Below are 144,179 nucleotides of genomic sequence, written 5' to 3' on the forward strand. Positions count from 1 at the left end.
GAAAGTGACAGCGAATCATTTTAATCACTTTCCTACATTAAATGCTTATAGTTTTTTAAACAAGTGTTTATTGAGTTTTGTAGCAATGTTATTGGCTATTTTGATACAATCCCCTGGTCTACTGGTGCCATCATGGGCTGGATCCCATTCTACCACGTCCATTGCCTGAAGTCAGCACAACCTGCCCGGGATGTCTTCCTGTGGGCTCGGAAGGTACCCCGGACCTCTCCTCCATTCCCGCAGCGTACCAGGACCTGTTCAGCAAGGCCCGGGCCGTGTCGCTTCCGCTGCACCAACCCTATGACTGCGGGATTTATTTACCTTCGCCCTAGCACCACGCCGCCCTGGGGACATCTGCACTCTCTGTCGGGACCGGAGTCCAAGGCTATGGATACTACATTGGGGACTCCCTAGCTACTGTATTTATCTGTCCCTCTTCCACTCCCGCCGGTGCATGCTTCTTTTTCGTGGAGAAAAAGTACAAGACCCTGTGCCCGTGCATTGACTACCGGGTACTCAACAACGTTATGGTTAAGAACCGCTACCACTCATCTCCCCATGCTTCGAGCCACACCAGGGGCAAACTGTTTTCCAATCTGGATCTACGGAATGCCTACCACCTGGTGAGGATACAAGAGGGGGACGATTGGAAGACTGCCTTCAACACGGCCAGTGGCCACGATGAGTGTCTAGTCATGCCCTTTGGCCTCACCGACGTCCCTGCTGTGTTCCGGGCTCTGGTGAATGATGTTCTCCGTGACATGTTGAACCAGTTTGTCTTCGCCAACATTTTTTTTTTTTTTTACATTTTACCTTTATTTAACCAGGCAAGTCAGTTAAGAACATATTCTTATTTTCAATGACGGCCTGGGAACAGTGGGTTAACTGCCTGTTCAGGGGCAAAACGACAGATTTGTACCTTGTCAGCTCGGGGGTTTGAACTCGCAACCTTCCGGTTACTAGTCCAACGCTCTAACCACTAGGCTACGCTGACATCCTCATCTTCGCTCGCTCCCCTAAAGAACACGTGCTCCTCCACATCCAGCAGGTACTTCAACGCCTTCTGGAGAATCAATTGTTTTTGACGGTGGAAAAGTGTGAGTTCCATCACTCCACCATCCCCTTTCTGGGTTACATCATCTCTGCTGGGAGTGTCCAGATGAATCCCAGGAAGGTGAGAGCAGTGATGGATTGGCCTCAGCCTGCGTCCAGGGTGCAGTTGCAATGTATCCTGGGGTTCGCCAATTTCTATTGCCACTTTACAGCACCCTGGCTTCCCCCCTGTCAGCACTCACCTCGCCCAAGGTTCCGTTCACATGGTCCCCAGCTGCTGAATGGGTGTTTCAGGACTTCAAACATTGCTTCACCACAGCTCCCACCCTGGTTCATCCGGACCGATCTCATCAGGTCGTGGTGGAGGCCGATGCTTCAGACGTCGGAGTGGGGGCTGTCCTGTCTCAGCTTTCTGCCCGTGACCTCAAGGTACATCCCTGTGCCTTCTTCTCCCATCGACCTGATAACCGGATGTTTGTTCCCGACACCATCTGCTCCTGTGGGTCCACTCCTCCAGGCTGGCCTGCCACCTCGGCACCTGCCGGACACTGGCCTTTGTGCAACAGTGCTTATGGTGGCCTTCCATGGTCCCGGATGTGTCCACATTCTTTGCCACTTGCACAGTTTGTGAACAGAACAAGACTCCTCGGCGAGCTCCGGCTGGTCTCCTCCAACCACTGCCTGTCCCTGGTCTCACATCTCCCTAGACTTTGTCACGTGTCTTCCCCCGTCTGATGGCAACACCGCCATCCTGAACATGGTGGATTGGTTCTCCAGAGCTGCCCACTTCATTCCTCTCCCCAAACTACCCTCTGCCAAAGAGACAGCCCAGCTCATGGTGCAGTACGTCTTCCAGATCCATGGACTGCCCGTGAACATGGTCTCCGACCCGGGGTCCTCAGTTCTCATCCTAGTTCTGGAAGGCACTCTGCATCCTGATTGGGTTGTTGGCCAGTCTGTCCTCCGGGGTCCACCCCCAGTCCAATGGCCAGTTGGAGCGAGCCAACCAGGACCTCAAGACCACCCTTCGCTGTCTGGTCTCCAACAACCAAACCACTTGGAGCCAGCAGCTTGTCCGGGTCGAATATGCCCGCAACACCCTTCCCTGCTCAGCCACGGGCCTATCTCCCTTCGAGTGTTCCCTGGTGTATCAGCCCCCACTCTTCCCTGAACAGGAAGAGGAGGTTGGCATACCTTCTGCCCAGATGTTTGTCCGTCGCTGTCGTCATACCTGGAGGAGAGCACAGTCGGCCCTCAAGAACACCTCCAGGTATCCACAACAAGCGGATCGCCATTGGACCCCGGCTCCCTGGTATCATCTCGGGCAGAAGATATGGCTCTCCACCCTGGATCTGCCCCTCCGGATGGAGTCTTGTAAACTCTCCCCCCGGTTTATAGGCCCTTTCCCCATCTCCAAGGTCATTAGTCCCTCTGCTGTTCGTCTTCTGTTGCCCCGTACCCTTAGTATTCATCCTACATTCCATGTGTCTAGAATTAAGCCTGTCTCACAACCCTTTTGTCTTCTTTTTCCAGGCCCACCCCTCCTTGGAACAGTGGTTCTCAACTCCCAGGAATCCCGGTTCCACAATAAATGTTTGTTTTGTTCGATAAAGTCTATCATTTATGTCCAAATACCTCCTTTTTGTTCACATGTTTAGTTCACAAATCCAAACTCAGGAGGCGCAGGCAAGTCCAGGCGAAAGTTCAGACATAAAGTTATATTACAGTTCGTAGAAACATGTCAAAGGATGTATAGAATCAATCTTTAGGATGTTTTTAATCATAAATCTTCAATAATGTTTCAACCAGAGAATTCCTTTGTCTTTAGAAATGCAATGGAACGCAGCTAACTCTCACAGGCGCACGCGAGACTGAGCTCATGGCACTCTGTCAGACCTCTGGTTGAAACAGATCTCATTCTCTCCTCCTTCACAGTAGAAGCCTCAAACAAGGTTCTAAAGACTGTTGACATCTAGTGGAAGCCTTAGGAAGCGCTGTATATTCGATAGGCAATGACTTGAAAAACCACAAACCTCAAATTTCCCACTTCCTGGTTGGATTTTTTCTCAGGTTTTTGCCTGCCATATGAGTTCTGTTATACTCACAGACTAGATTCAATCTTTTTAGAAACTTCAGTGTTTTCTATCCAAATCTACTAATTATATGCATATTCTAGTTTTTGGGCCTGAGTAGCAGGCAGTTTACTCTGGGCACCTTATTATCCAAGCTACTCAACACTGCCCCCCAGTCCCAAAGAAGTTAATGTTGTTTGAACTTGTTATTTCCACTCATCTAGTTGCGTGGCCTTTTTCAAGTCCAGAGCACTTAACATGTCACGTTATCCTAACTTAGACAATTTTGTTATGTAAACTTTAGCTGTGTTACTACTTATGATAACTTTATTAAAAGTTGACATAACAAAATTGGAAAAAGACTAAACTTAGAGTAATAAGTTAAAATGGGAAATGTTTAACTCTTTTATAAATTGAAGTAACTGGCTTTAGTTCAGAACTCTTTAAGGTTTAAGCTTTAAGGTTGTTTCAACTTGTTATTTCCAGTCATCTAGTTGCGTGGCCTTTTCCAGCTCAGAGCATTTAACATGTCATGTTATCAAGTTATCCTTGCATAGACCATTTTGTTATATACATTTTAAATGTAGTTATGATATCTGTATTACTAATTAAAATAAATTAATTGAAAGTTGACAGGGCAGGGGGCAGTATTTTCACGTCCGGATGAAAAGCGTGTCTAAAGTAACTGGCCTGCTTCTCAGACCCAGAAGCTAAGACATGGATATTATTAGTATAGTTTCATAGACAACACTCTGAAGTTTCTAAAACAGTTTGAATCATGTCTGTGAGTGTAACAGAACTTATTTGGCAGGCGAAACCCTGAGGACAAAACCCAGAGGACCGTCCAGATTTCTTGTTTTTGAGGTCACTCTCTTTTCAATGAGGTTTCATTGGGAATCCAGATTTCTAATCGACTTTCCTGCCGTTCCTGTCGCTTCCACTGGATGTCAACCATCTTTAGAAATTGGTTGAGGTTTTCCCTTTGAGAAATGAAGAAGTACCACTGTTCAGAATGAGGCTCGAGGGAATTGTACTGTTTGTTAGAGGCGTGTGACCTGAAAGCACGCTCCACTTTGTTTTCCTCCGGTATTGAACACAGTATATCCCGTCTTCAATTGTATTGATCATTTACGTAAAAAAATACCTAAAGTTGTATTACAAAAGTAGTTTGAAATGTTTGGACAATGCTTACAGGTAACCTTTGAGATATTTTGTAGTCATGTTGCGCAATTTTGAACTGGTGTTTTTCTGGATCAAACGCGCCAAATAAAGGGACATTTTGGATACGTATCGAAAAGGACCATTTGTGATGTTTATGGGACATATTGGAGTGCCAACAGAAGAAGCTCGTCAAAGGTAAGGCATGAATTATATTTTTATTTCTGCGTTTTGTGTCGCGCCTGCAGGGTTGACGAGGGTTATCCTCAGATAATAGCATCATTTGCTTTCGCCATTAAGCATTTTTGAAATCTGACATGTTGGCTGAATTCTCAACAAGTGTTGCTTTAATTTTGTATATTTAATGTGTGATTTCATCAAAGTTGAATTTTTATAGTAATTTATTTGAATTTGGCGCTCTGCATTTTCACTGGATGTAGGCCAGGTGGGACCCTACCGTCCCACATATCCCAGAGAGGTTTTAACAAAGTGAAATTAATTCACCTAAAACTGGTTGGTTATACTGACATGATGATGTGGAATTAAATTTAAAAAATATTTGTCAACATAAATGTTTCTTTAGCTATGATAACTCAACATTTATTGTTGACGAAATAAATATTTAAATTGAATCAAATGAGAATAGTACGTTACACTGAAACATGATGCATTGGACTTAACTGTCACTTATTTGTTAACAATAATGTAGCTTTAGTTAGTAGAAATCCACATTTATTGTTAACATAACAAAGGTAAAAGTTGATTCGAATAATAATATCAAGTTAAATGAACAAACATCAAATTAACTGTCTATTGTTAGTCAAAATCCATTTTATAAAAGCTAGGATAACGTGAAATGTGAAGTACTCTGAGCTTGAAAAAGGCCACGCAACTAGATCGCTGGAAATAATAAGTTGAAACAACACAGATTTGTTTTGCAGTGTAGGGGTAATGTAAGTGAAATGTTATTCAAAATAATATAATGTATAATGACCTCTATCGACGAGCAATCCCGTATCCGGGAGCGTAATCATAGCCTCAAGCGCATTACCATAACGCAACGCTTCCTATTCATGAAAATCGCAAATGAAATGAAATAAATATATTCAAACACAAGCTTAGCCTTTTGTTAACAACCATTTTAAGAACTGGGCGCCGTCTGTTGTGTTTGACCTCCATCATCCCAAACACCCAACACTGTCTTCTCCACGTTGGCCCCGTCCTTCCACGACTGTACTGAAAGGTCCTTCTGTAGCTCAATTGGTAGAGCATGGCGCTTGTAACGCCAGGGTAGTGGGTTCAATCCCCGGGACCACCCATACGTAGAATGTATGCACACATGACTGTAAGTCGCTTTGGATAAAAGCGTCTGCTAAATGGCATATATTATTATTATTATTATTAGATAGGAACAAGTGCATATTGTTATTTTGTGACAGGGAGTTGGCCAGTGGTTAGTCACGCCTTGGAATGGTGGGGATCAGTAAATCCATGGGAACTAGCGTAATGTCACTTATGACACAAGCTAAGGTCTGATGGGAAAGGTTGCATAATGTTGAAAGACCCGAAACATGATCCTAAGAAGCATCACTGATTATGTGTCCGAGAGCACAGATATGTATTCATCAAATAATTCAGTATATGAAATGGTTAGCCCTATTTTTTTTATCCATATCATTATATCTGCTGAGGAGTACTTTAAATGGCAACTGATTACTTTAAGTGAAATATATCAACAAATGTTCTCTCAGTTGCCAAGCAAGCCCAGATAATGAATGTTACTACAAAAAAATGTATAATGCTGTACCTTTCTCTTGTGAGAGACCTTGGATTAATCTATCACCACCAATCTCCGTAGAGAACTTGACCCAATTTGGAAACCCTTCCTCCTCTTGAACCTCCTCAGTGTTTTATTGCAGACCTTCAACAATGAGAGGTAAGACAAATGTGATATGAGAAGACTTGAGTGCCCCAGGGAGGCATGGCCATCAACACCTATAGGAGGGGCACCGAAATGAAATCTCACTTAGGGTTCTAAATCGTCTTGAGCTGAAACTGTGCCTGTCTCATGTGGAAATAAACTTTATTGGATGTTGTCACAAAATAACAGAGTTTGAGTTTGTCTGTTGTTGCTACTTGCACTTTGATGCACTGTAAACATTTTAATATTTGACAAAATACTCAGGCTATATTCAGTCAGCAAAACAGGCTTTTTAAATTTTTTAACAAACTGAGTAATAACTGACATATTGATTATCAGAATAGTTGTTAGTTGCAGCTCTAAAAACAGTACTCAAACCACATTTGTAACAGCTTTTACTTCATTTGCCTGAATAGTGTAGGCTCACAAGAATAATAAATTAGGGCAGCAACAGTGGTGCAAGACACCCCAGTCGAGCCTTTCCACAGAGGGTTCTACATGGAACTCAAAATGTCTCTACCTGGAACCAAAAAGGGGACAGCTGAAGAACCCTTTTGGAACTCCTTTTTTCTAAGAGTGTATCCAGCTGTTGTTCTAATGCAACGTCCATATTACAGCCACAACATGATGAGCATGTGGTCAAGCATCTGAAGACCATCGAGGATTGGAAAGCCTGCTTTGGATGAGCAAGCAAGAACAACAACAACTAGCTATATCAGATAAACATGTTCAGGAAATGCAGGGAGAGAGAACGAGTAGTAGTAACATTATTATTTGAGACCTCACATGCGCTTAATCTATATATCTGTGTTATATTTAAGCAATAAGGCACCTCAGTGGTTTGTGGTATATGACCAATTAACCTTGGCTAAGGGCTGTTCTTATCCAAGACGCAATGCGGAGTGCCTGGATACAGCCCTTAGCCGTGGTGTATTGGCCACAAACCACTAAGGTGCCAAATTAAAAACTGGTTACCAACGTAATTACAACAGTAAACAAGTAATATTGACTCATACCCGTGGTATATGGCCTGATACCATGACTTGCTATCTTGCTATCTGTCTCATGTTGTACCGATCATCAACATGATCAAGACTGACTTCTGTTGAATTGTCAACTGGTCTAAATTTAGGTTAAGAAGATGTTGCTGCTCAGAATGACATGTTTATGACTGTTGAAGTTCACAGGAATCTCCACATGCTATGTTGAACGAGCACCATGGAGAAAGGGGGGGGGGGCGGACAGCTTCTTTCACCCACCCCTTCACCAAGTCATACAATGTTTGCTTCATGAACAATCGTGACATCAGAAATAAATACAGAATTATTTTAGTTTATTCTATTTCTAGTGTCTATAGTATAACGTGTTGTTTTGAAGTGTTTATTAAATATCTATTCAGTCAAGACTCACATTATTTTATTTTAGCAAACATAACATAATAAGTATGTTTTGTCCTGTTACTTTTTACCGACTGAAACAGTCTGATTAGTTTCGAGGTAGACTACGATTGCGGAAATGTCTACTGTAAATGTCTATTACCCTTTTTTTAAATGTTGAATGTTGATGAATGAAATTATCACCGTTTTTTAATAGTTGGTTGCTACTGTCTGGTGAGGAAATGGGCAATATGGGATACATTGGAGGAGGAAGGGAGAATTCATGAGAAATCAGAACTTGGACAATGTCATGGAATAAGTAGGTAAATGTGGTCCTTCTGTAGCTCAGTTGGTAGAGCATGGCGCTTGTAACGCCAGGGTAGTGGGTTCGATCCCCGGGACCACCCATACGTAGAATGTATGCACACATGACTGTAAGTCGCTTTGGATAAAAGCGTCTGCTAAATGGCATATATTATTATTATTATTATTATTAATGACAAAAGAAACAGTATAGAGGTAGCCTTAAGATACCATTAGATATTTGCATGTTATGTACTGGACAGATGACTAGCCAGCTCTTCTCAAAACATTGGCTTACCAACTTGAGCAGTGACATCTCAGTTTGCAACACATTTTCACATATACACTGAACAAAAACATAAATGCATCATGTAAAGTGTTGGTTTCATGAGCTGAAATAAAAGCTGACAGACATTTTCCATACACACAAAAAGCTTATTTCGCTCAAATGTTGCACCCTGGTCCTTCCTCCACATTTTTAATTCTTCCTTGGTGGTTTGGAAAGTATAGTGACTATTATTGCTTTAATTTATTTATCAAACAAATGGGGTTTTGGACAAGTAGGTACTTTTCTCAAAACAATCCAATCTGGTGGATGAAAAGTGTCAGATTTTGTTTTCACATGGACTTAGAGCTTGATACTTCAGACAAGGCAAAGTTATGGATAGCTAATTAAAATGAAAAAATACCTTTGTGCCTTTTTTACTAGAAAAACAGCAAAACGTTAGCTACCAAATAAGTTGTTTTTGGCAATTATCCAAAAACAACTACAAAAACGGCATTCCTTACCCAAGGTGTAATGAACGCATGTAAAACTGCCGATAACAAGCGTTCTAATCACCTGTAAATGCACACTGAACAGGTGTAATGAAGGCGTGTAAACATGACCATAACAAGCGTTCTAATCACCTGTAAATGCACACTGAACAGGTGTAATGAACGCGTGTAAACATGACCATAACAAGCGTTCTAATCACCTGTAAATGCACACGGAACAGGTGTAATGAACGCGTGTAAACATGACCATAACAAGCGTTCTAATCACCTGTAAATGCACACTGAACAGGTGTAATGAACGCGTGTAAACATGACCATAACAAGCGTTCTAATCACCTGTAAATGCACACTGAACAGGTGTAATGAACGCGTGTAAACATGACCATAACAAGCGTTCTAATCACCTGTAAATGCACACTGAACAGGTGTGCATATACCTCAGGGTGCTTTTTTAGTCAATTAGTTTTAAATTGTTATTCTTTTGTTGTTGTTTTATCCTCTTATGTTTCTTTTGTAGTAAATAATTATGTTTTTATTTTCATTGTTTTTTCCTGTGAAGTGCATTGTGTTCATGCGTTTTGTTCACATTCATGTCTGAAATGTGCTATATAAATGAAGCCTGATTTGATTATTTACTCTGTTCCAGAATAAATGGGCTTTGGAAGGACCTCGGTTCTTTTTCCACTGCAGCTTCATCGTCAGTTTATTAATTCCTTTGTAGAAACAATCTTTTCATCCATGCTTTGTGTCTTGGAAAGGGTAGTGACTATTAATACATTCATCTAATAATCAATCAGAGATTTTTGGAAAAGTAGGTACTTTAGTAGGTACCCCCATCTACTGGATGCATAGTGTCATTTGAATGAGTAGGAAAACACTATTCAAGACGAAGGCTGGAGGAACATATTGTTACGATGAAATAATGAATACAAAATGGAAGGGATTTGTTTTCACATGGACTTATAGCTTGTTACTTCAGAGGCAAAAGTTTTGATGTATATAAATTTAAAAAGATCAACTGAATTCGTGGCATTGAGCTCCAGAATAGTTGAAGTCGTAAGTTTACAAACACCTTAGCCAAATACATTTAAACTTAGTTTTAATCATAGTAAAACATCCCTGTCTTAGGTCAGTTAGGATCACCACTTTATTTTAAGAATGAAATTAAATGTCAGAATAATAGTAGAGTAATTTATTTCAGCCTTAATTTCTTTCATCACATCCCCAGTGGGTGAGAAGTTTATATAGACTCACTTAGTATTTGGTAGCATTTTCTTTAAATTTGTATAAGTTGGATCAAATGTTTTGGGTAGCCTTCCAAAAGCTTCTACATCATTTTCCTCCCTCATGATGCCATCTATTTTGTGAAGTGCACCAGTCCCTCCTGCAGCAAAGCACCCACACAACATAATGCTGCCACCCCCGTGCTTCACTGTTGGGATGGTGTTCGTCAGCTTGCAAGCCTCCCCCTTTTTTCTCCAAACACAACGACTGTCATTATGGCTAAAACGTTATATTTTTGTTTCATCTGACCAGAGTACATTTCTCCAAAAAGTATGATCTTTGTCCCCATGTGCAGTTGCAAACCGTAGTCTGTCTTTCTTATGGCGGTTTTGGAGCAGTGGCTTCTTCCTTGCTTAGCGGCCTTTCAGGTTATGTCGATATAGGACTCGTTTTACTGTGGACATAGATAATTTTGTACCTGTTTCCTCCAGCATCTTCACACGGTCCTTTGCTGTTGTTCTGGGATTGATTTGCACTTTTCGCACCAAAGTACGTTCATCTCTAAGAGACAGAACGCGTCTCCTTCCTGAGTGGTATGATGGCTGTGTGGTCCCATGTTGTTTATACTTGCGTGCTATTGTTTGTACAGATGAACATGGTACCTTCAAGCATTTGGAAATTGCTCCCAAGGATGAACCAGATTTGTGGAGGTCTACAATTTTTTTTCTGAAGTCTTGGCTGATTTCTTTTGATTTTTCCATGTCAAGCAAAGAGGCACTGAGTTTGAAGGTAGGCCTTGACATACATCCACAGGCACACCTCCAATAGACTCAAATGATGCCAATTAGCCTATCAGAATCCATTACATAATTTTCTGTAGTTTTCCAAGCACAGCCCTCAGCCCTCTCACCTCACCTCCCTGGTGCAGGGAGCTGGCTGGATGTACTGGTGCCCCCTGGTGGCCATGGGTAGAGGTTGGCACCCCTCTCCAGGGGTCGGGCCCCCCTCCCTGGGTCAGCCTCAGCCCTCTCTAGCCCCTCCCCCATATCCCCTCTGGATCGAGATTCTAGACATAGTCCCTGAGTTAGAGCATTAACATCACCTGTTAATGCACACTGAACAGGTGCAATGAATGCTTATAAAAATGACCATAACAAGCATTCTAATCACCTGTAAATGCACACTGAACAGGTGTAATGAGCGTGTGTTCAAATGATCATAACAAGCGTTCTAATCACCTGTGAATGCACACTGAACAGGTGAAATTAAAGTGTGTAAAAATGACCATAACAAGCATTCTAATCCCCTGTAAATGCACACTGAACAGGTGTAAAGAACATGTGTACAAAAAAATGACGTTTGACACTTGAAAAAAGCACGTGAAAAATTATAATTACAATTGTTAAGACGTGTTCCGGTTACGACGATTTGAACCTTTTGTCCTTCCATACTGTTGCCTGTAAAACGGTGCTGTGTGTAATCCAATTGAGTTCTTAGTGCCAGGGCGGGCTAATAATAGTGGTAATTTAGAGAAAGCAAAAAATGTTTCGAAACACCGTAACATTCCAAGGCTGGATTGAGGCACTGGCAGGGAGTACAGTTTGGTGTATGTAGCTCCTATTTACAGAGAGGACACCAATATAACATCCAATGATCACAAGGATTATATTGGAGCGTTGTCGAAGAGGGTGAGGACATTACTAAAGGTTCGAGTTCTTCACATATCGAATACGACCAGGTAATACGCTGCCAGCATAAACATGATGTTTGTCTTTCCTTTTAATTCCTGAAGTGTAATTCCGCCTTTGACTATCCCAATAATGGACTAAAGGAAGCTCCTTATAGTCCAAGGACCTAATGTGTTCTGTTTCAAGGCGAACTGGCTCTGGTAGCCAAAAATAGGCAAATACTCCATCTAAACGTGAATCGATTCTCAATTGTGGTATTGTTCTAGAAATATAAATCCCTCAACTTCCATATCACATTAAAAAAAGCAAAATACACACTTAATGTAGAATGTTTTAACTGGGTTTAACACTGTTGCAGCCAACAGTACTTTTCGGTGACACTTTGGTTGCTTCTGTCTTGCATTTTACAAGCAGGTGTTCTTCTTCTTTGGAGTTTAACGGTAGTTGGCATCCACCCCAACTGGACTATAATATAAATCCATTATACCTTGTGATACAAAATGGAATCACAGGTGTTCGTAGACGCATATAGCACAGACAGTCCACTCTGTCTTCCGTCTGTTCTCTGTAAACTAGCGCTGTAACATGGCAATAAGTCTGTGTGGGAACCCTAACCCTATTAAAGGTGTGTCAATTGAACATTTTGTTTTTTGGAAATTATTTATCGCTGATATGAAAGATAACCCACTGGGCATACACTGGTTGAATCCACGTCATTTCAATAAAATGTTGACCCAACATGGAATAGACGTTGTGCCCACTGTGCCCCATGGGAATGTCCTTATTCTTCCAAAACCACACCACAAGCGTTACGTGGTGATGTTCAGACCGAGCGTCGGGGCTCTTATTAAAAACCCCTGTACAGAAGACGCCTTCGTCCAATGACTCTTATGTGTAATGTAATGGAACTGAGAGTCATGATCAATGGCTAGTCCAGCATTTCCCAAACTCAGTCCTGGAGACCCCAAAGTGTGCACATTTTGTTTTCTTCCCCCTAGCACTACACAGCCGATTCAAATAATCCAAACTTGATGCTGAGTTGGTTATCTGAATCAGCTGTGTAGTGCTAGGGCAAAAACCTAAACGTGCACCCCTTGGGGTCCCGAGGACAGAGTTTGGGGAACACTGGGCTCGTCTATCCCCTGCTAAATACAATTAGATAATTGGATAGTTAGGGCCTGTTCTGTATCTCCGGTTGTAAGTCCACTGTATCTCATTTTCAGATGAAAGTACTCCAAAACATTATAAACTATATGTTGCCATGTCCATGTAGGCTACTTGTCAAATAAAATACAAAAAAGGTAGGCTTACAGTTGTGGGCTTATGGAGGCTACTCTACAACTACATACTGACTAGTGATGTTCAGTTCAGGAATGATTTGTTATTTTTGAACAGCTCTTCTTACTGACTTCAGAGTCGTGATTTGATTTTCTGAGTGACTCGTTCATTTCAGTACTTTGTTGTTCTGAACTGCTGGCCACAATGAGTCCTACTACAGTATTGATACACGCTCCTCCGTCTCAGCGGGTCCAGAGACGTGCTCCGACCAACGAACGTCTGTCATATTCATGAGCGCAGGAAAATAGAGAATTCTGCAGGCAATATAAAGGAGAAAAATACATTCTTAGAACTGATCATTGGTCGCATGGTGCAAGAATGAATTAAATGAATTGATTATTGAATGTTTTGATGGACAGCTTTATAGAACCAGCACATACACAGCCTCTGCTCAACAAACTCGAACTGCAATTCGCAAACTAGATTGTGCGTACCACCCTCACGACAGTCAAGCAATGCATTCTGCCAAATGTCGTTCACAATCAAGTCCGGTTGCGGCTACAACTAGACGTTGACCTTATTTGTATTCCTAGCAATCAACAAATGTACATAGTTTAAAGCACACTTTTACACGTCTCTTACAAATGAGAGCTTCAATAAGCCAATATGTCTTGTAGAATCATGACTCTTTTGAGTTTTCAGTTCATTGTTCTAAGGTGGTCCTGGACATTACTAAGTTGAACGAACAAAATAAATCAAAAGATTTGTTCTATTGGCTGAACGAGTCAAAAGGATCTGAGTCGGTAAAAAGGGCGAAACTTCCCATCACTAATACTTACTTCCAGTATGTGCCTTTGTAGGTTATCCAGATACTCTGCGTCTGACTGCGATTTGATATTCCTCCTAATTTCTGACACACTAATTGAAAATATAATTCAAAGCGTGTCTTTGTTATGCACATGAGGTACAGTCAATGTCACTCTTATACAGTGAGAAGAGCATGGGTCATCTCTCCCGCTCCTAGAAGTTTATACAGCAGCCATTACTTTATGTCATTGTTTGTCATGATATGTGAGATTGTTGGCATGTATAGTGCCTTCGGAAAATTCAGACCCCTTGACTTTTTCCACATTTGTTTATGTTACAGCCTTAATCTAAAATATATTACATTTTTTTAAATCCTCTTCAATCTATACACAATACCCCATAATGACGATGCAAAAACAGGTTTTTAGAAATTTTTCACATTTACAATTTTTTTTTAACAGAAATGCCTTTATTTAAATAAGTATTAAGATCCTTTGCTATGAGACTCGAAATTGTGCTCAGGTGCATCCTCTTTCCTTTTATCATCCTTGTCACGATCGTCGTAGTGAGGAGACCAAAGCACAGTGTGATGTGAATACATCTTTTTAATTAAAGACGAAAAACAAAAAGTACACTAAACAAACAAAATAACAAGACGAACGGAACCGCTATCAAAACTGAGTGCAAACATGCAACATCACATAGACAATAACCCACGAAATACCCAAAGAAGATGGCTGCCTAAATATGGTTCCCAATCAGAGACAACGATAAACAGCTGCCTCTAATTGAGAACAAATCTAGGCATTCATAGACATACATAAACACCTAGATGGTAAACAACCCCATAAACCTACAAAACCCCTAGACAGTACAAAAACACATACATCACCCATGTCACACCCTGACCTAATGAAAATATAAAAAGAAAACAAAGAATACTCAGGTCAGGGCATGACAGTACCCCCCACAAAGGTGCGGAATCTTAATCTAAAAGGGAGGGTCCGGGTGGGCCTCTTTCATGGCGGCGGCTCGGGTGCGGGTTGTGGTCCCCGCTCTACCTCAGTCTTGGCCCACATAGGTGGCGCCTCAGGAGCGGGGACCCTCGCAGCGGGCCCCGGACTGAAGATCATAGTAGAGAGCGCCACTGGACGGAAAGGTGCCTCTGGACTGAGGAGCGACTCTGGCGGCTCAGGACAGATGGGAGACTCTGGCGGCTCAGGACAGACGGGAGACTCTGGCGGCTCAGGACAGACGGGAGACTCTGGCGGCTCAGGACAGACGGGAGACTCTGGCGGCTCAGGACAGACGGGAGACTCTGGCGGCTCAGGACAGACGGGAGACTCTGGCGGCTCAGGACAGACGGGAGACTCTGGCGGCTCATGACAGACGGGAGACTCTGGCGGCTCATGACAGACGGGAGACTCTGGCGGCTCAGGACAGACGGGAGACTCTGGCGGCTCAGGACAGACGGGAGACTCTGGCGGCTCATGACAGACGGGAGACTCTGGCGGCTCAGGACAGACGGGAGACTGGCAGTGCTGGGCAGGAGGAAGGCTCTGGCAGCGCTGGACAAGCGGGAGCAGCTGTAGGGATGAGACGAAGAGACAGCCTGGTGCGGGGGGCTTCCACCAGAGGGCTGGTGCATGGAGGTGGCACCGGATAGACTGGACCGTGAAGGCGCATTGGAGATCTTGAGCACCGAGCCTGCCCAGCCTTACCTGGTTGAATGCTCCCCGTAGCCAGGCCAGTGCAGCGAGGTGGAATAGCCTGCACTGGGCTGTGCTGGCGAACCGGGGACACCATGCGTAAGGCTGGTGACATGTATGCCGGCCCGAGGAGACGCACTGGAGACCAGATGCGTAGATACGAGGTGCTGGAATTTACCGAACCCGGGCTATGCACATGCACCGGAGACACAGTGCGCTCCACCGCATAACTCGGTGCCTGCCCGGTTCCTCTCTCTCTCCGGTAAGCACAGGAAGTTGGCGCAGGTCTCCTACCTGGCTTCGCCACACTTCCTGTGTTCCCCCCCTCCCCACAATACACTTTTGGGGCTGCCTCTCGGGCTTCCAGCCACGCTGCTGGGCTGCCTCCTCATACCATTGCCTCTCTGCTTTCGCTGCCTCCAGCTCTGCTGTGCCCAGGGTCCTTCGCTGTCCAGAATCTCCTCCCAAGTCCATGAGTCCTGCGTTCTTTGTCGCTGCTGCTGCTGTCCGTTACCACGGTGCTTGGTCCATTGTTGGTGGGTTATTCTGTCATGATCGTCGTAGTGAGGAGACCAAAGCGCAGCGTGATGTGAATACATCTTTTTAATGAAAGACGGACAAACACAAAGTACACTAAACAAACAAACAAACAAAATAACAAGACGACCGTGACCGCTATCAAAACTGAGTGCAAATATGCAACATCACATAGACAATAACCCACGAAATACCCAAAGAAGATGGCTGCCTATATATATGATTCCCAATCAGAGACAACGATAAACATCTGCCTCTAATTGAGAACCAATCTAGGAAACCATAGACATACATAAACACCTAGATGGTAAACAACCCCATAATTCTACAAAACCCCTAGACAGTACAAAAACACATACATCACCCATGTCACACCCTGACCTAACCAAAATATGTAAAGAAAACAAAGAATACTCAGGTCAGGGCGTGACAATCCTTGAGATATTTTTACAACTTGGAGTCCACCTATGTTGAATTCAATTGACTGGACCTGCTTTGGAAAGGCACACACCTGTCTATTTAAGGTCCCACAGTTGACAGTGCATGTCAGAGCAAAAACCAAGCCATGAGGTCGAAGGAATTGTCCCTAGAGCTCAGAGACAGGATTGTGTCGAAGCACAGATCTGGGGAAGGGTACCACCAAATGTCTGCAGCATTGAAGATCCACAAAAACACGGTGGCCTCCATCATTCTTAAAGTGAAGATGTTTGGAACTAAGAAGGCTCTTCCTGGAGCTGGCTTCCCGGCCAAACTGAGCAATCGGGTGAGTTTGGAGTTTGCAAAAGGCACCTAAAGACTCTCAAACCATGAGAAACAAGATTGGTCTGAAGAAACCAAGATTGAACTCTTTGGTCTGAAAGCCAAGCGTCATTCGTGGAGGAAACCTGGCACCATCCCAACGGTGAATCATGGTGGTGGCAGCGTCATGCTGTGGAGATGTTTTTCAGCAGCAGAGACTGGGAGACTAGTCAGGATCGAGGCAAAGATGAACGGAACAAAGTACAGAGAGATCCTTGATGAAAACCTGCTCCAGGACCTCAGACTGGGTTGAAGATTCGCCTTCCAACAGGACAATGACCCTAACAGAGCTTGAGAGGATCTGTAGAGAGAAACTTTCCAAATACAGGTGTGCCAAGTTTGTAGTGTCATACCTGTCGTGACCTGACTACCATTTATGCAATGATGACTATTCATCGAATAATTACATACCACGTTCAATTATTATGCAATTAAATTAATCATATAACAATTAATTAAGCACCAGTCATTTGCTCCTATTTCAGTCACATTCTGAACGTCATAATATCCTAGTCTCCATGATGAATTAGCTCACACATATTTGCTTATTTATTTACTTACTATCTAATGAAATAATCACACAGAAATACATAAACGCACACACAGTATAGTATTGCATATTAACATAATGCAATGAAAAATCGTTTGTGGACTAACCCTATATAACAGCTGGTTACATAATGAAAGGGGGTGGGGAATGAAAGAACGGGAGAAGGAGAGACATGCAAATTATTTGACATGATTATTGTTTAGAGCCCCACCAATCATTTCCCACATTATTTACATTAGAAATATTGTTTCAATCTCCAACCTTTTGATATTAATGTCCAACCTTTTGATGACATTCCATATTCAATACTACATAGCCCAAAGACAGAGTTTCTGCATGGTATTTACGATCCAGTTATTTACTTCATCTCACTCCCTCTCTGCGGGAGAGAGGGTGCTGAAGAGCAGACCCACTGTAACCCGATCCTTCAGATCCTCACAGGAGTCTCATGACATACCCAAGAAGCCTCAATGCTGTAATCGCTGCCAAAGGTGTTTCAACAAAGTACTGAGTAAAGGGTATTTTTGCTTTCTCATTATGTGCTATTGTGTGTAAACTGACAAGGGAAAAAATAATGTAATCATCTTTAGAATAAGACTGTAACGTTAAAAAATACTTTCCTAAGGCACTGTATATCCACCAGTGCACGGTTTGAATCTGACACACTACTATTCTATCACATCCTCTCCTTCTACTTTTCCTGCCAGTCTTTCACTGTATTCCTTACATATGACTGTGAATACAGATATGCATCTGTTGGTCACAGATACCTTAAAAAAACTATTTAGGAGCATGGATCAGAAAACCAGTGAGTAACTGGTGTGACCACCATTTGCCTGATGCAGCGCAACACATCTCCTTCGCATAGAGTTGATCAGTCTGTTTAATGTAGCCTGTGGAATGTTATCCAACTCTTCCATGGCTATGCGAAGTTGCTGGATATTGTTGGGAACTGGAACACGCTGTTGTTCACGTTGATCCAGAGCATCCCAAACATGCTCAATGATTGACATGTCTGTGAATATGCAGGTCATTTTCAGATTCCATGAATTGTGTACAGATCCCCGCAACATGGAGCGGTGAATTATCATGCTTAAACATGAGGATGTTGGCGGCTGATGAATGGCACGACAATGGGTCTTAGGATCTCATTGCGGTATCTCTGTGCATTCAAATTGCCATTGATAAAATGCAATTGTGTTCGTTGTTTGTAGAGTATGCCTGTCCATACCATAACCTCACTGCCACCATGCGGCCTCTTTTCACAACGTTGACATCAGCAAAACCGCTCGCCCACAAAATGCCATGCACGCTGTCTGCCATCTGAAACCGGGATTCATCCATGAAGAGCACACTTCTCCAGCATGCCAGTGGCCATCAAAGGTGAGCATTTACCCACGGAAGTTGGTTACAATGCTGAACTGCAGTCAGGTCAAGACCCTGGTGAGGATGATGAGCATGATGATGATGAGCTTCCCTGAAACGTTTCAAACGGTTTGTGCAGAAAATCTTTGGTTTTGCAAACCCACAGTTTCATCAGCTGTCCGGTTGGCTGGTCTCAGATCTGCAGATCAAGAATGTGGAGATCCTGGGCTGGCGTGGTTACACTTGTTCTGAGGCCGGTTGGACGTACTGACAAATTCTCTAAAACAACATTGGAGGCTGCTTTTGGTAGATAAATTAACATTGAATTTGCTGCCAACTGCTCTGGTTGACATTCTTGCAGTCGGCATGCCAATTCCACACTCCCTTAAAACTTAAGATATCTGTGGCATTGTGTTGTCACACATTTTAGTGGAATGACTATGCTGTTTATTCAGCTTCTTAATATGCCACATCTGTCAGGTGGATGGACTATCTTTGTAAAGGAGAAATGCTCACTAACAGGGATGAAAACAAATTTGTGCACTCAATTTGAGAGAAGTGTGACTCATCACCTGGATTAGGGCTTATGTACCAAAATTTGAATAGGTAAAAGTAGAGACTCATGGCTTCCAAAAGGTTACGAATACATTAAGGTGGGTTTCGGAAGCTCTGTGAGATTTCTGTGATTTTCTGAAATCACACACACTCATTCAACCCTCCTGTAAATCAGTCAGTTCTTAACGTAAAGACCTGAAACTCAGAATTAATTCTGTAAGAGACTACCCCAAGGAGGATATGTGTTCTCTTTCAGCTTCCTGTATAAACCGGAGTTCTAAATTGAGCAGCTGCTGAAAAAATGAGCTCCTGTATATATTGAGATTTAAATGTTTTTTTAGAGTGAAGTACATCGAAAAAATCAAGAGAAAACTGCAAGACTCAATAGAAGACAAAACAAGGAACAAACCAAAAAAGACAGGCTTTTGAAAAATTAACTATTTTTCATAAAATTGTACAGTTATCTTAGCTAGCTGAATTGCTAGCAGAATTGTTTACTTGTTGCTAAGCAGTTGCTAGGGACTCTCCTGGAAGAAGCTAGCTAGCTTACAAAGAATAACAACAAAAAATATCTAGTTAACAGAAGAAAGGAAGACAAAATAAGGACAAAAGAAGGACAGAAGAAAAAGGAAAAGAAAGAGGACAACAAAGTGAAACAGTCAGCACTTGTATTGCAACTTCGTATTTCGTCGTCCTAACGTAGTCTACACTGCTATCTGCCCAGCAGCTAGCCAGCTAGCAAACGTCCACCATCTACCGAATAGCAGCACTGTAGAAACTATTACACTCAACTGAACGACTTGATTAGTGTAGTGTTAGCTAGCTACATAGTTGTCTTTGCTGTCTTCGTATCCAAGATAATTGTGTAGTTTAGAGCGTGTAGTCTTAGAGTGATTATCTTAATTTACCGAGGTTAGCTAGCCAGCTATTTGTCGTCCTTAACGTAGGAGACACTGCTAGCTAGCCAACAGCTAGCCAACGTCTACTGAATAGAACTTCCGCACTCAACAACCCGGTCGCATTCCGCTTCGCTCCACAGGTAGTATCACATTTTTCACTTCATTTCTTTACAGCACAACGGTTTGATTTGTTTGATCGTAGCTAGCTACATAGCTAGCTACATAGCCGTCTGTGTATCAAAGATAATTGTGTAGTCTAAAGCGATTTTCTAGGTTAGCTAGCCAGCTATTGTCGTTCTTTTAACGCAACGTAACGTAATCAACACTGCTAGCTAGCCAGCTAGCCCCCGAATAGCAGCACTGTAGAAACTATTACACTCAATGGAACGACTTAATTAGTGTAGTGTCAACAACGCAGCCACTGCCAGCTAGCCTACAAAGTCAACAACGCAGCCACTGCCAGCTAGCCTACTTCAGCAGTACTTTATCATTTTAATCATTTTAGTCAATAAGATTCTTGCTACGTAAGCTTATCTTTCTGAACATTCGAGACGTGTAGTCCACTTGTCATTCCAATCTCCTGTCAACTATGTGTCTGTCTATCCCTGTTCTCTCCTCTCTGCACAGACCATACAAACGCTCCACACCGCGTGGCCGCTGCCACCCTAATCTGGTGGTCCCAGCGCGCACGACCCATGTGGAGTTCCAGGTCTCCGGTAGCCTCTGGAACTGCCGATCTGCAGCGAACAAGGCAGAGTTCATCTCAGCCTATGCCTCCCTCCAGTCCCTCGACTTCTTGGCACTGACAGAAACATGGATCACCACAGATAACACTGCTACTCCTACTGCTCTCTCTTCGTCCGCCCACGTGTTCTCGCACACCCCGAGAGCTTCTGGTCAGCGGGGTGGTGGCATCGGGATCCGTATATATATATGCCATTTAGCAGACGCTTTTATCCAAAGCGACTTACAGTCATGTGTGCATACATTCTACTTATGGGTGGTCCCGGGGATCGAACCCACTACCCTGGCGTTACAAGCGCCATGCTCTACCAACTGAGCTACTTATCTCTCCCAAGTGGTCATCATCTCTTTTTCCCTTTACCCATCTGTCTATCGCCTCCTTTGAATTTCATGCTGTCACAGTTACCAGCCCTTTCAAGCTTAACATCCTTATCATTTATCGCCCTCCAGGTCCCCTCAGAGAGTTCATCGATGAGCTTGATGCCTTGATAAGCTCCTTTCCTGAGGACGGCTCACCTCTCACAGTTCTGGGCGACATTAACCTCCCCACGTCTACCTTTGACTCATTCCTCTCTGCCTCCTTCTTTCCACTCCTCTCCTCTTTTGACCTCACCCTCTCACCTTCCCCCCCTACTCACAAGGCAGGCAATACGCTTGACCTCATCTTTACTAGATGCTGTTCTTCCACTAACCTCATTGCAACTCCCCTCCAAGTCTCCGACCACTACCTTGTATCCTTTTCCCTCTCGCTCTCATCCAACACTTCCCACACTGCCCCTACTCGGATGGTATCGCGCCATCCCAACCTTCGCTCTCTCTCCCCCGCTACTCTCTCCTCTTCCATCCTATCATCTCTTCCCTCTGCTCAAACCTTCTCCAACCTATCTCCTGATTCTGCCTCCTCAACCCTCCTCTCCTCCCTTTCTGCATCCTTTGACTCTCTATATCACCTATCTTCCAGGCCGGCTCGGTCCTCCCCTCCCGCTCCGTGGCTTGACGACTCATTGCGAGCTCACAGAACAGGGCTCCGGGCAGCCGAGCGGAAATGGAGGAAAACTCGCCTCCCTGCGGACCTGGCATCCTTTCACTCCCTCCTCTCTACATTTTCCTCCTCTGTCTCTGCTGCTAAAGCCACTTTCTACCACTCTAAATTCCAAGCATCTGCCTCTAACCCTAGGAAGCTCTTTGCCACCTTCTCCTCCCTCCTGAATCCTCCTCCCCCTCCCCCTCCTCCCTCTCTGCAGATGACTTCGTCAACCATTTTGAAAAGAAGGTCGACGACATCCGATCCTCGTTTGCTAAGTCAAACGACACCGCTGGTTCTGCTCACACTGCCCTACCCTGTGCTCTGACCTCTTTCTCCCCTCTCTCTCCAGATGAAATCTCGTGTCTTGTGACGGCCGGCCGCCCAACAACCTGCCCGCTCGACCCTATCCCCTCCTCTCTTCTCCAGACCATTTCCGGAGACCTTCTCCCTTACCTCACCTCGCTCATCAACTTATCCCTGACCGCTGGCTACGTCCCTTCCGTCTTCAAGAGAGCGAGAGTTGCACCCCTTCTGAAAAAACCTACACTCGATCCCTCCGATGTTAACAACTACAGACCAGTATCCCTTCTTTCTTTTCTCTCCAAAACTCTTGAACGTGCCGTCCTTGGTCAGCTCTCCCGCTATCTCTCTCAGAATGACCTTCTTGATCCAAATCAGTCAGGTTTCAAGACTAGTCATTCAACTGAGACTGCTCTTCTCTGTATCACGGAGGCGCTCCGCACCGCTAAAGCTAACTCTCTCTCCTCTGCTCTCATCCTTCTAGACCTATCGGCTGCCTTCGATACTGTGAACCATCAGATCCTCCTCTCCACCCTCTCCGAGTTGGGCATCTCTGGCGCGGCCCACGCTTGGATTGCGTCCTACCTGACAGGTCGCTCCTACCAGGTGGCGTGGCGAGAATCTGTCTCCTCACCACGCGCTCTCACCACTGGTGTCCCCCAGGGCTCTGTTCTAGGCCCTCTCCTATTCTCGCTATACACCAAGTCACTTGGCCCTGTCATAACCTCACATGGTCTCTCCTATCATTGCTATGCAGACGACACACAATTAATCTTCTCCTTTCCCCTTTCTGATGACCAGGTGGCGAATCGCATCTCTGCATGTCTGGCAGACATATCAGTGTGGATGACGGATCACCACCTCAAGCTGAACTTCGGCAAGACGGAGCTGCTCTTCCTCCCGGGGAAGGACTGCCCGTTCCATGATCTCGCCATCACGGTTGACAACTCCATTGTGTCCTCCTCCCAGAGCGCTAAGAACCTTGGCGTGATCCTGGACAACACCCTGTCGTTCTCAACTAACATCAAGGCGGTGGCCCGTTCCTGTAGGTTCATGCTCTACAACATCCGCAGAGTACGACCCTGCCTCACACAGGAAGCGGCGCAGGTCCTAATCCAGGCACTTGTCATTTCCCGTCTGGATTACTGCAACTCGCTGTTGGCTGGGCTCCCTGCCTGTGCCATTAAACCCCTACAACTCATCCAGAACGCCGCAGCCCGTCTAGTGTTCAACCTTCCCAAGTTCTCTCACGTCACCCCGCTCCTCCGCTCTCTCCACTGGCTTCCAGTTGAAGCTCGCATCCGCTACAAGACCATGGTGCTTGCCTACGGAGCTGTGAGGGGAACGGCACCTCAGTACCTCCAGGCTCTGATCAGGCCCTACACCCAAATAAGGGCACTGCGTTCATCCACCTTTGGCCTGCTCGCCTCCCTACCACTGAGGAAGTACAGTTCCCGCTCAGCCCAGTCAAAACTGTTCGCTGCTCTGGCTCCCCAATGGTGGAACAAACTCCCTCACGACGCCAGGACAGCGGCGTCAATCACCACCTTCCGGAGACACCTGAAACCCCACCTCTTTAAGGAATACTTAGGATAGGATAAAGTAATCCTTCTCACCCCCCCCCCCCCTTAAAATATTTAGATGCACTATTGTAAAGTGGCTGTTCCACTGGATGTCATAAGGTGAATGCACCAATTTGTAAGTCGCTCTGGATAAGAGCGTCTGCTAAATGACTTAAATGTAATGTAAAAAAAACGGAAGGGCCTTAAATTGGGGCTGTCATAGGGGCTGTTTCGAAGGGTTAAAAAGGTCAGATCTTTTCAAAACTTCCTATGTGTGATTAGGCAACCCTCATGAACTGTAAATCAGTCATTTCTCCCAACAGATGTCAAAGAAAAGCTCTCTCTCTCACACACACACACACACACACACACACACACACACACACACACACACACACACACACACACACACACACACACACACACACACACACACACACACACACACACACCAAACAAACAAACAGCAGGGATGGAGTGACACAGTGCGGGATTAAAGACACACAGAGCCTGCAATGGGATTACCATAATCTCTGGGCTGTGCCGAGTTCAACGAGATGCACCGCTTGACTGTAGCTCGCTCCGTGAAAGAAAGTAGAACCATAATGAAGCCTGGCCCTAAATTTCAGGTGCTTTTGAGTGACAGTGGGAGAGCCGTTAGGGTTAGAAGCACAAGTCCTCCCGATCTGTGCAAGCCTAACCTTGACCATGTGGCATTATCCCTTAGCAAGTGAAAAGAAGGTGTTTACATCAAACAGTTTGCAATGACTTCTCTCCCCATAGGAATACATTGCCTGCTCCCCTAAATTCAACCTGAAGCCTATGTGGGTTATGAATGCCTTATGAACCTGTCTTCGATGACAATTCATCATTCCACTATGAGGTCTACCTGTGTTGATTCTAAGCTTCCTGAAGCAACCAAAAGTGGTTAAATTCACCCTAAAGGTGTTTTGATGTACCAAACCTGCAGTTTGTGAGAATCACTGCATTCAACCCTGTGTAAATCAGTCAATTCTTAACGTAAAGACTTTAAACTCAGGATTCTGTAAAAGCCTACCCCAATAAGGATATGTGTTTACTTTAAGCTTCCTGTGCCAACCGGAAGTCTCTTAAATTGGGGTCATAGGGGCTGTTTCAAATGGTTAAAGGAGTCAGATCTTTCCAAAACTTCATATGTGTGAATAGGCAACCCTCATGAACTGTAAAACAGTCATTTCTCCCATCAGATTTCCAAGAAAAACTCACACACACAGCAAGGATGGAGTGACAGAGTGTGGGGCTTACAGCCACACAGAGCCTGGAATAGTTACCTTCGTTCGAACTATCAAAGAACCGTCAGACCTAGAGCTCTGAAACTTTGGAAACCTGTTCTAGAGCTCAAGTCGATAGTGTGTGGTGAGTTATGTGTCTCTAGAAGGTTCTCAGACCGAGAAACAGCCTTGAACATTTTCAATAACTTAAATTCATTTTGACCATCACAAAAATGACGACATTTAGATAAGTCCCCGAGTTGCAAGATTAGGTGCATTGAAACCACCTCAGACCATAGAGACGGACCCCAACGTTTGTGTCCGATAGCTCATTCAAGGTCCCCGTAGGAACGCCCAGAAAAAGTAGATTTTCAGCACCAATTAAGGTCATTGATCGGGCACCGAATGACCTATTGAGCCGAAATTCGGGATTCGGGGTCGCCTCAGCTAGGCCTACACATAATGTCACAACTGGAACTACGTGTTTTATGTTTTTGTTGTGGTTTAAACCAAAGACACTGTGAATTTTGGGCCTGCTCTGAAATATGTGATAGTTGGCTTCTAAACGAATTGGAAAAAGTGGGTGTGGTGTCAGTTTGTATCAGTTTGGTATCAGAATGATATCTAATTGACTAATGGACGGTGACTTGCTGGCTGACTTTTGTCCATTTGCAATATGTTTAAACAGTAATAGACCATCACCAAATTGACATTCTGAAATCAACACCAATGAGCGATGGAGAGAAACCAGAATCACTGCCCAGCCATCCCGAGGCCAGTCAATTTCGCATTCCTGCAGTTTATTTTGAGCATGTCAAATTCGTGATGGTAAATGCCCATTGAAACATATTACAAATGGACAGTCGGGCACCTGGTGATTGGAACGGGTTACCAGGAGTGCATTTTTTAAATGGTTGTAATACCGTTAGGGGGGGGTGCAAGGGGTCCACAGTTGGGTAGGGAGCACCCCCCACCCATGTCTATCCAATAGGGGGTGCCCCTGGTCATTTTGGACATTTTTCAAAACAAAAAAAAACAGAATCCCACATCTCTTATGTCAACATCGAGCGAGGGGGAGGAACCACTATCACTGCCCGGCCATCCCGAGGTCATCAGGCCAGTCAGTTTACCATTTCTGCAGTATTTTGGAGCATGTCAAATTCATGATGGTAAATGCCCATTGAAACATATTGCAAATGGACAGCCTGGTGATTGGAATGGGTTACCAGGAGCACATTTTTAAAATGTTTTTTTTAATGCCTTTAGGGGGGTGCAGGGGGTCTACGTTTGGGTAGCGAGCACCCCCCACCCGTGCCATTCCAATAGGGGGCACCCCTGGTAGTTTTAGACGTTTTTCAAAAAATCTTTATAAAACAACTTCTCCCTCGTCAAACATGAAAAATAGGCCATCTAGATTGATTCATGGTTTAACATAGTGCTACATATCATTTGGGCAGTATAAATGCCATTTGGACATGGTTCACTGACTTTTGGGTTTGGAAACCGACTTCCTATGATCGTACATGGTAAATGGCCATAACATCCTGATTTGGCACTTTCAATATTTTCATATTGCATTTGGACATGTCTTATTGCATTTGGCAATGGTTCACTGACTTTTGACTTCCTATGAAATCATATTGCAAATGGAAAAACATATGCCATATGGACAATTAAAAAAATATGTCAATACAATATGACAAAAGTATGTTCTTATACATGTATAATTGACAAAGAAAATCAAAAGAATTCAAAAGAAATGGTCCAGAGAGCACTCTTTTATGGAGGTAAAAAGTTAGATTTTTTTTTTCAAATCTTCAAAATTTGACCCTTGGGTCTTGACTTGATGTGCGCTTGCCATCTATTGTGCTAAATGACTTAAATGTAATGTAAATGTATTGTATTTTTGCTGTGTGACACTTGGCATTTGCCATATGTTATTTGCAATACGTTTTGAATGAAACGACATACATTTGAGTGGTATTGTACATCGTGTATATTTTTCGTATGGTGCCAATAAGTTCCCATTAATTTTTGTTTTCCCTTACATACACTTAGGTTGGAGTCATTAAAACTCATTTTTCAACCACTACACTAACTTCTTTTTAACAAACTATAGTTTTGGCAAGTCAGTTATGAAATCTACTTTGTGCATGACACAAGTAATTTTTTCCAACAATTGTTATCAGACAGATTATTCCCCTTATAATTCACTGTATCACAATTCCAGTGGGTCAGAGGTTTACATACACTAAGTTGACTGTACCTTTTAATAATAACAGCTTGGAAAATTCCAGAAAATGATGTCATGGCTGTAGAAGCTTCTGATAGGCTAATTGACAACATTTGAGTCAATTGGAGGTGCAACTGTGAATGTATTTCAAGGCCTACCTTCAAACTCAGTGCCTCTTTGCTTGACATCATGGGAAAATCAAAAGAAATCAGCAAAAAAATTGTAGACCTCCATGTTACGTTCCCCAGTTTATGTGTTGTAGTTTGTGTATTTGCATGTGTTTATTTCAGGAAATGGCTTCCTGAAATCTTCCTGAAATCCCTCAAGCAGCTGATTGGTCGACTCCATGACTAATTGGAGAGCTGACCCCGCCCCCTCGTCAAGACGCAGTCTCCAATTACCCTTTCAATCTGAAGCTATATAAAAGCCAGTGTTCTGTTCAGGAGAGAGAGATTTGCTGGGAGGTCATTGCAGAGATTTTGCTAGAGGCTGATTTTGCTGGAGGCTGATTTTGCTGGAGGCTGATTTTGCTGGAGGCTGATTTTGCTGGAGGCTGATTTTGCTGGAGGCTGATTTTGCTGGAGGCTGAATTTGCTGGAGGCTGAATTTGCTGGAGGCTGAATTTGCTGGAGGCTGAATTTGCTGGGAGTTGAATTTGATGGGAGTTGATTGCTGGGAAGTGGTATGTTCTGTGAGTTTGTTGCTCAGGTAGAGCTTATTTGATATCCTTTGTTTCTTAGTTTGTTTGTGAAATTGTTTAATATCCTGTTTCATTTTTTCCCAGGGGGAGGGGAAGGCACCTAGGGAGTGCTTAGGCAAGAGGCCCGCGGGCATACATATACCCGTAGTATATTCATTGTCTAGGCACAATAGGAAAGACCTGGGCGGACCACCCCCTGTATTTTGGTTAGGGCACCAAGTGGTGCTAAATTAGGGAAGTATTGGTTAGGCAGGTAAGATGAGGGGGCTTTCAGATTTACTTTATTTGCTTTGGTTCCATCCAGCCCCTTTTCCCCATATTACAATGTAAAGGATAAAGTCCTTGTAAACGGTACCACATTCTGCCTGTTGTCATTCTTACTTGCACCTACAGTCCATACCCTTTTTCACTTCACGGAGAGTTTAGTTGTAGCAGGGTGTTGCGTTCCCTCTTCATATTATATATTATTTAGGTTTATGGAATTAGTTTTTTTGTGGATGTGTTCTGTGTGATGTTTGGATAATATTTTACAATTAAAGGTTGAATTAAGAAATAAAGTTATAAATACCTTTATTTACTATCAGTACAAAATATTGTTTAGATGCTTTTCAGACAACAATGCTGTTCTAGACATGTTTGTTTCTTCTTACGTTCTGTTGCTATTGTTCCAATCACATTTGCGATGGTACGCTGCAGGGAACACTCCACAATGATACCCTCAAACACCAAGTCGGGATGAGTTGGACCGCAGAGTAAAGGAAAGCAGCCAACAAGTGCTTTTCAGTCAACAAGTGCTTTTCCAGGTGAAGCTGGTTGCGTGAATGCCAATAGGGTGCAAAGCTGTCATCAAGGCAAAAGGTGGCTACTTTGAAGAATCTCAAATATAAAATATATTTTGATTTGTTTAAAACTTTTTTTGTTACTACATGATTCCATATGTGTTATTTCATAGTTTTGAGGTCTTCACTATTATTCTAAAATGTAGAAAATAGTATGAATAAAGAAAACCCTGCAATGATTAGGTGTGTCTAAACTTTTGACTGGTACTGTATACAGTATATCAATTATTAATTTGTTTGTATGTATTTTTAGATATAGGAATATTGTAAATGTGTATTAGTTTCGTCACCATCATTGTTGCAAAAAGAAAAAAGTACAAACATAACTTTAAGCCACATTATTTTGACCTGTTCATTGACCAGCACAGCAATTGATAAAACAGGACCATGCTTGAAACAAGTGGTTCTGAGCTTAGTTCAATATTACACAGGTAAGCTAACAGTTACAGAAATCAGAAATGCAGACAGGCTCTAGCTAACTGAGCTTCTTGCATTGATTTCATTTTAAAAAGCATGAAAGGGTAGCATAATGGGAGAATGTCTTATTGTGGTGTGTGAAGAATGCAATACTTGGCCTTGACTGCAGTACAAATCACATTGTGGAAGCACCTCTAAGACTATGAATTAGGTTGTTTGAGAAGGTTTGAATCCTAAGCAACCTGCCTACACATAGTTTGAAGTACAATACCAACATAGCAACTACAGTAAGTCAAAGCTGTGTGCTTGAAAACCTTGGTAGTGCATGGGTGGAATTTGTGGCGCTTGAGAATTTCCTTTCTTTTTCGGCCTCTGACCAATGCCTATTCTCCCTTAAAACATACTTTGTTTTTTTTTCAATAGTTTTTTAGAGTCCAGTCCACCTGATCTGTGTGGCTCAAGGAAAGCTCATTATGTCCAGACAAACTGATTGTGAGCCACTGAGAGGATGATCTGTCACAGATCTCAACAGCTAACAACATCTAACTGATGAAATCCAATCACACTTCACTAAACACTAGTACTGGAAATGCTGTTTGGATGAGCTGGCACTAGGATGAGCGGGCTCTGTTTCTGAGCATTGGCTCAGGGACAGACCGTACAGTAAAAGGCTCAGAGGAGAGAGTGTGGCTGAGATTTCAAATTAACAATTGGAGAGGTTTATTTTTGTTTAGTTGCAAATTCTTCCCTGTTATTTACAATGGTAAAAAAATATATATATATATTGAATATCCTGGTTCGGACTTCCTTGTTTTATCTCCATCCCTGGATTTATTTATTATCTCAGTGGGGTGGCTGCACATCAAACAGTTGTTCTTCACTGTCCTGTGCTGCTAAACTGCTGTCATGACTTCCACCGAATGTTCGGGCGGTGCTCGGTGGTCGTCGTCACCGACCTATTAGCCACTACCGATTCCTTTTTCGTTTGTCTGTTGGTTTTGTCTTATTAGTTTCACCTGTGTGTATTTTAGTTTAATTAGCGTTCTTATATAGGTTGTCCCGAGCTTGTTTTGTGCGGGATTGTTTTTTGTTACTCTGTCGTATGGTGGTTTTCATAAGTGTATTCTCCGGACTATTTGGTCCTGTGTTTGGGCTGGTCAATTGTATGCGCCTTGACGATCTACTGAACCCTGCTCTCTGCGCCTGATTCCACCCACCACTCCTAGTATCCCGTGACAACTGCAGAGGTCTGCTTCAGTGGTGCTGAATCCCTGCTATTGGCTGTTTGTTTACTTTCGCACCATTAGACAAAATCACCACAGATAGAGGGAACCCTAATTGTTAAAACTTACTGGAGGAACTGTGGAAACTCAGGATCCTAACTGTAATGGCTAAAATGTTAATGTTATATGGAGGATATTTAGTAAACAGACACGAGGCCAGAGATGAATAAATATGTTGAGCATTGCAAATTAAATCAGTCTTAAAGGCATTAGTTTTCTAGACTGATCCCTAGTTGATCCCCTGCTCAGTTGTGTGTGTAGTGTGAGACTGATTGATTGTTTGTTTGATTGATGTGTCTGTCTCCCGGTGTGTATATGTGTGGTGTGTGTGCAGGATGAGCAGCACGTTTGTGACGCTAGCGGAAGTGTTGGAGTGTCGAGGAGGCCCTCTTCTGGAGGACGAGGTGTGGTCCCTCCTCCTGGGCACTGCAGAGTCCCTGGTCGACGTCTCATACAAAGGTACAGTAATACTACTGATGTACTTACTCACTGCCACTGAGTAATACTAAATACTACTCCTGGGCACACACTACAGTACTGTTCTTTAAAATGACTAATGCTAATGTAGTAACTCAATATACACTGCTCAAAAAAATAAAGGGAACACTTAAACAACATAATGTAACTCCAAGTCAATCACACTTCTGTGAAATCAAACTGTCCACTTAGTAAGCAACACGGATTGACAATAAATGTCACATGCTGTTGTGCAAATGGAATAGACAACTGGTGGAAATTATAGGCAATGAGCAAGACACCCCCAATAAAGGAGTGGTTCTGCAGGTGGTGACCACAGACCACTTCTCAGTTCCTATGCTTCCTGGCTGATGTTTTGGTCACTTTTGAATGCTGGCGGTGCTTTCACTCTAGTGGTAGCATGAGACGGAGTCTACAACCCACACAAGTGGCTCAGGTAGTGCAGCTCATCCAGGATGGCACATCAATGCAAGCTGTGGCAAGAAGGTTTGCTGTGTCTGTCAGCGTAGTGTCCAGAGCATGGAGGCGGTACCAGGAGACAGGCCAGTACATCAGGAGATGTCGAGGAGGCCGTAGGAGGCCAACAACCCAGCAGCAGGACCGCTACCTCTGCCTTTGTGCAAGGAGGAGCAGGAGGAGCACTGCCAGAGCCCTGCAAAATGACCTCCAGCAGGCCACAAATGTGCATGTGTCTGCTCAAACGGTCAGAAACAGACTCCATGAGTGTGGTATGAGGGTCCGACGTCCACAGGTGGGGGTTGTGCTTACAGCCCAACACCGTGCAGCACGTTTGGCATTTGCCAGAGAACACCAAGATTGGCAAATTCACCACTGGTGCCCTGTGCTCTTCACAGATGAAAGCAGGTTCACACTGAGCACATGTGACAGACGTGACAGAGTCTGGAGAACGTTCTGCTGCCTGCAACATCCTCCAGCATGACCGGATTGGCGGTGAGTCAGTCATGGTGTGGGGTGGCATTTCTTTGGGGGGGACGCACAGCCCTCCATGTGCTCGCTAGAGGTAGCCTGACTGCCATTAGGTACCCCTTGTGAGGCCATATGCTGGTGCGGTTGGCCCTGGGTTCCTCCTAATGCAAGACAATGCTAGACCTCATGTGGCTGGAGTGTGTCAGCAATTCCTGCAAGAGGAAGGCATTGTTGCTATGGACTGGCCCGCAAGTTCCCCAGACATGAATCCAATTGAGCACATCTGGGACATCATGTCTCGCTCCGTCCACCAACGCCACGTTGCACCACAGACTGTCCAGGAGTTGGCGGATGCTTTAGTCCAGGTCTGGGAGGAGATCCCTCAGGAGACTATCCGACACCTCATCAGGAGCATGCCCAGGCGTTGTAGGGAGGTCATACAGGCACGTGGAGGCCACACACACTACTGAGCCTCATTTTGACTTGTTTTAAGGACATTACATCCTTAAAATGGATCAGCCTGTACTGTGCTTTTCCACTTTAATTTTGAGTGTGACTCCAAATCCAGACCTCCATGGGTTGATGCATTTGATTTCCAATGATAATTTTTGTGTGATTTTGTTGTCAGCACATTCAAATATGTAAAGAAAAAAGTATTTAATAAGAATATTTCATTCATTCAGATCTAGGATGTGTTATTTTAGTGTCCCCTTTTTTTGAGCAGTATACTATACATACTACTTCTTAATATGAATAATATACTAAGGGGATATGGATTTGTGGAGACACATTACTTATTTAGAGACATTTATCAGGTATTACATGTCATTTCCACAGTATGTATTTCTATTCACTTTTCAGGACATAACAGCATGAGTAGCATCATAAGCCCCACCTCCCTGCTGCTCTCGGCCACTGGAACACTGGCGTTTAAGAACTGCACCCTATCAGATGATGCATGCACCTTCACCGCGCCAGAGATGCTGCAAGGCCGTGCCTCCTCAACCAAACCTGCTATAGAGAAGGTTAGCATACACACATTGTGCCCAAGCCCCAGCTCCAATTAGACGTTTCGTAGGCAAAGTCCTAAGGTCAGCTTACCCTCACGAAATCCTATCTATATATATATCAGATGTAAATGTAAACCTGACATTTGCCTCTATCACAATGTGGTTTCTGATGTTGACATTAGTAGCAGTTCTACTGTTGAGAGGTGTAAGTGTGGATTATCTTGGTTCACTACAGACAGAGAGAGGATTTATGATGTAATCCATCTCTCACATGGCCTTGGGCCAGCACCACTAACTAAAAGCATTAACACTGCTGCAGTAAGCTACGTCCCTGCACTGAAGCTAATACACAAGGGGCCAGCACTAACATGCTGTGTGTGCGTGTGGGAGGGGGGGTTCCTGATGCAGTAGATGGCAGCACTAACACAGCAATGAGCCTCAAGTAACTTGAAGCAAAGATAACACACACATATCGCCATCCAGTGGTGCTAGAGAGGAAATACATTTTCGTACGTGCTGCTTTGCCTGTGTAAACCAAAACACAATACACAAAGATACACCATCTGTGGTGTTAATGTGAATTGTTTTGGCATGCAGGTTTTTTTTCCCAGAAGGATTTAATGTCTGACTCATATTGAGTGTCACACTCTAATCTCTCTGTCTTCTACCAGATGCTGGTGTATTCACTTGGTATGACTCTCTACTGGTCTGTCGATTATCATCTACCTCAGAATCAGGTGGGTCCATACATTACCATGGCCTTCAACATTAATTGGCATCAAAATGTAGAAACTTCTTGAACAAAAAAAACTTGTTGAAGAACAACTCGTTCTCTCATGACTTTCTCTCAAGCATGTTCAGTCCTTCAGTGATTCCGGGCAACCCCATCACACTTCTCTTTTTCCCTCCATTGATATTGATACCTGGAGAGATATTGATACCCGGTCTTTCATCTTTATTCTTGTCTCTCCCAGCCAGTCCAGTTGAGTGACCACCTTAACAGCCTGCTACTGAGCATGTGCGAGGACCTGGCCCACCGCAGGGTCAATCTCAACAGTATCTTGGAATCCTGTGAGTCTCAGCACAAAGCCTCTCTCCTGCCTCCGCCCAACAGAGTCATAGGACAACTGGTGGAGGATGTCTTTCACAAAGCTGTGAGTGTGTGTTGGGGGGTGGCGGGGTGGCAGTGTGTGGGTGTGTCTGTCTGTCTGTCTGTGTAATGCTGCAATTTTACCAGTGGAATGCTTTTCTCTCAGGTGGACCATGGCTCTGTGCCAGAGCCCTTTGCCCCGCTGAGTGGGAGGAGTCAGATGGTCAGAGAGAGGCTTCATGGTAAGGAATGCCTCTAACCGGCCTCTATATCCCTCACAGCAAACCAGGAACATTCCCCAGGACAGTAGGCAACATTCCCCTTAAGTTGTTGCTAGTATGAAGAAAAAAATCATTAGTATAAATAACATCCCACAAACATTCAAAGAATGCTTTGATCACCCGACATTTTTTTTAAGAAAATGTTTGAAATTAAATATCCTTAGAATGTTCTCGTAACATTCACTAAAATGTTGTTGACAACCTTTTCTCAGAACGATTCTCAGAACGTTCCCCTGAGAATCTTATTAGGATGCCATGGAATGTAATAACACAATGTTCCGGTAATGTTCTGCCACAACATAATGTGGGATCAACAGAAGTGGTTCTGAGGAAACATTACACAAACGTTCTGCTAATGTTGATGGACATGTTATTGGAAACACCTATAGCAACAAGCAGGGAATATTACGGCATTGGTCTCATAAGGTTATAGTGTTACGTGATGATGTAAAAGCATTCCCAGAACATACTTCAGCAAATATATCTGGATTCAATTCAATTGGTTCTGAGAAAACATTACAGGAACGTTCTGCTAATGTTTATGGAGACATCATCCAAAACAACATGCATGGAACATTCCCGCAAGATTTTGTAATGTTATGACAGGATGTCCTAAGAACTCACTTTAAAGATAATGGAATTAGTTATGAAAACATTGCTTTAATGTTCTGCTAATATTAATCGTAGTGTGACCAGGGTTCTAAATAAAATGTTTTTAAAAATCTATGGTAACATTGGTGTGCCCGACCGAAAGTAAGGAGCTCAACATAAAATCTTGGAGCACAAGATACAGTATGTATATTTTTACATTGACTGAGATATAGCATTTTTTAAGCACATGTGGTGCTCTAGAAACTAATATTTTACCCTGTAAAACATCTGTTCATTATAAAAAGCTAAAATGTTGATGCAAACATCTGTCATTGGAATGAGTCGTTTGTGGAATAATAGTGCTTTTACACAATGTAGAAACCTAAATTTGAGATGCATTTCATTGAAAGTGCTACACTGTTTCTTTAAGAGTGTCACCGTTTGTGAGTGATGACCATGAAGCCTATCATGCAAGAGATCAGTCATTCATTCAGAATTCAGTCATTTTCTAAATAAGGTATCCTTTTTCCTTTCGTTCTGCCTCCACCCAAAAATATAAAAAAAATATTTAGATATACTGGTAAAGTAACCAGGTTGTTAGCTAGCTAGTTAATGATGTAACATGACTGAACAATGTGTGAACAAATGCCTGTGAGGGGTTTTGGAATGACCCATGACATGGTTTATGAACAGTGCCTAAAAATGTACTTTTTGGTCTACCAGCCACTGTAGCAGGTAGATGAAAAAAGTATACGAGCCACTCAGAATTCTTACCAGCCAATACATTTATTCGCCATAATGAAACACATAAAGAAATAGTGTTTTTGTTTTTCCAGGTTTTGGATTTCTCCCAGTTGTTTTCTCAGATTTTCACCTCTTATTCAGACTTTTGTAATAGAAAAACAACTCAATTTGGTCTTCTAAATCCTCAACAATGCTTAAACCACATCAGTAGACCACTTTTGAGGTTTGGGGAAGAGAATTGAGTATCATTTGAGCATGTCAAGAGACTGGTGTTTGTCTGGCTGTGTTTCTGTACTGCATGCACAATAGCAGAGTTTGCAAAACAAAATACCACCCGATGGATACAGGTCATCATGATATCCTATCATTCTGCCAGTTAACTTTGCAGTTAACATTTAATTTTGAACATTTTATGGGAAAGCCTTTAGAAATGACTGTTTGTACATCGCCAACTGGCTACACAAAGTAGTAGACACAGGCATTCCCATGCAGTTGCGTCCTCACAAAGTTGAAAGAAATTTAAATCACTGATGTATTCTTTACACGTCGACTTTGGATTGAACTAATCTGTGCTAACTTTTTTCTCTAAGGCCCTCAGAAGCAACTGCACAGGGAAGCCTATCATTACATCAATTATTATCTGGGTGATTCGCACTGGTTGCTCCCAAAATAAAATGTCAGGTTGCACAGCAAAATATCTAGTAGCATACATGACCAAAATGGTCTCACTTTACAGCCCTGAGTATAACATTATTATAGGAACTTGCCAAACTTTTGAACAATTTTCATTTCAATCTTCTTACATCATGATATTTTATTAGACTATTGTCAAAACATCGTTTTTTTTTTTTTTAAGAAAGTCAAATCAAGTAGATTTAAACCTGCGATCTGACATCTTCCAGCCCTTTAGGCTGCTTAGTGTGCTGCGCCAACAGGATCCTAATGCTTCCAGGAGATTTCCCTTTACAATTAAATTGATAGAGGGGCTGTACTTACCGATTCTGCCTGGGCTTTTCTGCTGATCATTAAGAAACATTTGATTTGCATCTTGGGGGTGTGGTTCGTTGTAGGTGTGTTCGCTACATCGTACCTTGACAGTTGTTTGGGGTTCACAGCAAATCTGTGAACACCCATTGTTATTTTCTGAATTTGTATTTTTTCTTTCCTTAACATGGTAAAATAAGTCATGTATTGGTAACTTTCTTTTCTAATTTGGCACACGAACTAGATGCATGAGTAACTTGGCCAAATAAATGGCACCAATGGCCTAAAGGGAGTTCTGTTATAAGCAGTCTCACTTAAACCTCATATCCATCACCTGTTTGACCCAGAGATATTCATTTTATTAAATGCTTTTCAATTCATTTTTTAAAAAGGACCCATAAGGTACATTTTTTTGAAAACCTTTCAAAAACATATTGTGAACCACAAGTCCAAATAACACTGGTATATAGACCCATGGTACATGTTTTAACTTCTCAAACTAAGGGATTGGATAAGAGATATTATTATTGATCAGGAAATAGGATTTTACATGTCCATTTACATCCTTTGTAAATCCACTTCACAAAAGCTCATGTGCAACTTTTTAGGGTCATCAATAACATTAAGTTTGGCATCGATATCTTTAAAAACACGGAAAGGATTAACAATTCACTTTGACTATGTAACGCTATTGCTTAAAATAATCAGAACAAATCTTCTCAATGCCTACAAGTCAGATGCACTCCAAATGTGTTATTTTGACTCATCACAATAGTCCCTAATGAGTTTGAGAAAGCAACATTGATGCAATTGAAGATGGCCACACTATACCAGTAGATGCATATTAGCACATACGCTAATACGCTAAAATATGTTGGCCCATGATACATGTCTTAACAAAAATCGGATTTTACGTATCCATTTAAACCACTGTAAATCCACTCCACGCCTATTACCTGAAACGTGTCATTGTTATCATGGACCTCAATGAACCACAATAAATGTGGTTTTAAAAAAACAAGGAAACTATTAACAACTGAATGACTACCTACTGCATTCAAAGATAACCAACCTACAGCACTAGACTAAACTTTCTCATCTATGAAACATTTGATCCCATTTAGTTTTCTGTTCCCAAAACTAGAATCAGTTACAGAGTGGACCAAGTTTTGTAGACTTTACCCATTGCCTAAGTATTTTTTTAAACATTGTGCAAGGGGAAATTGTGTTATTGCAAAATAGGCGTTACCTAATGGAACTATGAAAGATATGCTAGAAAGTGCCAATAGCTTCTCCCTAGCTCGTGCTTGGCTCTGCCCTCCTTGCTTGTTTGATTGATTTGCTCCCATTGCAAACGACATGCTGTGGTCTAGTTTGAGTTAGTTCAAATAATCGTGTGCTTTATTTATGATAGCAAAGCTACACGCTGTTTATCAATGCCCAAATTCACTAGCTAGTAAGGCCAGGACCATACCAGTATTACGATACTTGTATCGTGGCTAGGAAACAAAAAACAAAGCAGATTTATCTTCTTTAGGAGAACAGCCCTATCATTATGTTGTCATCTATTTATCATCTATCTAGTTGCATTTATTAATTTTCCAAGCTATAGCACATAATAGTTTACCTGGATTTTTTTGGCGATACCGGTATTGCCCCTGTTATTGTTTTAAATGAACCGAGTAAAATCTCACGGACGATTATTCCCAATATTCTGGGAGATATGTCAAGTGTTTTCTGTCTGTTATAAATGGGGGAGAGATTAGTGGCGTTGAAAGTGTATCCAGCACAACAACACTCTGAGTCACGTGTTGGTTAATCACTCTCTGCAGTAGATGTGATGCTATTATTACAGCAGACTTTCCTTCCGGTGACACGGCCTCCTTTATACAGGGATCTGTGGCTATTCTTTCAAACGTTGTGCCTACTTTGATAAACCCATCACTGAAAAGTGGACACTATCTCTGCCACTCGCCATGATCTGGGCATGTGTGACGTTCAATTTAACGTCATGGTAGTCCCTATATTGTGCACCATTCGCTGCATTCCCTCTCCTACGAGAAATCCCCTGTAACAATAAACATACATGAGTGGTATCATTCCCCAGAGATTCTATTACCATTTCCTTAATTTATTAGCCACACATATCTCAGCCCCAGTCACATTCCATTCCATCCAACCCATAACACGTTAGTCACTACCACTAATCCACTTCTATAGTTATAAACATACTAAAACATTCTCAAATCAATTAGTCAATTTCCACCAATCCCTCCTCTGGAACAAACATCACACTTATGTTCCACGACGCTTAGAAAACGTATCAACTTGAACAGGGAAGAGAAAATACATGTTTATTAATTTTACACCACCCTTGATGCGATTGAGATTGGGGATGCCAATGGGATGCTGGTCTCCATGCCAGTCTCCTTCATCCTCAGGTGTTAAACGCAAGACACAGACTATGGGTTTTGAATGTAATGAATTGTTCTGTATCATCCAGCAATCCATATGTATTAATGTGCTATTAGGATTCTGATGACATGGTAAAACAAAAACCCCTTCATGGATGACACAAGTGGGTTCTCTAATAACCTCCTTCTCGGAGGACACTAAAATCTAAGGTTTCTAGCGAGAAAACCACTCCCTAGACCCAATAAATTTGAGCAGTGCACCCTCCCCTCATTTTGTGCTCTCCTCACAGCATTGGAGCAGCTCTCTCTCTCTCTCTCTCTCTCTCTCTCTCTCTCTCTCTCTCTCTCTCTCTTTGTCCCCTTTCCGAATCACAATTAAAACATTTGAAGAGAGCAAAACAACAGTTTAAGACATTTCTGATTCGGGAAATCCAGACCATCTATTCACCACATGACAATGTATTACATTCCAAATATTCTTAATACCAAAATGTATCAGACAAATTTCAAAGACCATTACAACACACTGCTGAAACAATTTTTCAAATGGGCTTATACTCCCTTATCATACTGGCGACCTCACCACAGAGTTACCAGGTCAAGGAGTTAGAGTGCTAACCCTTACAATACAGCAATACAACAATAGAACAATACAGCAAACCCAAGCTGATGAGATTTGTATCGAAACAAACTTAAATGAACAAAAACGACAACAGTACACATATCACCCAAGGTGGGGAAACCCTCAATCCATTTGGAGTAGCTGTCAACCATTATCCACATATCATTTATTTTTATGTTCTCTTTGCATATTTACCAAGGCCAGGTCCACAAGGAACTGGTAATTGCCCCCTTTGAACATATGACTCACATCGTGATTCAAAAACGAACACTGCCTATTAATTAAAAAATAAACAAATTAGAATAACACATCAAATTAGAATTACAGCTCTTGATAACTCCATAAGGAAATAATTGTGTCCCATAAGGTAATGGTAAAATAGAGACCGGTGTCCCTCGTTCATATTGTACTTAAATCTCAGTTAACGTCTCAATCATTTCTAGTGAGGTTGATCAAGCTTCACCAGAAAGTCAGGACAAAGGTAATTCAACACCATCAAGTATGTTCTTTCCCTTTTCTTCAGAAACCATTTAACAACATTTCAAACATTTCCATAATTCGGTGTACCCAGTTTAAAACCAAATTAAAAAGACCCCACACACAATAAATCCAACACGGTATTAACACCACTAACACATATTCACAACTGGTGAATTGTGTGTGCATGCGTGCTGGTGTGTGTGGTAAACCGTTGTGCAAAAACACACAAATGGCCAGGCCTTACTTATCTGGGAGCTCCCTTTATGGCCGTATGCGGAAACCTTGTATTTCATAAAACTGCAGAATTTCACTAACTGCTCTCTGAAGACAGTCTTGGGAAACATTTCAAAGAGAGATAATGACACCCCATCCTCTCCTGGAAGAGAAAGTGCACATTTCGTTAGTATTCACTATGCTAATCTTAATCAGCAAACCAAAAGTTTTAATTACAAACAAAACATGTCTCCCCTCCACTGTCTCCCCTACAATCGTTGATTTGAATCCACACAAACATTTGTATCCTTGACATTTATCTTGCCACCAAGTCTAACATATATGACTGGTCTCTCTTTTCCCCATGATTTTCAGTATCCAACGCACCTCAATGCCCATCATGTTCATGAACAAAAATGTTAAGTTAATTTTTGGTTTTTCTTTTTCTTTTTTGCATTGAGCTTTTGCTTTTATTTTATGTTATTGTCACAGTTGCATCTCAGAATTCTTTATTAGATTGGAATTTTCCGTCAGTTTGGCAGTACTTCCAGTCAGCCTCACATCCACAGACTGTGTGTAACCATGCAAGCCCAGGACCTCCACATCCGGCTTATTCACCTGCGGGATAGTCAGAGAACGGCCACCCTGACAGCTGATGAAACTGTGGGTTTCCACAACCGAATAATTTCTGCACAAACTGTCATAAACCGTCTCAGGGAAGCTCATCTGCATGCTCGTCGTCCTCATCAGGGTCTTGACCTGACTGCAGTTCAGCGTCGTAACTAACTTCAGTTGGCAAATTGTCCCCTTCAATGGCCACTGGCACAATGGAGAAGAGGTGTGCGCTTCATGGATGAATGCCAGTTTCAGCTATACCCGGGCAGATGGCGTCATTTTGGTGAGCTGTTTGCTGAGGTCAACAGAGTGCCCCATGGTAGTGGTGGGGTTATGGTATAGGCAGGCATAAGTTACGGACAGAGAACACAATTGCATTTTATTGACGGCAATTTGAATGCACAGAGCTACCGTGACAAGATCCTGAGGCCCATTGCCATGCCATTCATCCACTGCCATCACCTCATGTTTCAGCATGATAATGCACAGCCCCTGTACACAATTTCTGGTAGCTGAAAATGTCCCAGTACTTCCATGGCCTGCATAATTAGACATGTCACCCATTGAGCACGTTTGGGATGCTCTGGATTAGAGGTCGAACGATTATGATTTTTCAATGCCGATACCAATACCGATTTTTGGAGGACCCAAAAAAGCTGATACCGATTTAAAAGATATATATATATATATATATATATATACACACATACCGTTGTCGAACGTTTACATAGACCTTATCCAAATACATTTAAACTCAGTTTTTCACAATTCCTGACATTTAATCTGAGTAAAAATTCCCTGTTTTACGTCAGTTAGGATCACCACTTTATTTTAAGAATGTGAAATGTCAGAATAATAGCAGAGAGAATGATATATTGCAGCTTTTATTTCTTTCATCACATTCCCAGTAGGTCAAAAGCTTACATACACTCAATTAGTATTTGATGTGATTTGATTTATTTGGTAGCATTGCCTTTAAATTGTTTAACTTGGGTAAAATGCATCGGGTAGCCTTCCACAAGCTTCCCACAATAAGTTGGGTGGATTTTGGCCCATTCCTTCTGACAGAGCTGGTGTAACTGAGTCAGGTTTGTAGGCCTCCTTGTTCGTGCATGCTTTTTCAGTTCTGACCAGACATTTTCTATAGGATGTAGTTCAGGGTTTTGTGATGGCCACTCCAATTCCTTGACGTTGTTGTCCTTAAGCCATTTTGCCACAACTTTGGAAGTATGCTTGGGGTCATTGTCCATTTGGAAGACCCATTTGCGACCAAGCTTTAACTTCATGACTGATGTCTTGAGATGTTGCTTCAATATATCGCCAATTTTCCTTCTCGTGATGCCATCTATTTTGTGAAGTGCCCCAGTCCCTCTGGCAGTAAAGCACCCCCACAACATGATGCTGCCACCCCCACAACATGATGCTGCCACCCCCGCATGCTTCACTGTTGGTATGGTGTTCTTCGGCTTGCAAGCCTCCCCCTTTTTCCTCCAAACACAACAATGGTCATTATGACCAAACAGTTCTATTTTTGTTCATCAGACCAGAGGACATTTCTCCAAAAAGTATGATCTTTGTCCCCATGTGCAGTTGCAAATCATAGTCAGGATTTTTATGGCGGTTTTGGAGCAGTGGCTTCTTCCTTGCTGAGCTGCCTTTCAGGTTATGTCGATTATAGGACTAGTTTTACTGTGGATATAGATACCTTTGTACCCGTTACCTCCAGCAACTTCTCAAGGTCCTTTGCTGTTCTGTTCTTCTGGGATTGATTTGTACTTTTCGACACCAAAGTATATTTATCTCTAGGAGACAGAACGCGTCTCCTTCCTGAGCAGTATGACGGCTGCGTGGTCTCATGGTGTATATACTTGCGTGTACAGATGAATGTGGTACCTTCAGGCGTTTGCTCCCAAGGAGGAATCAGACTTGTGGAGGTCTACAATGTTTTTCTGAGGTTATGGCTGACTTCTTTTGATTTTCCCATCATGTCAAGCAAAGAGGGACTGAGATTGAAGGTAGGCCTTGAAATACATCCACAGGTACACCTCCAATTGACTCAAATGATATCAACTAGCCTATCAGAAGCTTCTAAAGCCATAATATCATTTTCTGGAATTTTCCAAGCTGTTTAAGGGCACAGTCAAATTAGTATATGTAAACTTCTGACCCATTGGAATTGTGATACAGTGAATGAAAGTGAAATTATCTGTCTGTAAACAATTGTTGGAAAAATGACTTGTGTCATGCACAAAGTAGATCTCCTAACCGACTTGCCAAAACTATAGTTTGTTAACAAGAAATGTGTGGAGTGGTTGAAAAACAAGTTTTATTGACTCCAACCTTAGTGTATGTAAACTTCCAACTTCATTGTCAAGCTAAGGTTTTCTAGCTATAATATTTAGCTATCTAGCTTTTCAAACATTTGCCTAGCTAGCATCACATTTAGGTGATAGAAAAGGGATCTTTGGTTTTAGAATTGAGGGGGTGTAAGGTCCTGTAAGGAGTCGTGACAGGGGGACATAAAATGGCAGGACCCCCACCAAGTTTGGGGGCATCTAAAGCTCATTACCTGCATTTGTACACAATATAATATGACCCATAGCACTTTTAGCCGTCTCTATTAAGAACAACATAAGGTAAGCAAAAATGCCCAGTCATCAAGCTAGGTAAGAGATCGTCACTAAATATGTGACTAATTTCAGGAAACTAGGCATATGTCTCATGCCACTACTTCACAGGAGCGCCATTTGAAATGCCTTCCGGAACATGTGAACTTTCATGTTTCTTAATAACAAACTTGTTTTCCATCTATAAATACAAATCCAATTGTTAAATTACAAGCCTAGTTGGTTTATCCACAGAAAAAGCCAGGAACCTTCCCACTAGCCATGATTGGCTGAGATAATGGTTGGGCTGGACATGCTGGGAGATGAGTTTGGAATGTTCTGCCATGTAGCATGCTTCTGTCTATAACGTGAGCTGTTCAGTATGTGTTGACAGTCCTTTCTACCGCGTCGTTTTTTGAAAGATTTTAACTTTAGCCGTCGAGAACAAAAGTTTTGCTCCTTTTCTCCACAACATTGATGCCCTGAATTTAGCAGGCTCTATTGACAGATCAGTTGGAAAAGTGACTTTCTACACATGCCATGGTCAGTGTGAACTGGAGTGACTTGACAACACTGGCCAAACAAGATGTAGCTACAAACAAAATGGAGTTAATTGGTTTCAGTCTGCCTTGAGGCGTTCATCCATGCGTTCATCCGTGTATATGGGTAAGAGTCTAGCTACATTTTTACATTTTCACATTTAGTCATAAAATATTTTTTAGTGTAAGCTTTAGTGTACAACACGTTTTCATGGATATGTCATGCAATAAAATGCAGGTGTACCTATGATAAAAATGACAGACCTCTACATGCTTTGTAAGTAGGAAAACCAGCAAAATTGGCAGGGCATCAAATACTTGTTCTCCCTACTGTATGTGACCACTGCGTTGAAAAACAACCAGCCTTTTCTCTAATCTATTGATGATCAGATACTTCAGTTGTAACTGTGGCTCTGTAGCGCTCATGTTTTACAGTTGATAGACAACTTTTCCACTTTTTCAAACATGAACTCTTTCAAATTTTTACATTAGCCTATAAAAATCAAAAGGTGTTGCTGCATGGACTCATTCCTTGTCTTGCTGTCAATTACACAGGCTGTGTGACCAATATCTTGGTCGACTCATGTTGGCATCTCTGTGCATCAGTGATGGGTTAGGCTAAATAAATACAACATAATACAGTGCATTCCGAAAGTATTCAGACCCCTTGACTTTTCCCCAAAAAACGTATATTAGTTTTATTCTAAAATGTATTAAATCGTTTTTCCCCCTCAATCTACACACACTACCCCATAATGACAACGCAAAAACAGGATTTTTGAATATTTTGCAAATGAAAAACTTAAATCACATTTACATAAGTATTCAGACCCTTTACTCAGTACTCGAGTCTTCTTGGGTATGACGCTACAAGCTTGGCACACCTGTATTTGAGGAGTTTCTCCCATTTATTCTCTACAGATCTTCTCAAGCTCTGTTAGGTTGGATGGGGAGCATTGCTGCACAGCTATTTTCAGATCTCTCCAGCGATGTTAGATCGGGTTCAAGTCCGGGCTCTGGGTAGGCCACTCAAAGAAAAAGACTCCTCCCCAGTCTGAGGTCCTGAGCGCTCTGGAGCAGATTTCCATCAAGGATCCCTCTGTACTTTGCTCCATTCATCTCCTCCCAGTCCCTGCCAATGAAAAACATCCCCACAGCATGATGCTGCCACCACCATGCTTCACTGTAGAGATGGTGCCAGGTTTCCACCAGGTGTGACGCTTTGCATTCAGGCCAAAGAGTTCAATCTTGGTTGCATCAGACCAGAGACTCTGAGAGTCCAAGAAACTCCAAGCAGGCTTTCATGTGCCTTTTACTGAGGAGTGGTTTCAGTTTGACCACTACCATAAAGGCCTGATTGGTGAAGTTCTGCAGATGGTTGTCCTTCTGGAAGGTCCTCCCATCACCACAGAGTTACCCTGGAGCTCTGTCCAAGTGACCATCAGGTTCCTAGTCACCTCCCTGACCAAGGCCCTTCTCCCCAGATTGCTCAGTTTGGCTGGGTGGCCAGCTCTAGGGAAAGGTTTGGTGGATCCAAACTTTTTCCATTTAAGAATGATGGAGGCCCCTGTGTTTATGGGACCTTCAATGCTGCAGAATTTTTTTTTTGGTACCCTTCCCCAGATCTGTGCCTTGACACAATCCTGTTTCGGCGCTAACGGACAATTCCTTCAACCTCATGGCTTGGTTTTTGCGCTGACATGCACTGTCAACTGTGGGACCTTTATATAGACAGGTGTGTGCCTTTTCAAATCATGTCCAATCAATTGAATTTACCACTGGAGGACTCTAATCAAATTGTAAAAACAGCTCAATGATGGTCAATGGAAACAGGATGAACCGGAGCTCAATTTCGAGTCTCATAGCAAATGGTCTGAATAATTATGTAATTAAGGTATGTTTTTTATATTTAGTTTATCAATTTGCAAAAAAATTGAAACTAGTTTTTGTTTCGTCATTATGGGGTATTGTTTGTTGCTGATGAGGAAAACAATGTATTTAATACATTTTAGAATAAGGCTGTAACATAACAAAATGTGGAAAAAGTCTAGGGGCATGAACGCTTTCCCAAATGCACTTGGATGGCGAATTAAAATAACAGTGACGAAGGAAACTAAAAAATCCTGGGCAGAGCATGCTCTGAGAACTTGGCAGAGCATGCTCTGAGCACTTGGCAGAGCGGGACTGGAGCGAGAGAGAAAGCAGACGTGCCAATATATTTTCAATCCGCTCCAAGCTCCAGCCAAATTCTGCTCCTCTCCAGCTCCACTACTCCACTCACATCCTCTGATTCACATGGCACCAACGGAAACCCTTGTTTTTGTCTTCTGTTGCAAAACCTTTTGCTATGTATTAATGAACTGTCTTCATCTGGTGTTCTACCTGGTTTCACCTGGTATTTTGCTTGGTATTTCACCCGGTGTTGTACCAGGTAAGCGTGATCGGTATCCTGACTACAGTGAGGACAGCGCGGCTGGAGCGGAGAGTAGACGGTACTCTAACGACTCCACCAAGTCAGGTAAAATGCATGTGTTAAATGTTGAATCATGTTTGGTTGGAACAAAATAGTTTTTGGTAGCACTTTAGTTTACAGTGTTGAAATAACAGGATATGGTCCGGAAAGTAACAGTAAACAGGGAAATAAGATGGCAACATCCAGGTAAGAATGCAGGAATAACCCATCAAGTTAGTATGTAGCTGCTAAATACTGATAAAGTGTGATGTATTTTCCTTATGCAGAAATTGTGTTACTGAAAACTATCAATAAGAGGCTAATAATCAGAAGTAGAGGCCATTTATCCTCTTCTTACCAGCACCGTCCAAACGTATTAATGTACTTGAAACGATTACGAGGCGCATTCGTGTACGGATAGGATGCATAGGGTGTGTGAGTATCTCCGTTTTGTACCTACAAAACTGTGGTTTATATGTAGAAACTAGACAAAAAGTTAAAATCAAGCCTCTAAACGTGACCAATCAATATATCCCGAAGCAACTGGGAGAGTGTGAGCGATTAGTTTTGTACAGCAGTGAAGCAAACAGTTGGTAAAACACCTCAGCCGCACGAATCTAACAGAACATGGCCTCCTTGAAAAGAAAAGGAAAAGACAAAGGGCAACTTTGAAACATTTCCACTCGAAGGCCTACAAACATTAAGCGTAATGGAGACCTCCACGGACAGAGTGGAGCCCCCTGCACTGAGAAGACTGAGTGGGAAGAAGCGATCCACGCAGGCTACATACAGTGATACTTAAGACGTGCTTATCGTACATTGTGACAGTATTATTGTCCCCTCCCCAAACACAATCTATAATCTACTTTCCCCAAGTAACTGTACATCTCAGTGACGTAATGATGGAAGTAGCCGATGCCAACAGGCTACATGGACACTGATAAGAAAATTAAAAGGGGGAAATATAGCATGACATAGACTGATCAGGGGAAAGCTATGATCCCTTATTGATTTCACCTGTTAAATCCACTTCAATCAGTGTAGATGAGGGTGCGGAGACAGGTTAAATAAGTTTTGAGGCAATTGAGACATAGATTGTGTATATGTGCCATTCAGAGGGTGAATGGGCAAGATAAAAGATTTAAGTGCCTTTGAATGGGATATGGTAGTAGGTGCCAGGCGCACCGGTTTAAACAGGTTATGGTAGTAGGTGCCAGGCGCACCGGTTTAAACAGGTTATGGTAGTAGGTGCCAGGCGCACCGGTTTAAACAGGGTATGGTAGTAGGTGCCAGGCGCACTGGTTTAAACAGGTTATGGTAGTAGGTGCCAGGCGCACCGGTTTAAACAGGGTATGGTAGTAGGTGCCAGGCGCACTGGTTTAAACAGGGTATGGTAGTAGGTGCCAGGCGCACCGGTTTAAACAGGGTATGGTAGTAGGTGCCAGGCGCACCGGTTTAAACAGGGTATGGTAGTAGGTGCCAGGCGCACCGGTTTAAACAGGGTATGGTAGTAGGTGCCAGGCTCACCGGTTTAAACAGGGTATGGTAGTGGGTGCCAGGCTCACCGGTTTGTCAAGAAGGACTGCAACGCCGCTGGAATTCTCACGCTCAAAAGTTCCCCATGTGTATCAAGAATGGTCCACCACCCAAAGGACAACCAGCTAACTTGAAACAACCGTAGGAAGCGTTGGAGTCAACATGTGCCAGCATCCCTGTGGAACGCTTTCGACACCTTGTAGAGTCTGGCTGTTCTGAGGGCATGTCAATAGGTGTTCCTAATGTCTGGTATGCTCAGTGCATGGCAATAACTGTTCTATGGATGGGTGTGTGTGTGCGCCCATGTGCGTGCCTGCTCATGTATATGTATGTATAGGAAGGCAGGAGAGAATGGGTGTATGGATGCATAAGGTATATATGTTGTATGTGAATTAATGAGAATGGACAGGTAAGTGGATGTATGCATGCGTGTAAATGTTTCTGAGAAGAGGGGAGGGTGGAAAAAGAGGGGAGGTTGGGACAGGCTTGGCTTGGGTGGGGGTGTGTAAAGGGGGGGGGCGAGCTTGGCTTGGGAAAGATGGAAGCATTTATCTATACTACAATGTAGTTTTATTTATTTTGCAAACCTGCTGTAAAATTAATAAGTTCTGGCCAAATTAGGACAGGTTGTCAAGCCATTATTATTCCTTGTGTGTCGTTGTAGCTCAAATCCAATGGTGGTTATTGGTGAGAGTGGCGATGGGCTTTATGCCAGGGATCGGTGGGGCAGGGAGCTGGTTGGGTATCAGACACTTCCGTGAAGTATGTGTGGTGCCTCCACTCATTTCGCTTTGTTTGTTCGGTGGACACACTCTCCCTAAGTAGAGCCCCACCAGCCACTATACTTTAATTTAATTCACAAAGTATTATAAACTGACCGCACTAGTTAAGTGGCAGTCTTTCATGTATTTACAATGACATAATCCACAAAATGTTGGGACATTAGGAGAGGAGTTGGCGCTTAAAAGCCCTAAAAAAGGAAAAGTGTCTCAAAGTACAAACTAGTACTTGATTTATGTTTTTTGTGTGTTCGTTGTTAAATGTTTGCTCAGCCTACATGTTCACGCATTCTATACAGTACCAGTTAAAGGTTTGGACATACCTACTCATTCAAGGGTTTTTCTTTATTTTTACAAAAAAATACATTGTACAATAATAGTGAGGACATCAAAACTAAGACCTGGTGATTGGAACTAATAAGCTCAAATTTGGACTCATCAGACCAAGGACAGATTTCCACCAGTATAATGTCCATTGCCTGTGTTTCTTGGCCCAAGCAAGTCTTCTTCTTATTGGTGTCCTTTAGTCTTGTTTCTTTTGCAGCAATTTGACCATGAAGACCTGATTCACACAGTCCCCTCTGAACAGTTGATGTTGAGATGTGTCTGTTACTTGAACTCTGTCAAACATTTATTTGGGCTACAATTTCTGAGGCTGGTAACTCTAATAAACTAATCCACTGCAGCAGAGGTAACTCTGGGTCTTACTTTCCTGTGGCGGTCCTCATGAGAGTCAATTTCATCATAGCGCTTGATGATGTTTGCGATTGCAGCTGAAGAAATGTTCAAAGTTTTTTAAATGTTCCGTATTGACTGACCTTCATGTTTTAAAGTAATGATGGACTGTCGTTTATATTTCATTATTTGAGCTGTTCTTGCCATAATCTGCACTTGGTCTTTTACCAAATAGGGTAAAAGACCTTGTCACAACACAACTGATTGGCTCAAATGCATTAAGAAGGAAAGAAATTCCACACATGAACTTTTAACAAGGCGCATCTGTTAATTGAAATGCATTCCAGGTGACTACTTCATGAAGCTGGTTGAGAGAATGCCAAGAGTGTGCAAAGCTGTCATCAAGGCAAAGGGTGGCTACTTTGAAGAATCTCAAATATAAAATATGTTTTCATTTGTTTAACACTTTGTTGGTTACTACATGATTCCATGTGTTATTCCATAGTTTTAATGTCTTCACTATTATTCTACAATGTAGAAAATAGTAAAAATAAAGAAAAACCCTTGAATGAGTAGGTGTGTCCAAACTTTCGACTGGTATTATTTGAATTAAACCAAAAATACTGCAGTACGGGAGCAGGTCATTTTAAAGAGACAAGATGCAACCATGATTAATCCAAACTCATCTCTCGGCATGTCCAGCCCACTCATTATCTCAGCCAATCATGGCTAGCGGGAAGGTTGCTGACATTTTTTTCTGTGGCTAAACCAACTAGGCTCGTAATTTAACCATTTTATTTGTATTTACAGATGACAAAGAAGTTTGATATTAAGGCACATGAAAGTTCAGATGTTCGAGAAGGCATTTCTGCCAAAAAAACACATTTTTATTAAAAAATATATATTTTTTTACTTTCAAAATGAATTTCCTGTGAAGTCGTAACTTGCGACATACACCAAGTTTCCTGAATCGGGTCACATTTATGTAGTGATAAAATAAATGGTACAAGTATGTTGGTAATTCATGTCAGGTCCGACTACGGCTTGTCTATAGTCATCACAAAGTCCTGACCTCAATCCTATTGAACATTTGTGGGCAGAATTGAAAAATCGTGTGCGAGCAAGGAGGCCTACAAACCTGACTCAGTTACACCAGCTATGTCAGGAGGAATGGGCCAATATTCACCCAACTTATTGTGGGAAGCTTGTGGAAGGCTACCCGGAACGTTTGACCCAAGTTAAACAATTTAAAGGCAATGCTACCAAATACTAATTGAGTGTATGTAAACTTCTGACCTATTGCAAATGTGATGAAAGGAATAAAAGCTGAAATAAAAAATTCTCTCTCCTATTATTCTGACATTTCACATTCTTAAAATTAAGTGGTGATCCTAACTGACGTAAGACAGGGAATTTTTTTACATTTCAGGAATTGTGAAAAACAGAGTTTAAATGTATTTGGCTAAGGTGTATGTAAACTTCCGACTTCAATTGTATGTAATGTGTACAATAACTATGTATTCATACTTTGACTCTTCCATATACATCGGATGTCCACCGCCCTCATATGACATCTGCTAAACTGTTTTATCTGGGTTTTCAATGACAGACGGAACTTTGATTCTTTGATCTTTCATTCTATACAACAAAGGCCAACAAAATCCAGTTCATTACATAGATGAAGGTTATTGAACATTTAAAGAGATTGTCAACAGATGTGGTTTTTCTGCAAGAGTTTCTTCAGAAAAGCAGAAATGTAATATTTAAGGAGGAGCTCGGTTGGAGAGGCCTATGCTGCCACCTACTGTAGTAACTGTAGAGGTGTAGGCAGTCTGATAAACAATACACCCTTTTCCCTTATGTCCCAGCACACGGACCAAGAAGGACGTTTTCTACGTTTTTATTGTACCTTAACATGGTGAAAAATACACATTGATTTCATTGTATATCCCCCCATCCTCAAGTGTTTTTAGATATAATTCAAGCTATGTAAGATCAAACACAGACTGGAACTAATATTTTAGCAGGTGACCTAAATCACACATTCAGCAAGTTAGACAGACATAGCAATAAAAAAAGGCAAATTCAAGGAGCCTCCAAAGAGGCTGAAAAATGTCATCTCTACAAATATTTTACAGGATACCTAGAGATTGAACTACAAAATACTGCTCCTTTTTTCTCAAAGTAAGAAAAGCTCTTTAAAATGGAGTACATTTTTTTTTGATCTCCAACAATAGAAAATATATCATATCATTTGGACATCAGAGCAATGTTGAGGGAATTTTGTGTCCGAAAAGGATACCCAGTATGAATTTAAGATATACAAAACCTTGCAGAAAGCCTATCCAACTGCCAAGACCTCCCATTGGCACAAAATGGAGGGATTATTGGAACATAGGTAATGAATATTATACAGGAGTCAAAATGCACAAATTCTATAGCGCAAGGCAGAGTAATGTCTTAAGTGTCAAGCTAACAGGACTCAATGATTCATGCTTTCTGTGATTGATATTAAGTTCAAAAGTTATGGGCGGAATTAGAAACTTTGCTGTCAGAAGTTTTACTGTATAAATGTACTTTTAATCCGTCTACTTGCATCTTTCAAGACTCGTCAAATGAGGGTGCGGTGAGATACCCAATGGGTTGGTCTGTACTTTTTCTCGTCAATCATTTTGAAAAAACATTTGCTTATTAAAAACTAGAAATCAATTGACACTCCATCATTAAGACTGTGGATGAATCAAATGCATTGTTATTTAAATATTTTTTTAAAAATGGGCTACAGAGAGAAAAAGAATAGTGCAACTGGATGTCATTTGGCATAGAGAAGTGGTCACCAACCGTTCCTGAGTCAAGATCACTTTCTGAGTCAAAATGCTCAGATTATTTTTATACATGACTTAAAAAAGACAAGTTGTTTGCAACATTAACCAATTAAATCCAGTTCTGTAGCAATGAGGTTTGTGCAGTAGGCTATAGGCACAATAAATTATCACTTCATAATGGCTGTGCTTAAATTACCCTGCCAATGTTGTTCTTCCCAGAACATTCTGAAAGTATATTTCAACATTTTAGGTATATGATCACACTGGTTATATATAGTTTGTAGTATTCCTCGTGAGGCACCTTTACTGGACTGATGGCCTTCAACTGATGGTCAGTCTAAGGGGAGGGAGGGAGCAGCGGTGAGATTGCCTCTCATGCAACTCACAGACCCTCCTCTCTCTCTCCCTCCTCTGAGAAAAAGGGACACAGTCTTCCAGCTGATGGCAAAACTTAAGCTGCACTATTTCTACCTCATGCACCAATTCATGTTACCCCTATGACCAGAGAAAGTGAAATATTCCTCGATATTAAAAAAAGGCACAAGCCGCTAATAATACCCAAAGTTTGACGAAACATTTTACTATACTCATTCGTAGCAGCTGCAGTTCTGGTTGTAGTGTGAGTGGAAGTAGGGAGAACGCACATTTTATGCATTATGAAAGTGTTGAACAAAGTGTTGACAGTGCTGAATAACAACTTAAACATGAAGTCACTCATAAAAACAGCAGCTCTTTCCTGTATTCACTGAGTCTGTTTAGTCATGGTTTTAATCATCTCACATTAAGAACTTTGCTGTGCGTTCAAGGCTTACTTTTAGTCTATGGTGTGAGGAAACTGTACAGACACGGTGATCTGAGCATTCTGATTGGCCAACAGTAGGCCTATAAGTGCACTTGATTTGCTCTTTGGGCCTGCCGAGTAGGCGGAGCATGAACTGGTTCAAATGGGAACACTTTGCCTTCCCGGCGCTAGGGCTTCTGAATCAAACGCCAACAGCAAAAAATATTTTGTCTATATATGGTTTGTATTGTTAGATTTTATTTTTATTTAAAAAAAATGGAAGAATGTACTTGGAACTTTTGTAGAAGCCCCAGAACCCCAGAACCCATGCTGCACAACATTTCTATTGGCTATACAATTGCATGAGAAAACATCGTTTTGATGGCCTGTATTAAAAAAAGGGAAGGATCCCTCAGCTCTCTATAAGCTAGGCCTAATGTATTTATTTCTCAACCTTCCTAATATTAAGCACATTGCTTCCCTTTGCAACAGGTGTAAAGCCTACCTGTCTGGTAGGAAAATGAACCATGGGAAAGGCGTGATTCATTCGCTACTTAAGTGCATAGATGACATGTATATTTTTTCCCCTGCCCCTGTTTTGAGACTGGTGCATGATAGTGGTCCATTCTAAATCAAAACCAATTTCACACACAAAGTGCATTCGGAAAGTATTCAGACCTCTTGACTTGTTCCACGTTTTGTTACGTTACAACCTTATTTCTAAAATGGATTTACAATTTTTTTATCCTCATCAACCTACACACAATACCCCATAACGACAAAGTGAAAACAGGTTTGTAGAAATGTTTGCACAAAAAGAAAATATGACCATTATTGACATTAGTATTTAGACCCTTTACTCAGTACTTTGCGGAAGCACCTTTTGGAAGCGATTACAGCCTTGAGTCTTCTTTGGTATGACGCTACAAGCTTGGCACACCTGTATTTGGGGAGTTTTTCCCATTCATCTCTGCAGATCCTCTCAATCTTTGTCAGGTTGGATGGGGAGCGTTGCTGCACAGATATTTCGAGGTCTCCAGAGATGTTTGATCGGGTTCAATTCCAAGCTCTGGCTGGGCAACTCAAGAACACTCAGAGACTTGTCCCGAAGCAACTTCTCTGTTGTCTTGGCTGTGTGCTCAGGGTCATTGTCCTGTTGGAAGGTGAACCTTCGCCCCAGTCTGAGGTCCTGAGCACTCCAACATCTAGTGTGTTCCAACGTCTAGTGTAAAGCCTTCCCAGAATAGTGGAGGTTGTTCTAGCAGCAAAGGGGGAACCAACTCCATACTAATGGTTATAATTTTGGAATGGGATGTTCGATGAGCAGGAGTACTTTTGGTGATTGTAGTTTATCTTTAACAGGTTATTACTACATTCTTACCTGGTCATTGCAGTGCTATTTACTGTTTACTATTACTTTCTGGATGTTACCGTTATTTCAGCACTATAAACTAAAGCGCTACAGTTTTGGTTTTTCATGTTTAGTGACTCATGGGAAAAAAATTGTTTGTGTGACTTAATTCTGGATTTGCAGAGGTGTAGCTCGACAGCTCTGTGTTTTTCATGATATTTGTTAATACTGTACAAAAAAAATGAGATTTCCGTGTTTCATTTGTTGAAGAATGTTCTAGATGATCTTAAGCACTCCTAATGGTTCATTTGCTCTTTACAGTTAATGAGATAAATGTTGCTGTGGAATGTGGAAGCTGCTGACAAGCATCCAGAGGGAAAGGTTCCTCTTCTTAGTGTAATATGTGTAAACTGTTGCTTGCAATAGGTATAACAGTATAATGTGTGGCATGTTTAAAATATTTAAGTATCTTTGAACTGAACAAATGTTTGTACTAGGCCTATTTATTCCTAAAGTATCTGTTCTATCGGTGTCGTTTGGTATTTGTGTTACAGAAAGTTTACTTCACAAACCCTGGAGACAGAAAGCCAGGAGCTCGCCCACCCCTGCATACCCACCGAACATAGACCGGTATATATACCTGGAAATGTTGCGTACATGGCTAACGAAGCAGATGAACACACACACACACACACACACACAGACAGACAGACAGACAGACAGACAGACAGACAGACAGACAGACAGACAGACAGACAGACAGACAGACAGACAGACAGACAGACAGACAGACAGACAGACAGACAGACAGACAGACAGACAGACAGACAGACAGACAGACAGACAGACAGACAGACAGACAGACAGACAGACAGACAGACAGACAGACAGACAGACAGACAGACAGACAGACAGACAGACAGACAGACAGACAGACACACCTACCTGTGGGACTGACCTGTGTGTATCCTCAGACTTTAAACAACCAGATAGACTCTGGGAAATATGCACGCCCTCATCCGTTACCGTATCCTACAGTCTTTGGCAAAAAAGTGCTATCTAGAACCTAAAAGGGGTCTTCTGCTGACTCCATTGGAGAAATGTTTGACGAACCCTTTTTGCTAAGATTATACATGAAAATGGACAAAAGTGAATGATTTTACGTTGTCTATAACGAACTTGATAATGAGCAACTAATGCTGTAAAAGTATTGGAAAATGTACGGAATAAGGCACAAGATTAAAGCCTGTTGTGAAGGAAATTTTACTTTGTGAAGAAACAGTCTTGAAAATATTAATCTTGTCTTTCACTCGCACTTCATAAAATGCGCCACCGCTTTTCCTCGCAGATCCCCACTGGAAAGCTCCACAGGCAGAATCAAAGCAAGTAACGAGAAGAGAATCATAAAAGATGCATATGGGGCAAGAAGAGAGCCCCTGCTCGCAGCACCAAGTGGAGTTTCTTACACAGGGACACGAAGTCCATCTTAAATTAATCATAGTTTATTATCAGAGCACTGGAGAGGTTCCAACCTGGAGAGGTTCCCGTTAGTCCCCTTATATACTGGTTACAGACACGTTAAATAGGCATAGTTCATAGGGTTGGTACTGGCATCTGTCTAACTTAACTTAACAAACATATTCTGGGTGTTCCACCAGATAGTCCTCAGGAGAAGGTCATGCCCCCCCCCCTCTCCTCCCTCCCCTCATATCCTCACCAGACTTAGGCAGAAACCAAGGATTGTTTATGACACCAAAGACCAGATTAACATTTCAAGACTGTTTCTTCACAAAGTAAAATTTCCTTCACATGCTCTTTCTGAACTTTCTATATATATCTCTCACTACTTGTTGTCTTTGACTCTGAGCAACAATGACACTGTCTGAGTGTGTCACTCATCTCCCCTGTCCCCTTCTGCACATTGTCCTTGTTTATTTCTCTCTCTCGCTCTCTCTTTCTCTCCTTCCCTCTCTGACTATATCTCTTTCTTTGAATCTCTCCATCTTCTCTCTCTGATTCTTTTTCCCCTGTCCTTCAAGACTGCCACAGGGTGTCAGACACAGAGAAAGTAGTAGTAGCTGGCTGTGCCAGAGCCCCTACATTGGCGTCCCCTCAAAGGGCGTACCCCAATCCCCCAGCCCCTCCATCACTTTCAGCGACTCCTCAGCCAGCCTCACCCAGAGGAAAGCCAAGGTAAGTCTGTCTGTCCATCCGTACCTACAGCCATACCTACATCCATCCGTCTGTCCGTTAGATCATAGACAATCTATGACACCTTGTGATGTTGGCTTAGGCCCATGGAGTTATTTGCTGGGCTCTGGGGGTAATAATACACAAGAGCATGCATGACTCTAAATCATAGATTCTATAGACTGTGTACTTCTTATTATTCTACATATTATACATATGGCTCCTATACAGTTTAAGCTAGAATCCCAGTTTCTTAGATACTTTGATTGATTTGTATGTTACTCAAAGTACATTCAAGGTTTTTTTACAGGAAAAATAGTTTTTCTTTGATGACAGCAAAGTGTGTGTATGAGGATGAAACGAAGATACAATAAACTAGGTTCAGTCAGCTTCGCCTTTGACGTCATGGCCCCAGTGAGATTGAGGTAGCTGTCACCTCCGATCCAGTTCTGGTTTATCAGTCTTGACTTCAGACTGCAGTGCTGCTGGAGCATAGTGACGGTCACAACCAGGGTTGGTGCATCCTACACACAGACTGGAGAGTGTACGGACGTGTGTTAGTGAGTGTGTGTGTGTGTGTGTGTGTCTGTGTGTTGTGGTGTTAGTATTGTTTCTGTGTGTAGCAATGTTATTATGGTGCGATTGTGTGTCCGCATTGCTGTGTTTACATCGTGTTGTGTCTTGTCAGGCTCTTGGTCCCGAGTTTATCAGAATGGCTGACGAACCCCAGGTAGTTCTGGAGCTACCCGGATCCATAGTGGTAAGAACATTTACCACAATATTAATGATTTTTGTCCTTGAGTGTATATATTTTTTTACCCTCCTTTCTGTTTGTGTGTCTGTTTGTGTCTCCCTCTCCCTCTCTCTCTCTTTTTCTCTCACTCCTTCGTCTCATCCCTCTCTTCCCACCAGTCTAAGAAGGGCAGGTCTTGTTCGTCTCAGAGGGAGGTCATTGTGGTGTTGCCCAGTGGTCAGTCTGTATTGGTCAGATGTGACATGAAGTCCAGAGGGAGGGACGTGTTCGACATGGTGGTGGCTCACGCTAACCTGGTGGAGCACTTCTACTTCGGACTGGCCTACACCGACGGTAAGAAACTGACGACAGCTTTGTGTCTCATAAAGATACAGATGTAGGATCTTAATTTGATCACTCTTTTGTTGCTGAGAAGTTTGCAGGGCATGCAAACTTGTAGTGTATTTAAGGTTTAAAAAGGCATCTAAAGTTTGTCATTTCTACTTTAAAATGTCAGACTTGATTTTCCCTAACTAAAAATGTATCGACCCCTACAAAAAAATGTATATTCATTATAATCCACATAATAATTCACATTTCCTGTTGCGGCAGTATTATTTTCCTGCTGTAGCAAGCTGGCTCAAATTAAGATGCTACATCTGTAAAGTTGATTTTATAATGTCATATATCTTTCCTTTCATTTAGATGATGAATATTTCTTCTTGGACCACGAGACGAAAATCTCTAAAGTTGCTCCTGACAGTTGGAAGAAAGTAGTGTCGACCTCTTTTCTTGTTTTTCTAAGGATCAAGTTTTTTGTTGATGATATCTCCTTCATATTGTGAGTCTGCAATACTTTTTTTATTTAAAGTATCTGGATATTTGGTGTCATGAACTGTTAGTGAAATGCAGTTATCAGTTTTTTCGTTAAAGAAATGTACATTGTTGTGGTGTTCCAAGACACAGGGTGACGCTTCACCAGTACTACTTGCAGCTGCGGAAGGACATCCTAGAGGACAGGTTGTACTGCAACGAGGAGACAGGCATGTTCCTGGCAGCTCTCGCATTACAGGCTGAGTTTGGGGACTACATTTCTGAGGTAAACTGAGTGAAGCACTGTCTCAGATATTTCATTTTTATTTTATGAAGTACATAATGGATTACGTTCTCCGTAAAACCCTGAGAGATTGTATGGCTCTTAATCAGTCTTCCAGCCAGAGCAGTAGGTTTATTAACCTTGGTGTTAAATTATGTGGTAAAGGGTATTGATAGGATGAAGCACTAAGCTCTCCTCTATTGACTTATTGAAGGCTTTCGATACTGTTGACCACTCTTTATTTATTCAAAGATTGACTGCAATTGGTATATTTCTTCAGGTGTCATGTAATTGGTTTGACAATTACTTGATAAACGGGACACTGTTTTTTTCTGGTGGTATTACGTCAGATTTCCTTGAATTTACGAAAGGTGTCCTACTAGGATACATTTAAGGTCCTGTACTTTTTACCGTCTTGTCATGCCCTGTCCTCAGTATTCTTTGTTTTCTTAATTGTTTTGGTTAGGTCAGGGTGTGACATGGGTGATGTATGTGTTTTTGTACTGTCTAGGGGTTTTGAGATTGGTTCTCAATTAGAGGCAGGTGTTTATTATATTTAGGCAGCCAACTTCTTTGGGTATTTTGTGGGTTATTGTCCATGTCTATGTCTAGTTGCCTGTGTCGACACTAGTATTATTATAACTTCACGTTCGGTTTGTTGTTTTTGTTTATTAAAATATATAAGATGTATTCATATCACGCTGCGCCTTGGTGTCCTGAAGACGACGATCGTGACATGTCTATATGAACTATATTGGTTTATCTACAGAAAATGTTAAAAATACGCCTGTATGCAGATGACACTGTTGTGTATGCTATTGCCCTCACGGTTGAGCAGGTTCTTTCAGAGCTTCAATCTGCCTACATTGCATTACAGAAAGCCTTTGTTGAACTGAATTTGGTACATAATGCAGGTAAAATCAAGTAAAAATGTATCTGATGGTATATGCATCTGTAAAATTCGATGGTTCCCTCATTTGATCGTTTCCCCGCTTATAAATAGTAAATTGGGCTTATTTTATAGGAATAGGCCATGCCTTTCATTCAACGATAGAAAACAAATCAATCGGTCGACATTCATAGCCGTTATAGATTTTTGCAATATTGTCCTTATGAATGCCACTGTCTGGAAGCCATTGGATGCAGTTTATCATAGTGCATTAAGCTTTATTACTGACAATAGGTTCAGTACACATCACTGCATTTTGTATCAGAAAGTAGATTGTCCCCTCTTGTAGATCGATGCATTTCAAATCAAATCAAATCAAATTTATTGATATAGCCCTTCGTACATCAGCTGATATCTCAAAGTGCTGTACAGAAACCCAGCCTAAAACCCCAAACAGCAAGCAATGCAGGTGTCGAAGCACTCTTTCACTCTTTTTGTTTATAAAGCCCTGCTCCATCAACTTCTGCCGTACCTTACTTCATACGGGTGTACAAGATACCAGACCGTCTCAGGGATGGCTAACTCTGGAGATCCCTTCCATCTCCACTGAGTTAGGTGAATCTGCTTCTAGTTTATTATGCACCTTTAGACCCAGTAAGTCAGGGGGGCAATTGAAGTCGGTGAAGGGGCAACATTTTTTGGGGGGGTTCTTCCATTGGAATTATATTGAATTCTGCTTATATCAAGCTATGCTAGGGTTAAATATTTTCCGGTATTTTACAAATGTTTCATCCCGAGAATACAGCACTTTTCTCCCGGGTAACCCGATATTTCCTGACAAAACCGGAAGTGTCATTCAAAAGCATTATAAAGCATATAAATATGTCCGGCTTTTAATAGAGCTTTAATCAGCACGACAATTGAAACCTGATGCTACCTGAGCCTGATGAGCTGTATATTAAATATGTTTTATGAGCCCTACATTAGTGACATTTACTGAGCCCAAATCCCAAAAAAGGCCAAACGATTGTTCCATTATCTATATTGTATAGACGACTGCACATTACGCAGGACAGAAAAACATAAAAGCTCATAGATGTAGCTAGCAATATGTTCCCATTGGTAAAAAAAAAATGAAACTAGCTCCAATAGGCTCATCTTTCTGAGTGTGAACTGTATTACTGTATTGTATTATACTGTATTACTGTATTGTATTATACTGTATTATATGGAATTGCGCACGCTGGTCAAACCATGATAAAGCAGAAGAGAACATGAGATTCTGGTGCAGCACATGTGTCCTACAAAGTTACAAGTAGGCGATAGGCTTGCAAATTTGAAATATAGTATGGCCTAATTAACTTTGAAATATAGTAGGGCCTACTTGTATAGGCTAATTAGTAGGCTGACGCATATATTCCTTACATAATATTTCCCGTAATGTTATTAGCCTACCTCTTTCTTTCTATTGTTGCTTCATTCCGCCCTCGTTTTCAACAGTTAAATGAAATATGTTTCGTTGTCCTTATCTTCATCATTCTAATGGCATCCTTGACTAGTTTAAGACTGGAATTAGATGCAGAAGGCTTTCACTTCTCTTCACGAATAGATGGAATGGTTATTGGTTATTGGTCCGAATAAGTCATTGCTATAGCCTACCGCCTTCGCACACTCTTTAACCTGTGAGTTCTGTTGGATCCTGTATTTAACATTCGGCAAAAACAGCTTGCTTTCCTCTTCGAATAGTCTATTGGTATGTGATGTGATAAAAAAACGATGTCCAACAAGCTATTCTAGTCTACCTAAGGAGTGTTTTTTTAAGGATAGGCCAGCGGAGAACAGGTGCTTGCGTAGTGCGCAAGTTAGAAGCTTATAATGCATAACCCATCATTAATTAGTTAAATATAAGGCGAATACCGCATTGAATGTATTGCCTGAAAGAGGCAGGCTAGGACATCTATATATATATATATATATATATAGGGTATATATCAATCTATAATTGGATGATCTATTTTGGATGCAATTTGAATGGAGTTGATGGAGAGGGAGAAAGACTGCAAGAGATGATTGGTCTACATGTATTGTGAACTGCGCTCCATACTGAGACGGGCTGTCTGTCTCCACCCTGAGCGTTGATTCATCATACAGAGACCGTAGAGAAGACAGATTTAGACACTGCATATAATTTAACAGTTCAATTTCACGCCATGCTGTACATATAAATGATTTATTATAATTTATCGGTTCCTTGCAGTGATTATTCCCTGGAAAAGGGAGTGGTTTTTAGGGGGTAAATCCTGGAAACTGGGTTCCCGTCATTCAACTCTGTTCAACAATAAACATAAAGTTAAAATGCAGAGACTCCGAGACCATTGAGTGCTTTTTGAAGTGACGTGTTGGTGTGAAATCTGTAGCCCATCTCTACTTCGCTGTATCAACACAATGGAGCACGCCCTACATCCTAAAGCAAGGCCGTTTTGGCAATGAACATAGGCTACAAGATACTATCGATAAGATAATTCACCTATTGCAAACCGCCTATGTGAATGCAGCCGTACACACAGCTGTCTTACCAAAATGATGCAAACTATATGCTGAAAGTAGTAGCCTAACAAAAATAAGGAATAGCAGTTTAGCTTAGAATACAGACGAATGCGAATGAATGAAAGCGAAGAGAACAAAATAGCGGTAGGCCTACTAATATGCCTATAAGCAAAATATCAGATCAATGAAGGCATGACACAAACTATATTTAGGCTAGTAAACAAACACGATAAACAAAAGGGGAATGCCTACGCCTACCCAAACAGCCTACTACAGTGAGATACAACTCAATCATCAAGTTTGCAGATGACACAACAGTAGTAAGCCTGATTACCAACAATGACGAGCCTACAGGGAGGAGGTGAGGGCTCTGGGAGTGTGGTGCCTGGAAAACAACCTCTCACTCAACGTCAACAAAACAAAGGAGATGATCGTGGACTTCAGGAAACAGCAGAGGGCACACCCCTTATCTACAGAGACGGGACCACAGTGGAGAAGCTTCAAGTTCCTTGGCGTACACATCACTGACAAACTGAAATGGACCACCCACACAGACAGTGTGGTGAAGAAGGCGCAACAGAGCCTCTTCAACCTACAGATGCACAATTGAAAGCATCCTGTCGGGCTGTATCACCACCTGGTACGGCAACTGCACCACCCACAAGTGCAAGACCACCCACAAGTGAGTGCTGGCTCTCCAGAGGGTAGTGCGGTCTGCCCAAGCCATTACCGGGGGGCAAACTACCCGCCCTCCAGGACACCTACAGCACCTGATGTCACAGGAAGCCGAAAAGATAATCAAGGACATCAACCACCCGAGCAACTGCCTGTTCACCCCGCTATCATCCAGAAGGTGAGGTCAGTACAGGTGCAGCAAAGCTGGGACCGAGAGACTGTTAAACAGCCATCACTAGCACATTAAAGGCTGCTGCCTATAGGCATAGACTAGAAATCACTGTCCACTTTAAGGAATGAAACACTAGTCACTTTAGTTATGTGTATATACTGTATGCTATACTACTCTACGGTATCTTAGTCACTTAATAATGTTTACATGTCTTGCTTTACTCATCTCATATGGTATATACTGTATTCTATAATATTCTACCGTATCTTTGTGACTTAATGTTTACATATCTTGCATTACTCATCTCATATCTATATACTGTATTCTATATTATTCTACTGTTTCTTAGTCCATTTCGATCATATGTATATAGTCTTAATTCATTCCTACTTAGATTTCTGTGTATTGGGTATATGTTGTGTAATTTGTTAGATATTACTTGTTAGGTATTACTGCACTGTCGGAGCTAGAAGCTCAAGCATTTCGCTACACCCGCAATAACATCTGCTAATCACCTGTATGTGACCGATTTGATACACACAAACACACACACACTCCAAGGCGCGCTCTGTCCGTGGTGCTGATAGAGCGCAGCGGAGATACAGATTTAACGCCAACCTGTCACTCAATCATTTGAACTTTTTAGTTAATTTTATATAGGGGCATAAAAACTGAGGTGGCACAAGTTTCAACTGAGGGGTCTATGCCCCCTTTTCCAGCCTCGCGGAACTGGGTCTGTGCACCTTACTTGTGGAATAATCTCCTAGGCTTTTCGAAAATGTAATTAATTGGTCTAGAGCAATTCAAAAGGCTGGTTGAGGACCTTTTTACTGGAGAATGTGTTTGTTTTTATGATTGTGTTTAGCTTTTCGTGTATTGATGTGAATAGTGATGTGTATATTGATGATAATACAGGGCTCATCTGTAAAAGAGACCTTTGTCTCCGCATGACAAAAAGGAGCATTTCTTATTGGACAAGTCAAGGTAGTCCCTTCCTTGTTTCAGTGACTTTTCTTCCGTTTGGTACCTATGGAACACTACTACACTAGTGGCAGTACATGTCATTGACAGGCCTGTTATCTCTGTTCAGTTGTATGGCAGGAACTACTACCAGCTAGAGCAGTTTGTGTCTAAGAGGATGCTGGAGAAGATGGCTCTGCCCAATCTAAAGGAGGAGTTGCCACGGTTACATGCCAACAATGCCCAGATGCTGCCAGAGGAGGCAGAAACCGAGTACCTAAAAGTAGGCAAGAGGAGAGACAACACACATAAATATAGTATACAGTACTGTTTGCATGCATTTGCACACACGCTCAGTAAATTTACTGAATTGAAATAACCACTTTTTTATAGAACTTTTATTTGACTTATAGGTGTCGAACATCTTCATTTTAACCTTGTTTAACCTCTTTCAAACCTGGTTTAGCACTGCAACATGAAAAAATGGCCCGCTCTCACACTTGATTATTACTTGCAATAATATAAGCTTTGTAAATTAAAGGCAATTCAAATCAAGCTTCTATTACTGCAAATCATAATCAAGTGAGTGCTGGCCCTTTTTTAAAATTTGATCTATTTTGGTTTCAAGCGCTCTGTTTACTTGTCTACACAAGAATATTTTGAGTTGAGCACATTCTTCTCCTTTACTACGATCAACCTTGCAGCGTGCTTGTGCTATCTCCCCGTCAGATCGCCCAGCAGCTTCCAGAGTATGGGATGGTGTTCCATCGGGTATGCCGGGAGAAGAAGCCGGTGGCGGGGGAGCTGGTGCTGGGAGTCTGTGCCACAGGAATCATCGTCTATGAGCTGAAGAACCACCTCCGCACTGTCACACGGCGATTCCTCTGGAGGGAGACCGATACCATCTCCGCCAACGTGAGTACTACTGGAATACTAGGGTTGTACTACAACTACTATAGTACTTTACTAGTTCCACTGTAGACCAGATAGTAGTTTTTTTACACAAGAAATAAGGGTTCGTTGCAGAGGGATTGGGTTCTTACCAAGAATCTTTTTCATCTGAAGAACCATTTTTGGAAGACGAGGGTTCTTTGAAAAGTCAAAGGGTTCTACATAGAACCTTTGTCATCCGAAGAACTGTTTTTTCATCATTTCATAATTAATAAACATGATTTAAAATAAAATAGTGTTATTCTTCTGTGAAATGTAATATTGGAATGCAAACTCAAAATGTAATACATTTCAACTCTATATCTAACATGGTACAGGTGTTTATTTTAAATTCTCTAAGACCATAACCATGTGTTTAAGGTGAATACTTTTGTTTCAACGTAGATTTGTTTAAGGCTACCAAGAATACACTGTATGACCCTGATTTAGCCCACTGCAGTAAAAGTTTCAACTTTAGCCTTCTAGAGTTTAAAAAGATGTGAGAATGTTTTAAACTGTACCTAATATGAGAACATTTGTGCACAGCAAATTGGCCAGTATTACCTAGTGTTGATTTGACAGTGTAACATTTCAGTGTAACAGAGGTAAAGAAGTGAGTGTGATTTGTGTAACAATTTTTGACTTTGTGTAGAGTAAAACACTCAGCCACACCCATCATTATTATATTTCCCAGCATGCTCTAAAGCATGCTCTACAGTTTGTTTCAATATCTGTGTTTTTGCATGTGCATTGGTTGATTGCTTGATCTGATGCAAAGATAAATAGCATACTTATTCTAAACTAATTGAATCTGTTAGTAGTTGACTTATTGCCCTCACTACGGAGATGGTTGTTCCAGTCAAGATGGTTTAGGTAGTCTCATTTATCAATCTTCCCCACCCTGGCAGTCATTCTGAATGCAGTTTGCGGGTGATTAAAAGGTTCAATTGTTGGATATCCTCACTCTGGCTGGATGCCAATAAGAATTACACATCGTTTTGCAAGCTTGCATAATGTGACTAGAAGGTATGGTGTGGCCTGTAAACTAGGATTTTCAATATTAGGAAGGTGTTCTTCATGTTTTGTACAATAAGTGAATGTCTATTGTCATAAAGGGTTCAATTTTAAAGCCTGGTTGAACCTTTTATAGACGGTTCTAGGAAGAACCCGTTCAAGATTAAAGGGTTCTCTGTAGAACCCTTCATAGATGGTTCTAGGAAGAACCAATTACAGGGGTTCTAAGAAGAAACGGACATAGAGGGTTCTATGCAGAACCCTCTGCAAAAGGTTCTACCTAGCATTAAAAAGGGTTCCCCCATGGGGACAAACCCAAAACCTCTACATGGTTCTACGTAAGCACCTTTTTTTTGTAAGGGTGGACTGTGCTTTCAGAAGGGTTTGCCATTAACAGCTCCAATGCTCTTGATTTAAAAGACAACCCTCTGACAGTTGTCTCTCCTCCCCCAGCATCGTAAGCTGACCATAGAGTGTGGTGGTCCCAGTGGTAAGAAGCACAGCTTTGTAACAGAGAGTTCTAAGATTGCGCAGTACCTCCTTAGTCTCTGCTCCGGGCAGCACAAGTTCCACAGCGAGATGAGTTCCAGGCAACTCAGCCACAGCATCGCTCAAGGTACGGGGCTCTTAGAGCACACACAGGCAGGCACACACGCAAACACACACACACACACAAACACACACACACACAATTGCCTATTCATTATGATTATTTGTTGTCTTTCCAGATGAGAACATTGACAAGTACCAGTCTATTTGTCGGACCAGTGACTCCCGTATGAAGCGTCTTTCATGTTCTGAGGTTGTCCTGAACAGCGTAGAGTTACCATCCAACCTCGGCCACCGCGAGTCATTAAGTAAGTCGTGTGATGACATCACGGCGAAGGTGGAGGCGCGTCTAAGGCAACAGAGAGAGTTGAGGGAAATGAGCAGAGATCTACCTGAGCCATGCCCACTGTCAGAGATGAAGGAACAGCAGGGCTGGAGGTAACAGTACATAACACGATGTAACCCTACATAACACTGCATGCATTAAATAACACTACATAACAATGAACCTCATCATCAATAACATGATTTTCACTTGAGCTCAAAGGGTCCTACATTCCATGGGGGTAATGCACCTCTGCGTCACCTGACCTCACCTCCACTGCAATTTGTTTATTTATTTACGTGGACTTTATCCTTTGACAATGATGACAATATTTGTGGTGACAAACCATGTGTCGTTGTGTTCTCGTACTCTAAAAGGATTTCCAACAGTACAGATCGTTAGTATAATGATGAACTTTGCAAACCCACGACTGTTGTGTTCCAGTACTCCAGAGCCCATCCCCAGAATCATGTCCAATCCCATGCTACAGAAACATGACTCCACAACCTCCTCTATACATGGTGAGGACTGAGTATGCTATATACTCTTATCTGAAGAATTTACTATAACACTGCATATGCTTAACTCTCTGCATTAACTTAACTCTTAACTCTAATCTTGGCTTTTTTTTATGAATGCACTTGGTATTATATTTAACCCCTGACCTGTGGGTTATTTTACAGTAGACACTCCAACCAGGGGTTCTCCAGAGAGAGAGATCATCAGTCTGATCCTAAGGAAAGACCCTAAACTGGGCTTTGGTGAGTAACAGGGTGATTAGGAATTGAAGGGTGCATTTGTATATTCGGTGTTCTTTTGCCATAGAAATACAATGACTCTGGTCCTCTTGTCTCTCTCTTGTCTCTCTCTCGCTCTCTATTTTGTATCTATATCTCTTTTTTTCTCAGGGTTTGTGATAGTGGGCGAGAACAACACAGGGAAACTGGACCTGGGAATCTTCATAGCCTCCATCGTACCTGACGGACCAGCAGACAGAGACGGCAGAATCAGACCAGGTACTGAACAGGGAGCAAAAACAAGTCAGACAAGATTACTTATCAAGTGAACATAGTTGTTACGTCCTGACCTTAGTTCCTTTGTTATGTTTCTTGTTTAAGTTGGTCAGGGCGTGAGTTGGGGTTGGCATTCTATGTGTTGTTCTAGTTTTGGTTTTCTATGTGTTTGGCCTGGTATGGTTCTCAATCAGAGACAGCTGTCAATCCTTGTCTCTGAGAACCATATTTAGGTAGCCTGTTTTAATATAATAATAATAATAATATATGCCATTTAGCAGACGCTTTTATCCAAAGCGACTTACAGTCATGTGTGCATACATTCTACGTATGGGTGGTCCCGGGGATCGAACCCACTACCCTGGCGTTACAAGCGCCATGCTCTACCAACTGAGCTACAGAAGCTACAGTTTTTCCCACTTGATTTGTGGGTAGTGGTTTTCTGTTTAGTGTATGTCACCTTACAGAACTGTTTCATTTCATTCGCCGTTGTTATTTTGTTTAGTGTTCTCTGTTTAATAAATATGTGTTACGGTTTTCTTGCGGTGAAGGAGAGTCGGACCAAAACGCAGCGTGGTATTCTTGATACATGTTTAATGACGATGAAAAAACGAACAATACAAAAACAACAAACGTAACGTGAAAACCTATACAGCCTGTCTGGTGCAAGCAAACACAGAGACAGGAACAATCACCCACGAAACACTCAAAGAATATGGCTGCCTAAATATGGTTCCCAATCAGAGACAACGATAAACACCTGCCTCTGAGTGAGAACCACTCCAGACAGCCATAGATTATGCTAGATAAGCCACAAACCCAATACCTAACAAAACCCCAAGACAAAACACACCACAATAAACCCATGTCACACCCTGGCCTGACCAAAATAATAAAGAAAACACAAAATACTAAGACCAGGGCGTGACAATATGAACATGGACACGTACCACGCTGCATATTGGTCCGATCTCTCCTACTCCTCCTCAGACGAGGATGACGAACGTTACAATAATTCAAACACACACACCTACACTGCCTTCAGGAAGTATTTTATTGTAATTCTTTTTGTTTAAGATCTACACTAAATATTCCGTAATGTTAAAGTGGATTAAAAAATTGAACATTTGTTGAAAAGTCATGAAAAATAAAACACTAATATATCTTGATTAGATAAGTATTCAACCCCCTGAGTCAATACATGTTAGAATCACCTTTTGCGATTACAGCGGTGAGTCTTTCTGGGTAATTCTCTTAAGAGCTTTCCACACCTGGATTGTGCAACATTTGCCCATTATTCTTAACCAAATACTTCAAGTGCTGTCAAATTGGTTGTTGATCATTGCTAGACAACCATTTTCCGGTCTTGCCATAGATTTTCAATCAGATTTAAGTCTATACTGTAATTCGGCCACTCAGGAACATTCACTGTCTTCTTGGTAAACAACTCACAGTGTCTGGTGGAAAGCAGACTGGGAAACGTTTTGATTTTGCCTGTGCTTAAATCCATTCCATTTATTTTTTATCCTGAAACTCCCCCGTCCTTAACAATTACAAACATACCCATAACATGATGCAGCCACCACTATGCTTGAAAATATGAGTGGTACTCAGTAATGTGTTGTATTGGATTTGCCCCAAACATACAGTACCACTTTTTGTTCAGGACAAAAGGTGAATTGCTTTGCCACACTCCAGATACAGACTGTAACACAACAAAATATGGAAAGAATCTTCGGGGTGTGAATAGTTTCTGAAGGCACTGTACATATCATACTAGTATTTTCTTTTATCTTTGGTTGATGGTCAGACTGATATTGTGCTTTGATTGGTTGATTATGCAGGTGGTCGTCTGATTTCTCTAAATAAGATCAGTCTGGAGGGCGTGACGTTCACTGACGCAGCAGTCATCCTCCAGAACAGCCCTGATGAGGTGGAGCTCATCGTCTCACAGCCCAAATGTACGTAGACCCTATTACAACCCTTATACAACCCCACACAAATATACTCTTCATACTCTGTCATTGTCAAATCAAATCAAATTTGATTCGTCACATGCGCCAAATACAACAGGTGCAGACCTTACAGTGAAATGCTTACATACAAGACCCTGATCAACAATGCAGTTTTAAAAAATATGAGTAAGAAATGAAAGTAACAAGTAATTAAATAGCAGCAGTAAAATAACAATAGCGAGGCTATACACAGGGGGGTACTGGTACAGAGTCAATGTGCTGGAGCACCCGTTAGTTGAGGTAATATGTACATGTAGGTAGAGTTATTAAAGTGAGATGCTAACAACAGAGAGTAGCAGCAGTGTTAAAAATGGGGGGGAGGTCAACAATGCAAGTAGTCTGGGTAGCCGTTTGATAAGATGTTCAGGAGTCTTATGGCTTGGTCCTGGAGGGAAGGAAGCTTGGCCCCAGTGATGTGCTGGGCCGTACGCACTACCCTCTGTAGTGCCTTGCAGTCGGAGGCCAAGCAGTTGCCATACCAGGCAGTGATGCAACCAGTCAGGATGCTCTCGATGGTGCAGCTGTAGAACCTTTTGAGGATCTAAGGACCCATGCCAAATCTTTTCAGTCTCCTGTGGGGGAATTAGGTTTTGTCGTGCCCTCTTCACAGCTCTCTTCGTCATTTATTTTTATTTCTAGACCTTATCTGGAAGATTGCTGCTTTTCTCACTCGTCTTTTGTGGTACTCAGCATAATTATATATTTTTTTATTTGGTTTATTAGCCTTTTTCTCCCTCTTCCATTTGTCTATGTGTGCATTTCTGGGAAACTGTAAGGGGGATACCTAGGCAGTTGTACAACGGAATGCATTCAACTGAAATGTGTCTTCCGCATTTAACCCCTCTGAATGTGACTGAAGCTCGGTTTCCATCCAATTGGCGACAAATTTTCATTGCAATATTCTAAAATCTGCATAAAAACATAGTGCATACAGGTCGCAGTGGTGGGTAATATATGGGGCTTTGGTGACAAAACGGATGGCACTGTGATAGACAGCATTCAATTTGCTGACTAGAGTGTTTTGTAAATGACATCGCCAAAGTCAAGGATTGGCAGGATAGTCAGTTTTACGAGTGTATGTTTGGCAGCATGAGTGAAGGAGGCTTTATTGCAAAATAAGAAGCCGATTTTAGATGTCATTTTCGATGGGAGGTGCTTAATAATATGAGTCTGGAAGGAGAGTTTACAGTCTAGCCAGACACCTAGGTATTTATAGTTATCCACGTATTCTAAGTCAGAGCCGTCCAGATTAGTGATGCTAGTCGGGCGGGCGGGTGCGGGCAGCGATCGGTTGAAGAGCATGCAGTTGGAGGCCACGGAAGGAGAGTTGTAATGGCATTGAAGCTCTTTTGGAGGTTTGTTAACACAGTGTCCAAAGAATGGCCAGATATATACAGAATGGTGTCATCTGCATAGAGGTGGATCAAAGAATCACCCGCAGCAAGAGTGACATCATTGATATGGCGATGTGGGTGCCGGCTTTTGCTCCATTCGTATTTGGGGAAACCATTGATGGCAAAGAAACCCCTCTTGACCTCAACCTGTTGTGCGATGGTGTATGGAAATGGAATGTTACAGTTTATTTAGCTGATAATCACATCCAAAACATTGGTTCATCAAGGGCTGGGTGATGCCGATCGGCAAGTTTCACTTGAAAAGTGCCCTTTGTGGATAGCACTTGGATGTGCACAGGAATGGCATGTGTTTGCCTTTTTAAAGTAAGTCTTAAATCCTCACAAAACTCCGATAACAGTTTTGGGAAACAATGTCTGATGAGTCAATCTGTACTTTTTGCAAAAACATTCCCAACTTATATTCACTTTCACAGTACCTATAGTTTAACAAATGACTGTACTTTATGACTGTACTCTACAGTTAAATAAAACAATAGTTACAAAACAGCAATCGACACGGCATGGTGACATTAGGGAAAGGCCTCTAGCACTGCTCAACACGCCTCAGCTAACAATTTAGTTACACCTCCCACACACGCAGTGACATCACCTGGTTTAAATGCTATTTCTAGAGACAGTATCTCTTTCATGATCACTATATGGACAGATTTACCCCCACTGTATTCACATCCTACTATTCCTTTGTCTGTACATTATGCCTTGAATATATTCTATCTGCTCCGTTTACTCTCTGTTCTGAACGTACTAGGCGTCTAGTTCTATTAGCCTTTAGCCGTACCCTTATCCTACTCCTCCTCTGTGCCTCTGGTGATGTAGAGGTTAATCCAGGCTCTGGTGTGTCTACCTCCACTCCCATCTCCCAGGCTCTCTCATTTGTTGACTTCTGCAACCGTAAAAGCCTTGGTTTCATGCATGTTCACATTAGAAGCCTCCTCCCTAAGTTTGTTTTATTCACTGCCCTAGCACACTCCACCAATCCGGATGTCCTAGCCGTGTCTGAATCCTGGTTTAGGAAGACCACCAAAAACCTTGAAATTTCCATTCCTAACAATAACATTTTCTGACTACATAGAACTGCCAAAGGGGGTGGTGTTGCAATTTACTGCAAAGATAACCTGCAGAGGTCTGTCTTACTATACAGGTCTGTACCAAAACAATTTGAGCTTCTACTTCTAAAAATGTACCTTTCCAGAAACAAGTCTCTCACCGTTGTTGCTTGCTATAGACCACCCTCTTCCCCCAGCTGTGCCCTCGACACCATATGTGATATGATTGCCCCCCATCTATCTTCTTCTGAGCTCGTGCTGCTAGGTGACCTAAACTGGGGCATGCTTAACACCCCAGCCATCCTACAATCTAAGCTTGATGCCCTCAATCTCACATTTATTAATTAACTTCTTAATGAACCTACCAGCTATAACCCCAAATACCCCAAATACGTAAACACAGGCACCCTCATAGATATCATCCAAACTAACTCACCCTCCAAATACACCTGCTGTTTTCACCCAAGATCTCAGCGATCACTGCCTCATTGCCTGCATCCATAATGAGCAAACGACCACCCCTCATCACTGTCAAACGCTCCCTAAAACACTTCTGCGAGCAGGCCTTTCTAATAGACCTGGCCGGGGTATCCTGGAATGACATTGAACTCATCCCGACAGTAGAGGATGCCTGGTTATTCTTTAAAAGTGCCTTCCTCACTCAAGCATGCCCCATTCAAAAAATGTAGAACCAGGAATAGATATAGCCCTTGGTTCACTCCAGACCTGTCTGCCCTTGACTAATGTGGCGTTCAGCATTAGCATCGAATAGCCCCCGTGATATGCAACTTTTCAGGGAAGTTAGGAACCAATATACACAGGCAGTTAGGAAAGCTAAGGCTAGCTTTTTTTAAACAGAAATATGCATCCTGCAGTACAAACTCAAAGTTCTTGGACACTGTAAAGTCCATGGATAATAAGAGCACCTCCTCCCAGCTACCCACTGTTCTGAGGCCAGGAAACACTGTTACAACCGACAAATCCACTATAATTGAGAATTTCAAGAAGCATTTCTCTACGGGTGGCCATGCTTTCCACCTGGCTACCCCTAGCCGGTCAACTGTCCGGCACCCTCCACAGCAACCCGCCCAAGCCCCCACCATTTCTCCTTCACCCATATCCAGATAGCTGATGTTCTGAAAGAGCTGCAAATTCTGCACCCCTACAAATCAGCCGGGCTAGACAATCTGGACCCTCTCTTTCTAAAATGATCTGCCGAAATTGTTGCAACCTCTATTACTAGCCTGTTCAACCTCTCTTTCGTATCGTATGAGATTCCCAAAGATTGGAAAGCTGCCGCGGTCATCCCCCTCTTCAAAGGGGGAGACACTCCAGACCCAAAATGCTACAGACCTATATCTATCCTACCCTGCATCTCTAAGGTCTAAGATTACTGACCATTTTGAATCACATCGTACCTTCTCCGCTATGCAATCTGGTTTCCGAGCTGGTCATGGGTGCACCTCAGCCACGCTCAAGGTCCTTAACAATATCATAACCGCCATCGATAAGAGACATTACTGTGCTGCCGGCTTTCGACTCTTGTCAATCACCACATTCTTATTTGCAGACACAACAGCCTTGGTTTCTCAAATGATTTCCTCGCCTGGTTCACCAACTACTTCTCTGATAGAGCTGTGTGTCAAATCGGAGGGCCTGTTGTCCGGACCTCTGGCAGTCTCTATGGGTGTGCCACAGGGTTCAATTCTCGGGCCGACTCTCTTCTCTGGTATACATCAATGATGTCGCTCTTGCTGCTGGTGATTCTCTGATCCACCTCTACGCAGACGACACCATTCTGTATACTTCTGGCCCTTCTTTGGACACTGGGTTAACTAACCTCCAGACAATCTTCAATGCCATACAACACTCCTTCCGTGGCCTCCAACTGCTCTTAAACGCAAATAAAACTAAATGCATGCTATTCAACCGATCTTTGCCCGCACCTGCCCGCCCATCCAGCATCACTTCTCTGGACGGCTCTGACTTAGAATACGTGGATAACTACAAATACCTAGGTGTCTGGCTAGACTGTAAACTCTCCTTCCAGACTCACATTAAGCATCTTCAATCAAAAATGAAATCTAGAATCGGCTTCATATTTCGCAACAAAGCTTCCTTCACTCATGCTGCCAACCATACCCTCGTAAAACTGACCATCCTACCGATCCTTGACTTCGGCGATGTCATCTATAAAATAGCCTCCAACACTCTACTCAGCAAACAAGATGTAGTCTATCACAGTGCCATCCATTTTGCCACCAAATCCCCATAAACTACTCACCACTGCGACCTATACACTCTCGTTGGCTGGTCCTCGCGTCATACTCGTCGCCAAACCCACTGGCTACAGGTTATCTACAAGTCTCTGCTAGGTAAAGCCCCACCCTATCTCAGCTCGCTGGTCACCATAGCAGCACCCACTCGTAGCACGCGCTCCAGCAGGTATTTCTCACTGGTCACCCCCAAAGTCAATTCCTCTTTGGTCGCCTTTCCTTCCAGTTCTCTGCTGCCACTGACTGGAACGAACTGCAAAAATCACTGAAGCCGGAGATTCCCATCTCCCTCACTAGCTTTAAGAACCAGCTGTCAGAGCAGCTCACAGATCACTGCACCTGTTCATAGCCCATCTGTATACAGCCCATCTATCTACCTCATCCCCATACTGTATTTATTTATTTATTTAGCTCCTTTTGCACCACAGTATCTCTATTTGCACATCCTTCTTTTGCACATCTACCATTCCAGTGTTTAATTGCCATATTGTAATTACTTCGCCACCATGGCCTATTTATTGCCTTAACTCTCTTATTTGACCCAATTTGCACTATATAGACTTTGTTTTCTTTTTTGTTTTGTTCATTCCATGTGTAACTCTGTGTTGTTGTATGTGTCGAACTGCTATGCTTTATCTTGGCCAGGTCGCAGTTGCAAATGAGAACTTGTTCTCAACTAGCTTACCTGGTTAAATAAAGGTGAAAAAAACAATGTATTCCACGGCCTTCGTCAGAGCTTTTGTGAGTTTTTATATTATCACCACGCATACAAATGGGGTTGGTTTCGAGGGAAAACAAATAAGTGCTACCAAATAAAACTATGTGCGTTTCATAAACATTCAAATAAAATGTGTACATAAAATGTATTAAACACAAACGCAAGTTTTCAAAAATCATTGTGTACAGCATAAGACAAACGTCAGAGAAATCTGAAACGGGGGCTTAATTCATATTCACATTTACAACATAACATACATAGGCATTTCATCATTAAGACCTTTAGGAAATAATGTCTGGAGGGTGAAAATCCCAAAACATTCTCTTTTGCTTAGAGTATTTTTTACATCACCTCCCCTGTCTGATATCTTAACTTTCTCTATGCCACAAAATATAAAGGTAGAAATGTCATGTTTCAGGTCATTAAAATGTACTGCGACTGGATAATCCTTGTCGTTTCTCCTGACTGAAATTTAACGTTCACAAATTCTCTATTTGAGAGAATGTCGTGGAATTGATGTAATCAAAAGGAGATTTTTACATTTCTTCAAAACAAGTAAACTTTCTTGTTTGATTACTGCAGTAATGGCTCAGACTTTCCATGTTGGCGTTTTGGTGGCATTGTCTCTCTGTTTTTAACAAAGGGATTTTTAACTTCTCTATACTGCAGTGCAAGAGAGAGAAAGTTTACCACCTGTCATTAAGACATAAAACCAGCCCAACTCCCACCCTCCTGTGGGAGAGAGGGGGTTTGCGCTATCTGTTGTCCTGTGATCCTCACCGAGAGAGTCATGACAACATCGTCTTTTTCACACGTTTCTAGCAACTAGGCCAGCTCAGTACGGCTTGGTTTGGAATGGCTCGTTACTGCTCATTTAGTGTAAAAAGCACCTATTTGTCCCTTCTCTACCATGCAGATTCTCTGAGAGACAGTAAGACTTCTCTGGCCCCCAGTACCATGAGTCTGATGTTGGAGAGGGGCATTGGGTCCCAGACCACACTGAGTGGAACAGAATTCCAACCAGCCATGGAGGAGCTGGAGGAAGCACTGGCTCTGTCCAACCTGGCCACACCTAAACATGGCAAGAGACTCCACATCCCTGAGGTCCGGATCCTGGATGCTCAGGTAATGCTGGTATATTAATCCATTTTTGTTATGGTGTTAAAGGCCCAATTCAGCCATTTTTATCTCAGTATAAAATCATTTATTGGTAACAATTAAGTAATAGTTTTTAATAAAAATGGTCATTTTTTAAATGTTTTTTTTAGCAAAACAATGTTTCTCAGGCAGTAATTTAGCTAGGACTGTCTGGGAGTGGTCTGAGTGGGGAGGGACCTAATAGGAGGGATATGTAATCAGAAATCTAGCTGGTATAGCTAGCTTTTTTTGTCAATGGTCTATTTAAAGTGCCTTCAGAAAGGTTGATTTATTCCACATTTTGTTGTCTTATAGCCTGATTCTAAATTAATAAAAAATGATGTTTACCCATCTACACACAATACCCCATAATGACAAAGTGAAAACATGTTTTTAGCAAATTTATTGAAAATGAAATATAGATATACGCTATATATACAAGGTACACTACCGTTCAAAAGTTTAGGGTCACTTCGAAATGTCCTTGTTTTTGAAAGAAAAGCACATTTTTTTGTCCATTAAAATAACGTCAATTTGATCATAAATACAGTGTAGACACTGTTAATGTTGTAAATGACTATTGAGCTGGAAACGGCTGATTTTTAATGGAATATCTATATAGGTGTACATTAGAATATCTACATAGGCATACAGGCGACTCTGGGATGCTGGCCTTCTAGGCAGAGTTGCAAAGAAAAAGCCATATCTCTGTCCAGTGTCTGTGTAATTTTGCCAGTCTGAGATATGGCTTTATCTTTGCAACTCTGCCTTGAACGTCAGAGTCGCCTCTTCACTGTTGACGTTGAGGCTGGTGTTTTGCGGGTACAATTTAATGAAGCTGCCAGTTGAGGACTTGTGAGTCGTCTGTTTCTCAAACCAGACACTCTAATGTACTTGTCCTCTTGCTCAGTTGTGCACTGGGGCATCCCACTCCTCTTTCTATTCTGGTTAGCGCCAGTTTGCACTATTTTGTGTAGGGAGTAGTACACAGCTTTGTACGAGATCTTCAGTTTCTTGGCAACTTCTCGTATGGAATAGCCTTCATTTCTCACAACAAGAATAGACTGAGTTTCAGAAGAAAGTTATTTGTTTCTGGCCATTTTGAGCCTGTAATCAAACCCACAAATGCTGATGTGCCAGATACTCAACTAGTCTAAATGTAAGGTTCTGCTTTTCTTTTCTTAGTCAACCTTGTGTTCTTTTTCTTTGTGTTCTGGAACGTAGCCCTGTCTTTCATTTTTGTTCATTGATTTGACCTGTGTTCATTTCTCACATGGTCTCATCAACTCCCTATTTAGTTCAGTTCTTTCTGTTTGAATGGTTGTGAGGCATTGTTTGTTTTTGCCTACCTGTGTTTGAATATTGCCAGCGACCACGATTCCTACCATCTGTGAAGGCTTAATAAACATCTGCTATCGTAACCCATAGCTCTCCTTCGTTGATACCCTTGCCTGGAAATTATGACGGGTCGCCTGGGAAATGTCAGGGATTTCTGATGCAATGCAGCAAATACATTTGAGCACAACCCCACTAACTTCGCCATACCAGGGGCACCTGCTCCTGCTGACTCCATATTCAGGTGTGGTATTCTGTAAGGGGTGCGTAACTGGTGGCAGGGAAGTCAGACGCAGGAGAGCAGAACTAGGTAATAGACGGAGCAGTTTAATTCCAAAACCAACGGCATCAAGAAAATAACAACTTGGGTACAAAACCAGTCAACATGTATACAAACACTTACAAACAAACAATACCAAAAAAAGACATGGGGGGAACAGAGCGTTAAATACACAACACGTAATGAGGGAATGAAAACCAGGTGTGTGGGAAAACAAGACAAATGAAAAATGGAACGGCGATGACTAGAAGATCGGTGACGTCGATCGCGAAACACTGCCCAAACAAGGAGATTAACTGACCTCTGCAGAAGTCGTGACATTCTCTGTTAAAACTGGTCCCCTACAGCCCTCTTCATCCTCCAGTCTCTACCCGCAGTGCGCCCCCACCGTTGGGTGTCGAAGGGGAACCTACCTACGCCATACGGGCCATCCTTGATTGCAAATGCCTGAGGTCGCATCCAGTCCACTCCTAGCCATGGGCCTGACGACCGGTCTTGGGTCCTTGACCAAGACATCCTCGACCCAAATATGATTTAGGCATTTCACCATGATTGTCCCGCTCCCCGACCTCGGGGTCAACCCCTGAACAGACCCATTGGACATCAGCCTCGACGCAGAATGTCGGGTCAGTCCACGACCTCGTCAAACCAGCCTGCCGGAACTGGCCCCCGAGGTAGGCGTCCTCCTCTGCTCCCCTGCCTGCTCCATCCTCCTGTGTCGTTGGGTCGTAAGGAGTCTCCCTTGTAGCCCTGTTTCTATGTGTTCTGGAACGTAGCTCTGTCTTTCATTTTTGTTCATTGTTTTCACCTGTGTAAAGATTTTAAATAAAGGTTTTAAAAAATCGGCCAAATCGGTGTACAAAAATACAGATTTCCGATTGTTATGAAAACTTGAAATTGGTCATAATTAATCGGCCATTCCGATTAATCGGTCGACCTCTAGTCAATGCCAAATTCCAAATTGCCTCTAGAAGAAACGTCAGCACAAGAACTTAATGAAATGGGTTTCCATGGTCGAGTAGCCGCAAACAAGCCTAAGATCACAATGCCAAGCGTCAGCTGGAGTGGTGTAAAGCTTGGCGTAATTGGACTCTGGAGTAGTGGAAATGCGTTCTCTGGAGCGTTGAATCATGCTTCACTATCTGGTTGTCCAATGGACAAATCTGTGTTTAGCAGATGCCAGAAGAAATCTACCTGCCCAAATGCGTAGTGACAACTGTAAAGCTTGGTGTAGGAGGAATAATTGTCTGGGATTTAGTTCCGGTGAAGTGAAATCTTAACGCTATTGCATACAATTACATTCTAAATGATTCTAGGCTTCCAACTTGGTGGCAACAGTTTAGGGAAGGCCCTTTACGGTTTCTGTTAGACAATGCCCAAGTGCACAAAGCGAGGTCCATACAGAAATGGTTTGTCAAGATCGGTGTGGAAGAACTTGACTGGCCTGCAGAGAGCCCTGAACGCAACTATATCGAACACCTTTGGGATGAATTGGAATGCCAACTGGGAGCCAGGCCTAATAATTTCCCGACCTCATTCATGCTCTTGTGGCTGCTCTCGCAGCAATTTCCAACTTCTAGTGGAAAGCCTCCCCAGAAGAGTGGAGGCTTTTTCCAGTAGCAGAGAAGGGGGACCAACTCTATATTAATGCCCATGATTTTGGAAGGAGATGTTCAAACAAGCAGGTGTCCACATACATTTGGTCATGTAGTGTATCTTATTTACATAAGTATTCACACCCCTGAGTCAATATGTGTCAGAATCACCTTTGGCAGCGTTTACAGCTGTGAGTCTTTCTGGGTAAGTCTTTAAGAGCTTTGTTATTTTTCAAATTCTTCAAGCTCTGTCAAGTTGGTTGTTGATCATTGCTAGCCAGCCACTTTCAAGTCTTGCCATAGATTTTCTAGCTAATTTAAGTCAAAAAGTTTCCCCCCCTCATCAATCTACAAACAATGCTCCATAATGTCAAAGCAAAAACAGGTTTTAGAAATGTTTGCAAATGTATTGAAAATTAAAACTGATATCAAATTTACATAAGTATTCAGACCCTTTACTCAGTTCTTTGTTGAAGCATCTTTGGCAGCAATTACAGCCTCGAGTCTTCTTGGGTATGACGCTACAAACTTGGCACACCTGTATTTGGGGAGTTTCTCCCATTCTTCTCTGCAGATCCTCTCAAGCTCTGTCAGGTTGGATGGGGTGCGTTGCTACAAAGCTATTTTCAGATCTCCAGAGATGTTAGATCGGGTTAAAATCCGGGCTCTTGCTGGTCCAGTCTAGGACATTCAGAGACTTGTCCCGAAGCCACTCCAGTGTTGTCTTGGCTGTGTGTTTAGGGTCGTTGTCCTGTTGAAAAGTGAACATTCGCCCCAGTCTGAGGTCCTAACCTGCTCCAGAGTGCTTTTCATCAAGGTTCGCTCGGTACCTTTCTCAGTTCATCCTACCCCTAGATCCTGACTAGTTTCCCAATCCCTGCCGCTGAAACACATCCCCACAGCATGATGTTGCCACCACGTTGCTTCAGCGTAGGGATGGTGCCAGATGTCCTGCAGACGTGACACTTGGCATTCAGGCCAAATAGTTCAATCTTGGTTTCATCATACCGGGAAAAATCTTGAGTCCTTTAGGCACCTTTTGGCAAACTCCAAGCGGTCTGTCATGGGCCTCTTTCTGAGGAGTGGCTTCCTTATGGCCACTCTACCATGCAGAGATGGTTGTCCTTCTGGAATGTCCCATCTCCACAGAGAAACTTTGGAGCTCTGTCAGAGTGACCATCAGGTTCAAATCAAATCAAATCAAATTTTATTTGTCACATACACATGGTTAGCAGATGTTAATGCGAGTGTAGCGAAATGCTTGTGCTTCTAGTTCCGACAATGCAGTGATAACCAACAAGTAATCTAACTAACAATTCCAAAAGAAACTACTGTCTTATACACAGTGTAAGGGGATAAGGAACATGTACATAAGGATATATGAATGAGTGATGGTACAGAGCAGCATACAGTAGATGGTATCGAGTACAGTATATACATATGAGATGAGTGTGTAGACAAAGTAAACAAAGTGGCATAGTTAAAGTGGCTAGTGATACATGTGTTACATAAGGATGCAGTCGATGTTGTAGAGTACAGTATATACATATGCATATGAGATGAATAATGTAGGGTAAGTAACATTATATAAGGTAGCATTGTTTAAAGTGGCTAGTGATATATATATATATATATATTTACATCATTTCCATCAATTCCCATTATTAAAATGGCTGGAGTTGGGTCAGTGTCAATGACAGTGTGTTGGCAGCAGCCACTCAATGTTAGTGGTGGCTATTTAACAGTCTGATGGCCTTGAGATAGAAGCTGTTTTTCAGTCTCTCGGTCCCAGCTTTGATGCACCTGTACTGACCTCGCCTTCTGGATGATAGCGGGGTGAACAGGCAGTGGTTCGGGTGGTTGATGTCCTTGATGATCTTTATGGCCTTCCTGTAACAACGGGTGGTGTAGGTGTCCTGGAGGGCAGGTAGTTTGCCCCCGGTGATGCGTTGTGCAGTCCTTGGTTACCTCCCGACCAAGGCCATTCTCCCATGATTGTTTAGTTTGGCCGGGCTGCAAGCTCTAGGAAGAGTCTTGGTGGTTCTAAAATTCTTCCATTTAAGAATGGTGGTCACTGTGTTCTTGGGGATCTTCAATGCTGCAGAAATGTTCTCATACCCTTTCCCAGATCTGCGCCTCAACACAGTCCTGTCTCGGAGCTCTACGGACAATTCCTTCGACCTCATTGCTTGGTTTTAGCTCTGAAGTGCACTGGCCCCTGTGTTCTCAGTTCTTAACCTTCTAACAGTATTAATCATGTGTTTGTAGGACTTATAGTTTTGAAACTGAAATGTACTTCATGAGGGTAGTATACAATGTTATGCGTTGTTTAGAAAATGCCACCAGAGGGCGTCAGAGTTTGATGTTAAAGAGTCTGTGCACACTTTAATGGCATTTGACATGGTTATGATTTCATTTAACTGTAATATTGTGACGCAGAGGTTGGTAAATTACATAACACCTGTTATAGCACCTGGTATGTAGACTCTTACGTAGTATGTAATATCATATTTGTCATGCAGACTGTGTAATAGCAGTTGTTATTAACAGTTGACATTCAATCATATGACAACAGGATGAACAGTCATCTAGAACACCCATTATAACTAGTTTTATATCATCTTGTGCTGTTACTCATAACAATTCCAAACTGCTTATGACACATGCTATAATGTGTTATTTAGCTGTTATAAAGGCTTTATGCCTGGTTCCTCTAGGTTTCTTCCTAGGTTCTGGCCTTTCTAGGGAGTTTTTCCTAGCCACTGTGCTTCTACATCTGCATGGCTTGCTGTTTGGGGTTTTGGCTGGGTTTCTGTACAGCACTTTGTGACATCGGCGGATGTAAAAAGGGCTTTATAAATACATTTGATTGATTGATATGCATTCATAAGGACACCTAAAGTAAAGTGTTACAAAGTCCATCATACTGACCAGGCAGTGTGCCATGGAACAGTTCTGTCGGCTGCCAAACTGCGTAGGATCTAGTTTCGGTGTGACGTCCCTCAGGATCCAGTGTGCAGAAAACTGTTCACAGTTGAGATGTTAATGAGATCGGCCTCAGTTCTTCAATGTTTTGTGGGGTAGATTTCGGTATGGGGACAACGGTAGTCTCTTTCCATTGTCCAGGGATGATAACTTATGGACCCGTTGATGATGTCCCAGAGAGGAACGCTGATCTCGCATGCAAACTCCTTCAATATTCTTGGAGGAATCATGTCTAGGCCAGGTGATTTATGACAGTTGATGGAGGCCAGTCTACTATACAGATCCCGCAATGAAATGGTGGGCAGTGAGGGGGCTGGCAGGAAAGGAGATAGAGCTGAATGTTTGAGGAGTGGAAATGACTAGGACATCTTGAGAAACTTTGTGTTGATGGCGTTTGCGATTGCCGACAAGTGCTGGCGATGGATTCCAGGAAAGTTCTTTTAAAGTTCTTTCGGTTAGCTTATTTTGCTGTGTTGCACATGGATTTTACTCTATAGTCAAAAAAATGGACTGATGGTAGCGCTCACCTTGTCTTCTCCAGACAAGCTTTTTTCCGGATGCCCCAAACAATCGGAAAGGGGATTCATCAGAGAAAATAACTTTACCCCAGTCCTCAGCAGTCCAATCCCTGTACCTTTTGCAGAATAGGTCCCTGTCCCTGATGTTTTTCCTGGAGAGAAGTGGCTTATTTGCTGCCCTTCTTGACACCAGGCCATCCTCAAAGTCTTCACCTCACTGTGCGTGCAGATGCACTCACACCTGCCTGCTGCCATTCCTGAGCAAGCTCTGTACTGGTGGTGCCCCGATCCCGCAGCTGAATCAACTTTAGGAGATGGTTCTGTAGCTTGCTGGACTTTCTTGGGCGCCCTGAAGCCTTCGTCACAACAATTGAACCTCTCTCCTTGAAGTTCTTGATGATCTGATAAATGGTTGATTTAGGTGCAATCTTACTGGCAGAAATATCCTTGCCTGTGAAACCCTTTTTGTGCAAAGCAATGATGATGGCTTGTGTTTCCTTGCAGGTAACCATGTTTGACAGAGGAAGAACAATGATTCCAAGCACCACCCTCCTTTTGAAGCTTCCAGTCTGTTATTCGAACTCAATCAGCATGACAGTGATCTCCAGCCTTGTCCTCGTCAACACTCACACCTGTGTTAACGAGAATCACTGACATGATGTCAGCTGGTCCTTTTGTGGCAGGGCTGGAATGCAGTGGAAATGTTTTGGGGGGATTCAGTTAATTTGCAAGGCAAAGAAGGACTTTGCAATTTATTGCAATTCATCTGATCACTCTTCATAACATTCTGGACTATATGTAGTAACTTCCGGGTTGGAGCGAGTGGTCGCATCGGCACTTCGCTCCCGCGGGTAGTATAACTTTTTCATTACATTTCATTATATTTCATTATAGCACAACGGTTTGATTTGTGTAATCTTAGCAATTTCTTCTCAGCTAGCTACATAGCCGTCTTTGTATCAAAGATAATTGCGTAATTATCGTATTTCGCCGTCCTAACGTAGTCTTCACTAGCCAGCTAGCTAACGTCCACTGATTAGCTGCACTGGAGAAACTATTACACTCAACTGAACGACTTGATTAGTGTAGTGTTAGCTAGCTACATAGCTGTCTTTACTGTCTTCGTATCTTCGTATCCAAGATAATTGTGTTGTTTAGGTTTAGAGTGTGTAGTCTTAGAGTGATTATCTTAATTTACCGAGGTTAGCTAGCCAGCTATTTGTCGTCCTTAACGTAGGAGACTCTGCTAGCTAGCCAACGCTAGCCAACGTCTTCTGAATAGAACTCAACAACCCGGTCGCATTCACAGGTAGTATCACATTTTCACTTCATTTCATTACAGTACAACGGTTTGATTTGTTTGATCGTAGCTAGCTACATAGCTAGCTACATAGCCGTCTGTGTATCAAAGATTCTTGCTACGTAGCTTAACTTTCTGAACATTCGAGACGTGTAGTCCACTTGTCATTCCAATCTCCTTTGCATTAGCGTAGCCTCTTCTGTAGCCTGTCAACTATGTGTCTGTTTATCCCTGTTCTCTCCTCTCTGCACAGACCATACAAACGCTCCTCACCGCGTGGCCGCGGCCACCCTACTCTGGTGGTCCCAGCGCGCACGACCCACGTGGAGTTCCAGGTCTCCGGTAGCCTCTGGAACTGCCGATCTGCGGCCAACAAGGCAGAGTTCATCTCAGCCTATGCCTCCCTCCAGTCCCTCGACTTCTTGGCACTGACGGAAACATGGATCACCACAGACAACACTGCTACTCCTACTGCTCTCTCTTCGTCCGCCTACGTGTTCTCGCACACCCCGAGAGCTTCTGGTCAGCGGGGTGGTGGCACCGGGATCCTCATCTCTCCCAAGTGGTCATTCTCTCTTTCTCCCCTTACCCATCTGTCTATCGCCTCCTTTGAATTCCATGCTGTCACAGTTACCAGCCCTTTCAAGCTTAACATCCTTATCATTTATCGCCCTCCAGGTTCCCTCGGAGAGTTCATCAATGAGCTTGATGCCTTGATAAGCTCCTTTCCCGAGGACGGCTCACCTCTCACAGTTCTGGGCGACTTTAACCTCCCCACGTCTACCTTTGACTCTTTCCTCTCTGCCTCCTTCTTTCCACTCATCTCCTCTTTTGACCTCACCCTCTCACCTTCCCCCCCTACTCACAAGGCAGGCAATACGCTCGACCTCATCTTTACTAGATGCTGTTCTTCCACTAACCTCATTGCAACTCCCCTCCAAGTCTCCGACCACTACCTTGTATCCTTTTCCCTCTCGCTCTCATCCAACACCTCCCACACTGCCCCTACTCGGATGGTATCGCGCCGTCCCAACCTTCGCTCTCTCTCCCCCGTTACTCTCTCCTCTTCCATCCTATCATCTCTTCCCTCCGCTCAAACCTTCTCCAACCTATCTCCTGATTCTGCCTCCTCAACCCTCCTCTCCTCCCTCTCTGCATCCTTTGACTCTCTATGTCCCCTATCCTCCAGGCCGGCTCGGTCCTCCCCTCCCGCTCCGTGGCTTGATGACTCATTGCGAGCTCACAGAACAGGGCTCCGGACAGCCGAGCGGAAATGGAGGAAAACTCGCCTCCCTGCGGACCTGGCATCCTTTCACTCCCTCCTCTCTACATTTTCCTCCTCTGTCTCTGCTGCTAAAGCCACTCTCGCGTCTTGTGACGGCCGGCCGCCCAACAACCTGCCCGCTTGACCCTATCCCCTCCTCTCTTCTCCAGACCATTTCCGGAGACCTTCTCCCTTACCTCACCTCGCTCATCAACTCATCCCTGACCGCTGGCTACGTCCCTTCCGTCTTCAAGAAAGCGAGAGTTGCACCCCTTCTGAAAAAACCTACACTCGATCCCTCCGATGTCAACAATTACAGACCAGTATCCCTTCTTTCTTTTCTCTCCAAAACTCTTGAACGTGCCGTCCTTGGCCAGCTCTCCCGCTATCTCTCTCAGAATGACCTTCTTGATCCAAATCAGTCAGGTTTCAAGACTAGTCATTCAACTGAGACTGCTCTCCTCTGTATCACGGAGGCGCTCCGCACTGCTAAAGCTAACTCTCTCTCCTCTGCTCTCATCCTTCTAGATCTATCGGCTGCCTTCGATACTGTGAACCATCAGATCCTCCTCTCCGGTGCGGCCCACGCTTGGATTGCGTCCTACCTGACAGGCCGCTCCTACCAGGTGGCGTGGCGAGAATCTGTCTCCTCACCACGCGCTCTCACCACTGGTGTCCCCCAGGGCTCTGTTCTTGGCCCTCTCCTATTCTCGCTATACACCAAGTCACTTGGCTCTGTCATAACCTCACATGGTCTCTCCTATCATTGCTATGCAGACGACACACAATTAATCTTCTCCTTTCCCCCTTCTGATGACCAGGTGGCGAATCGCATCTCTGCATGTCTGGCAGACATATCAGTGTGGATGACGGATCACCACCTCAAGCTGAACCTCGGCAAGACGGAGCTGCTCTTCCTCCCGGGGAAGGACTGCCCGTTCCATGATCTCGCCATCACGGTTGACAACTCCATTGTGTCCTCCTCCCAGAGCGCCAAGAACCTTGGCGTGATCCTGGACAACACCCTGTCGTTCTCAACCAACATCAAGGCGGTGGCCCGTTCCTGTAGGTTCATGCTCTACAACATCCGCAGAGTACGACCCTGCCTCACACAGGAAGCGGCGCAGGTCCTAATCCAGGCACTTGTCATCTCCCGTCTGGATTACTGCAACTCGCTGTTGGCTGGGCTCCTGCCTGTGCCATTAAACCCCTTCAACTCATCCAGAACGCCGCAGCCCGTCTGGTGTTCAACCTTCCCAAGTTCTCTCACGTCACCCCGCTCCTCCGTTCTCTCCACTGGCTTCCAGTTGAAGCTCGCATCCGCTACAAGACCATGGTGCTTGCCTACGGAGCTGTGAGGGGAACGGCACCTCAGTACCTCCAGGCTCTGATCAGGCCCTACACCCAAACAAGGGCACTGCGTTCATCCACCTCTGGCCTGCTCGCCTCCCTACCACTGAGGAAGTACAGCTCCCGCTCAGCCCAGTCAAAACTGTTCGCAGCTCTGGCCCCCCAATGGTGGAACAAACTCCCTCACGACGCCAGGACAGCGGAGTCAATCACCACCTTCCGGAGACACCTGAAACCCCACCTCTTTAAGGAATACCTAGGATAGGATAAGTAATCCCTCTCACCCCCCCTTAAGATTTAGATGCACTATTGTAAAAGTGACTGTTCCACTGGATGTCATAAGGTGAATGCACCAATTTGTAAGTCGCTCTGGATAAGAGCGTCTGCTAAATGACTTAAATGTAAATGTAAATGTAATGTAAATTGCCATCATACAAACTGAGGCAGCAGACTTTGTGAAAATTAATATATATGTCTTTCTCAAAACTTTTGGCCACTCTTTTTTTTAACCTTTATTTAACCAGGTAGGCTAGTTGAGAACAAGTTATCATTTACAACTGCGACCTGGCCAAAATAAAGCATAGCAGTGTGAACAGACAACAACACAGAGTTACACATGGAGTAAACAATGAACAAGTCAATAACACAGTATAAAAAATAAAAAAATGAGTCTATATACATTGTGTGCAAAAGGTATGAGGAGGTAGGCAGATTAACACTGGAGTGATAAATGATCAGATGGTCATGTGCAGGTAGAGATACAGGTGTGCAAAAGAGCAGAAAAGTAAATAAATAAAAACAGTATGAGGATGAGGTAGGTAAATTGGGTGGGCTATTTACCGATGGACTATGTACAGCTGCAGCGATCGGTTAACTGCTCAGATAGCAGATGTTTAAAGTTGATGAGGGAGATAAAAGTCTCCAACTTCAACGATTTTTGCAATTCGTTCCAGTCACAGGCAGCAGAGAACTGGAAGGAAAGGCGGCCAAATAAAGTGTGGCTTTAGGGATGATCAGTGAGATACACCAGCTGGAGCGCGTGCTACGGGTGGGTGTTGCCATCGTGGCCAGTGAACTGAGATAAGGCGGAGCTTTACCTAGCATGGACTTGTAGATCACCTGGAGCCAGTGGGTCTGGCGACGAATATGTAGCGAGGGCCAGCCGACTAGAGCCTACAGATCGCAGTGGTGCGTGGTATATGGTGCTTTAGTAACAAAGCGGATGGCACTGTGATAAACTGCATCCAGTTTGCTGAGTAGACTATTGGAAGATATTTTGTTGATGACATCGCTGAAGTCAAGGATTGGTAGGATAGTCAGTTTTACTAGGGTAAGTTTGGCAGCGTGAGTAAAGGAGGCTTGGTTGCAGAATAGAAAGCCGATTCTGGATTTGATTTTGGATTGGAGATGTTTGATATGAGTCTGGAAGGAGAGTTTACAGTCTAGCCAGACACCTAGGTACTTATAGATGTCCACATATTCTAGGTCGGAACCATCCAGGGTGTTGATGCTAGTCGGGCGTGCGGGTGCAGGCAGCGAACGGTTGAAAAGCATGCATTTGGTTTTACTAGCGTTTAAGAGCAGTTGGAGGCCACGGAAGGAGTGTTGTATGGCGTTGAGGCTCGTTTGGAGGTTAGATAGCACAGTGTCCAAGGAAGGGCCAGAAGTATACAGGATGGTGTCGTCTGCGTAGAGGTGGATCAGGGAATCGCCCGCAGCAAGAGCAACATCATTGATATATACAGAGAAAAGAGTCGGCGCGAGAATTGAACCCTGTGGCACCCCCATCGAGACTGCCAGAGGACCGGACAACATGCCCTCTGATTTGACACACTGAACTCTGTCTGAAAAGTAGTTTGTGAAGCAGGCAAGGCAGTCATTAGAAAAACCGAGGCTACTGAGTCTGCCGATAAGAATATGGTGATTGACAGAGTCGAAAGCCTTTGCCAGGTCGATGAAGACGGCTGCACAGTACTGTCTTTTATCGATGGTGGTTATGATATCATTTAGTACCTTGAGCGTGGCTGAGGTGCACCCGTCACCGCCTCGGGAAACCAGATTGCACAGCGGAGAAGATACGGTGGGATTCGAGATGGTTAGTGATCTGTTTGTTGATTTGGCTTTTGAAGACCTTAGATAGGCAGGGCAGGATGGATATACAGTGGGGCAAAAAAGTATTTAGTCAGCCACCAATTGTGCAAGTTCTCCCACTTAAAAAGATGAGAGAGGCCTGTAATTTTCATCATAGGTACACTTCAACTATGACAGACAAAATGAAGGAAAAAAAATCCAGAAAATCACATTGTAGGATTTTTAATGAATTTATCTGCAAATTATGGTGGAAAATAAGTATTTGGTCAATAACAAAAGTTTATCTCAATACTTTGTTATATACCCTTTGTTGGCAATGACAGAGGTCAAACATTTTCTGTAAGACTTATTTCTGGAGAGATTCCTTTTTAAAATTAGAAGTTCGAACTGTTTGGGTATGGACCTGGAAAGTATGACATTACTTTGCAGGCTATCTCTGCAGTAGACTGCAACTCCACCTCCTTTGGCAGTTCTCTCTTGACGGAAAATGTTATAGTTGGGTATGGAAATCTCCAAATTTTTGCTGGCCTTCCTAAGCCAGGATTCAGACACAGCAAGGACATCAGGGAATACGGTAGCAACGGAGTGCGAGTGCAATATCAAATGTAATATTTGATGCTTTCTCCGCACTCAAGAACGTACTCAATAGAACACTCGTGGAGAACAAACTCTGAGCATGAAAGTGTAGAAGCACGGTTGTATGAGAAACACCCTTAAGTACACACGGCCGGAACAGTGAAACTGCGAATGGCTCATTAAGTCCATGATATAGCTATAGCATAGCAGCTGTCGAAAGCTGTGGATGCTGGAAACCCTTGGGTGAAGAGGTCAAGTGAAGGGTTGTGTTGTTCATATGAATTGTGTGTGTTTTAACGCTATTGTTGACAGAATGGTTGTGTGGTATAGGATGTGATTTTGTTTTTTTGTCCCTGAGGGGAAATTCTTGGAAAATGCTACTTGTTCAAGAGACTTAATGGGATAATAGGTTAGCCGGTCATGTTCGTGGCTAATGGATAACTGGATTAAGGCTGGAGTTCAGGAGATTTGGAATACGTTTATTTGTACGACGTTATTGTAAACAAGCTGTAGAATTCACGGCGTGATAGCATTCTTGGCATTCGTTCATTTTCTCTCTTTCTCTCACACACCCCCCTACCCCTTACCACCTCCCCTATCTCTCTCTCTCTGTCCCTCTCACTGTCTCCCCATTTTCCCCTCCTATCTCCCTCTTTCTCTCCCTCCCCCTCCAGGAGGTGTGTTCCAGGTCTCCCTCTCTCTGCAGTCTGAGAGCCAGGGAACAGCTTGTGGTGGAGCTGAAGAAGGCCAACGGCAGCCTGGGTATAAGTGTAGCTGTGAGTAAATCTATATATGTTACAGTAGTGCTTCCCAACTCCACACCTTGGCCATGCCATAGAAACAGAATAACTAGAACGTGTACCCATGAGTGTTCCAGTCAAATTGCTTTGTCGCTTCTAGTAATTATATTCCTCATTTCCACCTATAATACTACTACTGTCTCAGTCACACCAATCTACAGTACACATTCTTCTATAGGGTGGAGGTTAGTGGTCAGGCTAGGGTTTAGGTTTAGGGGTCATGATCAAAACAATCCCTAGGTGCCTTTGCCTAGCCCCTACTCGCAGTCTCCTATACTTAATGCAGTATGTTATAGGTTCTCTATAGGGGAGTCAAGTGTTAGTTTTAGAGGCAGTAGTCTGAGGCTAGGGACAGGGGTAGAAGCTATGATATAATATATACAGTACAGTATGCGATACAGTATGTGTTGTGCCCTACAGGGTGGAATGAACACCTGTGTTCGTTACGAGGGGATATACATCAAGAGTCTGGTGCCAGGGGCCGCTGCTGAGCAGGATGGGCGCATTCAGATAGGTAACCAGACATCACTCCTCAACCAATACCTGACTAGCTTCCACACATTCAAATAGGTAACCAGACATCACTCCTCAACCAATACCTGACTAGCTTCACACATTCAAATAGGTAACCAAACATCACTCCTCAACCAATACCTGACTAGCTTCACACATTCAAATAGGTAACCAGACATCACTCCTCAACCAATACCTGACTAGCTTCACACATTCAGATAGGTAACCAGACATCACTCCTCAACCAATACCTGACTAGCTTCACACATTCAAATAGGTAACCAGACATCACTCCTCAACCAATACCTGACTAGCTTCACACATTCAGATAGGTAACCAGACATCACTCCTCAACCAATACCTGACTAGCTTCACACATTCAAATAGGTAACCAGACATCACTCCTCAACCAATACCTGACTTGCTTCACACATTCAGATAGGTAACCAAACATCACTCCTCAACCAATACCTGACTAGCTTCACACATTCAAATAGGTAACCAAACATCACTCCTCAACCAATACCTGACTAGCTTCACACATTCAAATAGGTAACCAAACATCACTCCTCAACCAATACCTGACTAGCTTCACACATTCAAATAAGTAACCAAACATCTCTCCTCAACCAATACCTGACTAGCTTCACACATTCAAATAGGTAACCAAACATCACTAATCAACCAATACCAGACTAGCTTCACACACTCAAATAGGTAACCAGACATCACTAATCAACCAATACCAGACTAGCTTCACACACTCAAATAGGTAACCAGACATCACTAATCAACCAATACCAGACTAGCTTCACACACTCAAATAGGTAACCAGACATCACTAATCAATCATGTGCGTATGTATGACAGGTGACCGACTGCTGGAAGTTGATGGGTCCAACCTACGAGGTGTAACACACAAACAGGCCGTGGAGTGCCTGAAGAAGACTGGAGAGGTACGATGCACGCACACACATCTTTCTCTCGCTCTTTAGTCTCGCCTCTCTTTAGTTCTCTCTCCTTCTCTCTTGGCAGTGGTAGTGCAAACCATATGTTTACAGCTGTTGTTATTTTAGCCTTTGCTAATGAGCTTTAGCCTCAGCCTTTAGGCTTGCTGACGTCAGCATGCTCTACACTGACACCTGGGCCACATCTCTAACATAGTGTTGACAGACAGCTTAGCTTAGCCCAGTCACCCCCTGTCCAATCACTGGGTTACGTAACTCCCAGATTCCAGGACAAAAACAAATAACATAACAAATCTAGCTATTTTCTCACATGACTTCACGAGCATAATGAGTATCTAAACAGCACTGTCTTAACCCTTTCTCCCTATTGTCGGACAGAATGCTGTGATTTTAGCTGTTTTGTTTTTTCTGTGTGTGTGTGTGTGTGTGTGTGTGTGTGTGTGTGTGTGTGTGTGTGTGTGTGTGTGTGTGTGTGTGTGTGTGTGTGTGTGTGTGTGTGTGTGTGTGTGTGTGTGTGTGTGTGTGTGTGTGTGTGTGTGTGTGTGTGTGTGTGTGTGTGTGTGTGTTAGGTGGTGAGTCTGCTTTTAGAGAGGGAGCCCCAGGTGGTGTTGGGGGCAGGAGCAAATCGCCCCCGCTCAGCTTCACAGAGCCAATCAGGAAGTCTCAGGAGAGACAGCTCCATGGAGATGACCTTGAGTGGCAAGACCAAGGACTACAGCTTTGTCACTGATGGTGAGAGGAGAGGGCACACACACACAAACACAAAGGCACACAACCAGGCAGACACACACAGACTCCCCCGAGGTGGCTGTGACTTATCTGACAGCTACATTGTGTTGGCTGTCACAGACAGCCCCGACACACCCCCAGTCCCCTGAGAGCTGCCACACTGATGCCTTATAGCTCAGTGTGTGTCTGCACGTGCGCGTGTGTCAGCATGTGCGTATGCATGCGTCTGTACATATGTACAGACCTCGGTCTTGGTTTTACTGTTTCCACACATTCCAGTCTGGTGGAGTGCTACAATGAAATGGAATGAGTTGAACAGCAGAAAATGCTTGTTGGTGCATGTAAATAATGATGTGAAGCTGAATCACCCTCCCCCTCTCTCAAACACTCTGAAAATAATGATGACCCTTTGCGCTCTTCTCAGACAACACTCTGGAGGTGCTGTTGAAGAAGAGCCTGTGTGGTTTGGGCTTCAGCTTCTACATCAGTGAGTTGAACAGTGGTTGTGACCAGGGCAGCAGTGTGGTGCGGATCAAAACCCTTTTCCAGGGTCAACCAGCCAAGGAGTCAGGACAGATCAGAGAAGGAGACGTCATATTGGCTGTTAATGGACAATGGGTTAAAGGCCTCAGCTACCAGGTACACAATGTCTTTCTTGTACAAATCTCTTTATCTTTGTCCTTCAAGCCAGATATGAAGAATTGTGTCCTGTTGGTGAGTGTGAATGAGTTAGCATTGTATTGAGATTAGGTTGTGAATGTCAGGGTTCGGTGTTAAATATTTTCATATGTTGGCGTGCCTTGCTGAATCTGGGAGGGGGGAGGCAGGGTGGTCTACTGATGAGGCGCGAGAGCGTCACCAATGGCGTTCTTTGTCTTTTTGTATGTTCTTTTAACGAATTATGATTTGGCGCACAGATTATTTTAACGAGTGATGATTTCGTGGATGTGGTGCTTTTAACCAGAGAGTTTGGGTAGTTCCGTTCGTGTCATCTAGGTATCTAGCTAGTGCATGCAATATTTGGTTGTAGTTTCTGAAAAGAGGTTTAGTTTAGTGTTAGAATGCAGTGCGCCTCTCTGTATGTTAGCTCCGTGCTTTATTCAGCATTCTCTCTCTACCTCCTTTGCTCTCTGTGCCACATCACAGTTAATCCCCTAATCTGATCTATCAGAAATGAACTCTGCACGTCTCACCTATGGCTCTGAACTATGGATTCCACAGCGGTCGGACTGAGACGGCAGTGTCGTTAACATGCAAATGAGCTGTTGTCATGGGAATGCTTGGTGGCAAAGGGGTACTGCATGTGTCTGTGGCCCGCCAAAATAACCATACACATTTACGTTAGTGCACAAAGTACGTTGACAAATAAATGCAGCAGATACGGAGAACTCCCGAACAATATGCCCCTGTCCTCCCCAGCAGACTGAACCACACACATACCAAAAAAATTCCTTGTACTGACCCTTGACCGCTCATCCACAGAGGGTGTTGTTCCTGCTCCGTGGGCCTCCGTCTGAGGTCCACCTGACTGTCTGCAGACCTGCTCTTGGAGTACTGTCTCAACTGGATGCTGACACACTGGTGAGTACACACACACACACTCACACACAGAGAGAAACAGGCTCACAGATATATAGACACATGCACACACACTGAGCACTGAGAATTGAGCACTGAGTGGTATCTCTCTCTTTAAATAGGTTCCTTTCTTGTCTCCAAACCGTGGGGTGAGGTCCAAGTCTCTAGACATCAGGCTTGGGGAAGATTATAGCCAGCTGCTCAAGCTACAGGCATACCAGAACCGTCAGTACAACCAGGAAAACCAGGCCCAAAAGGAGCCAATGCAGACATCACAAGCCCAGGACCAAGCCTCCAGGCAGGCCAGACAAACGGACAAATCCCCTGAGCCCTCTGGAGGTTCGAAGACTCAACAGAGTCAGGATAGTCAAGACAGTGAGATGGACGCAGCCGAGAACCAGCCTTCCTCACCCTCTCCCTCACCCCCTTCCCCCATCTCCCTCGCCAGCATAAGTGACGCAGGAGACAGTGAAGAGTTGTCGGTTGTGGACGAGGAAGGTTCCGAAGAATTGAGCTCGGCATCTGTCGGGGCCAAGACCAGTACTAGTCCCGTGTACACCAGGTAACGTTAATGTAACATTTTAAGTACAGAATAAATTATTGATTGCTGCCTTTTAGAAACAGGTCGCTCTTGTTAAATAAATGTTTATTTTCAATGCGATTTACCTGTGCAATTAAAGGATCAATTAAATGCAAATAAATACAAAGACAAACACACACACACACACACACAACTGTTAATGAACCCTGTATGTACTTCCAGTGGCATCAGAGAAGAGGCGGACGGCAGTTTAACATACTGCCTTATGGGTGATGGAAAAACCATTCTACCTGATAAAGAGTACTTGACCATCAGTTCGACTTCGGACAGGCCCTCTAGCCTTACCTCAAACACCTCATGTACCCCCAGTGTGGCTCCACACACTACCTCTCATACCTCCAGGACCAGATCCACCCCCCCTACTAGGGTCCGATCCACCACCCCCAAAAGTACTTCCATCCCCCACAGCTTGTCCTCGCAAACCACGAGCTCAACAAACCCCAATTTGTCATTGCAAACCACCTCTGTCCAGCACACACCAGCTCAGCCCTCCTCGTGGCCTACATCCAGCCTTTCCTCTAGGATGTCTGACCTCAACATCAGCCACTCGGTGCATCCTCTCCAGCCCCTGCATGCTACACCTCCTCTTCCCAGCCTCTCCTCCCATACCTCCAACCCCAACTCCAGGATCTCCGATCGTAAGCACAGCATCACCTCCGATCGTAAGCACAGCATCACCTCCGATCGTAAGCACAGCATCACCTCCGATCGTAAGCACAGCATCACCTCCGATCGTAAGCACAGCATCACCTCCGATCGTAAGCACAGCATCACCTCCGATCGTAAGCACAGCATCACCTCCGATCGTAAGCACAGCGTCACCTTCGATTGTAAGCACAACATCACCTCCGATCGTAAACACAGCATCACATTCAATACTACCAATGCCTCCAACATCACTCGTTCAGTCATCCAATACAATCCCCAGCCCCCTGACACATTGCCCCCCTCGCAACCCCCCGCACGCCACCCCTCTCCCCAGCCTCCCTTGTCCTCACTCTCTCCCCCCATTCAGGCTGCACCTCTCCCACACACACACCCTACCTGGAGACAGGAGACAGAAGGGGAGGAGGACGAAGATGAGGATGAGAATGAGGAGGATCCCAGAAAAGTGAGACTTAATTTCAATTACATTTTTTTTTCTTTTGATTTTTGTTTAATCACATCCATAAAATCACTTTCCTAGATGCTGGATTAAAGCGGATAATGTAGAACAAAAAATACATCTGTCAGTATTATTTTCCTGACGCAGCCCTAGTTTTGGGTCGAAATGTTGTCCGATTAAACAACACTTTGGGAGGATATACCAGTGTGCAGATGAATTTTTTGTTCCAGTGACATGTGATTGAACTTTATTCATAGGGATCCCGAGTGGCGCAGCGGTCTGAATCTTGAACCAGGGACTGTAGAGTCACTACAGCCCCTAGTTCTAATCCAGGTTGTATCACATCTGGCCGTGATTGGGAGTCCCATAGGGAATCACAATTGGCCCCGCGTCGCCGGTGTAGGCAGTCATTGTAAATAATATTTTTTTTCTTAACTCACTTTCCTAGTTAAATGAAGTTGAATTTTAATTTAAAAAATATAAAAACAATTACCAAAAAAAATGAAATGGCACTTTTCACAACTGCGTTCACAAAAACCCAAGCCTCAACCCTAAAGAAAACAGCAGAGATAGAAAATGGAACAAAGGCCTGGACACTGTCTTTCTGTTTTCCATCCAGGACATGATGAAGGAATTTGAGATGTGTGTGGTTCTGACCAAGTCGTGGAGCGGTAGCTTTGGGTTCACCATCACACGCAGCAAACTGGATGCCTGCTACTACATTCAGGACATACTGGACAACCCTGCTAAGACGGACGGACGGCTCAGACCAGGGGACAGACTAGTCACGGTATGCACACACACATGGGCACACACACATGGACAAACACATACACATAGGCACACATTATCTTTACCTGTCTCTCCCATATTCCCCACACCCAGGTCAATGGCCAGGATATGACGAATGTGACGGATGAGGTTGCCATGTCGATCCTGAGGTCGTCTCCTAGGAGACTGAGTTTGATCCTGGGGAGGGCGGTGACCAACCTGATCGCTCCACCTTTTCCAGACAACCTGCAAGACATCATACTGCACAAGACACCGACTGGACAGCTTGGTAAAACACTGAATGGGAGCGTGACTATTAGTATTTATCAGATGGGAGAACTATATTATAGGAAGCCAGTGTGTATGGTGGTCGGTGTGTGGGAGAAAAAAAAAATCTGTGTAGAACTACGTAGGTACTCAAACCATGAAAAGGGAAAACCAAGGAGGTCGAGATGCAAAAATATACTTAAATTTAATCCATGCTCAAATGGATATTAAAAGATCCTCGTTGCGAAGTGCTAAACAAAGAAAGGAGCGTACGTTTCGGCTTCTATGCCTTCGTCGGTGCTGTACAAACTCATTAAGGAGCCACGGACTTAAGACACACCTGCTGTGCGTAACAGATGCACAGGTGCAGGGAAAAGGTGCTCTGTTACAATTTCAACCTTTCTGTCTGTATTATATCTCTAATATCTGGATGGTGCTCATTAGGGCACGCCGTAGCAAACACTTTGCAATGGAAAACATTCCGTTGTTTAGGTCGTGTATCCTCTGGTCACTCTGTTTTCTTCTTTTTTTGTCCCTAATGAACACATCTCTCAGGTATAAAGCTTACGGGTGGTATAGGCAGCAAATGGCAGGGGATCTACTGTCTGGAGGTGGTTCCTGGTTCACCTGCCTGTGAGGAAGGCAGCGTCCAGCCAAACGACAGGATCCTGTACATCTGTGGCCGATGCACCATGGGAATGACTCTGGAGGACGCTGTCAAGGCCTGCGAGACTGCTCCACGCAAAGTCAAACTTAAGGCCACCAGGTGTGTGGGGTTGTCTGAGTGTGTGTGTGTTTTGTAGGAATGCATGCATTCTTTTTGTTAAATGATCCGTCTGTTTGCTTTCTTTCTTGTTTCATGTAGAGATGACCAGCCTGTGACTCCCAAAGCCAAGAGTAATGGTGCGTATAAGATCATGTACTGAGATGCTTCAACCTCCCGGTGACCACTATGGTCAGTTCAGGACTCTCTGTGTATGTGACTGCTGGTTCACATAGAAACAGACACGAACTGAAACACTGGAATGTTGGCTAAGTGTTGCAATGGGTTAAGTTGATGTAATGAGAAGTTTGTAACCAGGCAGGTTGATGCCTCATTGACGGAAGTAGATGCTATTCTCAGATCAATCATTACCAGGTTAGATGACCATATTACCTGAGACAGAAGGTCTTTCAACATTACGGTGTGTGATTCTGTGTCCTGTCTGTCTGTGTCCAGGTCTCAGTGACCTGAGAGTGGAAGAAGGAGGAGCAAAGGGAGTATTTCAGTGGGACCTCTCTCTCGCTAATATTATTGGTTATTGGTCTCTCTCCTCTCATCTCTTTGTCTGTGTTTGTAGCCGTAGCCCGGTGCTGACAGACAGTGTGTGTGTGTTTGTTGACGGACAGGGCCTGTGCTGCCACTGCAGGATTAATTATTACAGAGCATCTAAACCTCCACTGGGGTATTAGACCACACACACACACACACACTAGTTGTTTGTTGACTGTGAGGGGTGAGGTAGAGGGGCAGTCTGAAAGGCCAGTGTTGTCTACCTGTTCGAGAGGACACCTACGCACCAAAATGGCCACAGAGGAGAGAGGTCAACGTGAGTTCCTGTCCTGTTCTGAATGTATCATCACCAGGGGGGATGTTTTAGTTTTGTTTGACGTGGACAGCTTTTGCGGAGGCTTTTTTTGTGTGACTGGAGGGATAGAACATTATCCAAGGTCAAACAGGAATGATGAATATGTGTTAGATTGATCTTGTTTGATCATACGTCTGTATTGGCTGTGGTACCTTTGCTTATGAATTATTGATGATGTATGTTTCTAATACTTGCAAGTTGTTGTTTTTTTCTATCTCTCAGTAGATTAAGTTACATTGAGCAGGATTCAGGAACATTGAGCAGGAGCTATCATTTACCTTACCTGCCACACTGGCCTTTTGGTTACATAATATAGCAAACCTTTTTTTGTCCGTTGAAATGGAAATATTTTGTTCTGTCTCTCTGTTTGTCCTGTAGCTAAAGCCGTGCCCGAAACCACTGGGAAATTCAGACCACTTCTCTCTGTCACCTCCGATCAAGACGTAAGTGTTAGCTCTCACTCTCTCCATCTCTCGATCTACCTATCACTCTCTCTCTTTTGCTGTCTCTCTTTCTCGATCTCGCTCTTTCTCCAACTTTTCTTTCTCTATCTATCTATCTATCTCTCTCTCTCTCTCTCTCTCTCTGATGACACAGGTTGAAACTAGAGTCATCTGTTCTCTCGGCTTGGGGCCTGTGTGGGCATTCTCACCTGATTCATGCATTAATATTTTACTGCTCAAACACTGCTTACCTCAGCCTGTGGCAGAGAATTGGGAATGTTCTAATAGCCGTCTGGCTAAAAGTGTCTGCTTAATGGATAAATTGTAATTGCAAGTATCGCGGGATAAGGGCTTCCTAACTAGAATTCTCACAGTAATTTGACTTAAGTGGAAGTTGCCATTCACCCCGTTGACTGGATTTGTAACTTCCACCTCTCCCTCTCTCAGAGCTGTATCTTGCAAATATATGTGTGTAAACCAGAGAGAGGGGGTCTGGGCTTTGCTCTGATTGGAGGATGCAACGGAAGTACGCTCAGAGTGAAGGAGATATGCGATGGAGGCATGGCGCAGCAGGATGGACAGCTCAGAGTGGGAGACATACTGCTCGAGGTACACACACGCTAAAGCCCTGCACAGGCATGCATTTTAAGCACAAGGCCTACCCATGCCTGCGACATTCAGAAACTCTAAATCAGAAATAACTTCCTCCGTTAGTACAGTAAATCCATTAGTTGCTCCTCTCTGTCTGTCACTCGCTCACTGGGCACAGCTCGCTCTGCATGCGCTCTACTCATGGCTGCTTTGAGTCTGTGAGTATCCATAGCAACGGCTCCACTTGGGCTGCTCTACTCAATGAAGAGACATATGTGAGCATTTAGCTGTTAGCTATTTTTGTCACTCTAAACATTTTCTGTGAAATAATCTCTCCTGTCTTATATTTGACGAGGTTGAAGCACTTTGTTATGATCTTACTCAGATATGACTATACTGTGCAGCAGAGCACAAACAAAGGGTTCAGCTTCAAAATATTAGTGATAGACGATAGACGAGCCCTGCCTGTACCCTAGTTATTCGGGCTCTGGTCGGGTAGCAGACCTCTTACGCACACATGTGACTTATCAATGACTGATCCATCCATGACTGATGATGTGTCCAAACATGACTTTTAATACAGTTGAAGTCGGACGTTTACATACACATACATTTAAACTCAGTTTTTCACAATTCCTGACATTTAATCCTAGTCAAATTCCCTGTTTTAGGACAGTTAGGATCACCACTTAATTTTAAGAATGTGAAATGTCAGAATAATAGTAGAGAGAATTATTTATTTCAGCTTTCATTTCTTTCATCACACTCCCAGTGGGTCAGAAGTTTACATCCACTCATTTAGTATTTGGTAGCTTTGCCTTTTTAAATCCCACAATAAGTTGGGTGAATTTTGGCCTATTCCTCCTGACATAGCTGGTGTAACTGACTCAGGTTTGTAGAATGCCTTGCTCGCACATGCTTTTTCAGTTCTGCCCACAAATGTTCTAAAGGATTGAGGTCAGGGCTTTGTGATGGCCACTCCAATACCTTGACTTTGTTGTCCATAAACCATTTTGCCACAACTTTGGAAGTATGCTTGGGGTCATTATCCACCCCCACAACATGATGCTCCCACCCCCGTGCTTCACAGTTGGGATGGTGTTCTTCAGCTTGCAAGCTTCCCCCTTTTTCCTCCAAATATAACAATGGTCATTATGGCCAATCAGTTCTATTTTGTTCATCAGACCAGAGGATATTTCTCCAAAAAGTACGAACTTTGTCCCCATGTGCAGTTGCAAACCATAGTCTGGCTTTTTTATGGCAGTTTTGGCGCAGTGGCTTCTTCCATGCTAAACAGCCTTGGATATGGATACTTTTGTACCCGTTTCCTCCAGCATCTTCACAAGGTCCTTTGCTGTTGTTCTGGGAATGAGTTGCACTTTTTATCACCAAAGTACGTTCATCTCAAGTAGACAGAACGCGTCTCCATCCCGTATGACGGCTGCGTAGTCCCATGGTGTTTATATTTGCGAGCTATTGTTTGTACAGATGAAAATGGTACCTTCAGGCGTTTGGAAATTGCTCCCAAGGGTGAACCAGACTTGTGGAGGTTTACAATTTTTTTCTGATGTCTTGGCTGATTTCTTTTGATTTTCTCATGATGTTAAGCAAAGAGGCACAAAGTTTGAAGGTAGGCCTTGAAATACATCCACAGGTACACCTCTAATCGACTTAACATTTACATTTAAGTCATTTAGCAGACGCTCTTATCCAGAGCGACTTACATTATGTTAATTAGCCTATCAGAAGCTTCTAAAGCCATGACATAATTTTCTGGATTTTTCCAAGCTGTTTAAAGGCACAGTAAACTTAGTGTATGCAAATTCTGACCCACTAGAATTTTGATGCAGTGAATTATAAGTGAAATAATCTCTCTGTCAACAATTATTGGAAAAAAGACTTGTCATGCACAAAGTAGATGTCCTAACTGACTTGCCAGAACTATAGTTTGTTTTAACAAGACATTTTTGGAGTGGTTGAAAACAAAGTTTTAATGATCTAAGTGTATTTAAACTTCTGACTTCAACTGTATATTTGTACTAAATATGTGTCATTGTTGTATTCAAATGTGTTCTAGGTGAATGGTATAATAGTATCAGGTCTGAGCCACTGTAAGGTGGTGGATATCCTCCGTCAGGCTGAGGGAAACATCCAACTCACAATCTGTAGAGACATACCAAGGGCCAACACAGCACCCTGCACTGATGTATCCTACTCTATGGCCTTCCCTGGAGACAACATGACCGTCTGTCCTGGATCCAATATGGCTTCCTGTCCTGGATCAAATATGGCCTCTTATCCTGGATTAAATATGGCACCTTGTCCTGGATCAAATATGGCCTCCTGCCCTGAAGTCAACATGGCTACCAGCAATGGATCCAACATGGCATCCTGCACTGGATCAAATGTGTCAGTCTTCATCGAAGCCCGTATGTCGGACAATGCCGAGCCATTCTCCAACCCTTCCGCATGTTCCTCACCTGATGTCCAGCAGGAGGACCTTCCCCCTGGTGAGATCTAAGGGATAGTTCATCCAAAAGTAATATTTGTTTTGGGGTTTCATACTTAAGTGTCATTTTTAGCTATTTTTAGCGAAGTAAATATTTCAATCTGCTGGCCTAAATCCTAAACAAAATGTACTTAAAGGCCCAATGCAGCCATTTTTATCTCAATGTCAAATCATTTCTGGGTAACAATTGAGTACCTTACTCTGATTATTTTTGACCATTTTAATTGAAAACGAACAAAAATAGCTTAACAAGAGCAATTTCTCAAGCTAAAATTGCTCGGACTTTCAGGGAGTGGTCTGGGGGGGGGGACTGGAAACTAGTTGTTATTGGCAGATTTGTAACTTTCTTATCAAATCACATTTTATTGGTCACATACACGTTTAGCAGATATTATTGCAGGTGTAGCGAAATGCTTGTGTTTCTAGCTCCAACAGTGCAGTAATATCTATCAAGTAATATCTAACGATTTCACAACAATACACAAAGTAAAGGAATGGAATTAAGAATATATAAATATTTGGTCGAGCAATGTCGGAATGGCATAGACTAAAATACAGTAGAATACAGTATGAGTAGTGCAAAATATGTAAACATTATTAAAGTAACTAGTGTTCCAAATGATTAAAGTGGCCATTGATTTCAAGTCTATGTGTCTATGTATGTAGGGCAGTAGCCTCTAATATATTAACACATTTACCGTCTGGTGATTTCACCAGGCAGGCCAAAACTCTATCCCACCAAAACAGGCTTAAATTTCAGGCGGCCTTTTCAAACGGGTCTTACACTAAAAGGGCATTAAAAAAACTAAACAGATATTTGTCCTCTGAAGAGGGGTGGTGGTGGGTGGGTTAATAAATATATTTTTTTAATAAATAAAGAATAGGAGCAGGGTAAATGTTATTCCGATGGCCATCAGGCTGCTGAACAGTGGAACATAGGACAGATGTAGGGCCCAATACATGGTCGGGCAGAGACAGAATAATTATGTTTCCAGTGTTTCCATATTGAATGTATTATAGTGTATTATTTATGTATTTGTATGCTGGCTTCACAAATAATTTTCATGTAAAAAAAATTTTTTAAAGTAGGGCACAATTTCACAGTATTATTCCAACCTCGTACTGTGGAAATATATGTATAAAACCCAGGAAAATAACATTTTTGACTGCACTGGGCCTTCTAAATAATTGAGTCATACTATATATAATTTGTTCCTGTGTATTTGATTACAGAGGGGACTTCAGATTCAGTTCCTGATATAGAGGAGGACATTACCCCACTTTCACCCCCCCGACGCCTCCTATCACCCCTCACTCCGCCTGCGGGCCCTCACAGAAGAGGACATGGCTGGACAGGTAACACACAACAATGTAGCATTGCAGTCTATCATGAAAATAGGAGCCCCCATACTCACCTGTCACCTATCTTTCTCTCTTTGGTGTGTGTGTGTAGGAGAGCTGTAACAGTAAACCCTCTCATCAAGCTTGCTGCCTGTCCAGCAAGAGTATGACTAACTTGCTCCATGAAGCCTCGGACAGGTAAGACTGATCTTATCATCCTCTCCTCTTTTCCTCTTCTCCAATTGTCTCTCATTAACAATCACACATTGTTGCCAGTAGGGGAGAGCGGGGTAAGTGGAACCAAAATAAAAAAATATACAGTGTCTTCAGAAAGTATTCAGAACCCTTGACTTTTTCCACATTTTTAAAAAGATTTTACGTTATAGCCTTATTCTTAACCAGATTAAATAGTTTTTTCCCATCATCAATCTACACTCAATACCCCATAATGACAAACCAAAAACAGGTTAGCGAATTGAGGACTCTTTTCCTGTGGTTCGTATTCATACCAGCCAGGTAGACTATACTCCTGTTGTAAAGAGAAGCAATGTGCTTAATATTAGGCAAGTTAAGTTAAGAAATAAATATAGTAAGCCTAAAGAAAGGTGATGGGATTCTCCTATTTTTATTAGAGGCCATCACTCTGTTTTCTCACACAATTGCATAGCCTATAGAAATGTTGCGCAACATGAGCTGTTTGAGTGTTTGATAAAATTGATGTCAGAGTGATTAGAAGGACAATAGAGTGCTGAGTAGCAGGCAGTTAGCAAGTTTGCTTGGCTACTACCAAACTAAATTACTTCTATGCCTTCTTCGAGCAAATAACACAAACATGCATGAGAGCCCCTGCGGTTTCAGACGACTGTGTGATCACTCTCTACGTAGCCAATGTGAGTAAGACTTTTAAACAGGTCAACATTCACAAGGCCGTAAGGGCCAGACGGATTACCAAGACGTGTACTCCGAGCATGCGCTGATCAACTGGCAAGTGTCTTCACTGACATTTTCAACCTCTCCCTGACTGAGTCTGTAATACCAACATGTTTCAAGCAGACCAGCATAGTCCCTCTCTCCAAGAACACTAAGGTATCCTGTCTAAATGTCTACCTACCTGTACCTCTCACATCTATAGCCATGAAGTGCTTTGAAAGGCTGGTCATGGCTCACATCAACACAATTATCCCAGAAACTCTAGACCCACTTCAATTCACATACTGCCCCAACAGTTCCACAGATGATGTAATCTCTATTGCACTCCATACTGCCCTTTCTCACTTGGACAAAAGGAACACCTATGTGAGAATGCTATTTATTGACTACAGCTCAGTGTTTAACACCATAGTGCCCTCTAAGCTCATCACTAAGCTAAGGACCCTGGGACTAAACATCTCCATCTGGATCCTGGACTTCCTGATGGGCCGCTCCCAGGTGGTAAGAGTAGGTAACAACACATCCGTCACGCTGATCCCCAAAACAGGGTCCCTTCGCATGCGTGCTCAGTCCCGGTACGGTACTCCCTGTTCACTCATGACTGCATGACTCCAACACCATCATCAAGTTTGCGATGACACAACAGTGGTAGGCCTGATCACCAACAATGATGAGACAACCTATAGGGAGGAGTTCAGACACCTGGTCGTGTGGTACCAGGACAACAACCTCTCCCTCAACGTGATCAAGACAAAGTAGATGATATGGACTACAGGAAAAGGAGGACCGAGCACACCCCCATTCTCATCGACGGGGCTACAGTGGAACAATTTAGAGCTTCAAATTCATTGGCGTCTACATCACCAACAAACTAACACGGTCCAAACACTCTTAAGACAGTCATGAAGAGGGCACACCAAAGCCTATTCCCCCTCAGGAGACTGAAAAAATTTGGCATCCTCAAAAGGTTTCAGCCACACACATTGCTGACAGGTGTATAAAATCGAGTGCACTCTCATAGGTGTCATCCTATCTAAATAGTCTGTTCATCAAAGTTTTGTCCTGCAATATCTGCTCCGGTCATCTGTAAGTGTTGTTATGGTGAAGTGGAAATGACAGGTCAGCCGCGAAGAGGTAGGCCACACAAGTTCCCAGAATGGGACCACTAACTGCTGAAGCACATAGCGCTTATAAATTGTCTCTTCTCGGTTGCAACACTCCCTATCGATTTCCAAACTGCCTCTGGAAGCAACGTCAGCATAAAAACTGTTCGTCTGGAGGTTCATGAAATGGGTTTCCATGGCCACGCAGCCGCACACAAGCCTAAGATCACCAAGCGCAATGCCATGCGTCAGCTAGAGTGGTGTTAAGCTCACCGCCTTTGGACTCTGGAGCAGTGGAAACAAGTCCTCTGGAGTGATGAATCACACTTTACCATCTTGCAGTCCGACGAACGAATCTGGGTTTGGCAGATGCCAGGAGAAGGCTACCTTCCCAAATGCATAGTGACAATTGTAAAGTTAGGTGGAGGAGGAATAATTGTCTGGGGCTGTTTTTCATGGTTTAGGCTAGGCCGCCTAGTGAAGGGAAATCTTAACACTACAGCATACAATGAAATTCTAGACAATTTTGTGCTTCCAACTTTGTGGCAACATTTTTGGGGAAGGTCCTTTCCTGTTTCAGCATGACAATGCCCCGCTCCGCAAAGCGAGGTCCATACAGAAATGGTTTGTTGAGATTGGTGTTTAAGAACTTGACTGGCCTGCACAGAGCCCTGACCTCAAACCTATCGAACACCTTTGCGATGACTTGGAACGCCGACTGCGAGCCAGGCCTAATCGCCCAATATCAGTGCCCGACTTAACTAATGCTCTTGTGGCTGAATGGAAGCAAGTCCCTGAAGCAATGTTTCTACATTGAGTGGATTTTTTTTTGCTGAGGAGTGGAGGCTGTTGTAGTAGCAAAGAGGGGACCAACTCCATATTAATGCCAATGATTTTGGAAGGAGATGTTCGGCGAGCAGGTGTCCATATACCACACCCCCATTTCATTGCACCTTCACAAACTGTCACTGGACAACATCGCCCACCTACCCCAAGGAAACTCAACTTACCCTGTCCCTATGTTCAACTTACCCCATACCCCTACGACCATGCTTCACCATAGGGATGGTGCCAGGTTTTCTCCAGACTTTGGCATTCAGGCCAAAGAGTTCAATCTTAGTTTCATCAGACCAGAGAATCTTGTTACTTGTGGCCTGAGCGTCTTTTAAGTGCCTTTTGGCAAACTCAAAGTGGACTGGTATGTGCCTTTTACTGTGGAGTTGATTCTGTCTGGCCACTCTACCATAATGGTCTGATTGGTGGAGTGCTGCAGAGATGGTTGTTCTTCTGGAATCTTCTACCTTCTCCACAGGGGATTTCTGGAGCTCTGTCAGTGACTATTGGGTTCTTGGTCACCTCCCTGACCAAGGCTCTTCTGAACCGAATGCTCAGTTTGGCTGGGCAGTCAGCTCTGAGAAGAGTCTTGGTGGTTCCAAACTTCTTCCATTTAACCTCTACGGATCTGTGCATGTTTTTTTTTCTTTATTGTCTTTTACCAGATCTAATGTGTTATATTATCCTACATTAATTTCACATTTCCACAAACTGCAAAGTGTTTCCTTTCAGATAGTATCAAGAATATGCATGTCCTTGCTTCAAGTCCTGAGCTACAGGCAGTTAGATTTGTCATTTCAGGCGACATAAATTGAAAAAAAGGGTTCGATGGAGGCCACTGTGTTCTTGAGGACCTTCAATGCTGCATACATGTTTTAGTCCCTTCCACAGATCTATGCCTCATCACCATCTTGTTTCTGAACTCTACGGACAATTCCTTCGACCTCGTGGCTTGGTTTTTTCTCTTGACATGCAGAGTCAACTGTGGGACCTTATACAGACAGGTGTGTGCCTTTCCAAATCATGTACAATAAATTTAATTTACCACAGGTGGAATGCAATCAAGTTGTAGAAACATGTCAAGGATTCTCATAGCAAATGGAATTTCAGTTGGTTTTTCTGAAATACATTTGCGAAAAATAAAAATAAAAACTGTTTTCACTTTGTCATTATGTGGTATTGTGTAGATTGAGGATCAATTTTCATTTAACTTCTTGATGCTACCAATCCCTGTAGCGGGATAATTTTTGTCTGCAACCGCAACCGCAACCGCAACAGTCAAATAATATTACTACAAAATATTAATATTCATGAAATCACAAGTGCAATATTTTGAAACACAGCTTAGCCTTTTGTTAATCACCCTGTCGTCTCAGATTTTGAAATTATGTTTTACAACGAAAGCAATCCAAGCGTTTGTAAGTTTATCGATAGCCTAGCATAGCATTATGTACACTTAGCATCAGGAAGTTTGGTCACGAAAATCAGGAAAACAATCAAATTAACCATTTACCTTTGATCTTCGGATGTTTTCACTCACGAGACTCCCAGTTACACAGCAAATGTTCCTTTTGTTCCATAGAGATTATTTTTATACCCAAAATATCGACGTTTGTTTGTCGCGTTATGTTCAGAAATCCACAGGAAAGAGCAGTCACGACAACGCAGACGGAAATTCCAAATAGTCTTCATAATGTCCACAGAAACATGTCAAATGTTTTTTATAATCATTCCTCAGTTAGGTTTTAAAATATATATTCGATAATACATCAACCGAGTGTGTAGCTTTTTCCATAACAGCGGGAGAAACAATGGCTGCTTCACTCAATTGCGCACCATATCACTCTGAGAGCCCCCCCCCCCCTCCACTTACGCAATGTGATCCTTCATGCTCATTTTTCAAAATAAAAGCCTGAAACTATGTCTAAAGACTTGACACCTTAGGGAAGCCACAGAAAAAGGAATCTGGTTGACATCCCTTTAAATGGAGGACAGGCACGCATAGGAACACAGAGGTTTCAAAATAAGAGGCACTTCCTGATTGGATTATCCTCAGGCTTTCATCTGCAATATCAGTTCTGTTATACTCACAGACAATATTTTTACAGTTTTGGAAACTTTAGAGTTTTCTATCCTAATCTGTCAATTATATGCATATTCTAGCATCTGGTCATGAGAAATAGGCCATTTACTTTGGGAACGTTATTTTTCAAAACATACAAATAGTGCCCCCTAGCTTCAAGAGGAATTTCAAAATAAGGCTGTAATGTTGAAAAAGTCAAGGAGTCTGAATATTTTCCGAATGCACTGTACAGTTGAAGTCAGAAGTTTACATACACTTAGGTTGGAGTCATTAAAACTTGTTTTTCAACCACTCCACAAATTTATTGTTAACTATAGTTTTGGCAAGTCGGTTAGGACATCTACTTTGTGCATGACACAAGTAATTTTTCCAACAATTGTTTAGACAGATTATTTCACTTATAATTCACTGCATCACAATTCCAGAAGTTTACATTCACGAAGTAGACTGTGCCTTTAAACAGCTTGGAAATTCCAGAAAATTCCGTAATGGCTTTAGAAGCTTCTGATAGGCTAATTGATATCATTTGAGTGAATTGGAAGTGTACCTGTGGATGTATTTCAAGGCCTACCTTCAAACTCAGTGCCTCTTTGCTTGACATCATGGGAAAATCAAAAGAAATCATCAAAGACCTCAGAAAAAAAATTGTAGACCTCCACAAGTCTGGTTCATCCTTGGGAGCAATTTCCAAACGCCTGAATGTACCACGTTCATCTGTACAAACAGTACGCAAGTATAAACACCATGGGACCATGCAGCCGTTATACCGCTCAGGAAGGAGACGAGTTCTGTCTACTTGAGATGAACGTACTTTGGTGCGAAAAGTGCAAATCAATCCCAGAACAACAGCAAGATGCTGGAGGAAATAGGTACAAAAGTATCTATATCCACAGTAAAACGAGTCATATATCAACATAACCTGAAAGGCAGCTCAGCAAGGAAGAAGCCACTGCTCCATAACCGCCATTAAAAAAAACAGGCTACGGTTTGCAACTGCACATGGGGACAAAGATCGTACTTTTTGGAGAAATGTCCTCTGGTCTGATGAACAGAAATGTAACTGTTTGGCCATAATGACCCTTGTTATGTTTGGAGGAAAAAGGGGAGTCTTGCAAGCCGAAGAACACCATCCCAACTGTGAAGCATGGGGGTGGCAGCATCAGAGAGATGCTGAGAATAATCCATGACATGGGTGGCTTTGACAATTTTTAGGGCATTCTTCTGACACCTCCTGGTATAGAGGTCCTGGATGTCAGGGAGCTCAGACCCAGGGATGTACTGGGCCATGCATACTACCCTCTGTATCGCTTTGCGATCGGATGCCAAGCAGTTGCCATACCAAACGGTGAATCAGCCAGTCAAGATTCTCTCAATGTCGCAGCTGTAAAACGTTTTGAGCATCTTGGGGCCCATGTCAAATCTTTTCAGCCTCTTGATGGGGAAGAGGTATTGTTGTGCCTTCTTCACGGCCGTGTTAGTGTGTGTGGGCCATGATCATTTCTTAGTTATGTGGACACTGAGGAATTTGAAGCTCTCAACCTGTTCCACTATGGTGCCGTCAATGTGGATGGGGACATGCTCATCCCTTCGTTTGCTGCACTCCACAATCAGCAACTTTGTCTTGCTGACGTTGATTGAGAGGTTGTTGTCGTGGCACCACACTGCCAGGTCCTCTCTTTAGACTGTCTCAAAGTCGTCGGTGGTCAGGCCAACCACCGGTGTCGTCAGCAAACTTAATGATGGTGTCAGTCGTGGGTGAACAATAGAGTACAGAAAGGGCCTAACACGCACCCCTGAGGGGCCCCCGTGTTGATGATCAGTGTGGCGGATGTGTTGTTGCCTACCCACACCCCCTGGGGGCGGCCTGTCAGGAAGTCCAGGATCCAGTTGCAAAGGGAGTTTAGTGATGAGCTTGGAGGTCACTATGGTGTTGAACACTGAGTTATAGTCAATGAACAGCATTCTTATTTAGGTGTTCGTCTGGTCCAGGTTGGAGAGGGCAGTGTGGAGTGCAATAGAGATTACGTCATCTGTGGATCAGTTGGGGTGGTATGCAAATTGGAGTGGGTCTAGGGTGTCTGGGATGATGTTGATGTGAGCCATAACCAGCCTGTGTTTCATTGCTACAGATGTGAGTGTGTCGCGTAGAGTAGACCAGAAGGCTAAACTGAAAAACCTTACCTCTATCAAATAAAACGATGGAGCCGTAAAAGTACTTCTGTGATTCCGGAGGAAAACAGTACTGCCACCAAAAGTATACATTATGGGACAGCTAAAAACAATGCTGCCCCATCGACAGCTTGTAAGCAGGAATCCGGTGGATAGAGTTAGTCAGATTTGCCAAATGGAAGGCGAGGGAGAGCTTTGTATGCATTTCTATGTGTGGAGTAAAGGTGATCTAGAGTTTTTTTGCCTTTAGTTGCACAAGTGAAATGCTGGTAAAAATTAGAAAACGGATTTCAGTTTCCCTGCATTAAAACCATCGGCCACTAGAAGCGCCACTTCTGGATGTGCATTTTCTTGTTAGTTTGTTTAATGACTGCCTTGCCTGGTTCACCAACTACTTTGCAGACCGGTTCAGTGTGTAAAATCGGAGGGCATGTTGTCGGGTCCTCTGGCAGTCTCTATGGGGGTGCCACAGGGTTCAATTCTCTGGACGACTCTTTTCTCTGTATATATCAATGATGTTGCTCTTGCTGCGGGCGATTCCCTGATCCACCTCTACACAGACAACACCATTCTGTATACTTCTGGCCCTTCCTTGGACACTCCAAATGAGCTTCAATGCCATACAACACTCCTTCCGTCGCCTCCAACTGCTCTTAAACGCTAGTAAAACCAAATGCATGCTTTTCAACCGTTCACTGTCTGCACCCGCATGCCCGACTAGCATCACCACCCTGGATGGTTCCGACCTAGAATATGTGGACATCTATAAGTACCTAGGTGTCTGGCTAGACTGTAAACTCTCCTTCCAGACTCATATCAAACATCTCCAATCTAAAATCTAATCTAGTGTCGGCTTTCTATTCCGCAACAAAGCCTCCTTCACTCACGGCGCCAAACTTACCCTAGTAAAACTGACTATCCTACCGATCCTCGACATCGGCGATGTCATCTACAAAATAGCTTCCAATACTCTACTCAGCAAACTGGATGCAGTTTATCACAGTGCCATCCATTTTGTTACTAAAGCACCTTATACCACCCACCACTGCGACCTGTATGCTCTAGTCGGCTGGCCCTCGCTACATATTCGTCGCCAGACCCACTGGCTTCAGGTCATCTACAAGGCCATGCTAGGCAAAGCTCCGCCTTATCTCAGCTCACTGGTCACGATGGCAACACCCACCCGTAGCACACGCTCCAGCAGGTGTATCTCACTGATCATCCCTGAAGCCAACACCTCATTTGGCCGCCTTTCCTTCCAGTTCTCTGCTGCCTGTGACTGGAACGAATTGCAAAAATCGCTGAAGTTGGAGCCTTATCTCCCTCACCAACTTTAAACATCTGCTATCTGAGCAGCTAACCGATCGCTGCAGCTGTTCATAGTCCATCGGTAAATAGCCCACCCAATTTACCTACCTCATCCCCATACTGTTTTTAATTATTTCCTTTTCTGCTGTATAAAAATATAGGATATTGCAGTTCTTCAGGCGCCATTGATTGGATAGTCTTCGATTGAAGCTCGTCAAGTTTAGTGTACATTCATCATTAGAACGGAGGATAGAGGCAATTTTATTTACTCGCTGACGTAGACTCGTCAGGGAACCCTCTCGTCTGCCTCTCTTGTACCGTCGCTTTCAAACCCCATTAGGGCCTGGTCCAGAATGAGCAGTACATCCATAGACTCAAAATATATGTTTCCATGATACGTTAACTGCACTGTAAGCACTCTGTGTTCATATTGAAGTTGTGTCTCAGTTGTCCTCGGAGTACACTGTGTACACTCTTACTCAACGTTTCTGGAGTGTAGACTAACTTTGACCACAAGGAGGGAGCAAAGAGTCACGGATGAAACACAAACTTGTGCTGCCTATGATGATACTGTATAACCATATCACAATGGGATCTCCTGGTTGAATAAAGATTGACTTGATAGTTAGTATATCAGTAATGATATATCATAATATAATTATTGATAAATAATTTGATATCAGATACAGTATAGAAAAGCTGCTATTGTATCTTAGGTGCAAAAGGTGCACGGAAAATAGCCTCAGCATGATTTCAAACCCCTACGAAACACTATAAATGGTCTGGTCTGCCTCCCTACAGAAGAGTAGAAATGGTCTCATCCCTACCCCCCCCCCCCCCCCCCCCCCCCAGGAACCAAATCCCTGTGATGCCATTGGACGAAACCATGATGGGCAGCAAGAACAGCCAATCAGATGGCTGGAGCAGCGAGGATGAGGATGATGAGACATTTGAAGCTAAAGGTCAGGAGACCATGTCACCCTTCCCAGGTACAGGGTCAGGGGAGGGTGGCCGGCTCAAATCCTACTCTGACAGGAAAATGTGTTTCCGTTGTGCCTTTGAGCAAGGCACTTACCCCTAAACTGCTCCAGAGCTCTGCACCATGGGCTATTATTATTATTTAACACTGTTAAATTGTTGGTTTTTGAAAACCTAACTACAGTGCAAAGGTCCCATATTTATAATCATGAAGAACTTATTCCCCCTCCTCTTTCCAGGTCCACCTATAGTATCAGAAGAAGAGTTGGCCAGACTAGCCATGATCAGTCCAGCTAGGACCAGTCAATACGCTGGGTCCAGAGTGAAAGCCCTCATACAGATTCTACAACATCAACTAGACCAGCAAGAACTGGTCCGAGAGTTCATGGTGGGTATACACTGTGTGTTCCTCATTCATACACATGCGCGCACACACACGCACCACGCACGCACATGCATGCATGCAAACACACACACACTTTTGAAGTATGTTAATCATGTCCTGTAACTTGGTCTGCCTTTTCAATAGCAGCAGGAAACATTTTCAGTTGGTGTTGTTTGTTTCAGGCCTTGGAGCATCTAAAGCCGTCTGATAACTGTCTAGTGGGGAAAGCTCCGGAGAACCGGGAGAAGAACCGCTATCGTGACATCCTGCCCTGTAAGTCCCTGTTAAACCGGTTGAACTACAGTCCCTTTCATGCCTCTGTGTAGTCTGCACTAGAAGCATCTAATCTGGGCTGGAGAGGACAGCTGCGGGAAAAATTGACACAAGACGTTTTAATTATGTAATTTTCCGGTTGTAAGATTGCAACCTAACGGTCCCTGTTGCAACCAGATAATGACGGCTTTTTCATGGCGATATAATAACGATATAATAACGTCATTTCAACCAGTATTGCTAGCTGGGCAGTGGTCGCTCTATAGTCTTATCCCTTATTTTATGAGTTCCCATATTTAGTATATTTCTTTCCTCTCACACTCTCACACAGTCCAATTTCCGTGGTAATTTTACTCTGGTGACTCTTACCCATTCTAGCTTGTGCCAATTGCTTTCTTGTTAACGTAACGACCGTGGAAACGTTCGTAATGACCTCTGAACAACACTCCGTTGTGGATTTAACTCAGTGTCTCGACACTTACATCACAAGAAAGAGAGGAAAGTTAACTTTCATTTTAGTGGGTGTGGATTTTTTTTGTGCAATTGAAAGAAAAAAATATATATATTTAATACAGTTGAAATGTTTACATATTAGAAGTGCTGAAAGGAAACCATCCACACTCGGGTTATAGTGATATAATGTCTGCTCTCACAAACAATGTCAAGTATTTACAGATAAGTGTAATCTACAGTCAAGTGTTTAGATTTTAAATCTGTGGGCATCCTTCTCTCGACATGGTTGTTGTCACGTTCTCTTGCATAATTCAACAACAGTAATTCATTTGGCAGTCTAGACAGCGCAGGTGAGTGCAGATAGGGGTGTCGGCAGGGAAAGTCGGCGATGTCTAGGATGTCTTTAGCGGGGACCCAGCACCTATTGTCCGGGGCGTAACCCATATGTCAATCAGTTACTGGAAACCCCTGCCCCGTGGTCGAACACTCAGGAGGCACCTCACTTGCTTCTCGTTTTCCAGCTTCTGTCCTCACACCCTCTCTGTCATTATTAAAGTAATCACCAATCACTTTAATAATGCCACTTTAATAATGTTTACATTGCTCATCTCACATGTATATACTGTATTTTAAACCATCTATTGCATCTTGCTTATGCCTTCTCTGTCATTGCTCATCCATATATTTACATGTACATATTCTCATTCCAATTCTTAGATTTGTCATGTATTGGGTAGTTGGTGTGGAATTGTTAGATTACATGTTAGATATTGCTGCACTGTCGGGAAGCAGAAGCACAAGCATTTCACTACACTCGCAGTAGCATCTGCTAACCATGTGTATGTGACCAATAAGATTGGATTTGATTCTCTCTACTCCTGCTCTCTAGACGATAAGACGCGTGTTCCAGTGGGTGATAACCAGGACTATATTAATGCCAGTTATATCCGTATGGAGGTTGGCAATGAGGAGTTCATCTATATCTCCTGCCAGGGTCCTCTGCCCTCCACCGTGCCCGACTTCTGGCAGATGGTCTGGGAGAACAGGTCTGTGCTGATTACTGTGTTGTGAAGTTCACATACAGTGCATGACATTGTGTATACACTAGTCTTTTTTCGCCGGGCATCGTTTCGACAGAAGACGTTTTGCAGGGGGAAATTAGAAGTTCTTATTGTCCCATGTAGTCCCTCCCTGTTTCAGTCCGTTTTCTTCTGTTTGGTGCCTAATGAACACAACCCTGGTGTGTCAGTGCTGACCTGTAACTAAAGTCCTATGGCATGAATAGTACAACATTGTTAACAACCCTCCTTCCCCACTCCCCAGGTCTGATGTGATAGCCATGATGACCCAGGAGGTGGAGAGAGGCAGGGTGAAGTGTCACTGCTACTGGCCAGAGAGGGTGAGCTGTCCCCTAGACACAGGGCGCTTCCAGCTCAGCCTGGAGAACCAGCAGATCAAGGAATACTTCCACATCAAGATCATCCGCATGGTGGAGAAAGAGGTTAGGGGGAAGGAGGGACGATAGGAGGAGGGGACAGCTCAAATACAATCCACTCACAATGTGACGGAGTGTATACTAAAAAGAAGGGGGGGAAATGTAAAGCATGAATTAGCATGAGTACAATGTGTCTAATTGGTGTCTACTAAATCCAGCGAAAGTCATTTTTAAGGATACACTCTCTCTCATATCAATTACACTTTTCATCAGCCACTGTCATCTCTGCTGTCTCTTAGAGGGTTTAGGCACTGGTCTCCATGACAAAAACACATTTGTAAAATGTTACAATTTGCAATTTGATTGGTTGATCAGTTGATTGACATCTGCTCCCTCCTCCTGTTCCAGTCTGGTGAGACCCACTTTGTCCGTCACCTGAAGTTTATCCGTTGGCCTGACCATGGTGTGCCGCGGAGTTCAGAGCAGCTGGTCAGATTTATTCGCTACCTCCGAGCAGTCCACCATAAAGGACCTGTCACTGTACACTGTAGTGCTGGGATAGGACGAACAGGAGTACTGATCTGCACTGACGTCATCCTGAGTCTCATAGAGAACGATCTCCCGGTGAGTTCAAACACACAGGTGCACACCAATGATGTATAAACACTAGATTGCTGATACTATGTATTGGCCAATGAGAGGCTTTGAAGCCACCATGTTGGTACTCCTCAGAAGGAGCCAGTTCTCCATAATAATTAATAGAATTCTGCAGTAATTCAATTTAATGTTTTAATATAATGTATTTCTTTGTTGTAGTGGAGACGTTAAAAGTATGCATTAAGATGTCTGTAATATAATATATTAGCAAACATAAATGTAGTCACAGGATCGGACCCTTTAAAAAAAATGTTTTTCCCTAAAAGGGCATACCCAAATCTAACTGCCTGTAGCTCAGGACCTGGAGCAAGGCCATGCATATTCTTGATACCATTTGAAATGAAACACTTTGAAGTTTGTGGAAATGTGAAATTAATGTAGGAGAATATAAAACATTAGATCTGGTAAAAGATAATACAAAGAAACAAACATGCGTTTTCAAAAAAAGAAAATCTTTGAAACGCAATAGAAAGGCCATTATATTGCTTAATTTAGCTTTTGGTCACTAGATGGCAGCAGTGTATCTGCACAGTTTTACACTGATCCAATGAACCATTGCATTACTGTTCAAATGTTGTATCACGTCGGCCCAAATGTGCCTAACTATGGAGAACATACGTTTTTTTATTACCATATCATTTTTGTAAGTTTACACACTTCCAGGAATGATATAAATTATGGATAATTGGCTTCACTTGCAGAAAAGACACTAACCTTCACGCATCTAGATGGGGGGAGGCACAGCAGGGGTTCTAAATGTAGAACCCAGTTCCTACATTTTAATATCAAAACGGATTTTATCAAACAAAACTATTCTATGTTTTATGTCTGGGATCCTCAAGATAACACATCAGAGCAAGACTACTGAATGTAAGAATAATATTTACCTTCAGAGGTGACTGGATCAAATCAGTTGCCGTGGTAAACGTTTTTTGTTGTTGTTCACTCTCCTCAGACAAAAACATGGTATTTTTCCACTATAATAGCTACTGTAAATTGGACAGTGCAGTTAGATAAACAAGAATTTAAGCTTTCTGCCCATATAAGACGTTTCTATGTCCTAGGAAATGTTCTTGTTACTTGCAATGTCATGCTAATCACATTAGCGCACGTTAGCCCAACAGTCCTGCCGGGGGAACAACGATCCCGCAGAGGTTATTAAACTTTTTTTACAATGGCTTTCGAAACAGTGCCTCTGGTCAGTTGTCTAGTGTTTATATACATAATTGGTGCACACCCAGACACAAACACATGCATGCACATGCTTACACACACTCCTTAACTCAAATAAGGATACAAACTATGCTTCACTTGGTGTTCTTAAAAGTCCTATTTTAGTCAGCCGCCAATTGTGCAAGTTCTCCCACTTAAAGATGAGAGAGGCCTCATCATCATAGGTACACTTCAACTATGACAGACAAAATGGGGGGGAAAAAATCCAGAAAATCACATTGTAGGAATTTTAATGAATTGATTTGCAAATTATGGTAGAAAATAAGTATAAGTATAACAAAAGTTTCTCAATACTTTGTTATATACCCTTTGTTGGCAATGACAGAGGTCAAAGGTTTTCTGTAAGTCTTCACAAGGTTTTCACATACTGTTGCTGGTATTTTGGCCCATTACTCCATGCAGATCTCCTCTAGAGCAGTGATATTTTAGAGCTGTTGCTGGGCAACACGGACTTTCAACTCCCTCCAAAGATTTTCTATGGGGTTGAGATCTGGAGACTGGCTAGGCCACTCCAGGACCTTGAAATGCTGCTTACGAAGCCACTCCTTCGTTGCCCGGGCGGTGTGTTTGGGATCATTGTCATGCTGAAAGACCCAGCCACGTTTCATCTTCAATGCCCTTGCTGATGGAAGGAGGTTTTCACTCAAAATCTCATGATACATGGCCCCATTCATTCTTTCCTTTACATGGATCAGTCGTCCTGGTCCTTTTGCAGAAAAACAGCCCCAAAGCATGATGTTTCCACCCCCATGCTTCACAGTAGGTATGGAGTTCTTTGGATGCACCTCAGCATTCTTTGTCCTCCAAACACGACGAGTTGAGTTTTTACCAAAAAGTTATATTTTGGTTTCATCTGACCATATGACATTCTCCCAATCTTCTTCTGGATCATCCAAATGCTCTCTAGCAAACTTCAGACAGGCCTGGACATGTACTGGCTTAAGCAAGGGGACACGTCTGGCACTGCAGAATTTGAGTCCCTGGTGGCGTAGTGTGTTACTGATGGTAGGCTTTGTTACTTTGGTCCCAGCTCTCTGCAGGTCATTCACTAGATCCCCCTGTGTGGTTCTGGGATTTTTGCTCACCGTTGCGTGAAGCTCCAGATCGAGGGAGATTATCAGTGGACTTGTATGTCTTCCATTTCCTAATAATTGCTCCCACAGTTGATTTCTTCAAACCAAGCTGCTTACTTATTGCCCCACTGTATATATCAGAACCTAACTCCTTGTTATTCTCTTTCCACAGATCAACGTTAGTAACATTGTGAGGGAGATGAGACTGCAGCGATATGGCATGATTCAGACTAAGGTCAGTACAGTAGGCCTACCCGTATGAGGTTAGTGTCAGGTGTCACAGGTAAAACTTTTGATTGAACAGGCTACCATTGATTGTTTGTCTCTGGCTTCCATAATACTATCCACTATTTGTTTACTACATAATCAAAAATGAAATATTCCACAAACCCAGTTTGAGTGGTGGTTCTTTGGTTCTACCAACCTGTGGTGGGTTTCCCAAAGCCTTCATAGCTAAAGTCTTGTCACTCAGACACCGAGCCCTGAAAGAGTAACAATTATAAAAATCTATGTTTGACAGTCAATCATCTATGCATGAATCATATATTATTTGTAAAGTAAAAGCACTTTGCGGTTCGAGTGGCACGAGTCTGGATGATCGAAAGAAAGTATGTTCGCTGCCACCCAGAGAGTTAGAGCTCTTTACTGCATTGTGTGTGTGTGTGTGTGTGTGTGTGTGTGTGTGTGTGTGTGTGTGTGTGTGTGTGTGTGTGTGTGTGTGTGTGTGTGTGTGTGTGTGTGTGTGTGTGTGTGTGTGCGCGCGCGTGCGACAGTGCATGAGCATTTGGTTGTGTGCGTAGCAACATCTCCGTCTTGTCTCTGGTTATAGGAACAGTACCTGTTCTGCTACAAGGTATGGTTGGAGGTTCTACATCGCATCCTGCAGCTGCATGGTCAGCATTGGCAACCAGAGAGCCCCCGCAAACTTAACACGAGCCCTCGCACACACAGTAACCGATGGCAACCTGAGAGCCCCCATGAAGATAATCAATTTGTTTGACCAGTTTTCTTTTCCCCCCCACCCGTTAGCTGATTTTGTTATGAACACTGTATATGTATGTGTTTTAGCCAATTCCTCTGTTCATTTTATGTCATGCCAAAACATGACAGATAGGACGACCAGGCTACAGTATGTTTCTGCATGTTTTTGATATTTGGGTTCTGAAATTATTGATGGAGGTAGACATTTTAACTGTTGGTTCTTTTGTGTGGGGGTTTTCGAGATGGCAGTGACTGATTGATTAAACACTTAATTGAAATGGGAGCTACTGTGATTGCAGTATTGGTTTGAGTTAGATCAATTATTTGACAGCCTTTAAGGGTTTAGTGACTTTGTCTTCTGTGTTAAAAGTTAAGAGTGTTTTGGTCATGTGACTTTTAAAGGGTGTTACTATTTAAATTGTTCTATTTAATCATTCCACATTTTATTTTGAAGTTAATGTGTATATTTTGCATGTTATAACCTAAATACATTTAATTGCACCACAGCACATCACTAATCAACGATGTCACTGCTCATTGCAATGCACAGGGTGAGGTGTATATTATACCAAAATGTATATTAGAATATCTTTAAATATGTAGCTAATATATAGAGTTAATGAAATATTGTGTTTAAATTTGTGAAGTAAGTGCATGTAAATCTTGTATGAGTTTTGTCAATGACTGAAACCAGAAGTGAATAGAATCAAGTGCCTTGGAAAGACTTTGTTTCACCTTCGGAAACCTGAAAGGTTTGATTGAACAGGACCCTGAGAACACGTGCTCTGTGTGATTCTGTAAGGAATCTCTGTCCGAAACTTTCACCGTTTTTGGTTCATATTGTGTTGTCCCACAGCTCGGATTCACTGTATGTGAATTAGTGGTGAAACTATCTTCATTTTGCAGTCTGTCTACAACCACTGAACAAGTGCTTCGGCGTTTTGAAATGTAATGGGCAGTCAAATGCACAAAAACGTATTGGATTTCTGAAAGCATTTCTCATCATTGTACAGTAACATCACTATTGTAGCTGCAGTTTCAGTAGCATGATAGTATACCTCACTGTAACATACACTACCAGTACAGTGTAACCTTGGTCTGGTCACTATGTATTACCTCTGACTGTCATATAAAGCTGTTCTCAAATACATATTTGTTTCACATCGTGGTAAGAGACAGGATCAGGATTAGAAACAGATTTTCTTCATTTGATAGGTCATAGGTATTGTCATAGGTATTGTATATGACAAGGACTAGAGAAAGGAGAGAGATCTACCAACAGGGCTAACTAATAATAATATATATATGCCATTTAGCAGACGCTTTTATCCAAAGCGACTTACAGTCATGTGTGCATACATTCTACGTATGGGTGGTCCCGGGGTTCGAACCCACTACCCTGGCGTTACAAGCGCCATGCTCTACCAACTGAGCTACAGAGCCACACTGACTCTGACAGAACTGACAGAACATGGAAAAGAAAGAACGAGAGAGAAGCTTAACTGTGACTACATGGAGCCCTTCTCTTGCACAGAGTAAATTCTCTCTCCGGGTTTACTACATGATAAATAAATGTGTCTCACACGGGCTTTTGTGACTGCATGGAAAACCCACTGGGTACACACTAGTTGAATCAATGTTGTTTCCATACACACACACACTTCTTAAAACCTGAGACTGGGGAAAGCCCTGCATCAATGTCTCCCTCTCCCACTGTCAGGACTCCATACTTCACTCCTTCACTAAGTCCCTTCCTCATTCCCTCTCTCACCCTCTCCCTCCTTCACTCTCTACCTCAAATGTTGTTATAGTTGTGCTTTATTGTGTAATAGGCCTGACATGGGTTATTCAGGGTCCAGTAACTTTTAGGTTTATAGAGTTATATACATCCTAATAGCCTTTTATAGTTTTGTATAAATAGTTATTTCCTTTTGTTTATAAAATGTGATCGCAGGAGTCTTGGCTGAATTAATGAAATATTGTAATTAATGAAATATTGTAATCCCTGGGCAGGGTCTGAGTGAGAGATGGAACCTCTCTGGGAGGATCTCAAATGCATTGCCTTTATTCCTTGCGACCTCTGACCTCCAACAGGTTCTGAGAAGGAGGCAAGGAATTTAGGAAATGCAATTTAGATGACCCCCCCCCTCCCCCCCACTGATTAAGTCTCACATCCTCCTTATCCGTCACCAGACACCATTCTAAAGCACCACTGTGAATACTGCCCTCTCCTTTCTAACCACATGACACACGGGAGCGGATAAACACTAATTTAGCTGTAAGGAGAAGAGGGAAGGAGGGGAGGAGAGGAGAGGACAGACGGTGGTGATGGAGGAGTGGAGGAGAGGACGTGCAGAGGTGATGGAGTGTGGAGGACATGGGGAGGTGGTAAAGTAATTAGTTGTGGTGTGTTCAGTGAGAGAACAGTAATGTATAGACCACGCGGGAATGTGTAGAAATGAACTCACTGACTTCCAGTAAATCCTCATTCTCTCGGTTGGGTTCACACAGCAACACACACACACGCCACCATGTTTTCTGTTAAGTATATATATATTTTTTTTAATGACACACACGAGCTGCTGCATTACTCATCCCACACACATCTTGTTGGGCTTTAAAGAGCGTCTAACTGTTCTATGGGAAGGTTGGTCTCGGACTCATCACCTGCGGGACACTGGGAATTTGAATTTTCTCATGACTACTGTGGACTCCTCATGGACAGTTAAATGAGTGATATGAAGAACAGACAAACATAAACACTCAGGGAGGATAGAACACATCTTCCACATATCCTGGAGTTTGAGTGACCAGAGAGCTGTAATTGACACACAGACACACACAGAGAAGGTGCTGGAGGTTCGAAGGCAAGCAGCTGGATTTTCAATTAGACCTAGGGTCTAGGGGGGGGGGTGTATTTTTGTCTCAGCGGAGGTGTGTTGTCGGCACCAGCCTGTTGTTGAATGGGGGCTGAAGGTTAGTGATGGTAGAGGCTCAATCGTCTTGGAGCATACAGTACGAGTCAGTACATACCTCACTGTCACCACCAGAACTTAGCTGTAGTTGGTGGCTGTGTGTGTGTGCACAAATGTGTGTTTGTATGTGTTATTCACATCCCTTGTGTGTGTTGACCCCCTTGTCGTCTCTGGAGTGACAAAGTGACACTCACAGAACAACCATTCATGACAACACTGAATAAAACCACTTATTTTACAGACAGACTCAAAGGAACAAAGAAGTCAAGGGAAAATGATGAGACGTCCCGCTTGTCGGTCGACTTATAATTGTCTTAGGACTGACTTAAGGGGGAGTAGCTGCTGTCATGTTCTGTGGTCAGGTGGGGTTTTGAGTTACTGCCAGAAGTAAATAAAACACAATTTTATTTGTCACATGCTTCGCAGGTGTAGACTGACAGTGAAATGCTTACGTACAGGTCCATTTCAAACAAGATTAAGTTAAAGATTTTAAAAAACAATAGAAATAGTGACCCAAAGAATAAATACACAGTGAATGACGAATACAAATCAAGAGTAAAAATACCATGGCTATATATAGGGGAGTAGAAAATAACGTTACTATATATAGGGGAGTAGAAAATAACGTGGCTATATATAGGGGAGTAGAAAATAACGTTACTATATATAGGGGAGTAGAAAATAACGTGGCTATATATAGGGGAGTAGAAAATAACGTGGCTATATATAGGGGAGTAGAAAATAACGTGGCTATGTACAGGGAGTACCAGTACGGAGTCGATGTGCGGGGGTACGAGGTAATTGAGATAGCTATGTACTGTACATATAGGTAGGGGTAAAGTGACTAGGTAACAGGATAGATAATAAACAGTAGCAGTAGTGTGTGTGTGGTATCACTATGTGTGTGTGTGTCAGTGTCAGTGTGAGTATGTGGGTAGAATCAAGTGTGTGTGCATACAATCAGTTAGTTACAAAAAGGGTCAATGCAGGTAGTCCGGGTAGCCATTTGTTTAGAAGTCTTATGGCTGTGTGAGGGTAGAAGCTGTTCATGGTCTTGTTGCTTCCAGACTTGTTGCATTGGTACTGCTTGCCGTGCAGTAGCAGAGAGAACAATCTGTAGCTTGGGTGGATGGAGTCTTTGACAATTTTGGGGGCTTGGTATAGAGGTCCTGGATGGCTGGGAGTTCGGCCCTGTGATGTATTGGCGCGTACGCACTCCCCTCTGTAGCACCTTGTGGTCAGATGCCAAGCAGTTGCCATACCAAGCTGTGATGCAGCCAGTCAAGATGCTCTCGATAGTGCAGCTGTAGAACTTTTTGAGGATCTGAGGGACCATGCCAAATCTTTTCAGCCTCCTGAGAGGGGAGAGGAGTTGTCGTGCCCTCTTCACGACTGTGTTGTGGTGTTTGGACCATGATAGCTCCTTAGTGATGTGCCTACCCTCACCACCTGGGGGCAGCCCGTCAAGAAGTTCAGGATCCAGTTAGAGGGATGGTCTTTAGCTTAGTGAGGAGCTTCAAGGGCACTATGGCGTTGAACGCTGAGCTGTAGTCAATGAACAGCATTTTCACGTAGGTGATCCTTTTGTCCAAGTGGGAAAGGCTTGTGTGGAGTGCAATAGAGATTCCGTCATCTGTGAATCTGTTGGGGCAGTATGCAAATTGGAGTGGGTGATGGTGGTGTTGATGTGAGCCATGACCAGCCTTTTAAGCATTTCATGGCTACAGATGTGAGTGCTACGGGGCAGTAGTAATTTAGACAGGTTACATTGGCGTTCTTGGGCACAGGGACCATGGTGGTCTGTTTGAAACATGTAGGTATTACAGCCTGGGTCAGGGAGAGGTTGAAAATGTCAGTGTCTTGCATCTGGCTACCATCTGGCCTTGAGAACGTTAACCTGCGTCTTACTCACATCGCTACTGAGAGCGTGATCACACAGTCGTCCTCTCACGCATGGTTCAGTGTTGCTTGCCTCGAATAGAGCATAGACGGCCTTTAGCTCATCTGTTAGGCTCGTGTCCCTGGGCAGCTAGTGGCTGGGTTTCCCTTTGTAATCTGTGATAGCTTGCAAGCCCTGCCACATCAGATGAGCATCAGAACCGGTTTAGTAGGATTTGATCTTGGTGCTGTATTGATGCTTTGCCTGTTTGATGGTTCATCGGAAGGAGTAGTGGGATTTCTTATAAGCATCAGGGGTAGTGTCCCAATCCTTGACAATGGCAGCTCTAGCCTTTAGCTCAGTGCGGACGTTGCCTGTAATCCATGGATTCTGGTTAGGATATGTACGTACGGTCATTGTGGGGACAACATCGTCGATGCACTTATTAAAAAAGCCGGTCACTGATGTGGTAAACTTCTCAATGACATCGGATGAATCCCGGAACATGTTCCTGTTGGTGCTCGCAAAACAATCAAGTAGCTTAGCATCCACCTAGCATCTCAGTATTGAGCACATCACTGGTGCTTCCTGTGAGTTTTTGCTTGTAATCAGGAGGACAGAGTTTTGGTCAGATTTGCCAAATGGAGGGATGAGGGAGAGCTTTGTATTTTTCTGTGTCTGGAGTAAAGACATTTTTATCCCTCTAGTTGCAGATATCCTGCATTAAAATCACCTATGAGTGCTGCCTCTGGCTGAGCATTTTTTTATGGCTTATGGCCCTATACAGCTCGTTGAGCGTGATCTTAGTGCCATTATCGGTGTGTGTGGTGGTAAATAGACAGCTACGAAAAATGTAGATGAAAACTTAGTTGGTAAATGGCATGGTCTACAGCTTATCATGAGGTATTCTAACTCAGTCGAGCAGAACCTTGAGACTTCCTTGATATTAGGGACTGCGCACCAGCTGTTGTTAACAAAGCGACACACGCCCCTGCACTTGAGTGTATGACACACTGCCGTTCTGTCCTTCCGATGCATAGACAAAAAACAGCTAGAGTGGTTCAGCCACGACTCCATGAAGTGTAGGATATTACAGTTCTTCAGGTCCCGTTGGTAGAATCATCTCGAACGGAGCTTGTCTAGTTTGTTCAGCAGTGATTATACATTTGCCAATAGAACAGAAGGTCGTGGCAGTTTATTTACTCGCCGCCATAGTTTCGTCAGGGTGTCCCACGTCCGCCTCAATAATGGCGTCTTTTCCTCTTCCGAGCGTCGGGGATTAGTGCCTGGTTTGGAACCTGCGCAGCCAACTCAAGGAAGTAGAATTCTTTCATCCAAATCGAGGTTAGTAATCGCTGTTCTGATGTCCAGAAGCTCTTTTCGGTCATAGGAAACAATGGCATTATGTACAAAGAAAGTTAACATTAGCGCAAAAAAAAACACACAATAGCTGATTGATCTGTGAAACGGCTGCAATTACACCCCAGCGCCATTCTCTCCTGCTCTCTGTGCACGCTCCTCTTTCTTTTAGTTGGTGAGTGTTTTGAGGCTGTCAGTTGGTCTTTTTCGCAAGAGTATTTTCTCATTGAGTGGTTGTTCTATTGTGAAAGCAGGAGTTACTATATCAGCAAAGGACAATTGCTGTCTTTGAGATCTACCTGTGAGATTGATGTAAATGAATAAGTTCTTCAAGAAGAAAACGTTCTAAGAAATGGACAGGTGAAAGCATTACACCAGTGGGCCTTCACTTCATTGCTTCCACCTATATTATGTTTCCAGATCAGTGCAGATAAAGGAGATGAAACCAGTAGAGGACGCCACTGTAGACTATTGAGATGCAGCCCTGTGTCTATGGAAGGAAAGGTCTAAGAAGCAGATGTGAAGTAGCTAGTGTAGGGTTGGCTAGGCTATCATGCTGTGACATAACCTCTCTGAGACTTGAAGTAGTGTGTCATTTCCTATCTACCAAAGCTGCTGTTTTCCTAGGGATATAATCCCGGGTCAGGCATACAGGTAGGATCTGCTTTACATCTACACTAAAGATACTGGATCTGAATACACCACCAGCTGGGTTAAATACACCACTCGCAATCCGTTTCCACTAGCATTGCTACATGCTCCTGAAATGCTTCTACACAAACCATACTGGGTCTAGGCAGGACTCAGCTTTTCCGTCCCCACTGATAGACTCTTCTGTATCTACTTGATTATAATTAGATGGCTGATATCTGAAGCGGACAGGGATACTGATGATGACGGACACTGATGAGGTAGAAACACTCATTGGGTTAACATGTGGTGCATTGACCCTGAAATAGAATTCTAGTCAATGATGAGAAAATGTAGAGAGAGGTCTGCTCTCTTAATATTGAGCCGATGAAAAGATCAATTGCACTCGTTCACTATTCAATTTCATCTCATTCTCCACAATCCACCTCTCCTTACCATGGTCTCTTCACAGACACTGATTCATCTAATATCTTCCCGCCCATAGGGTTATTCATGATCATCAATCCCTATTCCTCCATAGAATAAGAATTATATTTCCATGAATCTGGCTATTCACCTCATCAGTCAGTCTTCTTCCAGTAACTCTAACGCACAGAGACCATCTATCCGTGTAATGACAGGGGTGGTATAAGGATGGTCTAGACATTAGTAGTGTGTGTGTGTGTGTGTGTGTGTGTGTGCGAGCGCGCGTGTGTGCGTGTGCATCTGTGTGTGTGTGTGATTGCACACGTGTGTATGTGTGTGATTGAAAAGCAGACTGAATCCAGCATCTGTCCTCCAGGTCTTCAATGTGTCCTAATTAAAGAGCAGCGTCGCAACTAGCTCTTAGGAAACGTTGCAGTATTTTGTTTCTTTATGTGCTATTTTTTACATTATTAGCTCAGGAAATGTTTTGTGTCATTAGATACAGCCAGGAAGAACTGTTGGATATTAGAGCGGTGGTAACTCACCAGATCTACCAGCATTACGACCAATAATATGAATTCCCTGGAGCTGATTGTTCCCTCTCCCCAGAGCAATTGAACTTATTCTAGAGGCAGATCCAAAACATCGCCGGCGGAGGAGAGTCACTCAAGGCGGCCTGCTGGTTCGATTTAGGAGACATGCACACCACCCACCACTTCAGAGTATATTACTCGCTAATGTTCAGTCTTTGGATAACAAAGTTGATGAGCTTAGAGCAAGGACTTCTTTCCAGTTAGACATTGGGGCCTGTAACATAGTTTATTTCACAGAAACATGGCTTTATTGGGATACTCTGTCAGAGTCGGCAAAGGCAGCAGGATTCTGAGTACATCGCGCAGACAGGGATAAATATCTCTCCAGGAAGCAGAAGGGACGGAGGGATGTGTTTCATGAATAATGACTCATGGTGTAATTCTAGGAACATACAGGAATTCAAGTCAATTTGTTCAACCGACCTAGAATACCTCACAGTTTAATGCCAAACATTATATCCCAAAATAATTATCCTCCGTCATTTCCACGGTCGTTTACATCCCACCTCAAGCCGAACCCTCGACGGCCCTCAAAGAACTTCACTGAACTTTATGCAAACTGGAAACCACACATCCTGAGGCTGTATTTATTGTAGCTGGGGATTTCAACAAAGCACATCTGGGGACTAGGCTGGCGAAGTTCTGTCAACATATCGACTGTACTACTCGTGCTACTAAGATTCTTGACCAACGCTATTCAAACTTCTGGAATGCTTACAAGGCCCTCCCCTGCCCTCCTTTCAGCAAATCTGACCACGACTCCATCTTGCTCCTTCCGTCCTATAGGCAAAATCTCAAACAGGACATGCCCGTTCTTCGTACTATTCAACGCTGATCTGACCAATCCGAATCCACGCTTCAGGATTGTTATGATCACATGGACTGGGATATGTTCCGGGTATCTTGCGAAAATAATCTAGACGAATACACGGATACAGTGACTGAGTTTATAAGGGAGTGTATAGCAGATGTAGTACCCACTGTGACTATGAAAACCTACCTAACCAGAAACCGTAGATAGATAGTAGCAATCGCGCGAAAATGAAAGCGAGAACCACCGCATTTAACCATGGCAAGGCGATTGGTAAAATGGCAGAATTTAAACAGTGTAGTTATTCACTCCGCAAGGCAATCAAACAAGCTAAACGTCAGTATAGAGATAAAGTGGAGTCGCAATTCAACGGCTCGGACACAAGACATATGTTGCAGGGACTACAGACAATCACAGACTTCAACAGAAAAACCAGCCACGTCTCAGAGACCAACGTTTTGCTTCAAGACAGGCTAAACACATTCTTTGCACTTTGAGGATAACACAGTGCCACTGACATAGCCCGCTACCAAAGACTGTGGGCTCTCCTTCTCCATGGCTGACATGAGTAAAACATTTTAACCTTTTAACCCTCGAAAGGCCCAGACGGCATCCCTAGCCGCGTCCTCAGAGCATGCACAGACCAGCTGGCTGGTGTGTTTATGGGCATATTCAATCTCTCCCTATCCCAGTCTGCTGTCCTCACATGCTTCTAGATGACACCATTGTTCCTCTACCCAAGAAGACAAAGGTAACTGAACTTAATGACTATCATGTCATCACCTCTGTCATCATGAAGTGCTTGGTGAGACTAGTCAAGGATCATATCACCTCTACCTTACCTGCCACCCTAGACCCACTTCAATTTGCTTACCGCCCCAATAGATCCATAGACGATGCAATGCCATCACTCTGCCCACTGCCCTATCCCATCTGGACAAGAGGAATACCGATGTAAGAATGCTGTTTATTGACTATAGCTCAGCATTCAACACCATAGTACCCTCCAAGCTCATCATTAAGCTCGAGGCCCTAGGTCTGAAAACCGCCCTGTGCAACTGGGTCCTGGACTTCCTAATGGGCTGCCCCAAGGTGGTGAAGGTAGGAAACATCACCTCCAGTCTGCTGATCTTCAACACTGGGGCCCCACAAGGGTGCGTGTTCAGCCCCCACTCATGACTGTGTGGCCGAGCACACTCAAGTTTGCAGACGACACAACAGTAGTAGGCTTGATTACCAATGATGAGGGATGAGGTGAGGGCTCTGGGAGTGTGGTGCCTGGAAAACACCCTCTCACTCAACATCTACAAACAAAGGAGATGATCATGGACTTCAGGAAACAGCAGAGGGTCACCTACCTATCTACATTGACAGGACTGCAGTGAAGAAGGTGGAAAGCTTTAAGTTCCTTGGCATGCACATCACTGCCCAACTGAAATGGACCACCCACACAGACAGTGTGGTAAAGAAGGCGCAACAGAGCCTCTTCAAACTCAGGAGGCTGAAGAAATTTGACTTGTCACCTAAAACCCTCACAAACTTTTACAGATGCACAATTGAGAGCATCCTACCGGACTATATCAGCGCCTGGTACGGCCACTGCACCGCCCGCAACCGCAAGGCTCTCCAGCGGGTCATGCTGTCTACCCAACGCATTACCGGGAGCAAACTACCCGCCCTCCAGGACACCTACAGCACCTGATGTCACAGGAAGGCCATCAACCACCTGATCCACTACCTGTTCACCCCGCTATCATCCAGAAGCGGGGTCAGCACAGGTGCATCAAATCTGGGGCCGAGAGACTGAAAAACAGCTTCTATCTCAATGCCATCAGAATGTTAAACAGCCATCAGCACATTAGAGGTTGTTGCTTATAGGCATAGACTAGAAATCACTGGCCACTTTAAGGAATGGAACACTAGTCCCTTTAATAATGTTTACATGTCTGGCATTTCTCATCTCATGTATATACTGTATTCTATACTATTCTACTGTATATTAGTTCGTTCCGCTCTGACATCGCTCGTCCATATGTTAGATATTACTGCACTGTCAGAGCTAGAAGCACAAGCATTTCGCTACATCCGCAATAACATCTGCTAATCACGTGTATGTGATGAATAACATTTGATTTAAATTGATATGACTTTGTCTGTCTTCTACAGGAAACTCACTCTTTCTCTTGTCTTGAGCTCAATGAATTCAGATTAGCCCACTGATGCCAGGTCTGGGCCCAGTTTTTCAAATCTTTTCTGCAATCCAGAATCAGATCAATCTGGCTGATTCTTAGCCAGTCTTTCTGAAAATAATTGGATAGAATCGTTCTGATCCCGACATCACACAAAACAGATTTCCAGTGCTTTGACTAGGCCTACACCTTGCCATGTACTGGACAGTTTATGTTACAATGTCTACACTGTCATAGTGAAACAGATAGTGTCATAGTGAAACAGAATCCCATAATTAAATCAGTCATTCAAGAACATATAATCCTGATAAAAGTTGGATTGGAGTACCAAATCTGAATCCCAATCTGAATGATGAGAATCTCATTATAAATTTTGAAATACAAAATTCTAAGAATGAATTCGATCCGATTGCCAACATCCGATCAAGAGAGAGAGGGAGAGATGCACCCCCCTCCAACACAACATGCCTCTCCCAAACCACAAAATACAACACACATCAATCATAAAGACACACACACACCTCCACTTCCAGTCCTTCTCAGTCACATCACATCCTATGATCCTCCTATTACATACACAAGGCTGTTATAATTACACACTCACATACACACACACACACACACACAGCTCTTCCTTCACGCCCAGAAATGTGGGAAGCAATTGTAGAGGTTTGGTCTGGAGAGACTAAATCAAAAGGTGTTTGGGGACAGAGCCTGGACAGGGCCCATCTTCAGAGCTCTGGAAACACTGACACACACGCAAGCACACACACACACGCACTGTTTCCACTCCATTTCTGTGATTATCTCTCCCTGCAGGGAGAGAAGCAGACTACATGTGAATGGAAAACATCAGCACTGCAAATCTGGACGTTACATGGTACTTATCTTTTCCATTGAATGGCCTGTTATGTGAACGCATATCAACAGAAGGCCAATTTTTAAGGTATGAAAACATCTGTCAAACTTAGATTTTGCGGTGTAATGTCCCTTTAAACTCCTATAGGTCACAAATGAAAAGCTGTTTCATAGATCGTATCCGAAAGTCATTTATCCAAAATCATGTGGGTCATGATCTTCTGAGACTTAGCAGCCTTTTCGGACCGCTTTCATCCACTTTCTTTACTCTCTTTACAGAGACTTCAAGGACTTTCTGTTCTCACAACTACAACATGTCACGTGAGTGTCAAGGACAGTCTTCTCTCTGTCACACACACACACGCACTTCCGAACTCCCCCACACCTCAACAGCCGCATCAGAATATTGTGATTAACACCTGCTGCCAATTAGCCAACCCTCTTCGTCAAGCTGTTGTTTGAAATAAATAACTGCGGCTCGCCACTTCGAAGATGCTCCCCAAATGAGAAAACGATATTACACACACACACACTCCATGGTTAGGAACGTCGTTTATCTTCATCTATGGCAGACCATCCTTGAGCGGCTCCGGCAGGGGCAAGTAATTGAAAAACAGCTTCGGAGCTTCGAATCCATGTTATTTAGGGGCGATGATAATTGATGACTCTCAGCTTGTGGAGTCCTGGGAGTCGTTTGTATTCATTAGTGTAAATTCTAATTAGGGTTTGTGATTAAAATGTGACTGTAACAGGCAGCGGGGTGCCGAGTGCGGAGACAGCCGCTGATGAGACCTCTGGTTCGGGTCACTGGCTCAGAGATTTGCCCTTAACCGGTAGTGCCATGGATGAGGAGGACGACCGTCCTCACTGCCGTCTAGCGCCATCAATCTGTGTCTACTTCCAGTTGAGACATCCGCTCTGATGGACACTGCATTTGCGTAAAGGAGAGATGGGGAGAGTGCTCCGGGACAGCAATTAAATAACCACATGCATGCATACACGTGTCATAGGCCAATAGACCTACATGCATATGCACACATACACACATTCCGGGAGAGACAAAACATACTTAATAAAACTCACTGTGCAACATTCTTAAAGACTAGTTAGAGGTCATCTTCACTTCGCCCTATAATAATATTACCTCTCTTTCCTGATAATTATCCATTGAAGAGTTGTCTTATTAATCCATTAATTAAAGAGCGACTGCACCTAAAAACCATGTGGCATCAATATGAGTCAAACATGTATTCTAGTGACAAATTTACCACAAAGTGTAAATGGGTTCATTTTAATCATGAAGTCAATCTGGTCTAAAACAGAGTTTGGAACCTCAGTGCGTCACAACAAGGAAATTAAGGTTGGGTTTGAATGATAATTATGTCGTCAAATCATGACCCCTTTTGCCAAGCTCCACCTGCAAATCGCTAACTGCTAAGGTTAACTAACATTAACCTACCTCAATACAACTTGGATTTGGCTTGGAAACACGATAACATTTAAAAAAGAAATCAAATAATTAGTAGGAAAACATTTTGTCATGATTGTGATGTTGCCAGATTGTCTTTAGATGCGTTATAACTTTATCCAGCTGACTAAGATTGAGGGGACCACCGTATTTTAGCTAGCTAACACTAGCATTGCTCGCTATTTTTGACAAACTTGCTAGTAACAGTAATGGCAACACTCCCAGTACATTTCAAGTAGATTTGTCGACGTCATAATATGGCAAAGTTGTTTGCTACGAATTATTTGCATACTTTAACAATGTCATTGTATTTCTGTCCACTATAAATGAGTGTAATTTACACTAAATAGGCACATTAGCCTCTGAGGTGCAACCCATGTCTAGGGCACAAATAAACATTGGATGCAGCTATGGTGGTGCTAGATAACTCATGTCTGACTACAACAGTGTACTAACTAGCAGCAATAAAGTCAAACCAATCCAGGGCCATAGCAAAACACGTCACAGTTGGTTGCATAGAGTAACGGCGTCACCGGCCTGTATCTAATCCAATCTGAAGCCTAGTCAGTCTACATTGTAAAGCATATAATTAGCTTCCAAACAAGATTGCGTTATTTCTAAAGCAATGTTCATAATTCAGGGATGATGACAATCGTTGACCCTGTTTTTCTGTAAGACAAAGTACACAGTTGGCTGCCAGACTTATCCCCTGGTTATGAATGGATGACCTACCAGAAGGAGCAAAGGGTATCATAACATGTCCAGCAATGTGATTACAATGGTTTAACGACATCCCAAAATAATTGAATGTACTCTTCACCTGCTATTTTCACAGCTTGTCAGGTAAGACCTCAGAATAAAAGTGTAATGCAACACAAGTACCCTTGTGACACCTCCTCCATTGTTTGCCAGTCTCCCTCGACTCCTATGAAAAGGACACCCCATCATGAGGCCTCTGATAGTGACTCGTGTTACTGTCCTGATGACACCGGGGCCTCATCAACAACGACAGGCAATGTGTGATATGTGAAAAGCTGCTGCAGTTGTTTAAGAGATGTCCAGCTTGCAGCCAAACATGCAGCATATATACTGGACAAAAATATCAATGCAACAATTTCAACAATTTTACTCAGTTACCGTTCATATATGGAAATCAGTCAACTGAAATAAATACATTTGGTCCTAATATATGGATTTCACATGACTGGGCAGGAGCGCAGTCATGGGAGGGCATAGGCCCACCCACTTGGAAGCCACTTGGAAGCCAGGCCCACCCACAGGGAAGCCAGGCCCAGCCAAACAGAATGAGTTTCCCCCACAAAAGGGCTTTATTACAGACAGAAATAGTCTGCAGTTTCATCAGCTGTCCAGGTGGCCGGTCTCAGATGATCCCACAGGTGAAGAAGTCGGATCTGGAGGTCCTGGGCTGGCGTGGTTACACGTGGTCTGTAGTTGTGAGGCCGTTTGGATGTACTGCTAAATTCTCTAAAATAACGTTGGAGGTGGCTTATGGTAGAGAAATTAACATGCAATTCTCTGACAACAGCTCTGGTGGACATTCCTGCAGTCAGCATGCCAATTGCATGCTCCCTCAAAACTTCAGACATCTGTGGTGTTGTTTTGTGTGACAAAACTGCACATTTTAGAGTGGCCATTTTTTAAACGTGGGCCTAACACTTCACAACTTGCATTTATATTTTTGTTCAGTATAGAAGACCTAGTAAGGGGGCTCTTATCAGCATCATGCAGGCATGCACTCGCTATGAGCATTCCAATTAATGGAACAGTCAGACACATGTTGGCAAGTAACAGTATCTTTTATGAGGGGCCAGGAGCTGATCTATGCTGCTATGTCCATCAATGGGGTTCTGGCAAAGACCTCACCTCTAGCCTCACCTCTTGCCTGCTCTTCAACAGTCATCAATGGGGTGAACAGGGTAGCCTAGTGGTTAGAGTGTTTGACTAGTAACCGAAAGGTTGCAAGTTCAAATCCCAGAGTTGACAAGGTACAAATCTGTTGTTCTGCCCCTGAACAGACAGTTAACCCACTGTTCCTAGGCTGTCATTGAAAACAAGAATCTGTCCTTAACTGACTTGCCTAGTTAAATAAAGGTAAAATAAAAATACAAAACAGAATTAAGAGGTTTAGATGGACTTCATCAAAGTATAGGTTTGTGTGACAGATTTCACCTGTACTGGGATGCTGGCCTTCTAGGCAGAGTTTCTCTGTCCAGTGTTATTTTGCCCATCTTAATATTTTATTTTTATTGCAACTCTTCTCGGGAGAGTTGCAAAGAAAAAGATATGGCGAAAAGTGATCCATTTATTAAAGTGGCCAATGATTTCAAGTCTGTATGTAGGCAGCAGCCTCTCAGTGTTAGTGATGGCTGTATAACAGTCTGTTTGCCTTGAGATAGAAGCTGTTTTTCAGTTTCTCAGTCCCAGCTTTGATGCACCTGTACTGACCTCGCCTTCTGGATGATAGTGGGGTGAACATGCAGTGGCTAGGGTGGTTGTTGTCCTTAAGGATCTTTTTGACCTTCCTGCGACATCGGGTGCTGTAGGTGTCCTGGAGGGCAGGTAGTTTACCCCCGGTGATGCATTGTGCAGACCGCACCACCCTCTGGAGAGCCTTTACAGTTGTGGGCTGTGCAGTTGCCATACCAGGAGGTGATACAGCCCGGCAGAATGCTCTCAATTGTGCATCTGTAAAGGTTTGTGAGGGTTTTAGGTGACAAGCCAAATTTCTTCAGCCTCCTGAGTTTGAAGAGGCTCTGTTGCACCTTCTTCACGGCACTCTGTGTGGGTGGACTATTTCCGTTTGTCCGCGATGTGTACACCGAGGAACTTAAAACTTTTCACCCTCTCCACTGCTGTCTTGTCGATGTGGATTGGGGGGTGAAGTCCACGATCATCTCCTTTGTTTTGTTGACGTTGAGTGAGAGGTTGTTTTCCTGACACCACACTCCCAGAACCCTCACCTCCTCCCTGTAGGCTGTCTCGTCATTGTTGGTAATCAAGCCTACTACTGTTGTGTCGTCTGCAAACTTGATGATTAAGTTGGAGGTGTGCATGGCCATGCAGTCATGGGTGAACAGGGAGTACCGGAGGGGGCTGAGCATGCACCCTTGTAGGGCCCCATTGTTAAGGATCAGTGAAGTGGAGATGTTGTTTACTACCTTCACCACCTGGGGGCGGCCCATCAGGAAGTCCAGGTCCCAATTGCACAGGGCTGGGTTGAGACGCAGGGCCTCAAGCTTAATGATGAGCTTGGAGTGTACTAAGGTGTTAAATGCTGAGCTATAGTCAATGAACAGCATTCCTACCTAGGTATTCCTCTTGTCCAGATGGGATAGAGCAGTGTGCAGTGTGATGGCGATTGCATCGTCTGGGGACCTATTGGGGCGATAAGCAAATTGAAGTGGGTCTAGAGTGACAGGTAAGGTAGACGTGATATGATCCTTGACTAATCTCTCAAAGCACTTCATGAAGACAGAAGTGAGTGCTACGGGGCAATAGTCATTTAGTTCAATTAACTTTTGCCTTCTTAAGTACAAGAACAATGGCGGCCATCTTGAAGCATGTGTGGACAGCAGACTGGGTTAGGGAAAGATTGAATATGGCCGTAAACACACCAGCCAGCTGGTATGCGCATACTCTGAGTGACTGTGTGTATGTGTCCACAGATGCAGAGAGACCTGAGGCCTATTCTCAACTGTGTATATCACAAATCTGTGTGTAAACCATACAGGGGGATCATTTCCACGCGCAGTGTGAGATTGATCAATATGAACATTTGCTTGAGTGTGGTTAAATTTACGCACAGCCGTGACCATGCGTAAGCACAGTGCCAAGTGGTGGAATAAGGGAACTTGTTGTCAAGTGTAGAATGGGGAACATATAGGTTGAAAATGTTTGAAATATAATTAATAATGAAATAATAACATCATTTCATTGTATTTCCACTGTGAATTTAATGCAACATATCTTTTATTATTTTTATTGGTCCATCCACCACCGCCCCTCTTCAGAGGACAAAGGTAAATTTGTTTTACAATTAGTTTTATTTCATGCCATGTAATATGACCACATCAGTGCATTTGTTACAATAATAATCAATATAAAGAACAGTCATTTGTTAAATGAGAGATACGTGTGAGAGTGATAGCATTTTTGAAATACTATCCACGACTGAGATAATGGGATATTGGCTAATGGCTAATCTTGCTCTGTTTGAAGATTTGGCCAGTGCTACATTTAGCAGAAAGCTCGTTTTTAGAGACCGGTGGGACTTTTTCTGCAGAAAGTACAGAATGCCTTGCCAGGTTTAATTAAGGCAGACACATGCCATTCCGGTGCACATCCAACTGAGAGATATAGGAAAGATCAGGAAACTATCATTTATTTGTACACATATTTAACCCCTTTTTTCACCAAACTACTTCTATAATATATTTCCATTCATTTTACTTTACATACAGTGGTCATATTAGTTCATGTAGGCCAAACCGTTCAGACGCTACAGAAGTCTTTGTGAGAAGCCTGATTTTCGTGGTCTGACAAACACCGTTGTAGCTCGGCAGTGGATTGAGATGCCACCAATGCAAAAAAACAGATCTCTGTCTTAAACGTACAATATGTAGAAATCGCTGTGCCATGTCCTGGTTGCTAAAATTCTAATAGTTCAGTTTATGTGACAAAACAAGTAATGGATAGTGTAGAGAATCATTGTACCATCTAAACCACTGAAATATACAGTACCAGTCAGGTTTGGACACACCTACTCATTCAAGGGTTTTTCCTATTTTCTACATTGTAGAATTAATAGTGACACATAACACATGGAATCATGTACTAACCAAAAAGAGTGTTAAACAAATCAATATTTTATATTTGAGATTCTTCATAGGAGCCACTCTTTGCCTTGAGGACAGCTTTGCACACTCTTGGCATTATCTCAACCAGCTTCACCTGGAATGCTTTTCCAACAGTCTTGAAGGACTCACACATACACTGAGGACTTGTTGGATGCTATTTCTTCACTCTGCGGTCCAACTCATCCCAAACCATCTCAATTGGGTTGAGGTCGGGTGACTGTGGAGGCCAAGTCATCTGATGCAGCACTCCATCACTCTCATTTGGTCAAATAGCCCTTACACAGCCTGGAGGTGTGTTGGGTCATTGTCCTGTTGAAAGAAAATGTATAATCCCACTATCGCTGCAGAACACTGTGGTAGCCATGCTGGTTAAGTGTGCCTTGAATTCTAAATAAATCACAGACAGTGTCACCAGCAGAGCACCCCCAGACCATCACACCTCCTCCTCTATGCTTCTCGGTGGGAACCACACATGCAGAGATAATCCGTTCACCTACTCTGCATCTCACAAAGACACTGCGGTTGAAACCATAAATCTCAAATATGGACTCATCAGACCAAAGGACAGATTTCCACAGTTCTAATGTCCATTGCTTGTGTTTCTTGGCCCAAGCAAGCCTCTTCTTATTGGTGTCCTTTAGTAGTGATTTCTTTGCATCAATTCGACCATGAAGGCCTAATTCACACAGTCTCCTCTAAGCAGTTGATGTTGAGATGTGTCTGTTACTTGAACTCAATGAAGCATTTATTTGGGCAGCAATTTCTGAGGCTGGTAACACTAATGAACTCTGGGTCTTCCTTTCCTGTGGCGGTCCTCATGACAGCCAGTTTCATCATAGCGCTTGATGGTTTTTGCGACTGCAATTGAAGAAACTTTCAAAGTCGTGGAAATGTTCCACATTGACTGACCTTCATGTCTTAAAGTAATGATGGACTGTTGTTTCTCTTTGCTTATTATTATTCTTGCCATAATATGGAATTGTTTTTTTACCACATCTTCTGTATACCACCCCTACCTTGTCTCAACACAACTGATTGGCTCAAATACATTAAGAAGGAAAGAAATTCCACAATTTAACAAGGCACACCTGTTAATTGAAATGCATTCCAGTTGGTTTTGATGTCTTCATTAATATTCTACACTGTAGAAAAATAGTAAAGAAAGAAAGTAAATAGCGAAAAACCCTTGAATGCGTAGGTGTGTCGAAGCTTTGACTGGTACGATATTTGAATTAAACCAAAAATATTGTATTTTCACCTGTTTGAAACCAGTGTACAAAACCTGAAGTAAAAGATGCAAAAACAAAACTGAAGAATTGTAAGCATAGAAATGGGGCCCATTTTACATATTAGCGCAATATTTTTGTTTTATTACCACACAAATGACCAAAATTACAGGCCGGGTGGTCAAAGAGATATGCCTATGTGTTCATCTTATCATATTTCTCCAAATCAGTGTGTCTTGTTTGCAATGAAACTGTCTCAGTTTTCAAATAATTACAATAAATCTGAGAAGTCATTAGGAGCATGGTACTTTCAAAAGTTAGGCCTATCTTTCCACCCCAGACAGAGTAAGCCTACCGACGCAGAGAAATATCAGCTTTAACAGCTGGCTACTCTCCTTCCATGGCTTAACCCAACAATAGGTGACAAGTGTATTCCTAAAAGCTGTCTGGGTTGAAACATCTTCTATTGTACAGAAAGGGAATAGGTTAATCAATTGATACTTACAGAATTAGATTACGTCCCAAGCAAAGTCATTTTTTTGTCTCCTTGGCTATAGAAAGTTTTATCTCAGCCTCTGAATGTCAAAGAAACCAAGCAACAATATCCTCATATGCATCAGTTACGTCTTTCCGGGGAGTTTCACAGCTTATTTCCAGCTGGAAGCATCGTGGACCAAAGCGCTGTTACAGATCACTTAATTTAATCAGATCCATTTTTTTTATTTCCTCCAAAGCTAACAAGGGGTATGTAGGCCTGTGCCTTTAATAAAAAGTAGGCTTATGGCATACCTTCTCAATTCAAGTCTTGTATTGAACTTACCAGCCCTTCACTGACATGGATGTAGGCTATTTAAAGAGTGCATGGTGGGTAGAGGAATTGATAGACAAATCTATGAAAATAGCAGCCTATGGGTTAATTTCATCTGTCAAACAGGTATGTCTACCTCATATTTCTTTAATAGGAAGAAATATGCTCCAACACAAAGCCCGCTTGTTGTTAGAATTTAAATGAAGACGTTTAAATGAGTTATGCCTACTCGAATTGGCCTACTTTCAGCATTATGAGCTCTCCATTTCTGATTGGCTGTGTCGCGGCATCTGCTTTACGTTTCAGTTACTAGAATCTGTCTTATTCTTATTCTGTTTTTAGTCCATAACTAAAAACAAATAGGCCTACATCATGGCAGGAAACATATTGCTTTGAATTAAATCAGTTATAGAAGTAGCGAGCGACAGTGTCAAAGTTGATCTTCGGTCCTCCTTCTCATCTTCACGCTTTCCTTCCCAAACTGATCAGAATCTAGGCTATAGGCTAGTCGGCGAGCAAGATCGTGCATTTTTTGGACTAGGCCTAATAAATTAAAACATTTGGGAGAAGACTTTAACTCTCCTCCTGAACTGCCACCGTAGGTACACTGCATAGCCGGTGGTTAGGCAGCACACACAAAAAGTGAGCAAGATCAGAGCAGGACAGGGCTCAGGGTTGGAATATCCATTGCAGTGTGTAATGTAGCCTAGTTTTATTTAAACCATCCCAGCAGCTAATGTACGTATCTTAGATATAACTTTGCTCTGTGCTTCTCCAAGCATGCACTTAGTAGCCTACAGCCAATATGCTATGGCTCATTTGATTGAGACCACACTAAATAGCCTATAGGCGCCCTAGATATTGTGCGCACTGCGCAGAATCGGGAGATGACGGGCAGCATCAGGCACACATTGACAAATTGCCAGCCTAATAAGCAACTTATTTTGAAACAGTGAGACATATTGAAATGTCATCATTTCAATATGTCTCACTGTTACAAATTACATGACCCTCACCTTGACTAGATTTTTGAAATACTAAACCCTCCCATTCACTGAAATTGAAAAAGCATGACTGTCCCACATTTTCCTCCAGTTACTCATTATGCACCTTTCTATCCATCCCTAACTGCCATTGATAATAGAACAGTGACTATGTGTTCACAAAAACATGTATGGAGCCAGCAGATGGAGACTTGCAAGATGACTGACAGACAGCCTTGATACGGATGTTTCGGAATGGAGAGAGACCTGGAACTCAGCATAACATTTGTATTAGATACAACTTTAACTTGTAATGTCTATTTTTATTATTGAATTGAGTCAAAATGGGAGGGAGAAACCCTGTATATTCTGCACCAGGATCAGGACACTCCTGTTGTGTTCATGATGTCACTGCGACAACTGTCGATAGCCAGAGCGAATTTAACAGCTACGGCTATCTACTGAAAGGTGCACATTGTTATATTAACAGAACACTGCTTCTATGGTGTTATGTAAATGGTTGTTTACACTACATGGACCTGTTATTACATTTGAAAGTTATCAAAAAACTTAGTTTGGCATAGTCACATGATTTAAGCAATTGCATTCTTCTCATATTACTGTGTATGCTAGTGACCTACTGCTTCCTCCGACATCTCACCATACACCTCCATGTAGTTACTGAAGTCAACCTGCAGGAGGTGTGTTTTTGTGATTGAGTGAGGGGAAACGGCTATGGGCAAGGTTCTGACAGATGGGTGTGTCTTGCTGTCGTCAAGGACACACCCAAGATACACCCACTACAAACCACACCCCCAAGCTTCCGTCATGGCCGCCAACATTTCTTGAGGAGCAAGCCCCCAAAAAGAATGAGGCCAAATCAGCTCATACAGTGCCCCTTTAATTAAGCGTGCACAGATAACGATGACCAAGCACCGTCCATCCCCAGACGTGCTGATACTGTGACGTGTTTGACATCCCAGTGGAGGGGACAATAAGTAGGTCACAGTGATACACATCAGACATGGCGCATCCCTGGCTGCGCCGTTCCTCCACTTGGCAGCCGGTCACTAAATGGACAGGCAGGACAGCTTATTGAGTGCTCCGTGAGGGAGTGGCGGAGCGCCATAAATTACTGCTAATGCATGCTGTCTCTGCGAAATAACGCAGCGCCCTGTCACGGTGGGTGGGAGAGAAACATTATTAAACGTGCCATGCCAAAGGTCATCTGTCACCGGCCTGATATGTGACAGACAGGTCCCTGTCTGTGTGGACTGCGATGTGAGGCGGGAGGGAGAGGGGGGAAGGGGCGGGTAGAAGGTTATGGAGAATTGGGGAGGGCAGAGTAGGGACCTATAGAATCTTTTTTTTTTGCCTGAATCTATAGAATCTGTTGTTTTTTTATACCTTTTTTCTCCTAGTTTCCATTTTCCCCATTTTTTTCAGGTTTTTGCTCTCAAAATCGAACATTTTTCATAGAACATCCAATTGCGTTGTTTATCTTAGCTCACAACAATGCTTAACATTTTGATGTGTACGAACACACAAGTGTGCTCATTCTACAATGGTCCCTGCAGCGTACACTCAAACCGGTGTGATTAGAACACTTCATTAGTACGTCTAGTTATGATTGACGCAACAGTTAGCATTTGAGCTGGCCGCAACGTTTTATCACATAAACATTTTGCACAAACACGGTCTTTACAACATTATGTCCTCAATGTGAGTAGTTTATATTTGGATGCAATGTTCAGACAGTCACAAAAGTAGCAACAGCGTGACAATATTTTCATCCAAATCGGAAAATGAAGGCTACAGTAGTCCTAGTGCTGACAGTAAATAGTGAGCTAACACAACATTTAGCTAACTCTCAACTGATAGAAAGCATAATATGAATTAGGTAATAGCAACTACTATTTCCAATTTATCACATCACGGGTGCGCTCACCAGTGATAGAAATAATTGAGTAAATACTTTCTGAAAGTCAAAATAAATCCGTTTGTGCTCACCGCCAGGTTTGTTTCGCCGTCAAGGTGAGTTGGGTCTGTTTGCAGTATGCATGTTGAAGTCATTCATTTCCCACCCTTCACTTCCGGAGGTTTACTTGAAAGACGAGTGAACCATCCCTTCACCTTGTTTTGCTATAACATCTTTGGTCTGACAGATGTTTACGTTTTGTCACCACAGAAGTTTTGTTTACGTTTTACTGTTGTGGCTAGATGGAGGAGCTAGGCTATCTAAACTCAGCAAAAAAAGACATGTTCCTTTTTCAGGACCCTGTCTTTCAAAGATAATTTGTAAAAATCCATATAACTTGACAGATCCTCGTTGTAAAGGGTTTAAACACTGTTTCCCATGCTTGTTCAATGAACCATAAATAATTAATGAACATGCACCTGTGGAACGGTCGTTAAGACAAACAGCTTACAGATGGTAGCCAATTAAGGTCACAGTTATGAAAACTTAGGACACTAAAGAGGCCTTTCTACTGACTCTGAAAACCACCAAAAGAAAGATTCCCAGGGTCCCTGCTCATCTGTGTGAACGTGCCTTAGGCATGATGCAAGGAGGCATGAGGACTGCACATGTGGCCAGGGCAATAAATTGCAATGTCTGTACTGTGAGACATCTAAGACAGCGCTACAAGGAGACAGGACGGACAGCTGATCAACCTCGCAGTGGCAGACCACGTGTAACAACACCTGCACAGGATCAGTACATCCGAACATCACACCTGTGGGACAGGCACAGGATGGCAAAAACAACTGCCTGAGTTACACCAGGAACGCACAATCCCTCAATCAGTGCTCAGACTGTCAGCAATAGGCTGAGAGAGGCTGGACTGAGGGCTTGTAGGCCTGTTGTAAGTCAGGTCCTCACCAGACATCACCGGCAACAACGTCGCCTATGGGTACAAATCCACCGTCGCTGGCCCAGATAGGACTGGCAAAAAGTGCTCTTCACTGACGAGATGCGGTTTTGTCTCACCAGGAGTGATGGTCGGATTCGCGTTTATCGTCAAAGGAATGAGTGTTACACCGAGGCCTGTACTCTGGAGTGGGATCGATTCAGATGCGCACTGGAGACCTGATACGTGGGACTGGTACAGGTGGCACCGGGCTGATGACACACACCTCAGGACGAGTGCGGAGAGGAGGCATAGGACTGTGGAGGCGCACTGGAGACCTGATGCGTGGGACCGGTATAGGTGGCATCGGGCTGATGACACACACCTCAGGGCAAGTGCGGAGAGGAGGCACAGGACGTACTGGACTGAGGAGGCGCACTGGAGACCTGATGCATGGGACCGGTACAGGTGGCACCGGGCTGATGACATGCACCTCAGGGTGAGTGCGGAGAGGAGGCACAGGACGTACTGGACTGTGGAGGCGCACTGGAGGTCTGATGCGTGGTGCCGGCACTGGTGGTACTGGGTTGGTGACACGCATCTCAGAGCGAGTGCGAGAAAGAGGCACAGGACGTACTGGACTGTGGAGGCACACTGGAAGTCCGGAGCGTATAGCTGGCACAATGGGTCCTGGCTGAATGCTCACTTTAGCGTGATAAGTGCGGGGCACTGGCATAGGACGCACTGGGCTGTGAGACCAGGAGCGCTGACCCGGCATAACCCGTCCTGGCTGGATGCCCACTCTAGCGCAGCAAATGCGGGGAGCTGGAATAGAGCGCACCGGTAAGCATGGGGAGTTGGCTCAGGTCTAAAACCTACCTCCGCCAATCTCCCCGTGTGCCCCCCCAAAAAGTTTTTGGGAGCTGCCTCTCGGGCTTTTGTGCTAGCTGTGTCCCCTCGTATCGTCACCATTCCTCTTTGGCTGCCACCGCCTGCTTCCATGGCAGGGTCTTGTCCCCTGCCATTACCTCCTCCCGGGTCCAGGATGTCCTCCACTCACTTTTCTCCCGGGCCCAGGATCCCTGCACCTCTTGAACA

The 144,179-nt window shown here is 43.2% G+C and overlaps 1 protein-coding gene across 5 annotated transcripts; it reads left to right on the forward strand.

Moving 5' to 3' along the window:
- The first annotated feature begins 11,493 nt into the window (after nucleotides 1–11,493).
- Nucleotides 11,494–120,737, forward strand: LOC124041461 (tyrosine-protein phosphatase non-receptor type 20-like). 5 transcript variants are annotated; one of them, XM_046359065.1, is made up of 40 exons: nucleotides 11,494–11,622; nucleotides 30,760–30,884; nucleotides 32,691–32,854; nucleotides 33,511–33,576; nucleotides 33,814–33,993; nucleotides 34,096–34,171; nucleotides 46,450–46,536; nucleotides 54,972–55,047; nucleotides 56,457–56,610; nucleotides 57,296–57,367; nucleotides 57,520–57,694; nucleotides 58,046–58,181; nucleotides 58,301–58,439; nucleotides 63,810–63,962; nucleotides 64,409–64,594; nucleotides 66,077–66,239; nucleotides 66,352–66,610; nucleotides 66,942–67,018; nucleotides 67,181–67,258; nucleotides 67,406–67,513; nucleotides 69,355–69,471; nucleotides 75,897–76,105; nucleotides 90,086–90,187; nucleotides 90,632–90,725; nucleotides 91,595–91,680; nucleotides 92,262–92,424; nucleotides 92,846–93,060; nucleotides 93,904–94,002; nucleotides 94,122–94,561; nucleotides 94,763–95,711; nucleotides 96,325–96,495; nucleotides 96,591–96,765; nucleotides 97,299–97,509; nucleotides 97,609–97,646; nucleotides 98,750–98,814; nucleotides 99,262–99,423; nucleotides 101,483–101,915; nucleotides 103,148–103,270; nucleotides 103,368–103,453; nucleotides 112,535–112,596. In XM_046359065.1, the coding sequence occupies exons 2-39, from the start codon at nucleotides 30,761–30,763 to the stop codon at nucleotides 103,376–103,378; spliced, it is 6,336 nt and encodes a 2,111-aa protein (XP_046215021.1). In that variant the 5' UTR covers nucleotides 11,494–11,622; nucleotide 30,760; the 3' UTR covers nucleotides 103,379–103,453; nucleotides 112,535–112,596. The 5 variants fall into 5 exon arrangements, with proteins under 5 accessions (XP_046215021.1, XP_046215022.1, XP_046215023.1 ...); XM_046359066.1 differs by having other exon boundaries at nucleotides 67,184–67,258; XM_046359067.1 differs by lacking the exons at nucleotides 11,494–11,622; nucleotides 30,760–30,884; nucleotides 32,691–32,854; ... (4 more) ...; nucleotides 54,972–55,047; nucleotides 56,457–56,610 and having other exon boundaries at nucleotides 56,669–57,367.
- The last annotated feature ends 23,442 nt before the right edge of the window (nucleotides 120,738–144,179 follow it).

This window comes from Oncorhynchus gorbuscha, linkage group LG08 (assembly GCF_021184085.1).
Source record: "Oncorhynchus gorbuscha isolate QuinsamMale2020 ecotype Even-year linkage group LG08, OgorEven_v1.0, whole genome shotgun sequence".
NCBI classification, from domain to species: domain Eukaryota; kingdom Metazoa; phylum Chordata; class Actinopteri; order Salmoniformes; family Salmonidae; genus Oncorhynchus; species Oncorhynchus gorbuscha.

Coding starts and splice junctions, on each gene's coding strand:
- LOC124041461 (XM_046359065.1), top strand. CDS start 30,761: ATGAGCAGCACGTTTGTGACGCTAGCGGAAGTGTTGGAGTGTCGAGGA. Junction 55,048..56,456: donor TACCCACCGAACATAGACCG/GTATATATACCT, acceptor CTGTCCTTCAAG/ACTGCCACAGGGTGTCAGAC. Junction 101,916..103,147: donor GCAGGAGGACCTTCCCCCTG/GTGAGATCTAAG, acceptor ATTTGATTACAG/AGGGGACTTCAGATTCAGTT.